This window comes from Hemicordylus capensis, chromosome 5 (genome assembly GCF_027244095.1).
Source record: "Hemicordylus capensis ecotype Gifberg chromosome 5, rHemCap1.1.pri, whole genome shotgun sequence".
NCBI classification, from domain to species: domain Eukaryota; kingdom Metazoa; phylum Chordata; class Lepidosauria; order Squamata; family Cordylidae; genus Hemicordylus; species Hemicordylus capensis.
The window spans coordinates 31,544,630-31,688,808 of NC_069661.1; the positions used below are offsets into that span (position 1 = coordinate 31,544,630).

Genomic DNA, 144,179 nt, shown 5'->3' on the forward strand with positions numbered 1-144,179 from the left:
AAACACTGAAAATGAATGTTCTGCAGGTTCAAAGCAAGACTGCTGAAATGTTGGCAGAATCTGTGCAGCAAGATTTGGATATGACTGAAGAATCACAGTATTTGACCTGCATACAGCACTGTTGAAAATATCTGTATGTATTTAACCCACTTGTTTTCCTTCTCTGGCATAATATCTTAAATCAGCTTTTTGTTTTCTCTGGAGATAATCTATTCAGTTCTGAGTGGGAAATCTTTCCAGTTTTGCATCTTTGTTTGCATAGTCTTTTGGGCGCGCAACAAAGTTAGCTGAAACTGTAGATAAAACTATAGGGATTACCCTTCAAGCAGTTGCAAATTGGCACATCCGTGCCCTTTATGTGAGATCTATAAGCAGCTCAGTGACAACTAAGCTGAAAGCAACTGAGGATAAGGAATTTCCAGTACAATAAATCTTCCTCGCTTCTCAATTTAGAGGGCACTGAAGCAGGCTGTGCTGATTATAAAAACGGGCTTAACCTTTCCCATAGTGGCAAAAGAGTGAAGTCTCAACCAGAGCTGTCACCTGTAAAGCTATCATCATCAAACATGGATCTGCATTGCAGAGTTTGGATCTGGGACCAAAAATCCACAAGGTATCTCGGCTTAAGGTAGATATTTTGAATTAAGTGATCTTGAAATCAGTATGCAAGAACATAGGGAGCTGCCTTCTACCAAGTCAGACTATTGGTCCATCTAGCTCAGTATTGTCTACACAGACTGGCAGTGGCTTCTCCAAGGTTGCAGGCAGGAGTCGCTCTCAGCCCCATCTTTGAGATGCCAGGGAGGGAACTTGGAACCTTCTGTTCTTCCCAGAGCAGCCCCATTCCCTGAGGGGAATATCTTACATTGCTCACACATGTAGTCTCCCATTCAAATGCAAACCAGGAGGGATCTTGCTTAGCAAAGGGGGCATATCATGCTTGCTACCACAAGACCAGCTCTCCTCAATGACTCAATCCCTTACTTAAGCAGATGTATGTTCTCCGTCCCTTACTTAAGCAGATGTATGTGCAATTATTTCATCACCCTGCCTAAGATATGATTAGTATGGTCAAAGGCCACAGTGTGAATAATCTGTCAAGAGCTGGAAGTAGACACCTGCATCATGCCCTGCACTTGCATCACTAGGCTGCAAACTTGGGTTAAAAAAAGTATGGGTGACAGAGTTGTGTTGCTTTGGTGGTGGAGCCCATCTGCTGGCCCAAATCTGTTTGCACATTCAGGGCACATCAACACAAGGTTCCCCATCTCTGATGGGTCCAAGAGAAGAAGGGAACCCTTGGATCCAACTTCATGAATTTAAGGCATTTTGGAAGTGTAACTGTCATATGTCCCACCCAAATGATCCTGGGAATTGTAGTGTCATGAGGCTACAGCACTCTGTGCGCTCTTGGTGGTGGTACCATTCCTTTGGACCGCTCGACCAAGGGAGATTTGGTTAGTATCTTCCTTGAGTACATCCCGGAAGCAACTGAAAATATATTCTGATCTGAGTATATACTTCCACAACACTATTTCATGAATTTCCCATTGATTGTCTCACCATGCTACCAACATTCTCAGATACATGCACAAAAGATTCAAATATCAGGTTTAATACACTTAGAATGGACTTTGTCCACATTCCCGGGACCAGTGCGATCAGGGTTAAAGAGTTAACTGTGACTGGCCAGCCTCACACACTTCCACAGAACGTGTCATGAGAACCCAGAATTTCCAGGCAATCCTGGTTAAATTGTTGAAGGTAACCAGCATTTAATTAAGATTGCTAACCACTATCAGATCCATGGAACATTGCACTGTATGTCAGCCAGTGTCCACAGCACCTCAATGGCATTTGTGCAGGAGAACTTACATGTGGATTGTGCTTCTAAACTGCAGGGTTATCTATGAGAAACATAATTGCTTCCCAGAATGGCACATTAACATGTTTAGTCCCCCTCCAAAGCACTGATTTGTAGGGACTGAACTTACTGATTCTGGGTGCTGAGTGGAAGATCCAGTTTGCAGGATCAAAATTCCACAAGAGAATATTTTATTTTTATTTATTTATTATTTATTTTATTTTTATACTAACTGACACCAAAGGCGCTAGGTGGTTCACAACAATAAACACAACAAAAACAAACTGTTAAAACAATTTAAAACATTCAAACATTACTAAAAGCCTGGCTTTAAAAAGATGTGTCTTAAGGGCACTTTTAAAGGCTGGTAAAGATGTTAAACTGCGAACATCTATAGGAAGCGCATTCCATAGCCCAGGAGTGACTACAGAGAAGGCCTGTTCCCTAGTCACCACCAGACGAGCTGGTGGCATCTGGAGACAAACGTCTCTCAGTGACCTTAATGTGTGGTGGGGATCATGCAGAAGAAGGCATTCTCCTAGGTAACATGGTCCTAAGCCATTTAGGGCTTTAAAGGTAATCACCGGCACTTTGTATTTTGCCTGGAAGCCTATTGGCAACCAATGCAATTGTTTTAAAACAGGCATAATATGGTCTCTCTGAGACCAATCTAGTCACCGCATTTAGGACCAACTGAAATTTCTGAACTACATACAAAGGCAGCCCCCCAGCGCATTGAAGTAGTCAAGCCTAGAGGTCACCAGAGAGTGCACCACAATTCTGAGATCAAGAAACATGTGTAGCTGTTGTATCAACCAAGGTTGATAGAAGGTCGGTGCTCCTGGCCATAGCCTCAACCTGAGAAACCAGAGTGAGGCCTGGATCCAGAAACACTCTCAAGCTGTGCACCTGATCCTTTAGGGGGAGTGCAACCCCATCCAGAAGAGGAAGACCTATCATGTCCCTTGAAATATGACCCCTTACCCTGAGTACCTCCATCTTGCTTGGTTTCAGTTTCAATTTATTCTCCCTCATCCAGTCCATTTCTGCCTGTAGGCAGGCATTTAGAGGGGTTATGCCATTTCCTGATGATGATGTCATGGAGAAATAGATTTGGTTGTCATCAGCATATTGATAACACCCTGCTCCAAACCTCTGGATGATTTCTCCCAGTGGTTTTATGTAGATGTTAAAAAGCATCGGAGATAGGATGGAGCCCTGAGGGACATCATACAATAGCTCTCGTTTCAGAGAGCCCCTATTTCTGAGTGATACCTTCTGGAATTTACCAGAGAGATAGGAACAGAGTCACAGCAAAGCAGTACCACTTATTCCCAAATTCCCCAAATGATCCAGAAGGATATCATGGTTAATTGTACTGAAAGCCACAGAGAGATCCAAAAGAACCAACAGAGTCACACTCTTTCTTTGGTAGAGATCATCCATCAGACCGACTAGGACTGTCTCTACCCCGTAGCCTGCTCTAAAGCCAGTTTGAAATGGATCTAGATAATCAGTATCTTCCAAAACTGCCTGGAGTTGATCAGCCACCACCCTCTCAATTACCTTGCCCACTCAAGGGAGGTTGGAGACCGGCCTATAATTATCCATCACTGAGGGCTCTAGGCCAGACTTCTTAAATGGAGGTCTCACAATTGCCTCCTTCAAACATGTAGGCATCCTGCCCTCCCTCAGTGAGGCATTTATGATGTCAACTAGGCCATCTCTAACAGCCTCCCTGCTAGATGTTATAAGCCATGTTGGGCATGGGTACAAAGGACATCCTTTGAATCTGAACACTTCTAAGGAGGCTGAACACTTCTAAGGAGCTTGTCCACATCCTCAGGAGTCACAAATTGAAACTGATCCATTCTAAGTGAACCAGAGGAGTTACTGGATTCTTCTACAATTGACCCTGCCATAATTGTGGAGTCCAAGTTGGCTTGAATGTGAGAGATTTTGTTTGCAAAAAAGTTGTTAAAAGTATCACAATGGAATGATGACAAATCCAGAGCAAAGTTCAGAGAAGAGGGAACCTGAGTCAATCTCCTCACAACTCTGAACAATTCCACTGGATGCAAACTTGTGGACACAATACATGTAGAATAGAATTGCTTCTTCGCTGTACATATTGCCACAGATTAAGCCATCAAATGGGCTTTATGTTGTATCATGTCAGATTCAAGTCAAGTCTTCCTCCACTTTATGCTCCATATTTGACAAGCCTCAGAAGCAAGTTAAAGATTATTTTATGAAAATGAGTTTTTCAGGTGCCTTGCATGCAGTGGAGTAAATAGTGCATTGCTGTCAGGCTATTAGTAATAAGAGTATGATATTCAATTATTAATTCTTGGAGCACCATGAAGAAGACTGAGATAGTAATCAGAAATCTGCCATATGATGTTTTTCCACTGAAAATTCTCCTTGAGATGCTTTTATTCTCACTGGAGAAAAGACACAGGTTCCCTTTTCACCCCTACCCCCACCCATGAAAGCAGCAAGGGGGGTGCAATCTGTAATAGAAAAGCAGCTTGAAGGGCAAGTGTTAAGAAGCTCCTCTCTGCCCCAGGACATTCCAGTCTTTAAACTACCACCTCAGGGTGGAAAGCTAGTCTTGTGGTAGCAAGCATGACACTTTGCTAAGCAGTTTCTACCCTTGTTTGCATTTGAATGGAAGACTACACGTGAGCACTGTAAGATATTCCCTTTAGGGGGTTGGGGCTGCTCTGAGAAGAGCATCTACATGCTTGCATGCAGAAGGTTCCAAGTTCCTGGCATCTCCAGATAGGACGAGATTTTTTTATAGGACAATATTTTTTTATTGAACCAACAAACTACCAAAGCATACAGTACGTTGCATCTCCAGATAGGGCTGGGGGAGCCTCCTGCCTGCAGTCTTAGAGAAACTGCTGCCAGTCCATGTAGAAAATACTGAGCTAGATGACACAATGGTCTGATTTAGTATATGACAGCTTCTTATGTTCCTATTTACCTGCAATCTGTAAAAATAAAATGTCCAAAAAACTGTGGAACTATACATATATTGGACTGGTTTTCATGATCAAAATGGTGCCAAAAGTTGGGTGGGGGGAGGAAGAGGTGCATGTGCTCCCAATATTTGATCATATGTGGCACAAAAATCGCAGTTGGAGGAATGTGTGCAAGACACAATCATAGTTGGTCGTTGTGGGCAGATGATATCCTCCACCCTTGATCAGATCTACTATCACTGATGTTGGCTGTCTGAGCCAACCAGCTACGATTGACTGTTCACACATGATCACTTCCTGGTCCTCTGCCCAACATTTTCACCACCCAGATGATCAAATATTGGGAGTACTGTGCCGCCGCGTCCTCCTCCCTCTGCCCAACTTTAATGGCACTTTGATCATGAAAACCAGTCCTTCATGTAATTCTGCTGATACCCGGCCCTGTGTTTGCTGTAGCATTTTCAGCCAGTGCTATGAAACTCTTTATTGGAAGCACAAGAAAATGGGTTAACAACATTTTCCTTCCTTTGCAGAGAGACATATTTTTAATATACAAAATCATCCTCCATCAAATGCTTCCTTTTTTACATCAGTTTTGTGAGATGTGAACATTTTATGGCTTTTACACAGGTGGAAAAAAATAAATATGTACTATACATCAATTACATGGCTACTGAGAAAAAAATACAAGAGGCTTCCCAGCGGAAAACAGCAGGCAGATACAGAAAAAGAGAGAGGCAAACATGACAGATGTGCACATCTCCTGTAGCAAATGTGTAGGATCAACATTGCTCTGGTGGAAAAGTTGCCTTTGGTGAGTGGTTCCAGCATAAAATCATGACGAAGGGCTTCTTTACACCTGAAAGGAAGCAATCGCTCAAGATTATTTCTCCTAGCAAGATGATTCTGGGTTGGCTATATGAAGGTAAACTCGGATGACTTCAGGGGACCATAATAAAACCTGTACTTCCGTACAGAAGTACTTGTCATGTGGAACCTAGGAACCCATACTCCCATGGAACATGTTGTGTGTAGCCACCCAAGTCCAGTTCCTGTCCTGCTTCTTATGAAATTCTACTCACTTTGGTCACAAAGGTTTGAAGTGATAGAATCTCAGTATCTTGGTGTGAGAACCAGACTTGGGTGGCTTCACATCACAAAAAAGGGCCAAAGGTAGTGGCTCACGCTGGAAGCATGCATGCCGTGGACACCGGAGGTTCCACACCTACTTGTCTGACTGTGTGAAGCTGCCCTGAATGTGTGATGGAGTAGTTGCCGGCTCACCGTTTGACCTTACCAGAGTGAGACCTTGAGCTGAGACAGCAGCCCACAGGACTTGGTGGGCCAATGTGACAGGACAGAACTGTTTATAGGTGCTCTCTGAAGATGCCTGTGAAAACTAGTTGCTGGAAAGCAACAGTGGGAGAGGTGCCTAGTTAAATTTCCTGTTTCTGGGCATCTCAGAGGCATCTGGTTGGCCACTGTGGAAAACTGGATGCTGGATTAGATGGGTCTTTACTCTGACCCAGCAGGGCTCTTCTGACATCCCTGACTTGACATCCAAGGGTTGTTTATCATCCCAGGAAAGTAGAACAGTGGTTCGGCCTTACCCCCATTGTTCAACAAAATTTCTCCAATCCGAAATTCAAAAGAGAATTTGTGGGTTCCTCTAAGGAGAAACTGAAATTCAAAGAAAGAATTCCAGAATTCTTCCCAAGGAGAAACATCAGAGATTTTTCTCAGATGGTTTCTCCACCTTCCTATAGAGAAAGGGTCTTCTTTAGGCAAGGGAGCAGAAGCTTCTCTCTCTGTTATGCTTTGCTAGGGAATGGCTTGGGCCACACAATCATTTGAATCTAGGATTAAAGTCAGTAACTGACATTAGCATGATTGTGTGGACCCATGCCAAGATTACTGGTGTTGGTTTGTGTCCTGAGATGAATCTGAGATTCCTGCTTTGGTGTGGGTTCATACAATTATGCTTGTGTCAATTACCAACTTCAAATGGAGATTCCGATGATTGTCTGCACTAGGTTAAAGGATGTTATTATGGCAGCTGCAGAAAAATGCATTTGCTCTTTATATTTTCCCACCTTTCTTCCATGATGGAACTCACTGGCAGAGCGAGGGCGCTGGTGGCCCCTGTCCATCCTGCTGCCAGCAGCCGCCACCGCCCAAGCCATGCCCCCTGTGTCTGACATCAAACACACCTGCGTTTGGCATCAGATGCAGGGAGCGTAGCCACATTGGAAAATGGGGCCACATGCCCATTTCCTAATGTGGCCATGCCCCCTGAATCTGATGTCAGTTGCGGGGTGTGTGGCTGGGATGAAAGGCGCAGCCCCCTAACACAGAAGCCTGAGTTCTTTGACCCACCCCTCATGGAATGGTGGCTCCGCCCCGATGGGACTCAAGGCAGGATATATCGATTTCCCAGGTAGTCTCCCATCCATACGCTTTCCAAACTTAGACTTACTTAGCTTCCTATAAGCTTGTGGAATCATATACCTTCAGACTGTAAGGCACTTCACACGATACGTGCGAAACACCTGACGGGGTTCTGTGGAGAGAGTGCGCTTAGCCCGCTCTCCCCACAGACGGGCACCCGCTCATAGCTGGGCAGCTGGATCAGCCATCCACACGGCTGCCAGCTCCGTCATGGAGCCAGTGGGGGCTTCGGGGGCCGTGTGGCCCCTGGAAGTTCGAGGATGCCCCATGCAAGTACGCGGGGCATCCTGGAGAAACCCCTGAGCCTGGGAGGCGGGATCTACTCATGTGTGTTGCCACGCGTCATGGTGACACACGGGCACAACAAGAAGGTTAACGGAGCCATCGCTCCATTAACCTCATTTTAAGGGGAGGGGGATTTATTGTGGCTAGCTGCTGAGAGCTGCACAGCTCCTGCTGCAGCACACAATCACCCCAAAGCGAGCTGGGCTCTCTTGGCCCGCTTTTGGGCGATCGTGGGAATAGCCTCTTTGTCTTGGGACTGAAAACAAATGCAGGGCATTAAAGGGCTATATTACTTCAACTTTTAACAAATAAAAGGAAAGCTTTGAACATACACATTTGTTGCCCAGGCGCAAAGAGGAATCATCATGTCGAGTTTTATTCTTCCCCTGAAAGGTGTGCTCCCCTAAGAAACAGAAGATGTGTGACCATTAAATAGACCAAAAAAAATGTAATCACATCAAAGTTTATTTGATAGGTGATTGCAATCTGTGGAGGAGAGGCATTAAAAAAGCATATATCCAGACAAATGTGGCCCTAGTATTTTATTTACCGGCAATGAAGACAAAACTAAATTTAAGATGACCCCTTATCAAATCCAGGTTAAATATGGGTATTTACCTGACATGAATAGGACTCTGAATTTAAGATGACCCCCCAATTTTTCAAACCAAAGAAACTGGAAAAAATCTAGTCTTGGATTCAGGTAAATGCCATATTTTTTGCAACACAACTGCATAGCACACATACCCATACTATGAGAAATGAGTTCATGAGCTAGCAAATGGAAAGTCAAATGAGATAAGGTAGAGGTGCTGCTGGTGGATGGTTTACCTGTCCAGGGAAGTAGTATTCTCCCTTAAGGACCAAGTTCACAGTTGGGGATACTGATTGATCCCACTTTGCCACGGGTACATTCCACATCACTCTTTTTAAAAAGATGTTGGGATGTGTTCCACAGAACGCACCACTGTGATGACTGCTCTCATGGAAGTAACGTTATAACCCATTTTTAATAGAAGAAATTGACATTGACATTCTAAGTATATACCGGTGGCCCTTGTTATCCACAGTCTCAGCACCCGCGATTTTGTGTATCCGCAGGCAGGCCATGTACATCTGTCCTCATTATCCACGGATTGGAAAATAGTTCAAATTTGCATGTCCTTGGTTCCTAGGTGGCCAGAAATGGCCTCCCATTCACTCAAGGTCTCGTTATCTGTGGTTTTGTTATTCGTGGTTGTTAGCGAGAATGGAACACCATGGATAACGAGGGCCATCGGTAGTTAAGTACACAGAGTGAGGCTGTAATCTGGTAACCAATGGGAGTACTCACATTGGTTTGGAGGGTTCCAAAGGGAGTGAAATGTCTAAAGGCAAGTCATATGAGGTAAGGGCCAAGAAACTGGACATGCCTAGCCCAGAAGGAAAATAAAGATTATTGGGGAAGAGCAATTGTTTCAAATATATAGGAGATGTAAAATATAATAGAAAAATCTCACAATGAATAGAAGTATACTAAATGAAAGTCAGCCAATGCTGGCTTACCATTAGCGGTATACAGGTACAAGGGCACCAGCTGTGTCCAACCAAACAATACTGGACCACTTCACCCCCTCCTGTGCTCTGCGCAACTCACTGAGGCAGTGTGGAGTAACTCTTAACTTGTGTTAAGTCTCCTTAGTCATAGTTAAAGGTAAAACTAAATGTAACAGAGCCCGGACCAGCTCTAGGATTTTTGGTGCCCTAGACGGTTTGACTCTGGCACCCCCTCCCGCCAACCAAGAAGTGTGGAGTGTCAGCATTGATGTGAATCGCACAGGTTGCACATTCTCCAGGATGGAAGAGAGTTTGGGACAGGAGAGAGAGAGAGAGAGAGAGAGAGAGCGCAAAGTGAAGCAAGACAAGGCTGACTTTGCTTGCTCATGCTTTCCCCCCTCCACCTGTGTCTCCCACTCACCTTCCAGGGAGAAGAGTGAATGGGCACATCCAGCAAGTTAGATGTGCCAGTGGTTGCTTGTGGAGGGAAAGGGAAGCATGCAGCACCCCGCAAGAATTGATGCCCTTGGCGACCAATTTTGTCTGCCTGGTGGATTTAGACTGGCCCTAGATAGGGTTCTATGATGGGAACACCCGGTGGCCCACAGGCATGCAAGGGAATGTGGGCAACTTGAGTAAGCCCACATTCCTGCACACATGTTACCAACAGGGCTGCATTGCAGGGAAGTCCCGCTCTGTTGTAAGTATTCTATGCATGCAGTTGTGCAACATTATGCCCATTATTTCAAATGGGTATCACATCAAGCAACTGCATGCACAGAGCCCTTATGATGAAGTGGAGCTGCTCTGCAGCATAGCCCCATTAGTGGGGCATACAACATACAGACAGTGCTCAAGCTGGCCACATTCCCTTCTGTGGCATGCTAGTTGATGTAGTTTTATTTTTCAGAAGGGAGCTGTGAGAGTCACTGATTTGGACCTTTCCCCCTGGCACCATGGCCCCAATCTAAAATTGTGCCCATAAGTTTTCCCTATGGTGGCTATATGGATTTTCAAAGAGGGCAGGATCTGAGTCAGAGGGAAAACACAAAGGCAAGGACTAACTCCTTCTGTGTCATGGCCCTGATCCAAATGGACCCTGTACAAGTTTTAGGAAAAGGGAAATAGGTTGGAGTTCCCATACCACGTCTATTTTGACTTTAAGTCCCCTGCTAACTGAGCAAAGAGGCACCTCTTAAAATTGGTGATTCTACTCTCTGTATTAGAAATTAATAAAGATCTTAATTAGAGGAAATAAAAGTGGTGATTCTCTTTATTTAGCAGGGGGAGAGCAACTGGCCCTATCCAACCCCTGCGCAGCATCCCTCCAGTGGCTGTTGCTGGTGTCTTTCTTATGTTTCTTTTAAGATTGTGAGCCCTTTGGGGACAGCGAGCCATTTAATTTATTTATTAATTTATTTCTGTATGTAAACCACTTTGGGAACTTGGGCTGAAAAGCGGTATATAAATATTTGTTGTATTGTATTGTATTAAGTGTTAGATCTGCAGCAGACAATGGTGCTAAGCTGAGAATTGAGTTGTTGATATGAATGGGCCTGCACATGTCAATCTTCAGAGGAAGAACTGTCCCACATACCACCACCATCTGAGGTGTGGCTGATGGTTATACAGGACAGTGCCTTTTCAGTGATGGTGTGCAGGCTGTGGAACCCTCTGTCACAGGAGATCCAGCGGACTTCTTCTAGATGGAAGCTAATGCCAACTTTTGGGGGAGGGAGGGGGACAAATTTTAGTAGGGCACTCTTGCTTATGCTATGTTCATGATTACTGTTCTTGTTATGACTTCTGTCTTGGTGATCTTCACGATTGTTCCAGTGGGGGCCAATCTGACCAAAAATGCTTCAAAGTGAGAGTCATTTCCCACTGTGCTCGCTCCTGCACTGTGCCGAGATTTCCCCCAGTGCTGGTGGGGCCCTTTCCAGAGAAACTCATCCCTCTTGAGCCCCAGCGCCATCTTGGAAGGCAAGCACAGAGTACTGAAAATTTTAGTCCTCCTTCCTAGTGTTGTCCCCATTCAGCTCTACAGGGAAAGTACAGGGAAGGACTGCACTGTATCCCATACATGCCTTCCAAAAGGGCTAGGGCCTGAGAAGGCTCCATTTCCTTTAAAGGACCCCACTGGCACTGGGCATAAACGCAGCATTCCGCAGTGGGAACAGTCACTTCTGTGCAGCAGTGCCAGGAGGGCTGTGCAAAGTATTTGGCTTTGGCCAAAGGTTCACACAGGGCTTATAAAGCATTAGTCAGGGAGCCATCCTTAGGGTCAGTAGGAGCTGCTACTGGTGCCCAGGCCTTGCAGTGAGCAACACTGGCTTATATGGTTTCCGCTGTTTTATCGACAATTGCGTTATGATAGTTGTCAGAAAGAACACTCTTGGGGGTCCTGTCTTAGGATGGAAGGGCAGGATATAAATATTTTAATAAAGGCAGGAAGAAAATAATTTTGCTGGCGGTTCTCCACCATTCTTTGCATTCCTGCTGTTATGAGCTGCTTTTCCCTGGATACTCTTTCCAGAGCTTGAGAAGCTAGTTTCACTTCCTTCAGAAGGCAAAGATTAAGGGGGATGTGATTATATGTGGATGTGAAAGAAATATCCTGGGCAGGTTTGAAGCCAGCGCAGCCTTTACTTTTAGGCCCTTTTACTGAAAAATTGGATATTTCACAAGACCCGAAAAGCAAAAGTGGATTTTATACTTATGGAAATGTGTGTGTGAGCAGAAAATATATTAAATTTTGGAATTCAACTGCAAAAGTACATTAAATATGAATCAAATTAACTGGAGTGTGAGCGGGAAGAGAAAAATAATGTTCCTCAAGTGGTTATGACTCAGATGTCTTCCAAATATAGTATGTAGGCAACACTGTTCAGGAAAGAGTTTATCAAGCATTTGCTTTGCAGAAAGAGAACTCGTAGCCAGGGTGAGAGACTTAGAAGCACCCAGAGCAGCGGAAGCAATATTTCCTATTTCCTAAAAGAATAATATATTTTTAAAAAACTCACCCTGCGTTTGCTAATAGTGACTGACATCCTGACTAAATTAGTACTTCCTCTAGGAAATTTCATCACTGACTGACATCCTGACTAAATTGCTCAGTTGAAATCCTACTGAAATTTAGTTGTCCTTTAGTACCTAATGGCGCAGCGGGGAAATGCTTGATTAACAAGCAGAAGGTTGCCGGTTCAAATCCCCACTGGTACTATATCGGGCAGAAGCGATATAGGAAGATGCTGAAAAGCATCATCTCATACTGCGCGGGAGGAGGCAATGGTAAACCCCTCCTGTATTCTGCCAAAGACAACCACATGGCTCTGTGGTCGCCAGGAGTTGACACCAACTTGACAGCACACTTTAGTAGTACTATTGATGTTACTATTGAGTAGTACTATTGAGCAACTTAGTCTGAATGTCAGTCAGTATTTCATAGGAAGCTGCCTTATACTGAGTCAGACCATTGGTCCATCTAGCTCCGTATTGTCTACTCTGACTGGCAGCAGCTCTCCAGGCCATCAGACAGGAATTTTTCTCAGCCCAGCCTGGAGATGTTGGGCAGAGGTGCACTTAGGAAATTTTGGAGCCTGGACCTAAAGGACTTTTGCGGGGAGGGTGCCGCTGCAAGGTAAGATCCAATTTTTAGAAGAAATTCAAGTCTTGCTGGTGTGCTTGGCCACCCAGCATGGTGCTGGGAGGCCAATGAGGGTGGCAATTTTTTTGAGCATTTGGGGTATGGGGGCAGGCCTGTGGGGGACCGGACTTTGGACTGGGCATGCGGTCCAAAGGGCACCACTGATGTTGGAATTTGAACCCAGGGCCTTCTGCATACTAAACAGATGCCCTTCCACTGAGCAACAGCCCCACCCCTCCTGCTGCTAGTTAGAAGTCACTACGACTAATAGGAACCCTTAGCAGGTGCTTCCAGACTGTGTTCCACTGAATCCTTGGATCCCTTGAAAATGTATCTAGTGTTCCTTAATGAGAAGCTCAGTAATGACAGACCAGCTCTTCTCAAAGACAGCCTGGTCTCCATTACTAATCATTCCCTGCATTGTGTAGCCCCAGAAGACTAGGTTGGGCACATAGGCCAACCTCTTTTCACACAAGTTCTGAAGCCCAAGAGGGCCAGCAAAACCAGATGGTTCATCTGAGCCCAATCTAATTTGTGAGAGCCCTTTCTTCACGCCTCCCAGCATATGTACAAGTATGAAGGAATCCAAGCAACCTACCAGTCTCTGGAGAAGTTGTCTTCACAGAAATAAGTTTCACGTTCTCTTTATCCGATGGAGCTCTGTTGGGAAACATTTAAGGGCACAATTGTACCATGGAGGAAAAAGGGCAATTCTCTGAAACAGAACTATGGCTACAATCAAAAAGTGGTCATTAGCTTTTATCAGCAACTGAAGCCTGCTCCAGGTGGCTCTGCTATATAAGGGAGTCAAGGAGGGATTTTTCAGTGGTGGCACCAATTCTATGAAATGCCTTCCCTGGGAAGCTCACCGTGCCCCTTCCTTGCTCCCCTTCAGGTTGAGACCTAGTTTGTTTTTTTTAAAGCTTCTGGGCTGGCAGACTTTATTTAGCTGGATTCCCAGACCACACTAACCACCACTGCCACAGCTGGCTTGCTTCTGCCCTTTGCAGGCTGTGGTGAGGTATAATGTCGCCACTGCCCGCCAGGCGCCGGGTAGTGACATCATTACACCATGCTGTGGACAGCAAAGGGCAGGAAGCCAGCCATGGCGGTGGTGATTAGCAGGGTTGTGAAGGCCAGCAAAGGTGGTGAAAGGTGGCAGAAGAGTGGGAAGTCCCTGGCAAAGGCAGTGAATGGCAAGACCTCTCCTCAGATCACACGGCAGCCTCCTGATCATGGAAGTGGGCACAATCATGCTTACAGTCTTTATCTCTTCAGTTGAACGCTGCTCTAAGGGTAAAGGGCAGGTTGGGAGAGTGAGTGACGGCCTGGATTTCTGACCTGCTTCTAGTCCCGTAAGCATGTTCAACAGTGTTCTCTTTGAACACCTGAACCAGGCTAGATTGTATGAGTGTTGAGACACAGAGCCCTATAAAGGCATTATATTTATATTTATACATTATATTTTACCTGCATTCATTTTAAAAGTGAACCTGGGTACAGACTCTCCTGAAATGCAGGATACGGATAGGAAGTGTGCTGCTGTACCTGTGTTCAGCTTAACATGTGAATAACTGTACCTGTATATCCTGTATACTTGTACAAGTGTTGAACTTAAGGGCTCATGTGTTGAAGAAATGCATACAGGAGAAAGTGAGAACAGAGCTGCTGTTTTCATAGGTGACATGTTGGTATTTGAGTCATCAGTGAGGAAAATACCAAAACCCCAAAGGAGGTCCTGAGTAGAATTGGCAAGTTGGGGCTTAATAAAGAATAAATTTAACTGAAATTAAATTTGGGCAACATAAAATAAACAAGGATGGTGGTATAAACTGGACAAGATATGAGCCCATTAATACCTATTAATGTTCCAGTCATCTAGGTCATGCACACAATAAGAACCTTGGAAAACCTTGTTAGTTTTCTCTCCTACCTTGCTTCCACACAATCACTTCTACCCAGGTTTTCCTCTTACCTTGCTTCCACACAACTGAAAACTGGGAGAACACACAGCTCATAAACCTGGATAGAACACAGTTTTTGATTGTGTGAATGACCTCATCTACTGGGAATAGTAAACTGTATGGGTTAACACCTGGTAAATTTATCAGTAGTGTTAAGGCCACTGGGTGAATTACTGAAGAGAAATATTAAAGCCGTTAACACAACCACACCTATTGAGACTGGGGAGGGCTGAGGGAAAGGAATGAACTTATAATTTCCCCAGACGATCCCAGGCCTGACCAGGTCTCCACCACCCACAAGCCCACATGAGTGGCGGGGTGCTGGGCAGCAAGCAGTGTGTCAATTGGGAGCTGGGGGGAAGAGAACTGGGCCTCCTGGAATCCCACAATGCACTGTGCAAGCAGTGTGGTGCACTGAGGGATTTCCCACTGCTGGGCGCTCCTTCCCCTCAGCTCTATGGAAGCTATGGCTGCCGGCAGCCAGGGAGGAACTGCTGGCAGCCTGAGCTTCCATATGATCTAGGCATGAGGTAGGAGGCATGCACGCACCCTCCTACCTTACTTTTAGCCTGAGTTTGAAACCCGGGCTACCTGAGGGAGGAGCGCTGGAATCGGGAGTGATCACAGCGCTTCTCATGGACAGCCCTACCCGAGCTCTCCTATGGACTGGTTGTGATAATGACCTCATTGTCCAGCTCTCAGAGCCTGAGGGAGAGACTGCTTTTAAAAGAGAAAGGAATCAATCCTCTCAAGTGCCCCATCCTGATATATTATGACCCAGAGAAGCTTGCACCAGTGAACAAAGATGTCACTAGTTACCAGAGCGGAGGTGTAATATTGCAGCAGCATGAAACTGAGTGGAAACCAATTGCATTAGGTTCTTGTACACTTACACATGCAGAGAAGCACAAAAAAAGCCTTGCTGGATCAAGCCCAAGGCCTACTGAGTCCAGCATTGCGTTGCCTGCTGTGGCCCACCAGATCCCTCTGGGAGGAATCGTAAGCATGTCCCTCTCCTGATGTTGCTCCCTTGTATTCAGAGGCCTCCTGCCTGCCTCTGAGCTTGGAGGTAGCCTATAGCCATAAAGACTAGTAGCCATTGACAGACCTGTCCATTTGTCTAAGCCTCTTTTAAAGCCATCCAAATGATATGCTCAGATCTAGAAGGGATGCTTGGTGAATGAGTGGGTACCTGAGAACTTCTATTGGTATTTGGTAGACTGATTCCTTTTAAGCCAGTTAGGCCCCTCAGCTGTTTTTGGACTACAACTTCCACAATCCCCAGCCACAGTGGCCAATAACCAGGGATCATGGGAGTTGTAGGCCAACAGTTGTAGGCCAACAGGCTCAGGAAATAGTTCGGACTATGGTTTTCCCCATGACTTTCTATGGATGTGAAAGCTGGTCTTTGAAGAAGCAAGACAGAAAAAGCATTGATTTGGTGCTGGAGAAGAGACCAAATGAGGATGCCATGGACAGCCAGGAAAACAAACAAATGGATCATAGAACAAATCAATCCAGAATTTTCACTCAAGGCACAAATGACTAGGGTAAAACTATCGGACACATTATGTGAAGACCCAGCTCCCTTGAGAAGTCCATAATGCTGGGAAAAGTTGAAGGAAAAAGAAGAAGAGGACGGCCAGCAGCAAGGTGGATGGACTGAATTACGACAGCAATGAATGCACCACTGCGAGACCTTAAAGGCCAAGTTGAAGACAGATCATCCTGGAGAGAATCTATCTATGTGGTTGCTAAGAGTCGACACTGACTTGACGGCACTTAATCAATCAATCAGTCAATCAATCATCAGGCCAGCATCTGCAGGAGGGCCGAAGCTGATAACTAATAACTGACAACAAACTTCTTAACAAAGGGGAAGGGCCTAGAGTAAGCCAATTTCTCTTGAAAAGCCTGAGGCACTTTAACCAGTTGCTTACTTTGTCCCTGGAAAGAAACAGATAGGGTCAGTGGCTGCGTCAGAACCAATGCTAGAGGAGGATTCCTCTGAACTTGGACTAGTACTGTAGATGCAGAAGTTGCAAGTCAGCTGAGTTGCTTCTATGAAAGAATGCCATCCAGGAACTGGGCCTTTAGAAGTCTTATTAGGAAACCCCTTTGCTTTAACATGAAGGCTCAGGAAAGGTACAGGGAAAAAGAAATAACTTACTGTTCTGTTCCATTCTCTTGCCGCTCTGGAAGGAGAAAGAAATCCATATTATCTTGACATTCCAGCACTGGGAAGCTAGTATGTCAGGGATTAATGTTCTGACCCCCCCCCCCCCGGAGTTTAGCAAATACCTGGAGTTGTCTTCCGGCACATTTTGTACACAACCACGCTTGGGAATATGCAGAGGGTCATCCCTGTCAAGGCGATAACAAGTGGCAAAACAAAACCTGCCCATAATGGAGAAAGTTATCCTGATTTGCATGCATTGCCAAATAAATTCTTTTTTTTTTTTTTAATTTTAAGATAAACAATTCTGATGATTTTCTCCGTAGACTTCACTACTTGTTAAAAATCTTGTTTAAGGTGCAAGGCTTCCTATATTCCCTTTACAACCACTAGGTGGCAGATTTGCAGTCTGTATGAAAGAAGATAACTAGGTTTCCTCCCCAACCTCTGAGGCCTGCTTGTGCATATACTGCAAACAGCAGTATATTTGCTGAGAAACCTCAATATATATTTTTCTGTGAGACCTTAAGGTTTGTAACACTTTCCCCATATGGAATAAGAATAAAAAAAATTTCAAAATGTGTCAACCAACATCAAGGAATTCCAGTCAATGTAAAGGGGTGTGTGTGTATGTATAAAGATTTCACCTATATATGGTTTTGCTTACTTTGTGATGGCTATATGAGATAAACATAGCAGCTAACATCCAGGACCATTTATGGGCAGCACAACAGGAAGTCGTGTTTACATGGAGAGTTTTCTTAGCTGTACTCTGGCTGCATAAGCCACCTAATGACACAGTGGGGAAATGACTTGACGAGCAAGCCAGAGGTTGCTGGTTCGAATCCCCGCTGGTATGTTTCACAGACTATAGGAAACACCTATATCAGGCAGCAGTGATATAGAAAGATACTGAAAGGCATCATCTCATACTGTGCGGGAGGAGGCAATGGTAAACCCCTCCTGTATTCTACCAAAGACAACCACAGGGCTCTGTGGTCACCAGGAGTTGACACCGACTCAACGGCACACTTTACCCTTTTACTCTGGCTGCATAGTTTTCGGCGAACAGCAGGGGAGAATGAATATCAGTAGTCTGCCCTGCCTCCGGAAGTGCCCTATGTCACCTGAAAATATGTCCAAGAGGGTCACATATCCCTCAGGGAATTTTTTGGGATTAAAAAAGACACACCCAGAGGCAGCAGAGGCTGTCGACATTCGCTCCCCCCCCCGATGCCCACCCAAGACTGCCTGGCTGGAGTGGCAGCGAGGAAGCTCTCCATTGCATGGGCACATCTTCCCACTGTGCTACTGTTAGGCTGCTCTGAATGTCAGCCAATGTGAGGAAAGCTGGTCTTGGGGTAGCAAACATGAATTGTCCCCTTTGCTAAGCAGGATCTACCCTGGATTGCATTTGAATGGGAGACTACATGTGTGAGCAGTGTGAGATATTCCCCTTAGGGGATGGGGCTGCTCTGGGAAGAGCCCTGGCCTGCTTGCATGCAGAAGGGTCCAAGTTCCTTCCCTGGCATCTCCAAGAAAGGGCTGGGAGAGACTCCTGCCTGCAACCTGGAGAAGCCGCTGCCACTCTGTGAAGACAATACTGAGCTAGACAGACCAAGTGTCTGACTCGTTATGAGGCAGCTTCCTATGTTCTGAGTATTTTTACTTGTAAATGTCAGCTGTTTCTAGTAATCAGGTGATTTGGGGGCACAGTGAAGCCCCATTCCAGCTTTCTACACAGTGTGGAAGCAACTGAACTATTTTGTAATGCTCTTCATGTCCTTTGCCCTTTTGAGAGTGAGATATACAAATATCAGGGTTGTTTTTTAAAGCAAGTACTCCCTTACAGTTACAAGCCCATATATTGCATACATGCATGCAGCAGTGGCCCAAAGTGTTCTGGTACCTGAAACGGGATGCCAAATGCCACCCCTCCTCCCCCACCCCTTTTCTCTAAGCCATATATATATATATGCACATTTTAAAATTTTATGGCAAAGTGCCTTGGAGGTCCCTTCAGTGGGGCTGAAAGGTTAGATGAGAATATAAACCAACATACACACACAGCGGCTGGAGCCCTGACATCTGTAGTTTTAGATATTAAGGACTGAAACCTTCCTTACCATGGAGTTGTGCTATGTTTTATTAAAGGTAAAGTGTGCCGTCGAGTTGGTGTCAGCTCCTGGTGACCACAGAGCCCTGTGGTTGCCTTTGGTAGAATACAGGAGGGGTTTACCATTGCCTCCTCCCACGCCGTATGAGATGATGCCTTTCAGCATCTTCCTATATCACTGTTACTCTGTACCTTATAGAGGATGTAGCACCCAAATATCAGCAGTGACGACAGTAGAAGTTTCCACACAAATTGTTTGCCTGGGATGTTTCCTGTATTCTTAAAGGAAAGGTCTGAGAAAGACAAGCCATTTGGGCATGCATAAGTCGATGTCTGCTCTCTGTAAGGGTGACATGGTTCAGGTTTTTTCACTTGTATCACATTAACCTCCATCCTCGGGAATAATTGCAGTGCTCGGAGGTGAAAGCGGTGTCATTTCTGTTCTCATTATAGCCTGGGCTCTCTTTCAGAGAAGTCTTAAGGCAGACAGACAGGCAGGTCCACAGTCCACCAAGGACTGAGATAAAGCGGATCACTTCATTTCAGCAACTCTTGGAGAAACAGCTTCTTCCCTTAAAGCAGAGATTCTCCAATTTGGGCCCCCAGATTTTGTTGGTCTACCACCCCCATCATCCCCAGCCACAATGGTCTTTGGCCATTGTGTCTGGGCATGATGGGCGTTGTAGTCCAACAATATCTGAGGACCCAAGTCTGAGAACCACTGCCTTAAAAAGTTACCCATGGGAAATTGGGGGAGGAGGAAGATAAAACAAGTTTACTCACTGGAGCTAGAATCTTGCACCTTCTGTTCAGTGGCATCTGTGGGAAAATAAATTAGTTAGCCCTTCCTTGATACATTTCAACCCTGCCTTTCAAAAGACAGCTTTTCACAAGAAGCGGCCTAACTTTTAACACAACAGAAACAGATAGAGAAGAAAATGAACACAACTTACTACAAACCACAGAGAAAATGGCAGGGATAGTTAAACTCAGCAGAGCCAGCCCATTAGGTCTGAAGTTGAGCGAAATAAAAACACGTTAAAAGCCATCACTATATTTTCAAAAATGGGCACCCGCATCGGCTAATGGGCATTTCTCCAGGCCCCTGAGTCACCACAGAATCTGTTGGCTGGAGGGAGCAGGACGGGAGTGGTGGGGCTGTGGTGGCAGCCAGTGGGAATGGGCAGAGGGACCCTCCCTGCGGAGGGAAGGAGCAGGAGGCGGCAGTAGCCAGGCATTTATAGTGCTTCCTCTTGGCTCTCACAGGGTAGGAGCAAAAAGGAGGCCTTCGGCAGCACCCCCTCTTTGCTTTTTCTTTCCAGAGCAAAAGAGTGGTGGGGGGAGTGGCAGTTAAAGGCTGTGGCAGTGCACTTTCTTTGTCTACCTGACCGATAGGCCCCAAGGGCGGCAGCTTGTCAAGGAGGCACCAGGACACCAGGAGGGTGGGAACCTAGGGCCTGGTTTTGCCCCCAGGGTCCAGGGCTGTCTGGTAGGGGTGTGCACCGAGTGGATTTTGCATTTCATTTCAGGCACATGCACACAAAATGCACAATGCTTTAAAGGTTTCGTCAAAACAGCAGTTGAGCCGGTTCCGCATGGGTAGCTCCTAGGGACACTGGAGTGGGTTGAGTGGTAGGGCATGATGGGTACCAACCGACAAAAGAAATGGGTACGTGTGTGATGGTACGTGGTACCACCCAACCGACAAAAGAAATGGGTACATGTGTGATTTTTAACAAAGTTTTAACTTTTCCCCCAACCCCCAAAGGATCCTATGGGGGTTTGGGCCAAAGTAAAATCACCCACTTGCCCATTTCTTTTGTGGGTTGGGTGGTAGGTAGCACCCATCATGCCCTACCACATAACTCACGTTTGTGTCTCTAAGAGCTACCCCTGGGGAACAATGGGGTGTTTTGAGTTTCCCCATTGTTCCCTATGGCCTGAACAAGCCACGCTCACAGAGTACACACAAGTTTTGTATTGCAATTTGCAATGCAGTTTGCAACCCTGCCTTGAAAAACACTGCAGATTAGAAGCACACATTAAAAGGGAATCTGTTCCTCCCAACACAGAACAACAGACAAACAGAGACCAAAAATGGCCAAAAAAGAATCACTGACCCAGAATCCACTGCCAGTCATAGTGCCTGTGCCACAGTAACATCATTGGTACAAGTTGCTCTCTCACACACAATTATGACTCCCTAACATCGCAACAGCTGCCACAGCAGCACCTTGGCAGCAAGTATAGTCATAAGTCCAGCTTCAGCCACATTTTGATTGAGTACACCTTGCAATGCAGATTGCAAAGCCAACACACAAGTTAGTCTTAAGGCCAGACATGGAGCTCATCACAGCAATCACCAAGAATAATTTTATACACACACCACCAAGAATTATTACACACACACACACACACACACACACACACAGCTGCCACTCTCCATTTCTCGCCACAACACTATCTCACAAACAAAACAAACCACAACTCAAGGAAAGCAAAGGCAAGCACCCAAGTTCTGCCTTTGTCAGTGAGAAAGCCAGCAAAACCAGATAGTTATAGTAGCAATAGCAAAACATACTCAGTGCTAAAAAAAGAAAACCACAAAATAAGCGTTTGTTCCTCCTCTCCTGATATATCCTCCTCTTCAAGAGAGGCGCAGTATAAGGGTGCTCTCTCTGCCTCCCAGTTCCTTTGAATACATTTTGAATTTGCAATTCTCTCATTTTTAAACCCCTCCCTCCTCTCTCCTCCCTCCCCCCACCCAGTCAATGAGGGCACAGTTGCCCATGACAACACTTGATTTGTATGATAACAAGCCAACCAAGAAGCAGGTAGATTTCAAGTCAATTGGAAGCTAGTGCAAGAAAACCAATCAGCAAGGGAAAAGGAGTCCTCCATCATGGTGCTGGGGTCATTCTGTTTTGAGATCCAAACAGGCTCTTTTTTTGAATGGCATTCTGTTTTGAGCTTGAAACATTTTGCACACCCCACCATCTGGCCCAAGGCCTGAGTTGTACAGTCCACTCAGTAGTTACCTCAAAATTCTACCAGTTCACTCCCACCTCAGTTCTCTGCATCTGTACATCAGACTTAATATTCAAGAGGAATCCATTTCCTCTTCCTTAATTTACTACTATTAATAAGCTCATTTATATACCATGTTTAGCCTTACTTTCTAATCTTTACCATAAGAAAAATTTAAGGCAGCTGTCTGCACTAGAGATGTGCGAATCACTTCGAGCTTGAATTGATTTGAGTTCAAATTGGCCATTTCAAGTGTTATGAAATTGAAACAAATTGCCCTTAGAATTAAGGGCCTGTTTTAAGTTCGAAACAAAACTACCTCATTTTGATCAAATTGATTTGAGTGTTTCAAGCACCATTTTGAGGCCTGTTTTCCCAGGGAGAGCTAGTCTCCTGATTGGGGTTGGCAGGTAGATCAGCCCTCTGCTCCAGACTTAGCAGGTTGGCCTGCCTTGGAGGACCGGTCTACCCACTGATAGACCAGCTCTCCCAGAAGAAAGAGACCTCAAAATGGCACTCAAAACACACAAATCGATTTGAGTGATGCAAAGTTGATTTGTCGAAACAGCTGGTTTTGGCTGCTGTTTCAACGAATCGATTCAAGGATTTTGTTATTCATTTCAGGCTTGAAATGAATCACAAAATCCATTTCATACACACCTCTAGTCTGCACATCGCATTGTGCAAAACGCTGGATGTGATGGCAAAGTGTAGGAATAGGAAACAGGAGACACTTACACTTCCTGTTTCTTTTCCATCTTCTTCATGTTTGTAGTCACTCTAACCAAAAGCATGAAGCTTGCCAGAAAAGGAATAATCCAGAACAACTCAAATATTAGCCCAATCCACTTGAATCTAACCTAATTTCGCTGTTTGGACTTCAGGTACTTGGACTTAAGCCAATTCAATATAATTTGCTTCAAAGAGACTTAAATTGGATTAAATCCAAGTGCTTCAGCTTCACAGGTTTGCAGAGTGAGCTGTCAATATATTTTTAAGAAAATTAATTTCTAACAGTAGCACATGGTTGATGTAAGGCTTTTCAGGAACTTTGTTGTCGTTCTCTTCATTAAAATTAGCTTCTTCTCTTGAGGATCCAGGTATAAATTTATGGAGAATTAGCACTGATCTTATGCTGGTCAGCGATATTCTGCCTGTCTGTGATATTCTTTCTGTGAAAAATTATCTTGCACTCATGATTATACTTTTGAACTTTTCCTTATATTTAGACAGCTACCACACAGGTGATATTTTTGGCCTCAAAATGCTTTTTTTGGTTTTGTTTTATGCTACCATTTCTCCAAGCATGTCAACATTTTTGAGAAAGCATACAGTTATGAAAATATTTCTTCAGTTTTCTGAAAACACGGGATTTAAACAAACAAAGCTCTCCAAGACTTGTAAATCAGTTGCGTTGTCTTTGGGATAATTCATTATATTTTTAACAGTGTTTGTGAACCTGACGGTCACATACACTGACATTTGTTTAAGTCCATAACAAAGGTTTTACATGATCAATAGCATCAGTGTAAAACTGCCCAGATAACCTTTTTTTGTAAAATAAACACAGATTATTGCAGATCAAATGAAGATCAAACCCTTAAGGTAATTCTGATTTGATATACAGTAGCTATCAGGGTGGATTTGATTTAAATCAAATCAATTTAAATCACGATTTAAATCATGATTTAAATCACTAGTCCATAAGACTAGATTTAAATTATGGGTTGTTGTTTTTTACATAAAGACTCATTCTTGCTGGTATAATCTTAATATTTACAACCAGATGAAGCTTTCATTTTTGGTCCTCTTCTAGATAGAAAAATTGCCCAAAATAATCTTACAGACACCTCTGGAAGAGCATGACATTGTGAGTGGATTAATGGAATTCATTTACCAAAAAATTTAAACATTGCATATATATAGCCACATGCTACATAATTTAAACTAATCCTTATTTCATGATGAATAATAACCTTTGGATTATAATGTATCTTAAATAGAAAACTATCTTTAGATAGATTTTTTTCATCAAAAAGCATTTTATTTAATACATCTGATTTAAATTTTAACAATCCAATTTAAAATTTTAAAAATCTGATTAAAAAAAAACAACTCCTTGATTTTTATCCACCCTGGTAGCTATATAGCAATAGCAATAGCACTTACATTTATATACCGCTCTATAGCCGGAGCTCTCTAAGCGGTTTACAATGATTTAGCATATTGCCCCCAACATTCTGGGTACTATATGCACACATGATTATATTAGCTGCAAATTATTTGGGTGAAATTTCCTAGATCAGGGGTATCACTGTTTGGGAACCCCTATCCTAGATGATCTTCTAAGAAATGTCGCCCATGTCATTGGCAGCTAGCAGAATCATTTGAATGTACAAAAGGATATAATAATCTTTGATCAACTGTGCTTACCAATTTATTCCACCATTTCAGGAGACATTAGAAGCAGAACCCGAATCATTAAGGATACATTAGGTGTGCAACTTCAATGGTTAAGGAGAGACGAAGGTTATTCACACAACCAAAAACTGTGTTTTACCCGGGTTTGGTAGCTGTGTGCCCTCCCCTTTTTTGGTTGTGTGGAAGCAAGGTAGGAGAATAACCTGGGTAGCTTTTCCTTCTAACCTGCTTCCACACAATCACTTCTACCCAGTTTTTCCTCTTACCTTGCTTCTACACAAGTGAAAATTGGGAGCATACACAGCTCTCAAACCTGGGTAGAACACAGTTTTGATTGTGTGAATGACCTCAAAGTCTAATACTCTTGTCCTCGTCCAATAAGAAACAGGTTGGCATTATAATCAATACATCCTAATGTTACTTATTGATTCTTGTATGAATTCTACATCAAACAAATAAATCATTTATAAAGCCTCTATCTATTAAGTGCAGCAAAGGGATTTTTGACCAATTAAAAATAATTTGAAAATAACTAATAGAAGAACTAATGTATGCATATTGAAAGATTCATCTATGATCAACTGAAGGAAAGGTGTCTGCTGCTTTTCAGAGCCAAAAAACATGTAACACTGAAATTGCTTCTGTTTTCCTTTCCTTTTTTTTTTTTTTAAAGTAGCAGCTGTGGAGGAGGCTGATTCTGACTAGGACCATGACTTGGGCGAGCTAACCTTTTTCTTCAATGTTGAGATCTCAGGAAAAACCCTGTCCCTGAAGCTGCTATGTGCTCTGGGCAGGAAACTGCCATTGATTCAGGACTGGTACATGACAGAGGAAGGAATTTCTGCAACAGCACAGTTAAAGCATGTATAAAGCACCATAAGGATTCAATCACTGGCATTTCCAGTGGTTCTCATGTAGCAGATCTGGGAAAAGTCACTTTCTGAGACTCTGAAGAATGGCTATTACTCAAGCCACATTCAGATGTCACCACAAACCATGGTTGTTCATGATGAGACCGTGCCAGCATGACTCTCAGAGGCTGTTCTCATGAGCAGCCAAGACCGGGCTAGAGCAGCTAAGCCTGGGCTTGGCTGCCCATGGTAATTGCTGGGAGCCAAGTAGCTCTTAGTGGCACCTCGGCGCCAAACCCAGCTAAGAAGCCGGGCTCTTGGATGAAGTTAAGGGAGCGAGCACTCCCTTAACCCCATTTACCTGACCATGTGTCAGCGCCAGCTGCTTTCAGCCGGAGCTGCAAGACTGACGGGTGCCTGCCTGTCTCTGGGGGAATCCCCACAATGCACTGCACACTCACATGGTACATTGTGGGATTTCCAGGGGCCAGGACAGGTCCTGGCCTCAGATCAATCCACCCTGCTCTATGCTGCACGGAGCAAGGCTGTTTCGTGTGGGCTCACAGAGCGCACTTCCACTAACGAAATAATGATCATCTGGTGGTAAGTAAAGGTTTGAGGAGCCTTCTCCTTGCCCACCTGCCTGCCTTCCCAGTAGGTTGTATGAATAGCCCCTCAGGCTCGTATACTCCCTCTCCCTTTCCTCTCTGATTTGCACATGGAGTAGAGACCTAAATTTCCCTCTCATGATTTTGCACTAGCCTCAGTTTGCCATTTTATACAGGGAACTTCACAAAACCAAGATATCAAACCATGGCTTGACCCTGAATTGCAAGATTTGTGAGCAAACTGTGGTTTGTAGAAACCGCAGTTCCTTATATTCAGATATAACAGGAAACTGTGGTTTCTTCAAAGACACAAAAAGTTGCTTCCAATTTCCTTCCCTTTCATGCAAAGGAGAGAGGAATGCATAAGCCTGAGGCTTATGTTTTAGTATTCTCATAACAACAAAACATAGTGAGCCAGGTTTCACGATCAGTGAGACCCAGTTTGAGGAGCTCAGCAGGGAGAGCAGGATAAGCCCGCTCTCCTCACAGACGATCAGGGCGGGAGCCCTGGGTGGCTGGATCAGCTGCCCATACGATTGCCGACTCTGTGATGGAGCCAGCGGGGGTGGGGAGTTCGGGGGCCGCATGGCCCCCGGAAGCTCCAGTATGCCCTGCACGAGCGTGCAGGGCATACTGGGGAGACCCCCGAGCCGGGAGGCTGCTTTTCAGCCTCCTGCCGGGGGTCTACTCATGAGTAACCATGGCACAGAGCCGCACTGCGGCTACTCACAATAAAAAAAACCCCAGGTTTTAGGGGCGGGCTACTTGAGCGGGTTACCCGCTCAAGAACCACTGGGCTTGCAGCCGAGCCTGGTGGTTCTCAGGTTGCAGAAAATTGGACTAGCAGAGGCTAGCCCGATTTTCTGCAATCGTGTGAATAGCCTCAGTTTGTTTTGATGTACTGGTCTAGATGGACCCATTAACTGGCTCAGCATAAGGCAGCACTTTATCTCCCTGTACTATCAGGCATAGCTGGTCAATAGTAACATTGTTTTCAATGCACATCTTTGAAAACAGCCAGCAAACGGGCAGCTGAAGCAGCTTTATTAATGCAGAAAGCCAAAGTAAGACAATGACAAGCAGATTTTTGCAATGATGTGATAGCTCTTTCCAGTTACCCTCATCATCCTTTGGGGGCTGTATGTCTGAGGGGCAGCTGCCTTGTAAAGACAGACTGGAAAACTTCCAGGCATTTTGCTAAAAATGAGGGGGAACAGTGCTGGCTGAAATAGGTTGTTGGGCAGTGAGCAATGGAAAAAAACAAAAAGAAACCCCTAATTTTTTGGCATAGGCAGTCAAAACATTTCGGATCATTTCAGTTTAGAAGGTGGTTAGCAGACCAACAGATGGTAGGTGAGAAAGACACCCAAGGCTAACTTTCCTCCATTGTATTCTCAAATGGTCCTTTGACTGAATAACTGCAACAGCTTGCCATTTGTTTTTGGCTGGGTTTCTTTTCTTCTTTTCTTTTTGGACATCAACCGATGAAACTATGCTCAAAAGTAATGTATCAAGTACACTCCTGACTGATTGCTTAAAGGGGATGCACTCATACAACCTAAAATTTAAAACAAGAAGCCATTTAAAAAATAAAATACAGGCATTGGCTTAAATACTGCACAGTACTCTACCGATGGAAAAATGGGGCATGCATGCTGGTTTAGGGTGATTCCAAAGCCTGCAAGTGCTGCTAGCAAATATGGAGAGCCTCTATTATATGATCATTCTCCCATAGGGAATGATGTGAGAAGCATTCTACAGCATAGACACAATTCTTGGGAGTCTTGGAGACACTCCATGTTTGTTAAGAGCACCAACAGGCTTTGGAATCATTCAGAACCAGGTGTTTCCATTTTTCCATCAGTGGGGTGCTTCCCAGTAGGTAGCCACTTTTCTAGGCTTTCTATTTTTTGAAGTGACAGGAAAAAGGCTGTTGAAAGGGGGAGTGGGGGAGAAACAAATGAACCTACTTTGTATGCGGGGAGCCAGATCTCAGAAGAACTGTTTACAAGGCCAAGAAGGATCTACCAGATGGTTTTTTGATCCAATTGGAAGTTATCCTGCCTTTTGAACCAGAATAACTCTTTCCTTCTTACACAGATGGCGCATATAGGGCCACTTGACAGCTGAACATATGGCCACCAGTAGGGGGTTGGTTAGAATCCATGTCAGGAGGCAGAGCCAACCAATGTGGTACCATTCCTATTACTTTTAAATAATATTTGCCTGGCCCCTCTAGCCATCCTTACCTCCAAGGAGGGGGCCGCGGCGTGCTCCGAGGAGGTGGGGGTGAGTGACAGATGAAGGCAGGGGAAACCCAGCCCGCTGCTGAGCGAGGGCCAAGTCCCTGAGGCCCCAGATGGACAGCAACAGGCAGGAGCTCCAGCCATGAGGAGGAGCGACTGCCGGAAAGGGTTGCGAGGGAGACACACAGACATCAGTGCGCTTCCCGAGGGGTGGGGGCCAGAAGGGGTGGACGGAAGCGGGGGAAGAGTGGGCAGCAGCTGTACGGAATGAGGGGTTAATCAAAATAAAGAAGGGCATTGGCCCAACACAAGGGAGTGGGAGGTGTGTAGCCTGTGAGGAGCTATATAAGGGGCTGGCCAGGGATGAGGACTGGCTGGTGGAGAGTCTCTAAGGCCCCCAGGAGAGGGGCAGACACAGCGATCCTCAGCAGCCAGAGAGACAAAGAAAGTGAAGCCTAATCCCCTCCCCGACCCACTCTGAGGCTGTAAAACCCTGACAAGCTCTGCTGGGTTTAGTAAGGGGGACCAAAGGGGCGCCTGTCTGGACAATAACAATTTCTTAAATAATAATGGTTGCATTCACACAGTCACAGTGATCCAGGGTAGATGAACCCAGAGGCGTATCTAGGGAAAATAGCGCTTGCTCCCCCTGTCCAAACATCTGACACCCATCTTTCAGTTAACTTTACCATAATATTGGCTCAAAAATACGAGTCAAGATCGTTAATCTTTTAATATTTCAAAAACTATTTAGCAGTGGACGTAGCCAGACCAAAAAATGCTGGAAAACTACAAATTTCAGTATGCTGGGGCTCATGAAATACCCAAATGCTATGTGGAGGTGTACTTGGGAAACTAAACATAAGTGCCTGTCTAATTCTCTATTATGCATTGTAGCATCACTATTATATCAGTTTTAAAAATAAATGGAGAATTTGACTTTTCCCAGATACTCTGAAAATAATTAAAGAATATGCAGAGTAAACTGTGTCACTGCTTGGAATATATTCTAGTATTTCTGAAAGACAGTTAAAATGAGAGAAAGAGAGCAAGAAACTCCCAGTGGGCCTTAATACTAAGGATTTCACACTGATTCAAAGACAAACTCACCATTAATAGCCATATTATTAAGACATGACATTTAACTCACTTATCACAAGAAGCAAAGTAAGAGCAAATGAATACAATCCTAGCTGATAAACTTCAGCTCAGTATTCACAAGCCCTGATTCTCTGTACATAGTGCCAATCTGAATATGTGTACAGTGACATATCAAAAATTTGTTAATTTTTTTTAACCTGTAGCTCCTTCGGGGGGCTTCCTAAAGACTGGGGGGGGGGGGTGTCTGCAAAGGTTCCCCTTCCCCCCGCTGGCCTCTAGGGCCTTGTGGGGACCATTTGAGCATGTGTGGTGGCCATATATATATATGGCCACTGAAAACAAAATGGCTTCCGTGCATGCTCAAATGGCCTCTGTGAGACCTGACATGACCTAGGGCCTCACAGATGCCATTTGAGCATGCACAGTGGCCATTTTGTTTTTGGTGGCCATTTTTTTAATTTTAAAACATGGCACCCGGGGCACGTGCCCTGCCTGCCCTACCCTAGATATGCCCCTGGATGAACCCTGTGGAGCTGACTGTGAGAATCCAGAATTTCTTGGCAATCCTGGTCACACTACTGTGGTTAACCCATATTTAACTAGGACAGAAAACCAGGATCAAGTGATTGTGTCTGAACACAGCCAATAATTCCTTCCCCTGCATTCAAAAAGCACACGGGAGAGCTCTTCTCATAATCAGTGAGAAGAACTGCATGGAGGTCTGTGGGGAAAGCAGGTTTTACGTGCCCTCACCACAGACGATCGCTGACCCTTCCTTGGGCAGGTGGATTGCCCACCCAGACGAGCACTGGCTCCTGCTGCTGGTTCCAGGGATCAGCTGTAGGGAAGCGCCATGGCAGACACACAATGGGGAAAAAAGAAGAAGTAGTCAAGGGAACGTTCATTCCCTTAGCCAGGTTGTGCACTCTCGTGTGAATAGCCTCAGGGAATTATGTTATGAAGGTAATAGGAGCACTTATGGCTGGTATGGAGAATACAGTCCCTGTCCATGTGGTTAGGAAGCAGATGGTCCAAGGTGCACATGTTGTGACGTTCTCCGCAGATGTCCCAATATCCTCCCAGCATAATCCATTATCAGTGAGGAGGGCAGTTCATCGGAATGGACCTTCTACAGGCACTCCAGATAATTCCAGTAGGGCACTGGAATATCAGTAGAGGATTCACAAAGGACACACTCTTGGCACAGCCCCTTCCTACTCATGTGGTGGGGACTGTATCTCTCAAGATGGAACTACTACTATACTACTACTATGAATATTTATATGCCACTTTTCAACCAAAGTTCTCAAAGTGGTTTACATAGAAAAATAAATAAATCATAAACAAGATGGCCCCCTTCTGTATATCCCCATCCCCAATGGGGCTCACAATCTAAAAATAAACAAAATGAGTCTATTCTCATGACCGCAGGAAAGTGGGCTAAGGGAGCCTAGCCCGTTTTGCTGCGGTCGTGAGAACCACCGGGAGGTGCATGGCTTAAATTTGCATGGCCCACTTAAATTTGCCCCCCTTAAACAAGGTTAGCGGGAGCGATATATAAAAATCGATGTGTTGGCGATGCAATGCGCGTGTTAACTCCTCAACTCTCAACAAAAAGACCCTTTCTTGCACAAAAAAGAGAGAAAAACTAAAAGTTGGTATACAAACTTTATGAATGAATGAATGAATGAATAAATAAATAAATAAATAAATAATTCCTATCTTGCTTTTTTCTTTAACCAAAAGGAGATTGGCTTACGTACCACACAGATATGTATGCATATAAGAGAGAGGCCCAGTAGACGGGTGTGGCTTCTAAGCCACTTCAAAGCACGCCCGCACCCCTTCTGAAGTCAGGGCTGCTGTGTGTCTACCAAGTATTGTGAAAATGCATTTGCAGCACTGCTCTCATTGGGAATGATGAGAGTCATGTTGCAACTACTCTATCTATCTATCTATCTATCTATCTATCTATCTATCTATCTATCTATCTATCTATCTATCTATCTAACATATTTTTATGCCACCCAAAACGTACGTCTCTGGGCAGTTTACAACAATTGCCACACTGCTTAGTAGGCATGTGGCAGCTTTGCCTTTGGGCATATTTTACGTGGCTCAGAAGCAGGACCCGTGGTGCCTCTCCTTTATATGCACAGTATATCTGCACGGTATATAAGCCATTCGGTTTTAATTTGGGGGAGCCAAATCCCATAACATGTAGTCAGATATGCAGGTCCATAATCATGCAGAAGGACACGTGCCTTGTCTAATGTGAGGATGGCAATACCAATTCATTTTTAATTCACCCAGAGGCAGCAGGAAGCCCATCCCTACAACTGCTTCTTCATATGCATGACAGGGATAAAAAGTAACACACTGGTGCTGCCATATTAAAGTAACAGTGTCCTCTGCTTGCACGAACTCAAAATACCACAGTACGTACTCAGGCAACTAGGGATATTGTAGTAGGATTAGCAACCAATTTTTGAAATAGTGAAATGTGAAGCAAATTTTAGGTTTCTTCCCAAGAAGAAACCAAGAATGTTCAAGGAAAGTTAAACAAGTGTTTATAAGGCAAGTTAAATTTCTCAGAAGGCTTCTGTATATCCCCAGGCGGGCCAGTCAAGAATATACAAGTATGAGTCATTTCTCTGTCTTCCAAACCATTGCTATTTCTCCTTTTGACTAAGGGCATAACTCAAGTTCAAACTGATAGCAGTTTTATTATTATTCTAATTTGACTGCCATGGCTTCCCCCAAAGTATCCTGGGAATTACAGTGCTGGTGACTGTGCTAAGAATAATGATGTGCACGGAACCACAGAGGCATGGTTCGATGCCGGGGGGAGGGTGTCTCCCTTTAAGGCCGGGGGGAGGGGTTTGCACTTATCCCTCCCACTGCTTTCCCCCCACCGGCGGTCCATTTAAAAAAAAATATTTTGGGGGCGGCAGCATTCCTCCCTGCTGCCCCTGCCCCCGTTGTTGCCTGGAAATACCGGAAGTACGGGCTGTGCGTGCACCTGCTGTGCATGTCGCACTTTGTGTGCACACCTCATGCATGCAATGTGCACAAGCAATGTGCACACACAATGTGCAATGCGCAGCCCGTACTTCCGGTATTTCTGGGCAAAAACGGGCACAGGGACGGCAGGGAGGCATGCTGCCGCCCTGAAAACCTTTTAAAAAAACGGAGTGCCAGTGGGGAGAAAGTGGTGGGAGGGGTAAGTGCAACCCCCCGCCCTTAAAGGGAAACCCCCTGCTGGCGTCGAACTTCGAATTGGCACCAGCATGAACCAGTTTGAAGGCCTTTTGCATGGCCTTCGGACCGGTTCATGCACATCCCTAGCTGGGAATACAGCTAGAGATCCCTAGTGCTCCCCACACCACCCTCACAGAACAGCAGTTCCCAGAATTCCCTCAGGAGTTGGAACTGGCTAGGAAACCAGTTTAAGCCTGAGTTGTAACTTACCTTAGGAGACTGGAATCTGTTTTTTCACTTACTTTGAGCCCCATCTGCAATGTTTTGTGTGCCTTGCGGTGTTTCTTGTGTGTTGGACTGGACTTCATTCTTGCTGCCATTGTTCTGAAGAGCTGTGCTGGCTTTTGAGGCTGTAAGAAATTAGCTCAGGTGAATCCTCATTAAACACAAACACCATCTGAAGATTTGTTGTTGCGACTAGCAGACCTCAACAGAGCCTTAGTGCTGGTCTGCAGGTTACCATATTCCCACAGCAAGTCACCACCAAATGGTAACTAACTCGTCCCACACTATAAAGTCCAGTGCTGCAGTGTGGGTCCCTGTGCAGAGTTTCCATGCCAACAGCAGACGACTCCAAGAGCATCTAACATGGCCAAGGAAACTCTTAATGTGACTGGGTGTATTCCATGTGGTAAGTTGCACAAAACTTTACAGTGCTGGGATAGTGGGGCAGCAAAAAAGCCCCAGCCTCACTTCATTACGCCCTCCATTGCCCGGCTTCTGGGAAGCAAGGGAGCATCCACCCTACCATCTCTACTTCATTTGGATTTGAAAAGGAGGAGAGAGGGGGAGGAAATGAAGGAGAGGAGAGCAGTGTGGAGTTGCTCTAGCCCAGGAATTCTCAATGTTGGGTCCGCAGATGTTATTGGACTTCAACCCCCATAATCCCCAACCAAAGGCTACTGGGACTGGGGATTATGGGAGTTGAAGTCCAATAACATCTGGGTACCCAACATTGAGTATCCCTGCTCTAGCCCACCACTCTCCTCTCCCCTCCCCTCCAATTCCTCCACTGCTTTGTCTTCCTCTTCCTTTTCAAATCTGATTGAGGAGGGTAGTTGCTCTCACACCAACAAGTTATGTGGCAGGAGGCATGCAAGACATGGATGGCATTTGGCATTCTACCTTACATATGCAAAGATGTATGTACTGGTCATGATGACTCGGATAACCATGTGATTGGCTCACCAAGGTTTATACTTTTCCTCCTCCTTGGTAAGTGCAGCTCCTGAGTTGTATTAGAAGCTATTTTTTAGAATTCAGAGATCTTTTACAGCAATTTGCGTTAGAGAACTGGGTGAGTGGGGGTGGCATACAAACTACCAAACATATTCCTAGGCAAATGCCTAAGTTCACCTCGTGCTGCACTGTAAAGCAGAAGCAGTCTGTTCGGGAACCATCCATGCTCTGACATTAGAAAGCAGTTTTTCTTTCAGTCTTTCATACATGTGCCACTTTACAGGAATGCATGATCCAGCAGACCCCTTTCAACTTGCAGCAGTACATATATAAGTGTTTCATTTATGTCTGCAAGCACAGATTGTTCTCAGGGATATGTGCTTGACCTAGTACCTTCCACAGTAAGGGACAGAATTGAGTTGCCGGTGAAGCTTGTCTTATGTGAGATTGGGTTTCTGCCCAACCAACAAGGTCATCAGAGGGGCATTTGCTCTGTGTGCTGATGTTGAGAGAGGCTAAATCGTTGTGCACGCAGGACAGGGCCTTCTCTGTTGTTGCCCCCAGGTTCTGGAATGTTCTCCCAGTGAATTTTCGCTCATTGACATATGTGGCTGCTTTAAAACAAAACATAACACTAAAGACTGTTTTATTTGTTCAGGCTTTTACCCCTTAGAAGCTGCTGGGTCTCTTAGCTCTCCTGCTTCTGTTTGCCTTTTTTATCGTGGGTTTTTGGGGGTTTGTTTTGGCATTCTATGGTTTTTACAGTTTAACTGATTTTAAAGTTTTAAATATGATTTGTTTTTTGGTAGTTGTATTGTATTTTAACTTTTTAAAGCCACCTTGGGAAGCCTTATAAAAGGCAGTTTAAAAATTGAACAATACATAAAAATTGGGTATGAGATTTGGAGATTTGTAATACTTACGTCAGGGATGAGTGTGTTACTATCAGAACCCCATTCCCCCTCCCCAGCTTGGATTAAAATCCAAGCCACAGAAGAATTTCTGGTTGACTCCCCTCCTACCAACATGTCCAGACCCCGAAACCCCGAAATGACCATTTTCTGTGACCAGGAGAGATCCCAGCAGGCTGTGTGAAGCATTGGCAGGAAGAGATTGTGGAAGCTTGAATTTGGTTTGCCAGAGAAAAGAGCTGAGCCACGTTCTGGTTCTTTAAAATAGGTCTTGACTTATTTCTGAGCCAATCTAATGCAAATCACAAGTTGCTCAGTGCTCTTTTTAGACTGAATGCTAAGGACTAGTACAAAGTTCCTTTTCTAAGTAGGAATAGCTGCTTGCAATCAGAAGCAGAAGTAATTTCCTTTTTAAAAAATGAAGGCCCAATTGAAGGACCATTTATGCACAATTATCCCATTGACACAAGTCATTCGTCAGGCTCACCATTCAAATAGCTTCAGCAAGGGCTCTCAAACCTGGGTCTCCAGATGTTGTTGGACTACAACTCCCATCACCCCCAGCCACAGTAGCCTTTGCCATTATGGCTGGGGATGATGGGAGTTGGAGTCCAACAATATCTGGGGACCCAACTTGGGGCACAACTGAGCTACAGGAAAGAAAGGCTCTGCCAGGGGACCTGTAGCTATAATGAAGCACCACGGCACAGAACGGAAGACACTGTGTGATACAGTCTCATCATTGTTTAATGGGCCGGTTGTCAACACTTGATTATGAATTAGATTATAAAGGGGATGCCTTACTTAACTTGGCTTTAACTTAGGTGCTGTAGTCACTGAACTCAGTGGTGGTGGTGGTGATTCAGCTTTTCCTGCTGATATTTTGATAAGATAAATGACAGTGTGTTAACTGCTGTTCTCAAAACATATTTGTCAAAGGCATAATCAGTAGGCAAGCCTGGGGGAAGCAGAGTCACTCTGCAGAACAATGGTCTGAGCATTCTCATGTCCCAGCCTCCTGTATGGAGTGTGTGTGTGTGTGTGTGTGTGTGTGTGTGTGTGTGTGTGTGTGCATGTACACATGCCCTGTTTAAGTGCTTCATTGCAGAATGTATATATCACATGGAATAACCTCCAAATGCCACCCTCCCTGAAGTTTTTGAGGGATTGCAAAGGTGCTCCGATGCGGCAGAACAAAAGTAGGACTGCCTCATTTAAGATGCTGAAAGACTGAGGCATATCTACCACAGCTAAACTGGCAACCCTGTCTTCAGATTACCAACTCTGGCAAATCTCTCGGCATCTATGGAAGGGCTCCAGCCCGTGTTTGCTGTAACAGGGATTCCCAGATGTTGTTGACTACAGCTCCCATAATCCTCAGCTGCAATGGCCTTTGGCCGAGGATTCTGGGAATTGTAGTCAACAACATCTGGAAATCCTTGTTACAGGGAACATGGGCTCCAACCAATACTGGCTGCCGCTCTGAGGGGATCAAAGACAAACATCTGCTGATGGCAGGGCTGGCTGGCCCAAGGACTGTCTGTACCTGAGGTGGGATACCAGATGCCACCATCACCCTTAGCCCAGTCACATGTGATATCTTCCTGCACCAATTGCAACTTTCCCTTACCTGGTGGCACACCAAAGGGCAAAGAGCTGTCATCATTCCTCATCCTCCTCATTTATTTATTTGTTTGTTTGTTTAAAATATTTATGTGCATCTCTGGGCAGTGTACACAATTTAATACACACATATAAAACAGAGTAAAAACAATTACAATAATTTCATGAAATAAACCGTTAAAACAATCTCATAGATAAAAACAAACAGTTAACAAGCCTGAGGGAAAAAAAATGTGTGTCTTGAGGGTCTTCCTAAAAGGAAACAGAGAAGGAGATGCTCTTATTTTGACAAGGAACATATTCCAAAGCCCTGGGCCCGCCACAGAGAAGGCCTGGTCCTGAGTTGCTATCAAATAAGCAGGTGGCAACTGTAACCAGACCTCTGCAGACGATCTTAATAGGCAACAGGGTTCATGACAGAGAAGGCACTCTCTTAAGTACCCTGGAGCCAAGCTGTTGAGGGCTTTCTAGGTAATAAACAGCACTTCTTGTATTTTGCTCAGAAGCATATCAGCAGCCAGTGCAGTTCTTTTTAAATTGGTGTTTTATGGTCTCTTCAGGTCCATATAACAGACCAGTCTGGCATTCTTTACCAATTGTAGTTTCCGAACTACCTACAAAGGCAATGTAATGCCCCATGTAGAATGCATTACAGTAGTCAAGCCTGGAGGTTACCAGCATATGCACCACTGTATAAGGGTCATTTCCCTCCAGAATGGGCATAGCTGATGTATCAGCCAAAGCTGATAAAAAGCACTCCTGACCACTGCTTCAGCCTGAAAAAACAGAGAGAGTTTTGGATCCAGGAGCACTCCCAAGCTACGTACCTGATCTTCCAGGGGGAGTGTGGTCTCGACTGCCCCCCACCCCCAGTCAGTACCTCCATCTTATTTGGATTCAACTTCAATTTGCTATCCCTCATCCAGCCCATTATTGCCTCTAGGCAGGCATTTAGGGACATTATGCTATTTTCTGATGAGGTCAATATGAAGAAATAGATCTAGGTGTTATCAGCATATTGATAACACCCTGTGCCAAACCCCCTGATGATCTCTGCCAGAAGTTTCATGTAGATGTTAAAGAGCATTGGAGACTGTATGGAGTCTTGTGGAACTCCATACTTTAATTTTTGCTTTGCAGAGCAGCAGTCCCAAGCAACACTATCTGGAATCTACCAGAGAGGTAGGAATGGAACCATTGTAAAACAGTGTCACCCAGTCCCACCTCCCTCAGGAAACCCAGAAGGATACAATGGTATCAAAAGCTGCCAAGAAATCTAAAAGGATCAGCAGAGTCATACTCCCTCTATCATTAGCCAATTGGAGATCATCCGTCAGGCCGACCAAGGCAGTCTCAATCCCATTGCCCACTCAAAAGCTGGTTTGAAATGGGCCTAGATAGTCTATATCATCCCAAACTGCCTGGATTTGAGAGGCCACCTGCTCAATCACCTTGCCAAACCATGGAAGATTGGAAGCAGGTCTGTAATTACCTAAGATTTGTTAATTAGTTAACAAATGAGGGATCAAATGAGGGTTTCTTCATATAAGGTCTAATAATAGCCTCCATAAGACAAGCAGGAATCCTCAGAGAAGCATTTATAATTTTTACCAGACCCTCTCTGGTAATACAATTACCAGATGAAGTAAGCCATGTTGGGCAAGGGTCAAGATAACAGGTTGTAGCACATACAGTCTGAAGCAGTTTGTCCACATCCTCAGGAGTCACAAACTGAGGAGTTGCTGGACAGTTGACTCTGCAGTATCTGTGGAATCCAGCTCAATTTGAAAAGGAAGAGGGGAAAGGAGCAGAAGAGGAAGAGTGAAGAAATGGAGGGGGCAGCTATTGTGTTGGCTCAGTCTACAGAGTGCATCTAACTAGGTGCCAAAAGTTGATCTTCACCAAACTCTGCATATGTGTCCAACTGGGTCTCCTTGGGCCAATTAAAAACTGAAGCTGGCTCAAAAGATTTTGCAAACTGGCTGTTCAGCTTCTGACTGATAACTCAGATTCCCCCCCCCCTTTTTTAAATATTTATATTTATTTATTTTTACTGCACCACATATTTTTTCTCTTAAGGTATGGCTAATTATGAATTCATCAGTAGAAAAGAGAAACGTAATAACTTACTACTAATGGATATGTAGGTTGGTGTTAATTCAGACTGGGAATTTGTTGGGTGGACTGCTAAACTGCCTTTAGAAACTGGTTTAGGAGTAGATTCTGTTCCATTACCTAGAAAGAAGAAGATACAACATTATTTCACTCTTCCCCCACTCCTACCACACTTAATCTGTCACACACTTATGGTGTCTTGCTAAAATCATGTATAAAAATACAGCAGAGCACCCACTATTTGCCTGTTTTGTTATCCACGTCCCTTCTGCGTATATGTAAGTGGCAATGTAGTTCTCCAAACATTTTGGACTACAGTTCCTCTCACCTCCAACTTTAGACCATTGTGGCCAGGGATGTTGGGAGTTGTAGTCAAAGAACAAGTTATTTAAGACTGCAAGTGTTTGATTTGCAGAATCAAACATCTGCAGAATCAAACAGAGGATTTGCTGTTTGATTTGCAGAATCAAACAGAGGGGAACTGGTCTTGTGGTAGCAAGCATGATTTGTCCCTTTAGCTAAGCAGGGTCTGCCCTGGGTGCATATGTAAGGGAGACTAGAAGTGTGAGCACTGTAAGATATTCCCCTTAGGGGATGAAGCCGCTCTGGGAAGAGCAGAAGGTTCCAAGTTCCCTCTCTGGCATCTCCAAGATAGGGCTGAGAGAGATTCCTGCCTGCAACCTTGGAGAAGCTGCTGCCAGTCTATGTAGACAATACTGAGCTAGACAGACCAATGGCCTGACTCAGTATATGGCAACTTCCTATATTCCCATGTTCCTATGATTATGCAGCTGCTTTGGATATGCTTCAGGCTATTTGTATTAGTACGTAAGAACCTGCCTTCTACTGAGTCAGATCATTTGGTTGATTTAGTTCAGCATTGTCCACACTGATCATCAGTGAGTCTCCTCCAGGGTTTCAAGAAAGGTTTTCCCACAGCCCAACTTGGAAGTGGCAAGGACTGAATCTGGGGCCTTCCGCATGCACATCACATGCTCTGCCTGTAGCTCTTCCCCTGCACCTACTGCATGTCCATCTCCATGTCATGGCATAATTTTTTGTAGCTGCACATCTGGCATTTGCCATGGAATACAGTCAAATATAGCATGTTCAGAGAAGTGCAAGCTGTCTCCACAGCTCTGTAATCATTATGCAGCTTTTGCTCATGGAGTGAGTTCTAGCAAAGCTAGTTCTGTAGGTATAGAAAGTGGTTCAGCGTGAATGGTGAAAAGCCAGGTGTGGAACACATCTATTAGCTAGGACCAAGGACATCAGCGGTCCTCCTACCTTGCTTCCATACAATCCCTTTTGCCAAGGTTTTCTTCTTACCTTGCTTCCTCACAACTGAAAATTGGGAGCACATACAGCTCCCAAACTGGGTGGAACACAGTTTTTGTTTGTGTGAATGGCCTCTGTGTTTTAAAGTTTTACTGATGGTTATTTAAATTTGTTTTATATGATTTAAGGTTTAATTGTTGTGTTTTGATTTGTAAACGGTTCAGCTATTTTATATGGCTGTTATATAAATAAGATAAACAAATACACAAACACACACACATTTAATTGTTATAGTTATGAGACAGGCTACTTTGGTCACTCATTAAGTTATTCATGAGTTTTTCCTATTGAAATTAGTGGGGCCATTTTACTTGTCTTAGTTTCTATGGAAGCAGTCCGTGCTAATTTTTTGAAGTCTGTCAGTCAGGCTGAGGGGAGGGGTACACTGAGCCCTTCAAGTACCCCTAGATACCTTCAAAGTACCTGTTGGAACCCCTGTTGGGAACCCCTGTGCTAGGACAATGTCTGTTCTGTTGCTGTAGCCAGCTCTCTTTCTTCCCCACTTGGAGCTATCCAAGGTCCTGACCCCTTTCCCCTTGGATCATCTGAGATCTGGGTAGCTCCCAGACTCTTGGCTTGGTGGAAGGTCCAGTGGTCTGGAACAAGATAGGATGGCAATAAGCGGAAGGTATTGCAGAAGAATTAAAAATAATCCCTTTGCTTGCAAAAGAGTCAGTGGAGGAGAAAAAAACGCCATCCATTGCAAAACAAAGGGAGAGGCACGGCACTGTTTTACAGAGCACTCTGCCTTGTAAGGGCTTTCCCCACATGTTTAACAAGAGGTGACAGCAGCCACTGGAATAGGAACAGAGAGGGGAAGATCTGTCAGATCTCTGCACCTAAGATGGGTTCCTTTGCTGAAGCTTTTATCACAGGTTTTTATGTTAGGGAAGGAGGAAGTGGTGATGCGGAGGAAGTACATAGGAACATAGGAACATAGGAAACTGCCATATACTGAGTCAGACCATTGGTCTATCTAGCTCAGTATTGTCTTCACAGACTGGCAGCGGCTTCTCCAAGGTTGCAGGCAGGAATCTCTCACCGCCCTATCTTGGAGAAGCCAGGGAGGGAACTTGAAACCTTCTGATCTTCCCAGAGTGGCTTCATCCCCTGAAGGGAATATCTTGCTGTGCTTTCACATCAAGTCTCCCATTCATATGCAACCAGGGCAGACCCTTCTTAGCTATGGGGACAAGTCATGCTTGCTACCACGAGACCAGCTCTCCTCTCCTATGTCCCTTGATTTTAGTAATAAACAAATACATTTACTGAAAGCTTCTAAAAATGGATGATTTGTTTACTGTGTACACAGTCCCTAGGCAGGGTAAATGTTCAAATATTATTTCAGGATATAAAATATTTACTTTCTTAATTAGAGTGTTTAATACCCTACCTTCCACAACTACCTCAAGTTACCTTATTTTTAAACTTTAGAACATACTAAAATAAATAAAATAAAAGAGCCAATGATAGTGACCTGGCAGTTAAAAGTTCAAATAAAACAGGTGATCAGCCAGTTGAAAAGGAATGAATATCATAAAATTGTGAACCACCCAGAGACTTTTTTGAATGGGGCAGTATAGAAATGTAAGAAATAAATCCTATATAATAAAAGGCTAAGTGAGTGGCCGTGGCTTTGGAACGTTGGGGATCTGCGTCCCTGCCTCCCTGGACTGTTCTGGGCCTGCGCAAAGCGCAGGCCCAGAAGAGCCCAAGGGACACAGGACCTCAGACACCAGTGTCCCACAGCCACGGGCGGCCATTAGCCGGTGTGTGGCGGCGGGGGAAAGTGGCCGAGGCGGCGGCAGAGACGCCGCCTCGGCCATGAGCTGCAGCACGGCGAGAGGAGGCCGAGACAACCAGAAGCGGCCGCCCTGAAAAAGGCGAGGGCAATGGCGGCGGGGGAAGACCGAGACGGGGGACAGGGAAGCTGGGCGAGGTGGCGACGAAGCCGCCAACGAGGCCCTCGCCCGCTCACAGCCGTCGCCCCCGCCTGCTCACCCGCCCTCCCAGCTGCCCAAAATGAAGCTGGGTGAGGTGGCGGCGAAACCGCCAATGAGGCCCCCGCCCGCTCACAGCCGCCGCCGCCGCCTGCTCACCCGCCCTCCCAGCTGCCCAAAATCAGCTTCCCCGCTCCCCCCCAAAAAAGATTAAGGGCCAAAATGGCCCATGAGAAGGTCGCCGCCCCCGCCTATCGCCCTCCCAGCTGTCGAAGACCACCTTACCCGCTCCAGCCTGAGGGAAAAGAGACGAGCTCACGAGCAGAGCTCCTCTCTGTGCTAAGTCACTGCTCAAACTGCCGCTATGGACGCAAAGGACGCCTATTGCGTCCATTGCGACAGTATGGGCAGCAGCTTAACACAGAGAATAGCTCTGTTTCCGAGTTCCTCTCTTCTCCTTCAGGCTGGAGCGGGTAAGGTGGGCTCCGGCAGCTGGGTGCGCGGGAGGGCGATAGGCGGGGGCGGCCACCTTCTCATGGGCCATTTTGGCCGTTATTCATCCACCCCCCCCCCAAAAAAAAAAGTATAAGCAAAATAAGGAAGAACAAAAACAGAGACAACAACAAAACAAAAAACAAAAAGAGAGAGGGGACAAGGGGGGAAAAAGAGACAGAAAGAGAGAGAGAGAGAGACAGAAAAGACGGGATAGAAAGCTAGCGCCCGTTATCATAACGGGCTTAAAAATACTAGTAAGAAATAAAATGTTATTAGAGGCCAACAAGACCAGGCTGGATTTCACCTGGTGCCTCAAGGTTAATCAGCTGTCTGTGAGAGGAGCTGGTCTTGTGGTAGTACAACAACAACAACAAAAACAAAATACTTATATACCGCTTTTCAACAAAAGTTTCCAAAGCAGTTTACATAGAGAAATCATAAATAAATAATATGTCTCCCTGTCCCCAAAGGGCTCATAATCTAGAAAGAAACAGAAGACAGACACCAAAAACAGTAACTGGAGGTATTGTGCTGGGGATGGATAGGGTCAGTTACTGTAAGCAGGAATTGTCCCATTTGGTAAGCATGGCCAGCCTTGGTTAGCATTTGGATGGGTGATGTGGTATAGTGGTTAGATTGCTGGACTAGTACTGGGGAGACCCAAGTTCAAATCCCCCTTCAGCCATGATACTTGCTGGGTGACTCTGGGCCAGTCACATCTCTCTCAGCCTAGCCTACTTCACAGGGTTGTTGTGAGGAGAAACTTAAGTATTTAGTACACTGCTCTGGGATCCTTGGAGGAAGAGCAGGATAAAAAATGTACTACAACAACAACAATAATGCATAGGAGTGAATACATGTGAGCAATCTGTGCAGCAGAACTTCATTAGAGTGTGAAATTCTCAGGAGGCACTAATCAGCATAAGCTAGTTGTAATTAGCTTCATTTAAAACAATTGAATGAGACCATTACTGTAACTTCTATTAATTCCAGTGTCATGTCCAGTCTGATCTTATGCATGTTTTCTCAGGAGTGAGTCCTACTATGTTTAACAGGACTTACTTTCAAGTCAGTGTGCACAAGATTGCAGTCTTAGATTGTGCCAAGGGCTGTGGTTGTGTATACACACACTTATACAATAATACTCAGCAGAGTTATATCAAGAATACTTAAGAAAGCTAATTAAGTTATAACAAGCCACAAAAGCCTCTTTCATCTTAAGCAACGTTTATCCAATTCAGGCTGCAATCTATGTATATTTACCTATGAGTAAGCCCCTCTGAGCACATGGGACTAACTACTGAATGAATATGCACTGGAGTGCTTGTAAATCTATTTTTCCTATACAAGAGGCCCTCTTTATTCACAGGGGTTCCATTCCTGCCAATTAGCACAAATATGGAAACTGAATAAAGAAACCTTACTCCTGTGTAAAGAAACCTTACTCCTAATATGGGGGTCTGGTTCCTAACTCTTTAAAAAAGTTTTTTTAAAAAGCAGGAAGAGAGTTGAAAAAACAGTAGAAAAGCATAGTACCTTGTTCTCCAGATCTCCAGGAATGCCCCCCATATAATTTTTTGTTTAATTTTTTTTAACACAAAGAGCCACAAAATGGCTCTGTTACAAAATGGTGGCCAGAAATTATATCTGAAGTCATATCTGGACCGTCGGGAACTGTGGAGAGGTGAAAATTGCCTATATTTCTTGCCATGGATAAAGAAACTGGGTCTCTAAGACCCATCTGTAGATACATGAAATGGCGTTCCACAAAATCGCAGATAACATGCATCTCGTGTAATTCATTTCTCAAAACTGTATGCATTTAAATGAAGCTTTAAAGTGATATCACCTTCGGGTTTCTCTTTTTGAAACCCTGCCAGGGATTGACACTGAAAGTAAAATTTGGTGAAAAGATTCGGATTGAAATATGTAAATCCCATCACACCATTTTCATGATTTTGTTCTGAGTTAGCCTACTATGGGATGGGAAGGCCTCCGTTAGCCTTCTATAGAAATGAAATGAAGGGGAAACTGCTTACCTGAGGGGCAGTGGTTGCAGCCGCTTGCCCTCCCTCCTTTACTGAGCCACCCCGCTCAACAATGGCTAAGTTCTGGCCTCCATGCATGTGCAGAGGCCAGAACCAAGCTGCTGCCAAGCTGGGCCGCTCAGTAAAGTAAAGGGTTCCTTAGTGGGAGGGTGAGCGTGGTGCCAGCAGCTGTGCCGGCCATGGGTAAGCCGTTTCCCCTTCTTATGCCCCTTTACTTGTAAAAGGCAATCCCTGCTGGATTCCCCTTTGCAAGCATATCCCCTGAACTGGACCAGACCCAGTTAGGAGGAGCATGGAATGTACCGGGCTGGTTCAGTTTTGAACCAAACTGGCCAAATCAGTTCCATGCACACCCCTGTTCCTATGTTCCTAGGTTTCCCAGAAACATCTGATTGGTCACTATGAGTTAAAAAATACAGGATGTATGAATCTTTGGTCTGATCCATCAGGGCTCCTATATTCTAGGCCAGAGATTCTTAACCTGGAGTCCATGTGGTAGGTCCAGGTTGTCCGTGGAAAATTAAATGCATAATTAAAAGTAGCTCTCCAAAACATCATTTATAATACAGTACATTTTTAAAAAAATCACAGGAGCCTTGTGAAAATGTCTTTGGCCTTGCGGCTGGGGATGATGGGAATTGTAGTCCAACAAGATCTGGGAACCCAAGGTTGGGAACCAGTGCATTATATCAATGGCGTCGGAGCCCATGATTAATACCTGAGGATTTGGAAGGTCTGGAGGTGCCTAAAGGGTCCTTCTTCTGGGAATTGATTCAGGCCACTGCCTGGAATTAAGCTGCACAGACAGCCCTGCCTTTTCTCATTACAATTTCCCCTACATGCCAGAAGCTTTCACTTTCAGTACAGGTTAATTCCAGATGGCTGTGCTGCGGTTGCACCCTTGAGTGAAAAACCTCTGCACAACCGAAAGGGAAAGAGTTGCATTAATGGACTTGTTTGTTTGTTTCCATCCATTAGGAATTCTGCTAAATGAGGAGAGACAAAAAAACAAAAGCTTCATCCTGGCCTACAGCACCACTTCTGCGATATTTGCATCAGCAAAGCTTTATTCAGTGCTTAAAAAAAAATTTTTTTTTTTTTTTGCAGGAACAGCAGAGAGTGACAGTTCAGCATGTAAGGCCTGTAGGCAAGGACAAAAGAACAGATCAGCATGCAAGACTATGGTTAGCTGAGATGCCTCCATGTGCAATTATTTCTGGGGGCTACCAGGTGGTTTCAGGTTTTTTAAAAAGTCCACAGAGTTCTACAGCAATGGCCTCATATGCTGTAGTGGCATTCAAAATACCTTCAAGAGAAAACCTGACCTTATGCAGATATGTCAGAACCTGTTCTGAGTTATGTGAGAATCACATGAATTGAACGTCGGCAAAATGCTGAAGTATTGTACCTTGCCTACCCCTTTGGTAAAACATTTCCAGACAGCAACTTTAATTCTGGAACTCGTCAGTGGAACCTTAGTCACTGCTTCCCGATACTTTTTATATGGCAGCACACTTAACCTTCTGTGCAAATTGTGGCACACTGGCCACTCAACTAGCTCCTCTCCTCTCCCTCTCTTTCCTGGTGGCAGCAAAGCCATGCACCCTTTCACACATATTTAGGAGCCGGCTAGCTCCCTTACACCCTGGGAGGGTTGTGCCCTTCCTGGTGCATTATGGGACAAGTAGGATCCAAAAGCAGAACATTTAAACTTCCTTTTGTGGAGCACACACACCCCAGCTGCAGAAGCAGGGTGTTGAAATGCCCTGCTTATGGAGCTGACTCAGTGAGTGAGCTTCTTCTCATGGAGTAGTGAGCAGGGCTCCAGAGCAGGCTGAGGAGAAGGCAGGTTAAACCTACCTTCCCCACAGACAACCGATGCAACGGGATGGTGTTGTCCCAGCCCATGGGAATACCATGATGCAGTGTGCGAGTGCGCAGTGCATCATGGGGATCTCCCCTCCCCAGGCTCCACACAGACGATCAGAAAAATGGGGTTAAGGGAGCACTCACTCCCTTAATCTCGTTTTAATGGGTGGCTAGTTTGGCGGGTTTGCCGCTGTGGTGCTGCCGGGATTGGCCCAATCCTGAGGGTTCACACACGCATGCAAAACTGGACTGGGCTCCTTTAGCATTTTGATGTCTTTCTCCTTAAATCTGATATAGCAAAACCTCAAATCCCACCTTCCCTAATACTTCTGTCCTGATGGAATCTGCATAGCCTGGGGTGGGGTGGCCCAGTGGTTTCCTTTTACAAAATGGTGGGGTTTTGTGGAAAGATTTTAAGGTGGGTGGGAGATAGAGGCAAGTGTATTCTGGGAGTATGCACTCGCTCTATGCTCTCTGGAAGTTGCGGGCAGAAGAGGCAGCAATGGTGAATGTGCAAATAATTTGAGAAAAGCTGGATGGTGGCCACGGGTAGTAGAGTGAGTGAAGGTCACCCAGCAGGGAAATACTGATATGAGGACAAAGAGATAAAGGGAAGGGGGGCATAGGGAGGGTCCAATGGTTCCTTGGTTATCAGTTGTTATTCCATTCAGAGAGACTATTACGAGGCGTAAGATAAGGAGGCGAATCTCACAATCAGTGAGACTCACCGAGAGCGGGTTAGCAGGGAGAGCGGGCTTAGCCCGCTCTCCCTGCAGATGATCAGGCAGGAAGCCCTGGATGGCCGGATTGGCCAACCACACAACTGCTGGCTCCATCAAAGATCCGGCAGGGGCTGCAGGAATCCGGGGCTATGTGGCCCCCGGAAGTTCCAGGATGCCCCACGTGAACATGCAGGGCATCCTAGAGAGATCCCCAGGGCCGGGAGGTTTGTTTCAGCCTCCCAGTGGGGGTCTCCTTGTGTGTTTCCATGGCATGGAGCCGTGCCACAGCAATACATGATCGCTCCACTAAACTCATCTAAGGGGAGGGCTCATTAAGTGGGTTACCTGCTTTGAGGACACCGGGCTTCCCTGCTAGCCCGGTGGTTCTCACGCTCACCAGAAAGCAGGCCCGCTTTTTGGCAATCGTGAGAATAGCCTCAAGGAGTGTTGTGCCACAGCCAATGTAGCTACCCTCATGGTTGTCCATCCCCATAGGGGATGGGGCCATAGCTCAGTGGTAGAGCATCTGCTTGGCATCTGCTTGGCATTCATAAGGTCCCAGGTTCAGTCCCTGGCATCTCTGGTATGGCTGGGAAAGACTCCTGCCTCAAACCCTGGAGAACCAGCATGGTGCAGTGATTAGAGTGCTGGACTAGGACCGCGGAGACCCAAGTTCAAATCCCTATTCAGCCATGAGACTTGCTGGGTGACTCTGGGCCAGTCACTTCTCTCTCAGTCTAACCTACTTCACAGGGTTGTTGTGAGGAGAAATCTAAGTATGTAGTACACTGCTCTGGGCTCCTTGGAGGAAGAGCGGGATATAAATGTAAAACAACAACAACAACAACAACAACAACAACCATTGCCAGTTGCTGTAGAAAACACTGAGCTAGATGGACCAATGATCTTACTCAGTATAAGGTGACTTCCTATGCCCCTTCCTAAGCCAGGAGGGTCAAATCACTCCAGAAAGCATGAAACTTATTCAAAACCACAATAATAGAAGCTGAGTTGGAATGGATACAAAGAAGGAGGAAGGGTACCACCAAGTTCAGGGTGGAGCATGGCTAACATGTATAGTCAGGAATCTATAAAAGGGAGGAAGAATTGCTTCAGAAAATGGAAGTCCTGTCCGAATGAAGAGAACAGAAAGGAACAAAAACTCTGGCAAAAGAAATGCAAGGTGACAATAAGGGTTGCAAAAAGAGGGTTTGAGGAGCATATAGCTAGAAGTGTCAAGGGGAATAACAATCACTTCTTTAAATATATCAGAAGCAGAAAACCTGCAAGGGAGGAGGTTGGACCCTTAGATGATGATGATGAGGGTGTGAAAGGGATTATTAAGGAGGAGATTGCAGAGGAGCTGAATGACTTCTCTGCATCTGTCTTCACAGCAGAGGATACTGACCATACCCACTCTGGAATTGATTTTCTTAGGCTTGGAGGCTGAAGAACTGGCCAATTTGAGGTGATGAGAGAGGATGTTCCAAACTGTCTTGAAAAATTAAAAATTAACAAATTGCCAAGGCCAGATGGCATCCACCCAAGAGTTATGAAGGAACTCAAATGTGAAATTGCTGGTCTCCTAGCGAAATATGCAACTCATCCCTACAATCAGGCTCTGTACCAGAAAACTGGAATGTAGCGAATGTAACTGCCATTTTCAAAAACTGGATCCAGAGGGATCCGGAAAATTACAGGCCAGTTAGCTTAACCTTTGTGCCAGGTAAATTGATGGAAAGCATACTTAAGGACAACATTGTGAAACATATAGAACAGGCCCTGCTAAAGGAAAACCAGCATGGCTTCTGCATGGAGAAGTCTTGTCTCACTAACCTTTTGGAGTTCTTTGAGAGTGTCAACAGGCATGTGCATAAAGCTGGTTCGGTTGACATAGTATACTTAGACTTCCAAAAAGCTTTTGACAAAGTTCCCCACTAAAAGGCTCTTGATTAAATTTAGCAGTCATGGGATAAGGGGACAGGCTCATGTGTGGATTGGTAACTGGTTGAAGGACAGCAAACAGAGGGTAGGAATAAATGGACAGTTTTCACAATGGAGGGAAGCAAGAAGTGGGGTCCCCCAGCGATCTGTACTAGGACCAGTGCTCTTTAACTTGTTCATAAATGATCTAAAGTTGGGATAACTAGTAAAGTGGCCAAATCTGCAGATGATACCAAACTATTTAGGGTAGTGAAATCCAAAATAGATTGTGAGTAGCTCTAAAAGGCTCTCTCCAAACTAGGTGAGTGAGCAACAAAATGGCAAATGTGGGTCAGTATAAGCAAGTGTAAAGTGATGCATATTGGGGCAATGATACCCAACTTCATATATACACTGATGGGTTCTGAGCTGTCAGTGACTGACCAGGAGAGGGATCTTGGGGTCATGGTGGACACCTCGTTGAAAGTCTTGACTCAGTGTGCGGCAGCAATTCCATGCTAGGGATTATTAAGAAGGGGATTGAAAATAAAAATGCTAATATTATAATGTCCTTATACAAATCTATGTTGCGGCCACATTTGGAGTATAGCATGCAGTTCTGGTCACCAGATCTTAAGAAGGAAATTATAGAACCGGAAAAGGTGCAGAGAGGCAGCCAAGATGATTAGGAGCCTGGAGCACCTTCTTATGAGGCAAGGCTACAGCAGCTGGGGCTTTTTAGTTTGGAAAAGAGGTGACTCTGCGGAGACATGATAGAGGTGTATAAAAGCATGCATTGAATGGAGAGAGTAGACATAGAGAGATTTTTCTCCCTCTCTCACTACACTAGAGTCAGGGGTCATCCCATTAAACTGAAGGCCTGGAAATTTAGGGCCAACAAAAGGAAGTACTTTTTCACACAGCACAGAATTCTATGGAATTCTCTGCCATGGGATGTGGTGGTGGACATAAGCTTGGATGACTCGAAATGGGGCTTAGAGAAATTAATGGAGGACAGGTCTATCAATGGCTACTGGTCTGGGGGCTATAGGCCACCTCCAGCCTCAGAGGCAAGAGGCCTCTAGATACCAGTTGCAGGGGAGCAACAGCAAGAGAGAGGGCATGCCTTCACCTTTTGCCTGTGGGCTTCTCAGAGGCATCTGGTGGGCCAATGTGTGAAACAGATGCTGGACTGGATGGGTCTTGGGCCTGTTCTCATGAGTGTTGGACTAGGACCGGGGAGACCTGAGTTCAAATCCCCATTCAGCCATGAAACTCACTGGGTGACTCTCATCCAGTCACATATCTCTCAGCCTAGCCTACCTCACAGGGTTGTTGTGAGGATAAACGTAACCATATACATCACTCTGAGCTCCCTGGAGGAAGAGTGGGACATCAATGCAAAAATAAAATAAATAAATAAATTTGACTGCCTCCTGCCAGCCATGTACTAAGGACTTCCCTTCTTGCTGTTTGGGACTATAACCTCCTCTGACCCTTGGGTGACCTTCTGTGCACTTGGAATGTGACACAGCCCCTCTCTGAAAGCCTGAATTCTTTCACAAGAATATGACCATATGACTTTTTAAAAAGTGTACCACACATTTTTTTCTTAAAAGGTGTGACTAACTATTTAGCAGTGGAAAAAAGAAACATGATAACTTACGGCCAATGGTGCCGTTGGCTGTCAGTGAAGTGGGTGTGCCCTGTGTTGATGGGAGTGTTGAATTTGCGCTGTTAGCTGGGCTAGGAGTTCCTTTTGCATCTCCTGGAAGAAAGAAGTTACAATTTTTTCACTTACTCTAGCCCCTGCCAAACCCTGCCAAACATTATGCTGCTATATAGTATATAAATATATTAAATATAATATTTTATACATACACACAAATACACACACACTATATTCTTGTATATTTTCCACAAAGGTTCTCAATGCAGTTTACATAGAATAATAAATCATAAATAAGATGGTTCCCAGTTCCCAAAGGGCTCGCAATCTAATATAAGTAATGTAATATGCTCTATGAAAATATAATAATAAAACCAACACAAAAGTAGCAGTAATAGTCAGTAGAAACCACTATGAAAACCAATATAAAACCAGCATAAGATCAAAAGTAGCATAAACCAATATAAAAGCATATATATACTAGTATCATAATTTCCTTGATTTCGGTGTGATGAAAAAGAAATCTTTCACACCTACTATTTGAAGGTGAAAAAGAGGAAGCCTGACAGTCAAAATGGTTCACTGGGGAGGCCACAGCGTAAAAAGGAATATTATAATTTATATTTTTAATTTTAAAAATATAAATATTTTATCATTATATGATATACAGTAGCACATCATAAAACATGATGCTAAAGCACTTGCTGGAAGAGTATATGGAAGTGTCCTTGAATGCAGGGCACAGTCCTGTTGAACGGGGCCTCTCTTGCTCCTCTCTCCTCACGAGAAGCCAACCTCTGAAGCATGCATCAATACATTTCACATTCCAAATGGCTTTGATTTAAAATGGGTTTAAATGTGCAGTTGTTTTTAGTTTTTGCATTTCAGTCCTCTGTGAGCTAGCAAGAGAGATGTTTTTGGCAGTATAAAAATGTATAAAATAGCAAATGAAAACAAGCAAGACAGTAGCCTTTCCGCAACTGAAATCACATGAGAAGAGGTGAGAGGCACTCACCTCTCTCTGTGAAAGGCCACCCCTCTGAGGCATGTATTACAGATGCATCCCAGGGGATGGGCTCTCATCCCCTGTGTATAAGGTGTGCCCACTGCCCAACACTATCTCAGTTCGTTGCTAGTGTAACCCCTGCTCTTTAAGGGTTAAAACATCAGGTGATATATGCTTGTCCAGTAGGGGGCTGCAAGTTGAACAGGGACTACCATATATGGTAAATATATATATGGTGCAATCCTCTTTAGAAGGTCCAGAGGCCTGTAGAAGAAGGTCCCTGCAGAGAGAGCTCTTGTGGGCTGTTTATTTGTTAAGCCTATATTTATTAGGGATGTGCGAAACGTTTCGGATACAAAATGTTTTGTACCCAAAACAGCCTGTTTCGGGTGTTCTGTAGACAAAACAAAACACCCATTTTCCAGATCCAAAAGTTTTGTATACAAAACAAAACGTCCCTGTTTCAGCTACAACACGTTTTGTTGTTATCTCTGAGTCAGTCTCCATTTTGTGTTTGACATCTCTTTGAATTTCCCACCCTTCCAGCCTTCTGATCGGTGACCTAAATCATGGGCTGACCTGCTGACAATTCCTTCCTTGTTCCCCATTGGCTCTTTTGCTTCTTGCCACTCTTTACTGACCCCACATTGGCCAGGGGAAGGATTGCTAACCCATGGGGTGCTGGGTTCTGTTGATTCTGTGGTGTTTTGAGTGTAGATTCTCTGGTAGCATATGAGAGTGGATTCTTGTTTTTCACTGAAAATCTCATATGCTACCAGAGAATCTACAATGAACACCTCAGAAACACAAAACCCAGTACCCCAAGGGCTTGTGGGTATTGAGGTGATTGGCACCCTATGTGCACTACACAACCCCTTGCTCTGGGAAACCCCAGTGCCCCCCAAGTGGAATTATGGGGCTGCTGAAACCTCCATTATTCCCTATGGGAGAAATCTTAAAAGACACGTAAACTTCAACAATTTACAAAAGATCAGCCCTTTGCCCAATGGAGAGGAGAACTGGTCTTGTGGCTGAGCATGACTTGTCCCCATAGCTAAGCAGGATCTGCCCTGGTTGCATATGAATGGGAGACTTGATGTGTGAGCACTGCAAGATATTCCCCTCAGGGGATGAAGCTGCTCTGGGAAGAGCAGAAGGTTTCAAGTTCCCTCCCTGGCTTCTCCAAGATAGGGCGGTGAGAGATTCCTGCCTGCAACCTTGGAGAAGCCGCTGCCAGTCTGTGAAGACAATACTGAGCTAGATAGACCAATGGTCTGACTCAGTATATGGCAGTTTCCTATGTTCCTAATTCTTTTGAGATAATTCTGGAAGTTTCCTTGCCCCCATTGGGCACTACCACCCACCACACTCCGCTCTGGGTCATCCCTTTCCCCTTGATTTGAAGTGATACATTTGCTGGAATCCACATTATTCCCTATGGGAAAATTCTTCAAGATGTGTAAACTTTAAAAATTCACAAAAAATCAGCCCTTTGCCTAATTCCTTTGAAATTTGGGTGGTAGCTTCCACCCATTGGACACTACCACCACCACCCACTCTTTTTGCCCTTGGACCCTTTTTAAAAATCCAAATTGATTCGGATTTGGAAAATTCGGCTACAAAACAAAACAGGGCTGATTCGGATTCAGAAAATTTGGGTACAAAACCAAACGGGGGTGTTTCGATTCGGATACAAATAGAAACAAGTAAGTAAGTAATACTTTATTTCAGTCGTAGACCAGCAATGAAACAAGAAAATTCCAAAATGCATACCCCTAATATTTATTGCTTTCAGGCTTTCAAGAAGGGGATTCAGAAACAGACTGTGTCTTAACGCCACAGCAAAGAAAGAATTCTAAACAAGTCAACACCACCAAAAGGAAAAAACCTCAGTTTGGACACATGAGTCTGAGCAAGTCTCTAACCTTTTTTAATTTTATTTTGAAAATTCTGTTTGTGTTTAAGAAAGAAACTTTAAAGTGCAAAGTTATAATTTAATTGTTGTTGTTATTGTGTTTCATTTATATGGAAAGTTTAGGGAATCTTGCAAGACTGGATTACACTGCCAATTGTTAAACAACCCATACATGAAAGTGTAATACTAGCACCACAGTACCAGTCTTCCTCCATTGCAGGCAGGGGTGCTCTATTATGAGGTAAACTGAGGTGATGGCCTTCAATGGCAGGGCAGCAAGTGTGGGCACCCCACCCTCCACAATGAGTATCATCCCATTTGCCTGTTGCAGGTCTCCTGTTCCAGGAGATGCCTGTTCCACCCCTTTCCCCATTCCTGGTAGGGGTGTGCCCAAAACTGGTTTGCCCAGTTTGGTTCAAGTCTGGAGCGGACTTGAACCGAATTGGGCATGTTTGGTTTTGTGCCCCCCGACATTCCAACAGCTCGGCTTGGATTCGAGCCCATTCGAGGGTTCTAAGTGTAAAAAAGACTCACCACCGGGTCCGGATTGGCAGCGGCAGCTGTGGTGGTGGTGGGTCTGCCATCTCCCCCTCTCTCACCAGCCTTCTCCCATTCTAAAAAGGGCCGGTTTGGCCCATTTTAGGGGCATTCTGGCCCTTCTTCCGGTGACGGCAGCCATTTTGGAGGCCGCCATGCATGCCCAATGGGCCTCTGCAAAGCTGGGTCAGGCCACATCTAAAAAAATTATTACACTTTCTTTAAACATAGAACCCCCCGAACTGGCTTCAAGCTGGCTCAGTGGGTTTGGCTCGAGGTCAAGCCAAACTGAGCCTTGTCCAGTTCAAGGGTGTGCCCTCAAGCCAGCCCAGTTTAATGACAAACTGGCTTGACCTTGAGCCAGTTTGCTCATCCCTAGTTCCTGGCTCTTCCTCGACACAGTTCTTTTCTCTCTTAGTTTCTTTCCTTCCTTTTTCCTTACCCTGTGGGCCAGAATCCATAAGCAACACCCATCCTCTCCTCCCCTTCCTGGGACACAGTGAGGCAAGTCTCATGATCAGTGAGACTCGCCATAAGGGTGTTAGTGGGGAGAGCAGGCTTAGCCCACTCTCCCCACAGGCGATCAAGGCAGCAGCCCTGGGCAGTTGGATTGGCCGCCCACACGACTGCGGGCTCCATCATGGAGCCGGCGGAGACTGCGGGGATCAGGGGCCATGTGGCCCCTGGAAGTTCCAGGATAGCCGACGCAAGTGCACAGGGCATGCTGGAGAGACCCCTGAGCCCAGGAGTCTCCTTGAGTGTTGCCGCAGAGTGGCAATACATGATTTTTAAAAATGCAGTTAATGGAGCGCTCTCTCCGTTAACCTCATTTTAGGTGAGGGCGACTTCAGCAGGTTACCTGCTTTGAGCCTGTGAGCCCAGTGGTTCTCATGCTCACCCAAAAGCGGGCTAGGCTCCCTTAGCCCACTTTTGGCCGATTGTGAGAATAGCCTCAGTCTGTCTGCCTGCCCACCTGCTCTTACTGTAGCAGCATGCACCTGGCTGCTTCATCCATCTCAGTCTATCTGTTGTGGTTGCTGTTCACTCACTTTCCTTTCCCTCCATTTTCCCCTGCTGCTTGTCTCCCCAACATTGCACTCCTATGAGTCCTTTCCTTGGAGCTTCTATGGGATGCTTGAATGGAGGAGATGAAGCAGAGCGGTGCAATTCTGAGGATACAAGCGGTGGTGCATAATGGAAGGACGGGCGAGTGAGTGAGCCAGCTGGTGCTCCTGACAGGAGCAGGAACGACAACTGATGGACCTCGAGTGGGCAAAACAGCCAAATGCATGCTATTACAGCAAGAACAGCAGCAGTGGGTGAGCAAATAGAGCACACCCTGGGAGGAGGAGGCTGGCACGGGAGGAGAGAAGATGTGTGTCATCTGTGGACTCTGACTCGGGGCATGGAAATAGGAGATAAGCAAACGAAGAGTGGGAGAAGCCAAGCGGGGCAGTGAGGGGGAACGTGAGAGCTGGGACAAGGGATGGCACCTCCAAGTTCTGGCCCAAGGAGGAGTGGTGGGGAGGTGGGAAAGGTCAGCGAGGGGGCAAAGCAGTGCTTTGCAGACTCATGCGGGCAAATGCCTTGAGTCACTGCTGACTGCTGGCCACAAAAATTAACTATGTGGCCCACAGGCTGTATGTTTGAGACCCTACTCCAATCATTACACAATAAGACTCATGGTTATTTTTTTTACTGTAGTCCATATTTTTTTCTTTTAAAAATGAAAGCTAACTACTTTAGCAATGGAAAAGAGACGTATCATAACTTACCAGCAGACGTCCTGGCTGTGGCTTTTGAGCTGACTGAACTCGTTCTATGTGCAGGAATCGTTCCTGGAACACCCGTAAGAAAGAAATAACTTTTTTCACTCTTTCCTCACCCCAGCCAAATGAAAAAAGTAATCTGTCATACAAAAGTAGAATGATAAAACCAAAACAAAAAGCAGCAACAGCAACAACAACAATCAGTAAAACCAGTATAAAACCAGCATTAGAGCAGCAGCAGTATAAACCAATATAAAAACACATAAACACTAGTAGTGTAGTTTCCTTGATTTAACCTATGGCCTGATGAAAAGAATGTCTTTAAAGCTGCCATTTTAAAACAGACAGAGAGGAAGCCTGACCCCCAAAGAAGGGGGATCAGTTGGACTGGTGAAGCTCCAGGCCCAGTTACAGCCTTTGACCCTAAAACCAGGTTGAAGCCTGAGCCAGCCTGTTGGGAGAGCCTGGAAGAGGAGACCTCAGAAACAGTGGCCCTTCAACTGACATTCGCTGAGCCTGAGCCCCAAGTGAACTGGGGCCTCTTCAAATCCACAGGCCTTGTGTTTTTGCAAGCCTGTTCAACAGCACCAACAATGGGCCAAGAGGGACTTGATGATTCTGAGAAGTGCTAGACTCCAAGTCATAGGACTGCCCCTTTAAATCGCTGTGCTTTCTGGACAGGAAGACAGAACCTCGGAGGGATAGTCTGTGCCTGGAGACACTTAAGATCTCATTTCTACTGCAATGAGCTCTATGTAAGGCTGCCTTTGTATGTAGTCCAGATACTTCAATTCAAAATGCAACAGCCAGATTGGTCTCTGGGGCAACCCGGAGAGACCATATTATACCTGTATTCAAATAGTTGCACTGGCTGCCGATATGTTTCCAGGCAAAATACAAAGTGCTGGTTATTACCTTTAAAGCCCTGATCAGCTTTGATCCTGGTCACCTTACATAGCAACACTTTCTGCATGATCCCCACTGCACATTAAGGTCACCTGGAAAAGTCAACCTCTTTAGTCTAGTGGTGACTCAGGATTGGACCTTCTCTGCAGCTGCTCCTAGGCTGTGGAATGTGCTCCCTGCATAAATTTGAGGCTTACCAACATTACTGGACTTCAAGAAAGCCCTTAAGGCTTACTTTTGATCTATCCTTCCAGGTTTTTTAAAAAATTGTTCTAAATAGTTTTAGGTTTTGATTGTTTTGCTGGTTTTAATTAGGTCTGTTGTGAACTGCCCAGAGCTGACAGATGTGGCATTATTAACATGTAGTAAATAAATAACAAATTTCACCTCTGGCCTTTGTTGTAGCAACTTGCTTAATGGAAGCTATACAGGATGCTGCAACACCAATATGGTCAAGCTCCATCTCGCCTCACTGGGTCATGCTTTTTGTGACAGGACATTGCTTTAACTATGTCAGAGAAATCTGTAAACCTTAGAAACTTGCTAAGACTGTTGGGGGTGGTGGGGATGTGCAGGGGAGGAACTGGGAAACATGACTATTGATTTTGATTGATTAAGTGCTGTCAAGCCAACATTTGATTGCTGAGCAGCAAGAAACAAGTGGAGAAGCCTGAAAAAGTGTGTTGCATATTAGAACTTGGTTATCTATCTATCTATCTATCTATCTATCTATCTATCTATCTATCTATCTATCTATCATTCATTCATTCATTCAATTTCTATACCACCCTTCCAAAAATGGCTCAGGGCGGTTTACAGAGAGAAATAGTAAATAAATAAGTTGAGTTGCTAAATTATGATCTGAAGGAAATAGTTTAAATTGCTCTGTATTGGGAATTTGATGATGGGAAAATTAGTCTGCTAACCTTGTAGGTTTATGTTTTTGAATCTTCTTGTTAATCTATTAATTGATACTATTTAAAACAGTCTGGGGTATCATCTAGTTCCAGGCTGTGCTGCTAACTAGGCAAAGAGGCACCTTTTAAATGTGGTTATTCTCTTTATTTATCAGAGAGAGAATAATTGGCCCTATCCACTCCCAGCACAGTACTTTCAGTGATGGTTGCTGGTGTTTATCTTATGTTTCTTTTTAGATTGTGAGCCCTCTGGGGACAGGGATCCATCTTATTTATGTATTTATTATTTCTCTGCATAAACCACTTTGGGAACTTTTGTTGTAAAGTGGTATATAACTATTTGTTGTTGATCTGGAGCCACTGCTGAGGCAAGAAGCAGGGGCAGGAGGGACATAGACCTTGGACAGCTCCCAGAAGAGATGGGTCAGGACCTTGGATAGCTCTGAACAGGAAAGCAAAACAGTATCATGGTCCCAGGTTCAGAAACTCCTCAGATGGGGAGGACATGGGCAGTTTGGGGGGTGGGTCTGGATGGGAAGCCCCATCAGATCCACCACCTCCATAACAGCCAGAGGATACCCCCTTGCCTGTAACCTCAGATTTAGAGGACTCCTCTGAGGACCAGCTGGATGAAGCTGAGGGTCCTCAACTCTGCTTGAGCCAATGCCTGCAAAATAAGGCATTTAAATCTGGCATCTGCTGCGGGGAAGTGGGAGCCAGAGGCAGGGTTCAAAGTAGAGGGGCATATCAAGGCTCCGTTCAGCTCTTCCTTTTGCTGCTTGTAGAAGCCTTGTCCTGCCCTAGCCTTACCCCGGATAATGGGTATATACCTGATTCTCCCATTCCTGACCTATGTTTGTCTAACCTTGACTTCTGTGCACTCAGTGTAGATTTGATTTCCTGACTCTGACCTCAGTTTGCTTGACGCTGTCTCCTGCCCACTTTGTGTTTGACTCCTTGGTTCTGGACCTCTGCTTCCTTGACCTTGACTCCTGCCTGTTCTTCATAAACTCTGAGCTGGGTCTCACAATCAGTGAGACCCAGTTTGGAAGGGTGAGCGTTGAGAGCGGGCTAAGCAGAGCGGGAGCCCTGGGCGGCCAGATCAGCTGCCCACACGATTGCCGGCTCTGTGACGGAGCCGGCAAGGGCTGGGGAGCTCAGGGGCCGCGTGGCCCCCGGAAGCTCCAGTATGCCCTGCGCGCGTGCACAGGGCATACTGGGGAGACCTCTGGAGCTGGGAGGTGGCTTTTCACCTCCCCTCCTGGGCTCTACTCATGAGTAACCATGGCACGGAGTTGCGCTGCGGCTACTCATGATCTTTAAAACCAGGTTTGCGGAGCACTTGCTAGTTTTACAGCAGGGTAGTTAGGCACGTTACCCACCTAGGAACCGCTGGGCTCGCAGCCAAGCATGGTGGTTCACACACCTCCGCTAGCCCAATTTCACCCCATCGTGTGAATAGCCTCTCTGTGTCCTCTGCTCCTGACCAGTGTTCCCTCTAACAGGTAGGCTCTACAAATGAGCAGTGTGTAGAGCCTGGGAGGGTTCAGCTTAGCCCGCTCTCCTCACAGATGATCACCCACGGAGCCCTGGGAGGCCGGATTGGCCCCCCACATGACTACTGGCTCCATCACGGAGCTAGTAGGTGCTGCGGGGATCAGGGGCTGCCTGGCCCCTGGAAGTCCCAGGATGTGCTGGGCCCTCAGGACTGGGAGCCTTGTTTTAGCCTCACAGCAGGGGTCTCCTCACAAGTCGCCACAGTGATGTCACCAAACTCACTCGTCACAACTTGTCGCAACTCATGATCGCCAAAATGCACTCTGCTGACCTCATTTAAGGGGAGGGCTAATTTAGTGGGCTAGCTGCCAGAGAACCACCGGGCTCGCACATGAGCCCGGTGGTTCTCACGATGGGGGGAAACCGGGCTGGGCTCCTTTAGCCCAGTTTACTTTAGCCCATGAGAATAGTCTCAGCAAAATGGCTTTTGCTTGGGGACTATGGGAGTTGTAGTCAACAACATCTGGGAATCCCTGTTAGAGGGAACACTGCTCCCGACCTTGGCTTGCTGACCACTGCAATGCGTGACCCTTCACAGATCTGCCCTTGGGCCAGACGTTCACCTAGTGACCTAACTTCACACCTGTAGGTGAGTCCATGTGATGGGTCCAGTATGCCACATCACAACAGGACATGATAAATAGTTGGGCGCAACATCACAGTTGGATCTTGAGCCAGCTGATGTGTGGTGCTCACTGCTGATTTATGTAGTTGTTGCCCACATATAATTGATTTGTAAGATTTAACGGAAGTGCACAAATGCTCTGTTACAAGGCTGATGGCGCGTTGCGCGGAATGTCAGCCACTGATTTTTTTTCTGTTGTGAAATGTTTTGTAAAGTTGCCCAGAGAAGCAGCAGGTTTTAAAGTCAGAGCTCCCGAGAAAGCCACCAACATCCTACGTTTCTACTGTCCTTTCTGTCACTGGCTTTTGCAATACCTTTGGGCTTCTCTAGCTCCATATAAAGCAGGCATAATGATATTATTACCCACTTACATTGCAGGGAAGTTGCAAAGATGAATTAGTAAATGCCGCTAAAGCATTTTTGGAAATGAAGAAGTGCTAACCTTCATTAGAGCGCTCTTCTAAGGGACAATACAGCTTCACTTCTAGGCAGTAGCACAGAATTAATCACTTTGAGAAGAGTAAATGGCACTCTGAGGAAATCATACCAAATATGATTTGCCTTGTTACTGCTGTGCTGTTTTTAATGTCAGCATATACTTCCCCCCCCTCTAAGAGCAGGGGAAGGCAACTCAAATTCGTGCACTAACAGAGATAGGTAGAAATAACTCAGAGAAGAAGCTGCAGTCTTAATCTCTGAAGGGCCTGGAGCACCTTCCAAGGCTACAGCATCTGGGGCTTTTTAGTTTGGAAAAGAGGCAACTAATGGAGAGACCTGGTAAAGGTGTATAAACTTATGCATGGAGTAGAGAGAGTGGATAGAGAAATTTCTCTCTGTCTCTCTCAACACTAGAACCATGGGTCATCTCATGAAACTGAAGGCCAGGAAATTTAGGAGTGACAAAAGGAAGTACTTTTTAACACAATTAACCTACTGAATTCTCTGCCACAATATGTGTTGGCGGCTACCAGCCTGGACAGCTTTAAGAAGGGTTTAGATCAGGGTTTCTCAACGTGTGTGTCCCCAGATGTTATTGGACTTCAACTCCCATAATCCCCAGCCCCAGTGGCCTTTGGTTGGGAATTATGAGAGTTGAAGTCCAATTACATCTGGGGACCCACATGTTGAGAATCCCTGGTTTAGATCAGGCCCACACAGCATAAGGCCTGGGGGCCAGATCCAGCCTGCAGGGACTTTTTTTTACTGGCCCCCAGGTAGGACTATCCTGCAGTATCACTGGAGCTGGGGATTGCCTTACCATACTATCTTATGCATGTTTACTCAGAAAGATGTCCCATGGTGTACCCAGCGAAGCTTACTCCCTAGTAACCATGACTAGGATTGCAACCTGAAAGTGACAGTGATTTAGGGTGAGGAGAGAGCATTTATTTGGGGCTAGCATGCACTCCAGGTGCCCCACTGTCTTGGCAGGAATAAGGCCTCTTTAATGGCCAAAATCATTGGTTAAAAATTGTGGGTCCCTTAACAGGGGAGATCATCAAGTAACTATAACTCCTTTAGTATTTTTAATAATTTAATACAATAATTAATGTGCTTAAAATTGACTGGTCCCCATGCACTAAGTCATGGATGGTTCTGGCCCAATGGGGCATTTGATTTGTGCATCTCTGGTTTAGATAGATTCATGGAGGACAGATTAAGGCTCAGCAGTGTGGAGAGCCATGAAGGGGGTTGCGGGGAGAGTGGGCTTAACCCGCTCTCCCCGCAGATGAGCAGAGAGCTCGCCTTCAGTGGCTAGATGGGCCGCCCACACTATTACCAGCTCCATCTCGGAGCCAGTTGGAGTGGTGGGGATCGAGGGCCTCCTGGCCCCCAGAAGTCCAAGAATGCCCTGCGTGAGTGCGTGGGGCATTCTGGGGAGCCCCCCAATGCCAGGAAGCTTGTTGTAGCCTCCTGGCATTGGGTCTCCTCATGAGTCGCCATGGAGCCTCCTGGTCGGGGGTCTCCTCATGAGTCGCCATGGAGCCCTGCCACAGTGACACACAATCCAATAAAAGGGGTTAGTGGAGCTAACCTCGTTTAAGGGGAGGGGCATTTAGAAAGGCTTGCTGCCAAGAGCCGTGCAGCTCCCATTAGAGCACACGACCAGGCGAAGTCAGGCTAGGCTCCCTTAGCCAGGTTTTGCCTGGTCATGAAAATAGCCTCATAATCTGTGGCTACTAGTCTGAGAGCTATAGGTCAGCCTCAGAGGCAAGATGCTTCTAAATACCAGTTGTAGGGGAGTAACAGTAAGAGAGAGGGCATGGCCTCAGCTCTTGACTGTGGGCTTCCCGGAGGCATCCGGTGGGCCACTGTGTGAAACAGGAGGTTGGACTAGAAGATGGACCTTGGGCCTGATCCAGCAGGGCTGTCTTATGTCATTTGTCTTATGGCAACCTATTTGGCTTCCTTGAAGATTCACCTTTTGAGGAACCTGAAATTTGCTTCAATTTCATTTGTGTGAAATTTCAGTGCCAACCCTAGAAAGAAAAACTTAAATCATTCCAAGGGGACACAGCATCGTTTTCTTGCTTACGAAGCTGAAACCTCTGAGCTTAGAACTCTGGTTTCAAAGTGTACATTGGAAGTTCATCAGCTGTTCCCAGGGCTGATCCTCCTGTGGGCTATTAATTTCAATCGGACTTCTCTGGAGTAATTTAATCTGGACGCTAGCCAAAGGATTTTCAGATGTGGTGCTAACACTCTGGAAAGCCCTCCCCAGGGATGGCCACTATACTCTCTTCTCACATTTGGTGAAGATTTGAATGTATAAAGACACTTGATGTCAAACTGATTGGGATTTTAAAAAAATTCTTATATGGTATAGAAGTTAAGATGGGCACCTTTACTTGCAGTTTACTCATGTTTTAGAGCACAAATGAAAACTGAAAGCATCTTAACTCTCATCATAAAGCAAAGGTTTTGGGATGACTGAATTTCCAGGCTTTTTTGAAAAGGAAAATCTGATTGGGCACTGTGGGAAGGGATGTTTAACAGAAGCTCTTACCCACGCTGATTAAGTAGAGCCTCCATTCTCATGGACACTAAATCTCTGATGAGGAAATGTCATGTTCAAATGCCACCACCATCCTTGTCTGCCCTAGCAAGCCCCCTGCCACTTTGCTGCCGTCTTGTGTCCCTTCCCAAGTTTGCTTGCCACTTCACCCCACTTTGTGTGCCCTCGCAAGGCCCTTGCCTCAATGAAGGGAAGAAAATAAAAGCCCATCAAGGAAAAGGGGGGGAAGGGAATGTTTGTTTAAGTATAATAGGGCCAGAGTGGTCCTAGAGCCTCCTCAAACAGCTATGTCAGAACCAAGGGGTCACTCTCCAGAAATTACCAGGACTTGCCCCTTCCAACTCTGGCTTCAGAAACCTCAGTGGGCAAAATCAATTACAGGTGCCCTTGGTTGATTTTATCCTATTGTTATGGGGACTTCAGAGGCTAATAACTCAGGAAATACTGGAAATACAAAATAACACAGGATTATGCTTCAGCATTTACCTGAATTTTTTTTTATGATTGAAGGGACATTAAATACATTATAAAATATGTTATCTGATGGCAAAAAAGCAAACACTTGTTTACTAGAGTTTATGAGTCCATTTAAAAACTGTGGTATCTCCATCATTTTACATCAGATCTACAAATATAGAGGAATGGTGCCTCCTCCTAGCTTATGCCTGCAAATGGTCCGGCAGATTTGGCAGATGGCTTTGATGTTATGACCAATAGAATATTCAGAGATTATAATAGCAAAATGTTGGAACAACTCCTTATCTTAACTATATTGGCCACTCCTGTACTCCATAATGCATTCACTTGAGTTTGGAATAATTAGACATAGCTTTTAAAAACTAATTATTTATTGTTCAACATAATGGTAAATGGTTAAGATAAGAAGTTGTTCCAACATTTTACCATTATAATCTCTGAATATTCTGTTGGTCATAATATCAAAGCCATCTGCCTGACAATTTGCAGAACATAAATGACAATTTCTTGAGGATATGGACAAACTGCATGGAGTGGTATGGCCTACCACCTGTCTTTGGATCCTTGCCCAGCATGACTGATTTCACCTTGCAGGGAGGTTGTTGGTGCTGTAGATATCATTATTATCTCTCTGTGGGAGGGCAGGATGCCACCTTGTTTGAAGGAAGCAATGGTTTGACCTCTTATTAAGAAGCTTGCTCTTGATCCCCTGGATGTTGGATAATTATAGGCCAGTTTTCAACCTCCCATGGTTGGTTAAGATGACTGAGAGGGTGGTAGCTGACCAGCTCCAAGTGGTCTTGGAGGAAACTGATCATTTCAAACTGGCTTTAGGGCAGTTTATGGCATTGAGATAGCCTTAGTCAGCCTGATAGATTATCTTTGCTCAGAGGAAATGTGACTCTGCTGGTTCTTTTGGTTCTCTCAGTGGCTTTTGATTCCATCAACCATGGTATCCTTCTGGATTGCCTGAGGATTTGGAGATAGGAGGCACTGTTTTACAGTGCTTCCACTCCTACATCTCAGGTAGATTTCAGATGGTGGTGCTTGGTGACAGCTGCTCTTCAAAATGAGAGCTGCTATATGGAGTCCCTCAGGGTTCTATTCTGTCAGCAATGCTTTTTAACATCTACATGAAAGCACTGGGTGAGGTCATCATGGGATTTGGTGCTGGGTGTTATTGATATGCTGATGACACCCAAATCTATTTTTCTTTGTCATCAAGGAAATTGCAATACCCCCTTAAATGCCTGCCCACAGGCAGCAATGGGCCGGATGAGGGATAATAAACTGAAGCAGAATCCAAGCAAGATGGAGGTGTTCATTGTTAGGGATCATAATCTGCAAGATGGGTTAGAATTTCCTGTTCTGGAAAGAGTTACACTTCCCCAGAAAGAACAGGTTCATAGCTCAGGAGTGCTCTTGGATCCGGATCTCACCTGGGTGTCTCAGGTTGAGGCTGTGGCCAGGAGTGCTTTTTACCAGCTGTGATTGATTTGACAATTTTACCCATTCCTTGAGAAAAATGACTGATAGCAGTGGTATTCCAGCTGGTAACTTCCAGGTTGGACTAGTGCAATGTGTTCTATATAGGGCTGCCTTTGTTCAGAAACTTCAGTTAGTTCGAAATGTGGCAGCCAGATTGGTCTCTGGGATATCCCAGAGAGACTACATTATACCTGTTTTTACAAAGTTGTACTGGCTGCCGATATGTTTCCAGGCAAAGTACAAAGTGCTGGTTATTGCCTTTAAAGCCCTAAATAGCTTAGGTCTGAGTTACCTGAGAGAGTGCCTTTCTCGACAAGATCCCCACCGCTCATTAAGATCATCAGGAGGAGTCCATCTTCAGGTGCCACCAGTTCATCTGGTGGCAACCTGGATTTGGCCTTCTCAATTGCCGCCCCTAGGCTGTAGAACGTGCTCCTCATGGATATAAGAGGATTATCTTCTTGGGGGCCTTCAGGAGAGCCTTAAAGACCCATCCCGTCAGCCTGGCTTTTAATGATATCTAATTTTAACCTTACTTTTAATGAGATGTATTCTGGTTTATATGTTTCTTGATTTTAATTGTTTTATTCTGTGTTTCTGATTTTAATGTAAACCTCCCTGGGCCGCTTCAGGAAAGGTGTTATATACATTGAATAAATAAACAAACAAACATTATAGACAATTAAGTTAAATGCAAATGTAAAAAGATTATAAACAAATCTCACCTCACAAATACATTAATTTAAGGAGATTTTTTTAAGTTTAAGAAACAGATAAACACTAAAGAAAAAATAGTTGAAAGAAATCTTTACAAGAGTATATAATTGGCTAGACATGTTTCATTTCTCTATATCTGCAGCCTAACAAAGTCAAGCACATCCAGCCTTTGAATACTGTTGCTGGGGTTGGAGAGAATCAGAGATGTGCAGCTCTGGTTAGCTTCTTATATAGGCTGACATGCTAATTTAATTTAAAATTTCCTCTAAAAGATTTCTTCCAAAGAACTATACATAAAGACCAGTTCTGCCGCACTCTGGCATCACCAAGAAGCATAATCCCTTGTCAAGACTAAACCCAAATATTTGACATCCAACCGTTTATTCCATGGAGGGACTCAAGGTGGTATACACAGAGTTTTCAGGTGGGCTCCCTTCTAGGCAGTGCACTGCCCAGATTCAGACCTGCTTAGCTTCAGCAAGGTTGTTGCATCAGGTGCCTTCAGACCAGACCCTGGCTTTTTTCTCAATGGCTCGCTTAAGTTCTATTGGATGGGCTGGGTACACAGCTGAAGTGGGTGGGGAATAGAGAATGGGAAAAGAACTGGAGTGCTCCATTCCCCCGTGGGTGTCCATCACAAGGCATGAGATTTTACCTTGTTTGAGAGAAACTATATGAGCGCACATAAAGTAACCATTTGACACTTCTAATGCCACAAATACAGTCTTTCTGAGTAAAGAATATTGTTATATTGAGTTATCAGAAAATTAGAAAGTGCTCTTCTAGTTTCACTTCAACCCAATGATGACAAGAGTCAAACTGGGCTTTCATTATTGCATACCATGTTGTCGAACATGTTTGATATGCATTTAATGCAGGGGTGCACCACTCAAGGACCCTGGTGTGCAGGGGCCAAGGTCAGTTTTTAGGCCCGAGATGTAGGGCATTGATTATTAAATAAATGATATTAATGCATTAGTTCATCAATTAAATAAATGGAATCGCATCAAATTAAAATGAGATTAATTAAAATAAATTGAATTGAAAGTAAATTAACCGCTGAAGCCACTGGCCCTCAGCTTTCCACCCTCGTGAGTGGGTGGGCGGGCAGCAGGAATGGTGCCAAAGGGGCAGGCTACTGCAGGCTGCTCGCCTCCTGCCACTGCTTGTCCTGGCTCCTGAGCCATTTGGGGGCTCACAACCATTGGGCTGCTGCTGGAGACATCAGGAATATTCTCAGCCGGCTCCCAGCCTTGACGGAGGCAGATGGGCTCCAAAGCCAGGGCAGATGGGTGGGTGGTAGGAGTGCTACTGACTTCCCTTGCTGCTGGCCTGGGCTCCTGAGCCCCGATGCCTCCATCAGGGCCGGGTGCAGGCTGATAATGAGGGTCCGCAGACACCCTATGTCTCCATTAGGGTGCATGCACACCCTCATTCTCAGCAAGCTCCCAACCCTGGTGGAGGCAGAGGGGCTTGGGAGCTGGTGGGAGGTAAGCGGTGCCCCTCCTCTGGTGGCAGCAGCGTAGCAGTCGTCTAATGCTTGGGGAGCCAGAGCACGTGGCACCAGGAGGCAAGCGGCCCTGCACCTACAAGCTGCATGCCACTTCATCACCATTCCTACTGTCCACCTGTGGGCGGTGGGTGGCAGTAGTCTTCTTCCACCTCAGGCCGGCAAAAACGTGCCCATGGGCCAGATTCGGCCCGCGGGCTGTATGTTGTGCAGCCCTGCATGAATGGAAGAGTGGAGTATTGGCCAGCCCATCCCTAAAGTACTTCAGATATGTAAGAGATTACCTTTAGAATGACTCACAGCAGAGTTTGCGGGGGTCACTGAAGAGGGATTGACTGGGGGAGAAAATAAAATGGATTTCATTATTAAAACTAACCTCATCTGTGTGAGGAAAAGGGGACAGTTCAGATATATTGCTCCATTGCCTTTTGGGACATGCTAATATCTCATAGTAATAAAGTCCACATTTCAAATATTTCAAATATAGCATTCTACATTTTCTGTCTTGCGGTACTGACTGTCCCTTTCATTCTTGTATTGGGAAATTAAGAGAACGGTATCACTTTATGAAATTTTTAGGTTTTTATTGTTTACCTTTTTCATACTCTTTGCAGCAAAGCAAATCCCCCATTTCCCTTCATATGAGAGTTCAGCCAGGCATTAGATTATTTTTTATTGCCCTCAACACCCTACAATTTAACTGTCTGTATTTCAGATGCCAAGGCATACTCGTTGTGTTTATACAGGGGCAAACTTCACACTGCACACAAATGTATCTAATGAAGCTCTGACTATTTGGGAAATATATGAAAAGTAGTCTCAGGAAGCTGGAATGTTGAGCAGAAGAACAAGGAGAAGTGAATAACCCTTTCACCACCAGCTATTTTTCTTTATTCTCCCGCCCCCCACTGGTGGTGGGTTCCAGGTGCATATTTACAAATAAAAATATGCATTTGGAACTTATTGGATGGGGAGTTGCAAGATGATTTTTAGTGGGGAAACGACTAGAGGGGAAAGGGTTAAGTACCCCATCTATACTTTTTTGCTCAAAATTAAAGTCACCTAAGGTTGCTTTTCATTAATAAAAATTGGGGCTTTGTTACATGCATTTGTATTGCTATGTCAATAAACCTGAGGACAGAGAGAGTTCAAGGGCTATTGTCTTGAGAAAACATTGCACGCAAATCATTTACCTTTGACACGCTGGCAGTCCCTTGACCCACCTACCTCAGTCTTGCCACTGCACACTGACTACCAGCAGCTTTCTATCACTGAGCTATGGCCCTCCTCTGAACTCCTCTACCCCCCAGTGTATAGTCTTGTGTGATGACTGATCCCAGGACCTCTCACATCAGAAAGCAAGAATCATGACCCTCAACCACAAGTTGGATAAAGCAACTTCCCAGTAGAGTCAGAAAGTTGACTCTAACAACCCAAATAGAAAAATTGGTTTGGAGAGTTCTTTTCAGTGAACTGAAACAGAATACAAACCTAATATCTCTTGGTGGTGGGGATGGGATCATAGCTCAGTAGAGCATCCGCTTTGCATGCAAAATGTCCCAGGTTTAGGAACATAGGAGGCTGCCATATACCACGTCAGACCATTGGTCTATCTAGCTCAGTATTGTCTTCACAGACTGGCAGTGGCTTCTCCAAGGTTGCAGGCAGGAATCTCTCAGCCCTATCTTGGAGATGCCAGGGAGGGAACTTGGAACCCAGAGTGGCTCCATTCCCTGAGGGGAATATCTTAAAGACAGAACTGAAACAGAACACCGAAATTCAATGATCTGTACCCGAAACAGCGAATTTCGGGTGATTCAGATCTGAACCGAATCACCCCCGAAGAGATCCGAAAAAATTTCGGATCCAAAACGAATCACCCCTGTTTTGGATCAGAAATATTCGGATGTTTTGGACCTCCATTTTGTGGCCTTCTTCCCCCCCCTCCATTTTGTGCTATGACATCTATTTGAATTTCCCGCCTTTTTGCCTCCCATTGACTTCAATGCAAAAAGGTCTGATGTGACGTCTGCTCGAATTTCGGGTCCCAGGGGCAAAATAGTGGGCTGGGGTGGTAGTGCCTAATGGGTGGAGGTTACCACCCCAATTTCAGAGGGATTGGGCAAAGGGCTGATTTTTGGTGAATTGTTGAAGTTTTAGTGTCTTCAGGGCAGATCGGGGACATAACGTGGGATCTGGGCCAAAAGAGTGGGGTGGGGTGGTAGTGCCTAATGGGTGGAGGCTACCACCCCAATTGCAGAGTGATTGGGCAGAGGGCTGATTTTTGGTGAATTTCTGAAGTTTACGCGTTTTTAAGGTTTTCCCCCATTAGGTAGAATGGAGGGTGTATTGCTTCACGTCGGGGAGAAAAGGGTGGCCTAGAGTGGTGTGGGGTTGGTGGTAGTGCCAGGTAGGGGCAAGGAAGCTACCTGAATTTTTTCAAAGGATTTGGGCAGAGGGCTGATTTTTGGTGAATTGTTGAAGTTTACATGTCTTTAAGGTTTTTCCTCATAATTGAGATTTCAGCAGCCCCATAAGTGCACTTGGGGGGTGCTGGGGTGGCCCAGAGTGAGTGGTGGTGTAGTGCACATAGGGTGCCAACCACCCCCATGGGTTGCTAACCCATGGCGTACAGGGTTCTGTTTCTGAGGTATTCTGAGTGTGGATTCTATGATAGCAAATTAGAGTGGATTCATGGTCTCATTGAAAATCTCATTTGCTATCATAGAATCCACACTCAGAAAGTCAGAATACCTCAGAAACAACAGAACCCGATTAAGATTCAGATTTGGATTAATTCGGATCCGAATCGAATCGGGGGTGATTCGGGTGGGCCATATTTGGATACAAAACAGAACAGGGGTGTTTCGGTTCGGATCCGAATCGAAACACCGAAAATACGAATTGCACACCCCTATTCCTGACCCAAAGACATTTCAGCATTTCAGGCCTAACAATTTCCCATATCCCTATTATGCTTCAAAATCAAGTTCATATCTTCTGTTTCTTTGCATTAATCTTACCTGCTAAAGGTACCCCCCACCCCACTAATCTCCACCTTCTGTTTCCAATGTCCTTATTAGATTAAATGTCTTGTATTTGTCCCATCTGGAGGGTTAGTTTAGATTTGAAACATAGTCCTTTAAAGTGAATATAATTGAAGTTCCATGCAAAGGGATGTAACCAAACCAGTTCAGGCACTGGTGTAAACTAAACAAAACTTTAAACACTCATAAAGAAACTACTAGCAGGTGAGGCCCATCATAGAAGACAGGTCTATCACTGCCTACTAGTCTGATGGCTAGAGGCCACCTCCAGCCTCAGAGGCAAGAAGCCTCTAAATACCGGTTGAAGGGGAACAGCAAGAGAGACGGCATTCCTTCACCACTTGCCTGTGGGCTTCTCATAAGAACAGCCCTGCTGGATCAGGCCCAAGGCCCATCTAGTTCAGCGTCCTGTTTCATACAGTGGTGGCCCACCAGGAGCTGCTGGGAAGCCCACAGGCAGGAGCTGAGGGCATGACCTCTGCAACTGGTATTCAGAGGCATCCTGCCTCTGAGGCTGGAGGCGGCCTATAGCCAACAGACTAGTAGCTGTTGATAGACCTCTCCTCCATGAATTTATCCAAAACCCTCCACCAGAAGCATTTGGTGGGCCAGCATATTCTGGGGTAAATTTATTTATTTATTTATTTATTTTTAATTGTTAAATTTATATATCACCTTTCATTAAACACAATCCCAAGGCAGTTATAGTGCAAAAATAGTGCATTCACCTAATGTCAGTGGCAAGATTCTATGCAGAATTGGGTATCTGTAGGTCATTGGGAAGTATGACTTTATTTTGCACAAACATTCTTCAAAAGAGAGAATTGATCATAGTTATTTTAGAATTTCAACAAAGTAAAAATACAAACATTTACCTGTGCTACTGGAAACAGTGGCTGCAGCCAGAGATGATGCAGAACCTGTACAAATAATATTTCATATTCAGTACAGTAATTTCATTTTGTAGTTCAAATTAATGTTACAATATGAGGGTAAAAAATCTTGGAATGAATCAACGTGAGGTGGAGCTGTCAGCTGCTGTTGGAGGGTGACAAGAGAGGGGGAGAAGAGTTCCCCACCTGATCTGCCAGAAAGCAGTGGGCAAAGGCATGGTGGTGAATCCCAGGCCAGCAACTAGCAAATGCACAGTCACAATTGTTGCTTCGGGGACACCATGCCTATACTGGGGATGAAGACAATGAATATGAATATTTATATACTGCTTTTCAACAAAAGTTCCAATAGTGGTTTACACTGATATAAATAAATAAAGATGGCTCCCTGTCCCCAAAGGGCTCACAATCTAAAAAAAGAAACATAAGATAGACTCCAGCAATAGCCATGGGAGGGATGCTGTGCTGAAGTTGGATTGGAGCAGTTGCTCTCCTCTGCTCAATAAAGAGAATCACTACTTTTAAAAGGTGCCTCTTTGCTCACTTAACAGGGGACAGCTATCTAATGAGCTACCAGATCCCTGAATGGTGTCGAATGAGGTGCTTCCTGCTTCCACTGCTGCTTCTCACAGGTACAAGCAGGGATTTTCCTTCCCCTCCAGTCATCCCACAGTGTCTGCTGGTGTCTAACTAGTAGATTGGCTCACCATCCACTATTATCTAGGGAACGGGCATGCAAAGAGCCACAGCTCAGTCTCGCAATCCATGAAGCCAATAACTGTGCTTTTGACACTAGGAACATAGGATAATCAGAGCCAGCGTGGTGTAGTGGTTAAAGTGCTGGACTAGGACCGGGGAGACCCGAGCTCCAATCCCCACTCTGTCATGATACTTGCTGGGGAACTCTGGGCCAGTCACTTCTCTCTCAGCCTAACCTACTTCACAGGGTTGTTGTGAAGGTGAAACCTAAGTATGTAGTACACCGCTCTGGGCTCCTTGGAGAAAGAGTGGGATATAAAATGTAAAACAAACAAACAAATAAAATAAATAGGAAGCTGCCTTATACAAAATCAGACCATTGGTAGGAATGTGCGGACAGGTTCGAATAGAAACCTGTTCAAAGTTGAACCAGTTTGGTTTGATGGCTGACCCCCTGCCTGGTTCATCTCGACATTGGACTGAACCCCACCCACATTGGCCATGGGGGGTTGGGGGGGTTCGTGAATATATATAAAATTGTTTTTTAAAAACGTACCCCCTCGGGGGGGCTTCTCTGAGGCCATGGGAGGGGTCCACGGAGGTGGACCCTCCCCCGACTGGCCTTCCTAATGCCAAAAATCACCCAGTTCAGGTCCTCTGCAGCCATTTTCAGGCCTTTCTCCCATTGCAGCTGGCATTTTGGAGGCTGCCACACATGCACAATGGCTCCTGTGTGGCTGGGTGATGATGCAGGGGCCCATTGCGCATATGCGGCAGCCTCCAAAATGGCCACCGAGATGGGGGAAAGGCCTAGAAAGGGCTGAAGAACACTTGAACTGTGTGATTTTTGGCATTAGGAAGGCCGGGGGGAGTGGGAACCTCCATGGACCCCCTCCCCCCGTGGCCTCAGAGAAGCCCCCCAGAGGTGGTAAGTAAAATATTTGTGAACCCCCCTGAGCTGAATTGAACCGGGCGGGGAGGGGACAAAATCGGAATGGCCTGGTCCTGTTCGGTCCAGTTCGGCCTAGAACCAAACAGGGCCAGCCGGTTTTGTTCATACCCCATACCATTGGTCCATCTAGCTCAGTACTGTCTGCACTGGGGTTTTTTGTACTTGTTCGTTTTTTCTTTGTTATGGCCTGTGGTTATAACATTAACATTTTGACTACTGACTGATTGGCAGTGACTCTCCAAAGTCTCAGTCATGAATCTTTCCCAGCCCTATCTGGGAGTGAACCTGAGACCTTCTCAGGTCCCAGCTCAGTGGTAGATGTTGCAGAGAAATTACTTATGCTCTATAAGTAACTGAACAGGAAGCCAACTTTAAATGAGAAACAAGAGTTTGATATTTATTACCAGCTAAACCATAGGCAGTGAGAGGGAGAACCTCTCAGTTTGAATTCAGGACAGCAAGTAATAAGCTACGAGGGAGGAGCTTAGTATCCACCCCCAACCCCAAACAAAGACAAAAATTTATGCAGACAAGCATGCTCCTAGACAAGAACAGAGACCGAAACCTTGGAGAACCACTGCCAGCCATACTAAGCTAGACAGACTAATGATCTGACTTGGTATACAGCAGTGTCCGATGCCCTTAGAGGATCTTTAATATTATTATTTTATTATATTGGTTTTCAACAAAAGTTCTTCAACACAGAAAAAGAAATAAGTGGTTCCCTGTCCCCAAAGGGCTCACAAACGAAAAAGAAACACAAGGCAGACACCTGCAACAACCACTGCGAGGGATGCTGTGCTGAGGTCTGATCAGGACAGTTAAGTTCTCCCTGCTTAATATAAGTGTAGCCGCTTTAGAAGAAGCCCCTTCACTCATTTAGCAGGGATAAGTTAGCATCTGTTACGATCAAATGGCAAAATCTATTCTCTAATCATACAAGGGGAAAATACATCTCTAAGCACTGTAGCCTAGCTGTCCCTTAGCTGTTGTTCTCTTGTTAGCTGTGTTCCTTTTGTTAATGTATGACTGCAGTAATTAATCAAGTCTTCTGTTCAACCCTCTGATGTTTGGATTCAGCGGCAGGAAATATTTTCCAGAGGTTCACATTTGAAGACGTGAATTGACGGCAATGCTGGCAACAAAGGAAGGAGTTGCTTTTCCTAGAACAAAGCTAACCCCCAATTGACAGGTCTGTTCTCAAAATATGATTTTAAAAAATAAGATGAGAAAAAGTTGTTCTTTTCCAGTGGTTGCTAGTGGCTTAATGATTGTTGTAAGATCCTGTGCTGAAGATAAACACGCCATGAGTGTTGTTAACTATTGTTCTCAACAATTTCTGTCAAAAGAATAATTAGCACTCAAAGAGAGGGATTGGGATGGAAGCAGGGTCCATTCTCTCAAGCAGCTGTTTGAACAGTTGGTAATGCTTTGATGGTTTATTGATTAACCTTCTGTTATAAATTGCCATTCATGTAGTGGTTTTGTGCTGCCAGGAGATATGCCAATTACAATTGGAGCCCATTTCTCCATTAATTAATGCAGGGGTCCTCAAACTTGACTCCTCAGATGTTGGACTAGAATTCTCAAGAAGAACCACCACTATATAATAGCCTAAAAAGTTATGTTTTAAAAGTATGCGTGGAACTTGGAAAACTATCAAGTCTATAAAGGGTGGAAGTATATAATACCTTCAAATACCAAGGAATAAAAAGATAATAAAAAGAGAAATATTTAACAGACAATCTCATTTCAGACATCAATGTGAGCAATGTATATACAAAAGTAAAGACATGTAACAATGAAAACCATGAGTACAGGTGGACCTCATTATCCACAGAGGTTCTGTTCTCGCATATTACCATGGATAACAAAACTCTGGATAATGAGTCATTGAGTCTATGTGAACACAGGGGTTAGATTCCCAGACTTAAAATACACGCCAAAACCCCACAAAAATGGCCATAATACCGCCCAAAGGTTACGTCTCTGTAAGTGCCCTGCTGTGCTCCATGGGTCTCCTGGTGTCCAGCAATGCCCCCCTGCAAATGCTCCAAATAGCCCCCAAAATCACAGAGATGGCTCGCCCTGACAAAATAGCAGCTGGAAATGACCTCCACAATTACTTCTGGCCCTCTAGGAACTATGGATACTTGGGCTTTAACTCTTTTGTATCTGTGCATAATGAAACCTAGACACCCATGAATATGCGGAACCACAGATATATATACTCTGTGTATAACAAAGTTCTCCTGTATAGAACAACAAATTTTGTATAATGTGAATTTACGATCAACCTTACAACTGTGGCCCCCCCAAATAAATATACAACAAATGTCACAACTTGCAGATCAGTCCTCCATAAGTTGGCCTTCTGAGCATCTAAATATCCAATGTGAATTGAAGAGGAATCCAGTTGTCCTGAATAAGGTAAAAATATGAATTTTGTATCTTATGTGTAGTTGACATCAACAGCAAGTTGCATATAGGGAATGTCCTTCCTTATCTACTGTAGCCATACGCTTTTCAGCCTATAATAGGCCTTCTTCCATGGCTTTATTATAAAGGAATGCTTGTACTTCCCAGGTAGCAGCTAGGCATGCTATCATGTGGAGCCAGGTACTTGATTTCCAATTGGTATAATTTCAAAATTTCTCAATAAGAAATTATAATACATGATTTAAATAAATAAGATGTCACAGTAGCCTAATTACTTTTGCAGTATCTATGACTGGGAAATTGTGACCGCTCCCGTCAACAAAAACTTGAGAATCCAGTTTGGTGATTTTTAAAAAAAATCTAGTTTTGAGGGGGGTAATTTGGGGGGTCAGGGGGGTCATTTCCGGGGTCAGAGAATCATTCCTGGGGCTTGGGGTGATTTTCTGGGGTTTGGGGTAATTTCCAGGGATCCAGGTTTGATTTTGGGGGTTTCAGGATCATTTGGGTCAGGAGGACATTTCCAGGGCTCAGGGGGTCATTTTAGGGGGTCAGGGGGGATTCTTTTATTTTTTAACCTTTTTCCAGTCACTTTGCAACCGCGATTCCCCTAACCCCCTTTTTGCCATTGAAACCAATGGCTCTCCAGCTATGAATTTGCCAACCGCAAGGGTTTCCAGGAATGGAACCCTCACAGTTGGTGAGGAACGGCTGTACAGTATATCAAGCCTCCAGTGTCTTCCTCCCTCTAACACTCTGGTATCAAGAGCACACCCCAACCTTGCATAACAGTTTGGTGGAGAATTTGAAGTCAAGAAGGGGGGAGGATAGAGTGAACATCTGGATGCTTGGACCAAATCTCTGGTTGCCAGTGTTTATCTCTCCCTTTGCCTCTTTTTGGCATAAGATCCCTACAACAGAGGTATTTGGGCATGTGAAATTCTAAGAGTAGGAAGAGCATGGACACCTGGAGTAGACACCTGGAGCATCACTGACCTGGTCCATAAATAAATAAATAAATAATCTTTATTTCTTAGCTGCCCCACAACAAATTGTTCTCTAGGTGGCTCACAATACGGCATTGAAATTATTCAATGGTTCATGCACATGAAATAAAAACACAGAACACATTAAATCATAATGGGGCAGGGGAATATAATACACAGTACAAAGCCATTTAAAAACCTCTTTTAAAATCAAAATTGAAAATCAAAATTTAAAATGCCTGAGTGAACAAAATGACCTTTACCTGGAATCTAAAATAACCAAGTGAAGAAGCTAGGTGAACCTCACTGGAGAGGTCCACCTCCCCAAATAGGGAGTATAAATTGTGCACTCATAGGTCTGTGAACACCCAAAGGGTTCCCACTGAAAGACTACTTTTATAAAAAGAGGTGTGTATGTCCTTGGCCATAGAGTACCAGCAAAGGCAAAGGAATTAGAGTTTTCCTTGTGCCCCTCAATTGTGGCAGTGACTGAATAGCTTGTAAAGAGTTTCAAGGTGGACAACTTGTGACTCTGGCCTGGGGTGGAAGCCTTATGCAATATGAGTGTATTTTTCAAACTGGATTTTTTTCCAGTTCAAACTATCACAACCTTGACATTTTGGAGTGCTGTCACCAATCATAGATAATACTAGGCTGGATGGATCAATAGTTTGACTCAGTACAAGGCAACTCCATAGCTGCATTCGGACATTATATTGTATGTGCGTACAGGTGTCTGTATACATGAACATGGTTTTTGGGTGAATGTCTGTACATGTGTGCATTTTAAAACTGAACCTGTGTACAGGTCCTGTCAAATGCAAATATACATGCATTGAACATAATATTTGAATAATGATGTGCGTACAGAGGTGTATGTGTGTACACTGTACACAAAAGCATTATTCACATGATATGTTCAACATAGAGTTTATGTACAGTGTACATGCATATAGCTCTCACACTGATGACCTCAGGAACTGGGCTATAGGTCAACAGTAGAGCATCTGCTTTGCATGCAGAAGGTCCCAGATTCAATCTCCAGGTACGGCTGGGGGAGGCTCCTGCCTGAAACCTTGGAGAGCCACGGCCAGTCACCATAGACAATACTGAGCTAGATGGACCAACAGTCTGACCCAGTATAAGGCAGCTTCCTGTGTCCTTAAGATCTCTTTCACTTCCCTCTTGGCATAGGAATATAGGAAGCTGCCTTCTACTGAGTCAGGCCATTGGTCCATCTAGTTGAGTATTGTCTACAGAATGGCAGCAGCTTCTCCAAAGTTACAGGCAGGAATCTCTCCCAGCCCTATCTGGAGATGCCAGGAGGGAACGTGGAATCTTCTGCATGCAGAGTCTTCCCAGAGCAGCCCATCCCCTAAGGGAATTATCTTATCGCCATCTCCCTTTCAAATGCAAACCAGGTCAGACCCTACTTGGCAAAGGGGACAATTAATGCTTGCTACCAGGAGACCAGATTTTGTCCCATTGTTGACAGTACTGAGCTAGATGGGTCAATGGTCTGACCTGGTACAAGACAGCTTCTTGAATCAAATTTTGGCCTTTTGAGAGGCGTGAGCCTTGGCTGCTGTCTGTTGCTGCTGTGGTCTGACGCCAGCCGTGGTAAGGAGAAATGTTCTAGCCCAGTCCTTTACCTGTTATGGTGGTTTTCTGTTTTCTAGTTTGTGGCACAGGAAGACATTCAGAAATGTGTTTTTCCATCTACAGCATGAGGTGGCTCACCTAATGCTGCCACCTCCTGCTGCTTCATGTGTACACCAGACCACAGCCCAACTACCTCCTGGATATGATGCAAGGCCTTTTCATTTGGGCAGACATTTTGTCACCAGAGTGTGTACAAGTGTGTTTAGAAGACCCATTTGAATAACCAAGAGCTCTGATGACACTTGAAAATGTTTTCTACCATGAATCTCTGTAGACTGGCAGGCTACAAATCCAGCTAAACAAATATAACCTGTTTCATGAAGACTTCTGAGAGAGAAGATTCCACAACCACAATACCACCCATGCCAGCTTCGAGTTCCACTAAGGATAAACATAGTACAGCTACTTCAGAAAGATCTGGTTTGTGGTACATGCTGTTTAGGAAGATTCCCGTTTACAAAACCAGGAATAGCTTGCTTCCTCTTTATAAATATCATTCGTGTGTGTGTGTGTGTGTGTGTGTGTGTATATATATATATATATATATATATATATATATATATATATATGATAGCTGGTCTGTGTATAATTTCAGTCCAGTAAATATACTTAAGTGGCCCTGTTCTCTGCATATTGACTTCACTGTGAAAGAGGTCAATTCTCTATGAAAAGCTTAATTATATGGCAGTTATTATAGTGTGAAGAGCAAATTATAGTTGAGAACTCAGACATAGGAAAAGTCTCTATTGACAGTGATGATAGGTCTGAATTTTTCAGCACAACGTGCCGTGTAAATTGCAGTCCTTATTACAGAGAATATATAGCAGAACAGGCTAAGATGTTTAGGGACAGAATGTGGGCAGAGAAAACTATATGACTTTTGAACCACCTTATTACTGCCCACCGAACGGATACACAGGCTGGTGTGCATATCTGTAAAATAAAGTGAGTTAAAGGGGATTTAAGCAGCCTATTTGTGCACAAGCTGTGTGCCACCAGCATGACAGCAGGTTCTTCAAGAGACCCTAGTCCCAGAGTTTTGGATTGCTGATAGGCCTCCAAATTAATTTCAAGGTATTTTTAAATTTGCCATTGCTTTAGCTGATTAATCAAACCAATTAATTAATTAAAGCTTTCTGCCACATTTACAATTCTTATATGATCTTTCACTCATCTCAGTAGGCCCCCCCCCAGACATTCAGTAATTGTGTTGGTGGGGGTCAAAGTGGGATGGAGATTTGTACCCACTATCTCTACTATTCCTGACCTTCACACATTCACATGTTCACCTGCTTGTCTGTGCATAATCTTGATGCATACACCTTAAGGATGTTCAAACATCTGAAAACACTCAGAAAGAGAAATATTGCACCCCCTGCCCCCTTCACACATTTTAGCATAATGTCTGCAAAGAACTGCCTGTATACACAGACTGTGTACACAACTGGGGGACCCTGCCTCTTTAAGGGTTCCTGATCATGCGAGCAATGCATACGCACATACATTTTGAATGTGTGTAGGCTCTTTCATCATTCAGTAGGGGTGCAAACTCGGATTGAAGCTATGCCGGGAGACAACCCCCACCCCAAATATTTTTCACAATATCCAGCCATTAAGATCTTCAGGACTGCTTTCAGTAGCCATCTGGAGACTGGTACTGATTTCTGGCACCTTCAGGCCAGGCTTGGAGAGTTGGCAACCTTTTCTTTAGGCTGAACTCTCCAAGGAACGGGATGGGGTCACAAGCATACCCAATCCTGCCCCCCTCTGCATGTGTTCAGAGGAATGTCTGAACAACAATCCTCTTATATCATTACAGATTTTCTCTGCCTGCTCTGAGCTATGCAAAATGCATGGACAAAGATCCTGTGTGTACACCCGTTGTACACACATGGGCTCTGTACAGACAAGAAGGTGAACATGTGGAGTTCTAGATTACCTCTTCACAGTGCACTCATTGAACATCTTAAAGGGGCTAGTATTTATCCAGGTTTGGAGTTCTGGGAGTTACTTCTTTCATAACACAGACTAGTCTCTAAAGATATCACAAAAATAGAATGCAACAGTACTGAGAAGTTTTGTTTTTACAATAAACTCATTAGCAGGCTGTGATGTGGTCAATTGTACAAATATAACCTATTGGTATGATGAGTATGACTGATTCCTTGCAGAGAGAAATTTTGCACAACATGAATATTTTTAAAGTGAGAAATGCATATCTCCTTATATTAATATTATTATTTCTTGTTTACACAGTCAGACAGGTGTTATTGACTGGTTTGTTTTATCCAGACATTGAGTTCTTCCCAAGGACCTGGGATGCCAGAATTTTATTGTCAATGTTGTTGCTGTTGTTATAGAATCATCACAGAATATAGGCTGTTCCCGGTAAAGTTGCTTTTTGTAATTGGCTGATGGTGGTTTCTGTGGCCCCTATGGTGTTGAGGTGCTCTTCAAGTTGTTTTGGAATTGCACCTAGGGTGCCAATTACTACTGGGATTATTTTGGTCTTTTTCTGCCACAGCCTTTCAATTTCAATTTGTAGATCTTTGTATTTTGTGATTTTTTTTCTATTTCTTTTTCTTCTATTCTGCTATCCCCTGGTATTGCTATGTCGATTATTTTAACTTGTTTTTCTTTCTTCTCAACTACAGTTATATCTGGTGTATTGTGTGGCAGATGTTTGTCTGTTTGTAGTCGGAAGTCCCATAATATTTTTGCATCTTCATTTTCTACAACTTTTTCAATTTTATGGTCCCACCAATTTTTAGCTACAGGTAACTTGTATTTTTTGCAGATGTTCCAGTGTATCATCTCTGCTACCTTGTCATGCCTTTGTTTGTAGTCAGTCGGTGAGATCTTTTTACAACAGCTGATTAGGTGGTCCACTGTTTCATCTGCTTTTATTATTATTATTATCAGCAGCAGCAGAAGCAGTAGTTATAGTAGCAGCATGTCATGCCTGTGAATGTTTAGGGGGCATGGCCAAACAACCTGGGAGGTGTCGCCTAGAATTCTTATCACAAGCATGCCACAAATGGAAAGCAGGTAATAAAGTGCATGCAGAACACATGATTCCAGATTACCAAAGCATCTGAGTTACTGTATGTTCTATTTCTTCTTCATTAGGGCTTCTCATCTGCAGTGACCAGGAATTCCAGTTTATACCTCTCAGTTTAATTAAGGAGTGACACTGGTCATGCATCAAAATAATCTTCAGATATAAGCAGTTAGATTTTCAGAGAGCAAAAAGACAATGCCAAGAGTTCAAATTGCATTATATTAATTGATATAACCCTGTCCTTGCAGCAGAACAATGTAAAATATAGTACACCTCATTTACTCAGCCTGTGGTTTTGGGACTGTACTGTATACCCTAATCGTGCCCCTAAAGGTTTCTAACTTGTCCCCCAGCAGCCTGCTACAGCCCACCATGATGACAAGCTCAACACCCAAAGACATCAGCCTGTTTCCTGTTCCTACATCTTTTTCCAGAGGGAGGAACACCGAGCTCCTGCAAAAGCTGTGCAAACTGTTTGAGGAGGCAGAAGCAATGACCTGAATACTGCAACACAACAAACCGGAAAACATCTAAATAAAGTACAGTGGCCTAACTTCCACAAGCGCAGCCCCCAAATCCCTCTCCAACTTGGAATTAAATGTCTGAAAAGCTGTGCAGGACACAGAGCAGTCCAGGGTAAGGCCCTATGGAGATAACAACATACTTCAAAAGCAAAACCCAGGAAGCCAAAATACTCTGGGTGGAAAGGAGGGAAGTGGAACGCTGACTTTGCCATTGGAGTGCCAGTGGACCACCTCACCAAATGAAGTATAATGAATGGAGCAAGGCTGTACTGGTATAGCAACATTGGCCAAAGATCCTTTGGAAAATGAGAAGTGGTGAATCGAGATGAATTCCTCAGGAGCTTTTTAGGAATCCTTCCTGGGGAGAAATCCACAATTTGAGCAGGAGCAGGTGCGTGTACAGTCCCAAAACCTTGTGCAAGGAAATATCCCTCTGTATCTTTCACAGTATTACCTGCTCTATGCCCTGAACTGACCTCAAATTCTTGACCCATACATGGATACTTCAACCCAGAGGGAATGTGGAGTCTCTATGAAAAGTCCCATAGCAGAAACTTTGTGCCTTGCACCATGGTATAATGTATCAACAAATAGCTTAGGGCTTCAGTTTTAATTGGACTGAATCCTTCTGGAAGGAGGGGATACAGCCTCACTCCTACCCTTCTTGGAACCATAAGAAGATTGTTCTTAGCTCTACTGCTAAATGGGCATCTTCTGAAGCAAGCTATGCTTGGGTATTTGCCCCAACAATCATGATGGAATCAACATGGGGAACATGTGCATTGGCCAACACAATTGAACTCCCCATTAGAGAAGATGGGGTTAAATCCACTGAGAAGCTGCTGCACCACCCTGTCCACTACCACCACCACTTTGGGCAACTTTGATGTCAAATGGGCACCATCTGACCAAGCCTCTTGGATCAGCTTGGCTGAAGTCATGCTTTGGAGCTAGAGCTCCCCTTGTGTCTGTCCCAAGGCATGATGATGGGAAGACAGTCAATGGTAGCGAGCATGCGACAATTCTGGTCATACGTCAGCCATGAATTCCCCACAACATACATTGACCATGGAAGGACCATGAATGGCCTGCACTTGAGGCACAATACCCATATGGATATTAAAAGCCGAGAGCCAATTGGCCCAGGCACTTGTACTTTGATTTTTCTTTCTCATCCATGGGTCCTTTGGGGTGACCCATTGTGCTCTCAATGCCTTTCAGCACACAGTTCAACTGATGTTTCTCCACTTAGAGAAAGGTTTCTGTATGCATGTGCCTGTATACATGATCACACTAGGGAATTTGACCAGTACTGTGAACTGGCCTTGCAGATGTGAAGTTAATGGAACCATAGGATTTTAGAGATGGAAGGGATCTTGGAGGTTTTCTAGTCTATCCCTTATTCACAGCAAGAATCCACTGCAGCATCCCTGAGAAATGGCTGCCCAGCCTCTGTTTGAAAACTTTCAGGGAAGGAGAGCCTGCTAATGCATGAGGCAGGCTGTTCCATAGTCATACAGGTCTTACCATTAGGAAATTCCTCTGAATCTATCATCTGAATCACCTTCCTTGTAATTTGAGCCCATTAGTTCTAGATGAACTAGAACTGGTTACCAAGAAATTTGGGAACAAATAAAGGAAGTACTTTTTCACACACCACATAATCAATTTGTGGAATTCTCTGCCACAGGATGTGGTGACTGACTGCCAGCAGCCTAGATAGCTTTAAGAGAGGTTTAGGTAAATTCATGGAGGACAGGTCTATCAATGGCTACTAGTCTGAGGGCTATAGGCCACCTCCAGGCTCAGAAGCAAGATGCCTCTAAATACCAATTGCAGGGGAGTACAGTAGGAGAGAGGGCATGCCCTCAGCGCTTGCCTGTGGGCTTCCCAGAGGTATCTGGTGTTCCACTGTGTGAAACAGGATGCTAGACTAGATAGGCCTTGAGTCTGATCCAGCAGGGTTGTTCTTATGTTCTAGTCCTGTACACAGAAACCACAGAATACGCTTCAGATATAAATAAAATAATTATGAAATAATTCCTGGCTGGAATGACAACAGTCAGAAATGCTGTTATATAATTCCAGTTGGGGGTGGGGGGGCAAGGCAGGGGGGACAAAGGCTCTTCCCAGCTGTAGGCAAGACATGAAATGGAATTCTGTACTGAAGCAAATGATTGCTGAATTTGTTTTTGCATTATTCAGTACAATCTTGGTATATAGCTGGCTGCCTTGACCTTAGCAACTAACGTCAGCTAGAGGGACGTGACAAAGCCATGTACTGCTTGAAGGGGGTCACTGCAGCTGCTCATGCAATACACTTATTTTTAGAATATCCTGTTATCTTCCCTACACTCACAGCAGCCACACCCAGCCACACCACTCTGCCCCAACACATTTCTGGAAGTGACTGTTGAGATCGGTAAAGAGAGCCCAACTCCCACGTGAAATCTTCTGTGGGAATGTTGCTAACAGCTTTCACCACTGATGCAAATTTATACTGAAGGCAGTCTGAGGGAGTCTTTTCTGAAATGCTTTAAAAAGGTAAAGCTGCTACAGCCAAAGGTGCAGAGCATGCCTATGTGCCCTGAAAGCAAGTCAGAAAAGAATTCAAAATAGAAATGCATGCACAGGTGAACTGGGAAATTAATTCTTTGGTGATTGCAACATACAACAAATAGAAGGTGCTGTTGGGATATAGATATATAGATATATATACCATTGAAATGAGAAGCAAGGCCTGCATATATTGTTAGACCTAGAGGCGGGTCTCACGATCCTTGAGACCTGCTTTCGCTGAAACTGCGGGGAGAGCGGGCTAAGCCCGCTCTCCCCGCAGACAACCGGGCAGGGAGCCCTGGGTGGCTAGATTGGCCGTCCACACAATTGCCGGCTCCGTGATGGAGCTGGCGGGGGCTGGGGGGAGCGGGGGATCACATGGCCCCCATAAGCCCCAGTATGCCCTGCGCGAGCACGCAGGGCATACTGGGGAGACCCCCAGAGCCGGGAGTCTACTTGCAAGTAGCCGCGGTGCGGCTACTCATGAGCAGATAGCCCAGGTTTGCGGAGCACACACTCCACAAACCCGGGCTAAGGGGCGGGCTACTTGAGTGGGTTAGCCGCTCAAGAACCACCGGGCTCACTTGTGAGCCCGGTGGTTCTTACGATTAACAAAAATTGGGCTAGGCTCTCCTAGCCCGATTTTTGTTAATCATGAGAATAGCCCCCTAATCTGGTGAGCTGGTGCAGAATATTGGTTAGCCACTTTTTGACAAAGGGTGGCATATCCTGTTTACTTCCTGTTCTTAGCCTATTTCTACATAGGAACATAGGAAGCTGTCATATACCAAGTCAGACCATTGGTCTATTTAGCTCAGTATTGTCTACATAGACTGGCAGTGGATTCTCCAAGGTTGCAGGCAGGAATCTCTCTCAGCCCTATCTTGGAGAAGCCAGGGAGGGAACTTGGAACCTTCTGCTGTTCCCAGAGCAGCTCCATCCCCTGAGGGGAATATCTTACAGTGCTCGCACTTCTAGTGTCCCATTCAATTGCAAACCAGGGCAGACCCTGCTTAGCTAAGGGGACAAGTCATGCTTGCTGCCAGAAGACCAGCTCTCCTGATCTTCACTATTTTTCAATCAGGGGTCACTTTGGCAAAACAAAAAACAAAACAAAAAATCCCTGCAATGTGAGAGTCATTTCCCACTGTGCTGACCTGCACAGTACTATTCTTTTCTCAGTGCTGGGAGTGCCCTTTAAGTGAGACGGGGCCCTCTCTTAAGAGCTCTATGGGGAAAGCACTGGGGAGGGCTATACTTTCCAGCACACCATGCACGGCTGCCAAGGTGGTGCAGGGCTCAAGAGGGCTTTGTTTCCTTCAAAGTAGCCCCTCCAAAATTAGGCAAAGTGCCCCACTGCATGGTGGGAAAAGTCACCTCCTCATGTTGCTAGGAGGACTGTGTAGAGTGCTCAGCTTTGGCTGAAGCTGCACATAGATGCAATAAACTGTTAGTCAAGGAGCTGTTCTTTATCTCATATCTTCATCCAGAAATGCCTGGAGCAATTTCTCTTCTATTTGGGATAATGAAAATCCTCCCAAGGTATTGCTATTAGCAAGCCTGAACAGGATTGTGGGATATTGTTTAGGAGCTGAAGAGCAGGCAGCTCTGGACTAATGGGAGACGTTACAACTAGACAAGAGCCAATAAACCAGTAGTAATTTCCCACAAGATCAACATCCAAAGGCGAAAGGGGACATAGGTCAAGCCAGAATTTAGGATGAGAGAGGGCGAGGACAGTATTTGGGACCAGAAACCAAAGGGTTGTTTACAAGTCCAGAGACGGTGCAGGAGATACAAGGAAGCTTTGCTAAACTGGAGAGAAAGTTACAGCAGGGTTTGAGTGTTGACCATGTAAGAAAGCTAGAAACAAGAAGGAAATGAGGGCAGTTGGAGGCAAGCAAATGAAGATATAAGGAAAGCAATGTCTGTGGATGCCAACTACACTAAACCTGGTGCAGGCAAATTTTGGGGCAACTGGCTTGGAAGTAAGCCTAACTGAACTCAGTGGGATTTACTGCTGAGTAACCATGCATGGGATTGGTCTGAAAGAGGCCTTCAGTAGCTGAGATGTTTACATAGAAGATGATCAATGGAAGAGCTGAGCCTCTCATTGCTGCCCAATACATGCCTTTCAAGAGTGGGAGAGGGCTGTGTTGGAGACACCCCCCCATTGGGGATGCCTCCCCCCTTGACCCCAACATTCGACTCAGAGGTACCAACCCAGAAGTATGTGGAATTCAGGCCTGTGTCTGGTTCCATTTTATTAAGACAGGAATTAATGCCAGGACTCAAGTTGAATTGACACCCAGATCTGCCTGGGTAATGCTTGGTAAATGATTTGTAAAGGCAGGGGTAATCTAGCATTGTTTATCAGTGTTTGTGGAACTCACAAGAGACTCAGTGGGTCAGGCTTAATTACCAGTCTCACACTGCTGAAATTATCCTTTTTCCTCACTGACAGGATGCTTCTGCCTCAGTCAAATGTATTGATTAACTCGTCTCACACATGTCCCCCTTTTTATGTTACTTTAAATATTCTCTTATTATAATTACACACTAGATAGAGGTACACAAGAAATAATGTAATTGCTGTCTCACACAAATAGAACTAATTCTCGCACTAACTCCTGACTTTTAACACCTTTTGGGACCAGGCTAGCAAATCTGGGACAAGAGAAGGGGCCCATTTGCAACTCAGAGATGCAGATTTGCTTTGGGCAATGTCCCCTTCTCCAGATAGCAGCTAATAGAAGATGAGATTAAGATCTCTCTGGACTGGCTGAATAATTAAAAGATGATATCCTGGAGGTAACAGCAAGTTGTCACCTTTTGGGGGACCCAGGAAAAGATGAGGAGATTTCAAATAGACTCTATAAGAGATCAAAGGAAAATACAACTATAAAGAATGAAGCTTACTGGACAGAGAACTAGCAGTCTTGTGCCTACAAGCAGTCTTTCGCCTACAAGCAAGATCTGCTCAAGAGCCATCCCAGAGTTTGCTGCTAAGCCATGGGGCAACAAGCAGGAACTCTGTCCATGAACCGGAACTCTGTGACTTCTGCTGCGCAGTGAGAAGTCAAGACTTCCCCAACCATGGTGCTCTGACTCTCAGCCTTGCTCTGAGCAAACTGCATGCTTGATGATCGCTCTAAAGACTCCTGGCCCCAGCTAAAGCCTCACTCCTTCAGCTGAAAGATCCACCACTCTCAAGCCTCTGATCCTGGTAATATGCTGCCTCTAAAAGCCTTGGATCCCTCCATCCTTTCCCCTTCTTCTCCTTTCCCCTTATCCCTCTACTAATTCCTGATCTCCCCAAACCATGCCAGCCCTCAGCCTTCCTTACCTCCCCCCCCCCCTTTTCCGTCTATATCTGAATTGTATTAGGCTCTAGGAAGATTTAATACACACATATGTTAGTTAGGAACACTGGGTGAATATTGATGCTGGCTAGGGTTGAAATACTGTTAGTAATACTGATAGAATGTTCTGCTTTCTGCTCAGTTAGATTGATGTTGTTATTCTTTTATACTCAATAAAGCCCATTGACTCATTTAGGATTGGTCTGATCTCCTTTCTTCCTTGCGTCCAGATCCTACATGGTCACTATATAAAAGAACTTGGTCACTTGGTGACACTATGAGACAGGCCTAATTTTGTATGCTAGCTAATGAGCATATTTAGTATATAAATCAGGCCTGGACCACAACAGCTGAAAGGACCAAGGCTGGTCCATTGTCTCTGAATTAGCTCTGACAAAGAACTTTCACTGGTCCACAGTGGATTAGTAGGGTTAGTGGTGTGCACAAATCAGATTTTGCAATTCATTTTGAGCTCAAAATGCATTGCAAAATCCTTGAATCAATTCGTAGAAACGGTGGCCATGGCTGGATGTTTTGACTAATCACTTCGAAAAGATTTGAGTGATTAGGCCATAGGGAACAATGGGGAAACCAAAAGACCCCGTTGTTCCCCATGGGTAAGTCCTAGGAACACCAAAGTTGGCTGGGTGATAGGACATGATGGGTGCTACCTACCATCCAACTCACAAACCCCCTATAGGTTTATAAATATGGGATTCCCATCATGCCCTACCACACAACCCACTTGTTGTCCCTAGGACCTACCCATGGGGAGCAATGGGGTCTTTTGAGATCCCCATTGTTCCCTGTGGCTGGAACAAGCAAGTGCAAACTTTCTTTTTCTTTTTCTTTTGCAACCCTGCCTTGAAAAACACTGAAAGCACACAGTAAAAGAGAATCTCTGTCCCTCCTGACACAGAACATGCATTTCAAAGACAGTACAAATATGGCCAAAAAAAGAATCATTGACCCAGAATCCATTGCCAGCCACAGTGCCTGTGCTGCAGTAACATCACTAGCACAAGTTGCTCTCTCACACAGAATGATGACTCCACCAGGGCAGTGAGTGAAACCCAAGTTAGTGCAAATATGGAGCTGATTGCACAGCAATCACCAAGAAAATATCACACAGAGACAGAGAGAGAGCTCAGCTGCCACTGTCCATTTCTCATGACAACACTAGCTCACAAACAAAGCAAACCACAACTCAAGGAAGGCAGGCACCCAAGTTCTGCCTTTACAAATCCAGGTAGTTATAGCGGCAAAAGCACAGCATATTGGAGCTTAGGGCAGTGAAACAACTCAGACAGTGGCTAGAGCAATGCTGGAGGAAGACCTCTTCCTCCTCCTCCTCCTCCTCCTCCTCCTCCTCCTCCTCCTCCTACTACTACTACTACTACTACTACTACTGTTATTTATATACCACTCTTCAACCAAAGTTCTCAAAGAGATTTACATATAAAAATGAATAATACATAAATAACAGACCTGTAATGAATCTGACCAAACATAGGTTAGAGCTTATTTTAGGGACTACTCCAGGGCAGTGGGGTGTCAAAGAAATGTGTTTTCTTCTCTGCTTCAATTGCGTCTGCCCACTGTAGGCTGCTGGCCTACAGTGGGCAGACCCAAAGTCAGTGCTTCACACAGCCCCCCATGTGACCGGGAAAGAACCATCAGCAGCCCACAGTGACCAGTTTGCTTGTCACTTCGCAGATTATGACGCTCACATCTGTGCCAGTTTGGACATTGGATTTTGGCAGTTCCAGCAGACAAGCCTTGGGCACCATCTGGCTCGATTGTGATGGATTCTTTTCAGTTAGTGCAGCCTGAGGAAGTGGACAAGATCCTAGGCAGTGTGCGGGCAATATATGAACCCTTGCCCTTCATGGCTAGTAAAATCTGCCAGGAAAGGAACAGGTAGGTGGCTGAAGCCATTATTCATGCTTCGTTAAGGGAGGGCAAGATGCCATCGAGCCTCAAGCAGTCAGTGGTAAGACCACTATTTTAAAAGCCCTCCCTTGATTCCACCAACTTTGATAACTATCAGCCTGTTTCAAATCTTCCATTTTTAAGGAAGTGGTGTCTGTGCAGCTACAAAGGGTCTTGGATGATACAAATTATCTAGACCCCTTTCAATCTAGCTTTTGCCCTGGGTTTGGTACTGAAACTGCCTTGGTCGCACGGGTGGATGACCCATGGATGCTAGGAACTAGACAGGGGGAGTGCGTCTAGATCCGTGGATCTAGACCCGTGGATGCTAGGAACTAGACAAGGGGAGTGCGTCTCTGTTGTTTATGCTGGACCTTTCAGGGGCATTCAATAACATTGACCACGGTATCCTTCTGGACAGCTTCTCAGGTACAGGGAGCGGGGGTGCTGCATTGGAGTGGTTCCGATCCTTTGTTGGGGGGAGGTTCCAGAAGGTGGTGCTGGGAGACTTCTACTCAATTCCTTGGCCTCTGGCCTAAAGGGTCCAGCAAGACTCAGTTTTGTCCACATGCTGTTTAGCATCTACATGAAACTGCTGGGAGAGGTCATCAGGGAGTTTGGACTGAAGTGTCATCAATATGCAGACAACACTCAGCTCTACTTTTCCTGGACATCAGATCCTAGGGAAGCAGTGGATGTACTGAACGGGGGGCTGGAGGCAGTGATGGGCTAAATGTGGGCTGGATGTGGATGTCAAAAAGGTTAAATCCAGACAAGACAGAAGTGCTGTTGGTCAGTAGAGAAGCCAATCAAGATATGGGGTGATTCAACCAGCTCTGGATGGGTTTGTACTCCCCTTGAAAGAGCAAGTGTGCAGCTTGGGGATGTTGCTGGACCCGGCTCTGCTCCTAGATGCTCAGCTGGAGGCGGTGGCCACTGGGGTGCCTTTGCACAGCTTCAGCTAGTGTGCCAGTTGCGTCCCTTTCTCGAGAAGGCAGATCTGGCCACGATTACCCATGCCTTAGTCACATCCTGGCTGGATTACTGCTAGGTGCTTTACATGGGGCTGCCTTTGAAGAATATTCGAAAACTTCATTTGGTACAGAGTGCAGCTGCTAGGGTTCTCTCTGGAACTGCTTGCTTGGAGCATATTACACTTATTTTGAAAGAGCTGCACTGGCTGCCAATTTGTTTCCAGATCGGGAAACAATTTCTGGAAAAAAGGGACTCAAATCGAGTTGGAGGGGGGTCATAAAAAGGGACTCCGAGCTCGAATGGGGTAGTTTCAATTCGAACTCTAATCTTGCTGTTTATTTCAAGGGTGATTTCAAATTTGAATTTGAATCACTCAAAATGGTCCATTTTGAGCTCAAATCCATTCAAATTGAATCAATTTGCACATTCCTAGTAAGGGCGACTGCATCATCATCACCCCATAACATACCTGCCAACATTTCACTGATGAAAATAAAGACATGCCTATGAATGCCTATTATTGTGTAAGAGGCATGGCCTAGCAACCTAGAAGGTGCGGTGTACAATGCCTAGTGGGCATGGCTAAGCGAAGGTTGCCCCTCTACCCCTCTTTGCATTGCAAACCCCCATGGACCTCTTTCAGTCCTTGTGAGCAAATGCTCTTCAAAGCTACTGGATGACATACTGTGCAAAGTCCTGTCTGTTTTGTGTGCACAGCTGTGCAAGAGCAGTCTTGTGCAAAGCATGAAATTGCACAAACACAGTTGCGTGATGGATGGCCACTGGAAAGATTCCATGTGTTTGCACAAGAGCCCTCTTGCGCAACTGTGCAAATTTTATGTTACAATGCAGGTGGAATTACGCACAGTATGTGAATCACTACTTTTAACTTACAGTACATATAGTGGAGAGGAGCCTTTGGCCCCTGTTGTGAATCTGTGTTCTCCCTGCCTCCATTCCTGAAATGTATTTGCCTCCTCCACTGACTGAAACCTGAAATAGAATCCCAGCACCAGCAGTAGCACAGCTCCTACATAATAAAATGTACTGACACAAATAGAATTTCAGGCACAAGGACAAAAATGAGTGGGAGAACATTTCTTATATCTTGATTCAGTGAATGCAACGACCATGTATGCCACAACACAAACTGTATGCACTATCACATGTACTTCCCCATGCAGAAGGAGAACATAGCTGTTAGCTGTTATTTGTTTATTTCGGTCCAAGGCGAAGAAGAACATAAGAAGAGGATCAGGTCTAAGGACTATCTAGGCCAGAATCCTGTTTCCCACAGTAGCCTACCAGATGCCCCTGGGAAGCCCATGAGCAGGGGCTGAAAGCACGCCCCCTCTCCTGCTGTTTCCCCCCTGCAACAGGCATTTGGAGGAATTCTGCCTCTGAGCCTGGAGGTAGCCTATAGCCATCAAGCCTGGTACATTGATCAGCTTGTCCTCCATAAATTTATCTAAGCCCTTTTATTTTATTTTTATTTATTTATTTTATTTTTGCATTTTTATACCGCCTTTCGTTAAAAGATAGCCCCAAGGCGGTTTACAAAAGTTAAAAACATACAATAAAAACACAATAAAAACATCATGCTAAAAGTATAAACACATATAAAAACAGGCATAAAACAATACAACAAATAAAAACACCCAGAAGCAGCAGTAAAAACGATTATGTAAAAGCCTGGGTAAAAAGCCAAGTCTTTACAAGCTTTCTAAAAGCCGTGATGGAGTCCGAGGAACGAATGGCCACTGGGAGAGCATTCCAGAGTCTGGGGGCAGCAACAGAGAAGGCCCTGTCCCGAGTGCACGACAGCCGGGCCTCTCTCATTGTCGGCACCCGGAGCAGGGCCCCCTCAGATGTCCTCGACAAGCGGGCAGCAACCCTTGGGAGCAGGCGGTCCCTCAAATACCCCGGGCCCAAACCATTTAGGGCTTTAAAGGTCAAAACCAGCACCTTGAATTGGACCCGGAAACGAACCGGTAGCCAGTGCAGCTCTTTCAAAATGGGGGTGATATGTTCCCAACGGGCAGCTCTGGATAAAACCCTCACTGCCGCGTTTTGCACTAGCTGCAGTTTCCAGATATTCTTCAAGGGCAGCCCCACGTAGAGCGCGTTACAGTAATCCAGCCGTGACGTGACTAAGGCGTGGGTAACCATGGCCAGATCTGCCTTCTCGAGAAAGGGACGCAGCTGGCGCACCAGCCGAAGCCATGCGAAGGCACCCCTGGCCACCACCTCCACCTGAGCTTCCAAAAGCAGAGCTGGGTCCAGCAGTACCCCCAAGCTGCGTACTTGCTCCTTCAAGGGGAGTGCAACCCCATCTAGAACCGGTAAAATCTCCTCATCCCGATTGGCTCTCCTACTGACCAACAGTACCTCCGTCTTATCTGGATTCAGTTTCAGTTTGTTAGCCCACATCCAACCCATCACGGCCTCCAGCCCCCGGTTCAGGACATCCACCACTTCCCTAGGATCAGATGACAAGGAGAGATAGAGCTGAGTGTCATCCGCATATTGCTGACAACTCAGTCCAAATCCCCAGATGACCTCTCCCAGCGGCTTCATGTAGATGTTAAACAGCATGGGGGACAAGACCGAACCCTGCGGGACCCCACAGGCCAACGGCCACGGGGCCGAGCAGTAGTCCCCCAGGACCACCTTCTGGACCCTCCCCTCAAGAAAGGACCGGAACCACTGCAACGCAGTGCCTCCGATTCCCATACTCGAGAGGCGGCCCAGAAGGATACCATGGTCGATGGTATCGAACGCCGCTGAGAGGTCCAGCAGAACCAACAGGGACGCACTCCTCCTGTCTAGTTCCCGGCGTAGGTCATCCACTAGAGCGACCAAGGCAGTCTCAGTCCCATACCCGGGGCGGAAGCCAGATTGAAAAGGGTCCAGATAATCCGTATCATCCAAGACCCTCTGCAGCTGGGACACCACCACACACTCTATCACCTTGCCCAAAAAGGGAAGGTTAGACACAGGTATATTGTTGTCCAGGTTGGAGGGAACAAGGGAGGGCTTTTTTAATAGAGGTCTTACCACCGCCTCCTTAAGGCACGATGGCATCCTGCCCTCCCTTAATGAAGCATTAACGATCACCTCCAGCCATCTGCCTGTCCCCTCCCTGGCAGTTTTTATTAGCCATGAAGGGCAAGGGTCAAGAGCGGACAAAGTCGCCCGCACACTGCCCAGGATCTTGTCCACATCCTCAGGCCGCACCAACCGAAAAGAATCCAACACAACGGGACCAGATGGTACCAAAGGCACGTCTGCCGGAACTGCCAAAAACTCTGGAGTCCAGGTCAGCACGGATGCAAGCGACTTTATCTGCAAAGCGACAAGCAAACCGATCACAAAGAGCTGTAGATGACTCCTCCCCCATTGTCCGGGGGAATGTGTGGAGCAATGTTTTCACCACACGAAACAGCTCTGTTTGCCTGCACTGAGCAGACGCAATGGAGGCGGAGAAAAAACATTTCTTCGCCGCCCCCACCGCCACGGCATACTCCCTAAAATGGGCTCTAGCCCGTGTTCGGTCGGATTCGTGATGACTCTTCCTCCAGCGTCGTTCCAGCCGTCGTCCGAGTTGCTTCATCGCCCTAAGCTCCGAGGAAAACCAAGGAGCAAAACGGGCTCCACCAAGCCAGAGAGGGCGTTTGGGAGCAACCGTGTCAACAGCCCGGGCCATCTCTCCATTCCAGAGATCCACCAAGGCCTCGACAGGGTCACCAGCTGTGGACACTGGAAACTCCCCAAGGGCCGTCTGAAATCCAAGCGGATCCATAAGCCTCCGGGGGCGGACCATCTTAATCGGCCCACCACCCCTGCAGAGGGCAGACGGAGCAGTCAAACTAAACCCCACCAGGTGATGATCTGTCCATGACAAGGGAGTGGTCTCAAATTCCCCCACCTCCAGATCATTTATTTCCCAGTCGGCAAAAACCAGATCCAGAGTGTGTCCCACCACGTGGGTAGGGCCCGATACCAATTGAGACAGGCCCATGGTTGCCATGGAGGCCATGAAAGCCTGAGCCACACCCACCAGGGGGGCCTCAGCGTGGACATTGAAATCCCCCAAAACAATAAGCCTGGGGGAACCCAAGGCCACCTCCGAGACCACCCCCACCAGCTCAGGTAGGGAGACTGAAGTGCAGCCGGGTGGTCGGTACACCAACAGAATCCCCAGCCTATCTCGGAGGCCCACCCTCAAGGACAAACACTCGAAATTCTGAGATGGCCTGACCGGGCACCTGGAAATGGGGAGGGTCTCTCGAAAGATGACTGCAACGCCTCCTCCCCGACCCTCCAGGCGGGGCTGCTGCACGATCTGGAAACCTGGAGGACAAAGCTGAGAGAGACCAACCCCGCCCAGCGCATCCAACCAGGTCTCCGTCACACATACCAGGTCAGCACGCTCATCCACAATCAGATCGTGGATGAGAGATGTTTTTGTGTTAACTGACCTGGCATTCAGCAGCAGCACCCTAATCCTCGAAGGAGTGTTCCCAGAGCTCCCTAGGGTCAGAGGGTTGGGAGAAGGGCCGGAAAAAAGAACAGGCCTCAATTGCCTGGACTGTTTTCCCCTGTAACGGCCTGCCCAACTCCCACCTCCATACCTCCCTCTGCCCGCTACCTGTGATATTGCTGCCCCCACTCCAGACCCACTTTTTTGCTCTCCCAGACACATCTCCCCAGACTAACCCACCACGGCTTCTTGGCTTAATTAAAAAACAAAACAAAACCAGGCTTGCATAGTCTCCTGCTGACTTCTTAATTGTGGGAAGACGGATCTTCAGGGCAGAAGGAGAGAGATCTTCTGGGCCTCAGGCAGCTCGCCCCACGGCAGAGAGCCACAAGGACGAGAGCCCTTGTGCTCTTGCCCTTGTGCTCTTGCCCTTGTGTTCGCGCCCTTGGGCTAGCCTGCCCTATATAGCAGCAGTTTATAAAGCCATCCAATCTAGTAGCCATCAACACATCCCATGTCAGAGAATTCCATAGATTAATTATGTGCTGTGTGGAAAAATTGCTTCCTTTTGTCAGTTTAAAATATCCTTTTCATCATTTTCATGATTCTAGTGTTGTGAGAGAGGAAGAAGAAGACCTTCTCCCTATCCATGTTCTCCACACCACGCATAATTTTATAGGCCTCTATCATGTCTCCACTTAGTCACATTTTTTCTAAACTAAAAAGCTCAAAATGTTGTAGCCTTACCTCATAAAGTGCTCTAGGCACCCGTTCATCTTGGTTGCCCTCTTCTGCACCTTTTCTAGTTCTACAATATCCTTTTTGAGATATGGTGACCAGAACTGCACACAGTACTCCAAATGTGGCCGCACCATAGATTTGTATAAAGGCATTATAAAATTACCAGTTGTATTGTCAATTCTTTTCCTAATGATCCTTAGCATGGAATTTGCTTTTTTCACAGCTGCCACACACTGAGTCAACATTTTCAGTGTCCACCTGGGTGTTCCTCTCCTGCTCAGTCACTGACAGCTCAGACTCCATCAGTGTAAATGTGAAGTTGGGATTTTGGATAATTTCTGAATAAATTAAAAAGCATTGGTCCAAACAGAGATCCTGCTTTTTAGTTCTCTCCATTGTGAACATTGTCCAGTTAGCCCTACCCTGAGCAGGTCTGCATAAACTGAGTACCAGTCTATGTGTAATCATGGACACAGTGTGTATTATGCTGTCAGATGCCCTCCAAGATTTCACCTATGAAAATCGGGATATGCCTGTGAATGTGTAGAGGGCGTGGCCAAGCAACCTGGGAGGTATGGCATACAGTTCGGACTACCAACATGCCACTAATGGAAAGCAGAGCACATTATTCCAGATTCCCATAGCTGATGAGCCAACATCTGAGGCATCAATTCATGCAATATATGCATAAGTGCAAAATCATTAACAAAATAGTAGTGCTGGATTTTTTTCTGACCTCTAATTCCATTCCGTTCTAATTTATATATATCCGCTCAGAAGTAGGTGCCAGAGACTCTCTGCCTTTAGTAAATAAACAAGGCACCACCCACTCTCCATAGTTTATAAAGGCAGTTTCATGAGCTCATGTGCTTGAAGGCATTTTCAGTCAGGGCAGCAAAATTATAAACGGAACCATTTATGTGATTTTAAAAAACGAATTATATATCGTCTAATCTCTGTGTATGTCATCTGAAGTTTTGCACTGCCCTCTATCCAATCACTTTGCTGCAGAAAAAATAAATGGCATTCAAGGGCTGTGTTGCTTTCTGATAAACATAATGCAAAGCAGAGTCTGCCCCTCTTGATCTCTTTCCACCTTGCTTTTCAAAAGTCCTGTAATTTATTCAGTGTTTAACAATGGCCAGCAAGGCTCCTTATTCTAAATTTGTCAGGCAGCAAAAATCGGGCTCTAACATGGACTTTCAGAGCTTACACTGGCTTGACATGGGTTTTAAAACTGATCTTTCAGTGGCAACACTATCCACGACAATCTCTTTCTCTGCATTTTTAACAGCAATGAGCCAGAACAATAACAAGACTCGGGATTTTTTCTTCAGTTCCTAACAAAAAACCCACGGAAAAAGCTCTTATTCAGCAACTGTGATTACATAATCCTTTGACAACAGGCATTCTGCTATCTGGTTAGGAGCCATTACATCAGTAGTCTATTATATCTGTGAAAAGGCACGGACTATGCATTTTCTTAAACACAAACATAAAAGCAACTCTTCTAGCAAACCCAGAATTCTTGGATTCAAATTGAATTCTTTCCAAATACAATCAAGAGCTCCTGTTGCTCTCTGGCTATCACCTTAAATAGCATAAACTTTTCTTTAAACAATGAACAAAACTACAAACAATGTTCAATAGATATTAAATCAAGTGGGGTGTTTAAATCATTGGCATCCAGAAAGGAGAGAGAGAGAGTGAGAGAGAGAGAATTCCAGATTCAACTAGTCCCAGTTATACAATACCAAAATGAATGTGGTCTCAGTCACCTATTCACTCCAGAAATATATTTGGAGGTTATCTGTTTCTTTTGCATTATAGTATATATATTTCTGACATGATGCAGGAACCTCTGCCTATTTGCCATTTTTGTTCTTGGATTATGACACTCTGTAATATGGATGACCTGGGTTAATCTCTAGGAGTGTCTGATGTGTGGATGATCCGGTCCTTAGAGGGCGATCCTGTTGAATGGCCATTAGGATCCCTTATCCTAACAAATCAGATATTGGAACAATTCAGGTGAATTCTTCCCATACGCCACATGATCACCTATATCTCTAAAAGAGTGTACCAGCAAGGTATATTTCCCCCCTGAACATACTAAAGTCCAATTTAGAAATAAATAGAGACCCATGTTCTCTTCTTCCTCCTCCTCCAGACATGAAATCACTCAGCCTATGCATGTGGATATAAAGCACCATGCTACTATAGTCCAGTGAGGAGGCGGTAGTATAACATGGAAGCCTCTTTTTAGCCACAAATCCCCACTGTTTCCAATCCCCACTGTTGCTTTTAGAGGTCAATCGAGAAAGCCGGAAAAGTGGCAAAGAGGAATATGACCTTACCATCGTGGCAGAGAGTGAACAAAGCCAGGGAGAAGAAGGCTGTTCCAAAGAGCTTCATAGTTCTCTGTCTTGCAGGCAGTCCTTTCCAGAGACAGAAGGCAGAAAAATCTTTCACTGTGAGACAGGGCCTTAATTAGCAAGTGGGAAAGGTGTGCAGAGACACTATGAGTGGCCACTGCCCATTCCTGCTTATTTGGGGGACCTTGATAAAGAACGGGAGGAAACACAACAATCTCCCTCTGGGAGTTCAGCATGGAGGAGATTTATTGTTTCAGCTCTTTAACAGGAACTCCTTTCCTTTGGCAGGCAACCGTGTTTTTGTTACTACTGTATTTTGTTCTTCTTCAGCCTCAGAGGTCAGGATTCAGAGGTTGAAGAGAGCAGATCTTTCTTTAGAAGAAAACCAGATTTGTGCTTTTTGGGAGGGGAAACGTATTTTGGGAATCTATATATTTTGAATTCCAGAGGCCATCTGAATTGTAGAGCCATCTCTAGCAGTAAAAATCACCACACATCTGGTAGCACTTTAAGGAATATCAGTGTAATCCCTATGCACACTCATTTGGGAGCAAGTCCCAATAAACTCTGTAGGAGTTACTTCTCAGTCGACAGGCACAGGACTGTACTATATCATATGTTTGATGGCATCAACTTTTATGGGTCAGAGCCCACTTGTCACATGCAGTGTATCTGATAACAGGTATAGACCAGGTGTTGATGGCTTGTATGGTGTTCCTGCCATTGAGTTTGGACTTGAGGATTTTTCTAACTCTCCTGATGTATTCACTTCCAATTTTTCTTTTAACTTCAGTGTGTGAAATGTTATCAGCCTGGAGAATGTCCAAGTATTTGTAATGTTCTTTCTCTTCCAGGTTCTTGATCTTGCTTCCATTGGGTCGTTCTATTCGTTCTGTTTTTGTTATTTTCCCTCTGTTCATTATTAATGCAGCACACTTGTTTAGTCCAAACTCCATTGCTATATCGCTACTGAATATACAGACAGTGTTTAGCAGTGATTTGATTTCTGACTGGGACTTTCCATACAGATCGTCCATGTACAGCAGATGGTTGATTTGACTTGATGTTTTAGATGTTTGGTATCCAAGGCCTGTTTTGTTTAGTATTTGTAAAAGTGGGGTCATGGTGATTACAAACAACAGAGGGGATAGTGAGTCCCCTTGGAAAATGCCTCTTCTAATGCTAACCTGTCCAAGTGTCTCGCCATTGATTGTTAACTGTGTACTCCACATGCTCATTGCTTTTTAAAAATAAATATCTGAATGTTTTTGCTGACACCAGTTGTTTCTAAACATTTTAGTATCCATGTGTGAGGCAATGAATCGAAGGCTTTCTTGTAGTCAATCCATGCAACACTTAGATTGGTTTTTCTTCTCTTGCAGTTTTCTAAAATCATTTTGTCAATCAGCAGCTGGTCTTTTGTGCCTCTGGTGTTTGGGCAATTTCCTTTCTGTTCAGCTGGAAGCTGTTTGTTAGTTAATAAGTGTTGCATGACTTCATCTGCTATTATTCCAGTTAATAATTTGAACATGGTTGGCAGGCAGGTTATCGGTCTATAATTACTTGGAACTGCACCTTTTGCTGGGTCTTTCATGATGAGATGAGTTTTCCCAGTTGTTAGCCATTGTTCAATATCACCTCCTTGCAAAATGTGATTGAACTGTTTTGATAGTTGTTTATGAAGGCTTGTTAGGTGTTTAAGCCAAAAGCCATGCAGTTCAGCGTCGCCTGGCGCAGTCCAATTTTTAATTTTCTTTGCTCTTTCACTTATTAATTCTGGTGTTATTATTAGATCTTGCATTTTTTGGTTACATTTTTTGATCTCTTTCATCCAGCCTGCTTTTTTATTATAATCTATTGGACTGTCCCATAATTTCCCCCAGAATTGCACTGTTTCTTCTTTATTTGGTGTTTCTATGTTTCGTGCAGTTTCTCCTTCTATGCTTTGGTAGAAACGTCTCTGATTTGACTGGAATTGGAGATTCTGCCTGTGTTGTGTAATTCTGGCTTCGTATCTGCTAATCTTCTTTGACACTGCTGTTATTTGCTGCTTTATTATTTCCAGGACTTCTCTAATTTTCCTTAAATCTAGGAGGTATTTTTGGATCAGATAATGTTTGGTGTTTTCATTCTTCAGCTTCTTGTCTTTCATATCTTTCAATTTACTTGCATCTGATCTAAGCCTGGCAATTTTATTTTCTAATCTAATCTTCCATTTAGGTGATATACTGCTTTCTTTTTTTACAGGTCCACTGATCTTATATCCGAGCTCATGTGTTGTTATTGTTACTGCACTGTACATTAGTTGGTTTGTTTCTTGCAAATTCTTGGTTGTTATTTCTGCAAGTGCAGCACTGACATCTTTTAATGCCTGAGCAAGTTGTTTTTTGGCAACTGTTTTTAGAGCTGGAAGTCGAACCCTGTTGGTTGTTTGGTTCATGTGCTCAGTTATTTTTTGCTTTAGTTCTTGTTGCTTTTCTGTTAAACGACATTCGGGTTTTTGAGGTGAAGGCAAAGGGGAGGTTGCCTGGTTTTGATTTTGAAACAGTTCAGTAACAGTGGCATCCTCTATTTCCAACACCTCCTCCACCTGCACCTGAGCAACGTCTTCAGCTGGTGGTAATTCTTCTTCCATATCTTGAGCCTGTGTTGCTCTTTGTAGTTCTTCCAGCTCAACTTCTGTGAATACTTTATTTCTTATTATGAATCTTCTCTGGTCTGCTAGCCTTTGTTCTGTTATTTCTGTATCTGGATGCTTCTCTTTCCAAATTTGATACATTCTTTTAAAATAACCTCTTCTAGTTGGACTAGACTTGTAATAGCAGATCATTAGTAGTGCCCAGTGAGGCACTACCCCCCCAGTGAGGCACTACCTTGGCGTGGTTGTGGGGCTTGCGTGCTCTGAGGAAGGTGAGAGCTATGCCAGAGATCCAACCATACTGGACAGGTATCATCAGAGGATCCAGACAAAGAGTGCCTCTCCCATCAACAATATGGTGAGACGTAACTTTAATAAATCTATACTGGATCGGTCATCGCCCGGGTCAACAAGAACGTAACTTTAATAAATCTATACTGGATCGGTCATCGCCCGGGTCAACAAGGCCAGGTGCTGGAGTCCCTGGACATCTGGTGGCAAGTGGGCAACAGGACTCAGGATCTTCAGTTGAGCAACCAGGGCTGGAGACTGCAAGGTTACTGGAAGAAACGTCGCTTAACCGGAAAAAAAATACGAAAAATGCCATACATATTATTATTATTATTATTATTATTAACATTTATATCCCACTCTTCCTCCAAGGAGCCCAGAGCAGTGTACTACATACTTGAGTTTCTCTTTCACAACAACCCTGTGATGTAGGTTAGGCTGAGAAAGAAGTGACTGGCCCAGAGTCACCCAGCTAGTTTCATGGCTGAATGGGGATTTGAACTCGGGTCTCCCCGGTCCTAGTCCAGCACTCTAACCACTACACCATGCTGGCTCTTACATACTGTGTATGTGTTATGGATGTTCACAGAACCGCGGTGGGGAGGCTCGAAGGCGGTGGGGGTCTCTTTTTAAGAGCAAGGGAGGGTGCACTTACCCCTCCCACCGCTTCCCCCCACCCCCACCATCATCCGTGTTTTGCAAAGCCAATTGGGGCAGCAGTGTACCTCACTGCCACCCCATTGCCCTTGTCTTCCAGATATGTCCGGAAGTTGCCGACGCTCCTGCGCTGTAACTGCCGGAACCGCCAGTTCTTTGAACTGGTTCGGAGGCCCATAAAGGGCCTCCGAGCCGGTTCCATGCACATCCCTAGTATGTGGGTGTGGGTGTCTTATGTATTGCTAGCAACTGACTACTCTATCCTAGACATAAGTAGCACCATAGCTATTTCTAAACCCACTGTAACATTCCTTGAGAGATTACTACAAGCTTTATGTAAGTAATAATATGGATATTTCTATAGAACTACAGCCAGATTTATGCAATAAATCTGTGCCAGTGAGCACACAATATATAATCCACATGAGATAAAAAGAGGGAAAATAGAAGTAAGGAATAGGATCAACTGGGGAGGATTATGAAGCTGCTTTGTGTTCACATACTTAAGCTTAGTTACAATACAGTGTGAGGACAATCTGGAATCTGGATAGACACTCCTCACAAGAAAGGGCTTGATGGAGTTGTCATTTTCTTCCCTGTCAGTAGCAACTCTAGGAGTTCCTGTGATTGAGAGCTTCCCAGAGACAGCTGATGGTAGAATCTTAATAGGAGCAGCTTGATGGGGTTCCACCCCCAATGATTCATGAAACACAAGTTGAAAACTGTTGTTGTAGCACAACAACATAAAACATGATTTCAGAACCAGTACTCTGGTCAGTTCAGTAGAGTAGCAAGTGTCTGAGTAATTCAGATCTACAGCTACGAAGCATTGGCTGAACTGCTGTCCTTGTTGTTCTTGTTGCTAATTATCATTAATACTAATACTTATATTTTTCAACTGAGAGCAGAGCTGGTCTTGTGGTAGCAAGCATGACTTGTCCCCTTAGCTAAGCAGGGTCTGCCCTGGTTGCATATGAAAGGGAGACTAGAAGTGTGAGCACTGTAAGATCTTCCCCTCAGGGGATGGAGCCACTCTGGGAAGAGTAGAAGGTTCCAAGTTCCCTCCCTGGCTTCTCCAAGATAGGGCTGAGAGAGATTCCTGCCTGCAACCTTGGAGAAGCCGCTGCCAGTCTGTGAAGACAATACTGAGCTAGATAGACCAATGGTCTGACTCAGTATATGGCAGCTTCCTATGTTCCTATGTTCCTAACTTATTATACACCATTTTGGTTACAAATGCAGAAAAGTGGTCTGCACATTTAACAAATAAAGTAAATGAATGAATATGTAAATAAATAGAGCATTATGTTGCTTTAAAAGATATATTTCATTGTCTAATAGCCCATAGCTGTGATATTCTGGTATGAATAACTTTCAGTTTCTCAGTTATGAAATAAACAAAACTTTATTTACTTTGGCTGAATTCAGACGTAACACGAAACTGGAGTTTAAATGGGGCAGAGGTTGGAATTCCAGTACTTCCAAATTTGTGAAACTGCAGTTTCGCAGCAAAAGCAACCTCCGGTTTGTCTCACCAAACTTCAGTTTGAACCTCCGGTTTGCACAAAGGTTCACTGTCAAGACCTCTGGTTTGGCTGCCGAAGCATTACATCCGATACTGGACGCTGCCATAACCACGTTTTTGTGCCAGTTTTCAATCTGCAACCATAGAGGCGGCAGTGCAGACGCTCCTGGGATTGTGCCTGCTGCATGCCTGTAGCGCTTCTCACTGGCTGCCTCTCCAAGCACCAGCCCCGCCCTCCCTGTCTTGGATCCAGCAATGCAGTTGCCTGGCAACAGGAACATCACCACATTCCATCCCAGGCTTGTCAGCCTGACAAGCAGCGCAGTCATACAGGGGCATTTCCTCTTCCCACTCTTCCCCTTGCTCCCCCCTCCTGGCAAGCAAGAGGGAAAGGGGACAGGATAGGTGCTTTGCTCCCTGAGAAGGAAGCAACACTGATATATGTTCCTGAGCACAAACACTCCGGGGGGTAACATAAGCAGGGCACCCCATCACAGTGTTGGGAGTGGGACATTTGTCAGGGTGTCTGTGTGTCCAGGGTTGGGTTTAAAAGGCAACCCCAAGCAGGGATTCCAAGCAGCCTACATTTTTCACAGAAAGGTTGGGGAAGGGGGGCCAAGCCCCTTTCCCTTTGGGGGTCTGCACTCCCTAGGCTTACTCATGAGCAGAGTCGGTCTGCAGTGCTCCAATCAGAGTGCGCAGAAGCAGCAGAAAAGAAGGAACATGCCGACCCATGGGGGACTCCATTCACTCAAGAGAGTGCCAGGCCATGAGGACACCCCCTTACAACTCATGAGAAGGACCATCAGAGGGGAGGGGAGAGAACTGCCAAGCACAATCTCTAAAGATGCCTGATGGCAAAACGTCCCCTTCTACCACTGACCACTCTCTCACAAGAGTGCCAAGTCATTGGGGCTCTATGTCAAGCCAGTGTTGTTCGAAGCAGGAAAGCCATGGGGGTGGGTACTCCGGTGACTGCTCTCCCTGTCTTGGTGAGTGCCACCAAGTAGCTGTCAAAGTGTGACCCCTGCCAGCCCATCCACCCATGTAGACATGTGCACCCTTGCTTGTGCCCCCAAAAGATGACCTTGCTCTCCTGGGGTTGCTTGAAATAGGGCTCCCCTCTCCTGCGATTTCCTGCACTGGCAGATCTGCATATGGTGCAACACTGGACCAAGCCCAGGAATTTTAAATGAGTTTTAAAGATCTGTCCACGCACCCAATGTTCCTCCCTGGCCGCACACATGGCCCAGCTCTGATACATGGAGCGTCAAAGTCTCCTTTGGGCGCGTGCAAGGCTTCACAGGGAAGGGGGTGGGGTTTGCAGTGGCTCTGTTCTATTTTTTCCCCCATAGAGATTTGGGGCCCCCAAACAAATGGGGCCCCCTTTAGTGGGTTAGCTCAACTTGTAAGCATGCAGTCCGAAGGGAGCCATCGGGTGCTCCCGCCATCCCCAATAGACTGGCCTTCTCATGAGAGGGCGAGCTGACTAGCAGCAAGCTGTCAGTGGAGCAAGAGTGTACTGTGGTCTGCATGCCTGCTTTGACAGGGTGATCCCTTGCAACAGCATCCTAGGCCACTGCAGGACTGACCCCGTAGCACCCTTTGTCTTCCCTCATATACATATCCCCTCCTAGGAAGTCGCCATGTTCCCTTCCCTTTCAAGAGTAATATGGAAATAGTGCCCCAACCAGCTCCCCCCCCCCACACACACACCATTGTGCTTGTGCAGGACTATTTGGGTGCAGGGCTCAGGGGGTTATGGTGTCATCACTGTCAGAAGAAGTGTTGGCATGGCATGACATTTAAAGGGATTTAAATGCCCTTTCCCTGCTGAGGGCCGGTGGTCCACATCGAATATGTATGTTCATGCTCGGCATGTCCCTTTCAAGATAGTGGCCAATCCCAGTTGCTCCCCTGATGTGCTGATGCTTTGTCCACAGTCTGGCCATGGAGCTTGCTGGGATCAGCCATGGTGGCCACACAGCAGGGAGGGGCTCCCCTCTCCTGGAACTGGAAGTTGGCAGGTTGCAGTTTGATAAAAGTCTGCAGTGAGATTTACAGTTTAAAATTGAAACTGCAGGTTCACCAACTTCCATTTTCATGTTACTTCTGAATCCAGCCATCGTCAAGGTGTCCATGTTATAAAGGTAAAGGTAAAGTGTGTCGTCAAGTTGGTGGTGACTCCTGGCAACCACAGAGCCCTGTGGTTATCTTTGGTAGCATACAGGAGGGGTTTACCATTGCCATATCCTGCACAGTAGGAGATGATGCCTTCCAGCATCTTCCAGTATTGCTGCTGCTCGATATAAGTGTTTCTTATAGTCTGGGAAACATACCAGCAGGGATTCGAACCAGAAAGATTTGAACTCTGGCTTGCTAGTCAAGTCATTTCCCCGCTTCACCATTAGGTGGCTGTGTCCATGTTATGCTTCGAGATATTACATCTGCAGTGTTTGCCAGTCCAGCTCTAACTGAGGGGTTGCTGAGTCACTTGGCAATAATCTTTCAAGTCCAACTTTCTTAAAGAGATAGTATCCTCACTATAGCCATCTTTAGATAAGGTCAGGAGAGGTATTATTGGCATTGTAGTGTGAAGCTCATTGGAAGCAAACCTTAATACATATATAGTGAGCGGGATCATAGTAGTGAAGAAAATGTTACTAGATTTGGAGATAAGACATTGGGTTGTTTAAAATGGAGGCTCACAGCCTTTATGAATAATTCAGTCCTATAAAGTCCCTGAGTGTATGTTTGTGAACCCTGCATCCTGCTCCAGCCTAATTAAATGGGAAACAGTGAGTCAGTCTCCTTGGTATCTCTTGCTATTTGAAATGCATGCACTGATTACACTCTTGGCTGTCTTGCAGGAAGCAAAAAGAGAAGCCATGTGTTTGGGCCAAGCCTTAATTTTCCAAAAGACTGTGTAAGCTCAGCCACTCTCTACCTAAGCACAAATCACATCTTGATCCAACTCATGTGGACTATAAAAGCCACAATGTAAGTGGAGAGGAGAAGATGGGGGAAATGAGAAGAATGCCTAGAGCTAAATTGCCTTTGGCCTAACTCAGTACCTTGCAAACACAAATCAGGTAAATTTTAACTGCCATGGCTGTGGAGTAAACCTCAACACTGGCTGGTTCAAACAATACAAGGCCTGACAGATGTGAAGATGGAGGGGTGAACCAAGAGCGTGCCCATCAGGACAACCTCCATGGATGTGTTGATGCCCTCCTGGCATGCAGAGGTGGGTCACATGTGGAGGCTGTTTGTCCAAAGGGCCCCTAAACATGCACTCCAAATACTTGTTTAAATGAGTATTTGAAGCTTGTGTTAAGGGGCCATCAAACAACCAACACATGTGATCAAAGCATAGGTGTCCACAAGGCCTTTTCCAAGGTGGTAGGCCCCTGCTGGTGGTCCCCAGGTCCCTACCTGAACACTGACATGGATTTTTTTTAAATTACCCCACAGCCAGTGTTGAAGAAAGCGCTAACTGCTGAAGATGGGGAGAGGGATGGAGCTCACCCTCTTTGCTATACTGATTGGACCCAGGAGAGGGGAAGACTCCTTGCCCTCTTGTGGACACCCATGGATCAAGTGACATGGCTGGAAGGTGTAGCAACATCTAAGGAGGACTTCCCAATGGGAAGGATGGGAAGTCCACTTCTTCACATCTCCTGGCACCATATCCTTTGTACTGGCCCATTATGATGGTCATATGGCTTTAATTAGATAGATAGCTGGGCCAGGCGCAGAGCATCTGCACTTCTAGTTTGTTGCCTGTCACCGCCATCCCTGCTGTTGTCATTTTGTTGCTCGCCCGTTGCCACCCCCTTCTTTCCCTGCCTGCCTGTTTCTGTCTTGTTATTCCTGCTGCCCGCTTCGTCCCCCAACCCACCTGTTGCCACCTCCTTCTTCTCCCATCCCTGTCCATCCCCACCACCTCCTTCTGCCTGCCACCGCCATTTTCTCGGCACCATTCCCCACCACCACCGGCCAGCCGGCCAGCCACTGCCACCATTTCCCCCCCTCCCACCCGTCCCATGGCTAGCCTATCCAGCAGCTCTCTGAACTCTCATGAGAGCTGACACGCATGGGATTAGCCATGGGTATGTCTTAGAGAATTAAATATATTGATATGAAATGTTTTTATGTAAACCACCCTGAGCCATTTTGGAAGGGTGGTATAGAAATCAAATAAATAAATAAATAAATAAATAAATAAATAAATAAATAAATAAATAAATAAATATTTGATGACAGAGAGCCCTTTTCACATACTGTCACATCATAGCATCATAGATTCATTAACGAGATCTATAGTTAGCATTTATATAGCACATTATGGTGTTTCACATCCACTTATAAGGCAGGCTGTATTATTATCTGCTTATTGAAGATGGCAATGGTGAGGCTGAAAGGGGCTTATTTGTTATGTAAGGGATATTTATATCTTGCCTTTTTGTTTTAAAGAAAATTCACAAGACAGTTTCCAGTATTAAAAGAACACAATAAAACATTAGGAATAAGTGAATGTTCATTTTATTTTTCAATAAAATGGAAAATAAATGAACATTAATAAAACAATAGACATCAAAAGAACAGCAACCAAGCAACATAAAGCCACAATAAACAGTATTAAACTTTAATTTCAGCAATCAAACATCCATGTTCATTCAGTAGGTTGCCACTGCCTGATAAACTCATGCAAGCATTCACTAAGTAACAGCAGGATCTTTTCTGTAGTGGCCCCAAAATGATGGAAAACCCTTCTATCCTAGATCCAGTTAGCCTCCAACTGCTTTGAAGGTGTGTGGAAACTTGGCTGTTTTGCAAAACCTTTGGACTGGGGTTAGGGCTGCTCTTGGGTGTTGATAGTTCTGTTGGTTTTCTTGTACTTGTTTTGTTCTATTCATAGTTTTGTTCTTATCATTGTTAGATATTTAATGTGTTCTATTGTTTTGGTTTTTTATTATTGTAAGCCACTTTGTTCCAAGGCAGGAAAAATGGGCTATACATTTTAGAAAAAATGAATTAAAAGCACAGGCAAATATCTGGTGCCTGACACTCAGCAGAGTTGGCACCAGATGAAAATTTCTCTCCCACAAGCAGGGCACTACTACTGAAAAGGCCCTATTCCCAATTATCACTTGCCTAATCCTTGAAGGTGGCAGCGTCCACAGATGCACCATTGAAGATTACCTTAACAGCAAGACAGGTTCATGTGGGGTCAGGCAGTTCTTACGAGTCCCAGATCCTAACACTAGTTTTGCTAAGACTACCTAGTAAGTTCACTGGAGAAGAGAAATTCAAACTGGAAAGGAATCTGATGGGTCACTGTGTGAAACAGGATGTTGGACTAGATAGGCCTTGGGCCTGATCCAGAGGGCTGTTCTTAGGAAACTTCCTAACTCGGCCCAGCCTCTCAAGCACTGTGCTGAACCATCTCTAAGTTCCACTCCTATTTCTTTCGATTTTAAACACAATAGGAGTCATGGATGTCTACGTGGGAGATTAAGAACAGGGCAGCATCAGGCCAGACACTTGCTAGAAATAGCTGCAGGCAAAAATGTGGTGCTTTAAAATATATATTTTGGTATTTGGAAGGGCAAGAGGACAGGGTGGTTCCAGCATCTTTTAAAACTCTGCTATTTCCTGTCGCAGCAGCAATTATAGCAGATCATTCTTTTTTCTAGATAGAGAATTCCTTAAATTCCTTAGTTCTTCTACCTACAGTTGAGTTATTAGGAACAGTGAGTTTACTCCAACTTTACCTTTGTTGGAGAGAAATTTTTTTTAAAAAACAACAACACAGAGTTTTGTGGACCCTAAGCACAAATGTTTAAGGCATAAGAAGACATTTTAATACTAGAAAATAATGGAGCCCTGAAGCACCTCTGTGTCACATGACATGTCTTGGAATGACCAGGAATAAATACAGTTATCCTAATTAGTGTAACACAAGTGAGGGCTAAGAAATGATGGCTTGCATCTGTGAATGAACCATCATTAATTAATCACTGCAGGAAGAACTTTCTAATCACCTGATGTAAACTAAACTTCAAGGCTTTTCAGTGGAGACAGCTCACAGGCCAAGTGATATATGTTCATGTGTGTGAACCATCTAAGTCAGGAGTTTCCAACCTTGGGTCCCAGATGTTGTTGGGGACCCAAGATTGGTTAGTGCATCTAACGCAGTATTACCTACATTGGCTCTCCAGGGTTTCAGACAGGGGTCCTTCCCAGAAGGGGAAATGCTTGGAGATGCACCTGGAAATGCCTGGAGATGTCAACAATTGCACCTGGAACCTTCTGCATGCAAATCATGAACTCTACCACTGAGCTATGGTTCTTTCTAGCTCACAACGAATGGTTTCTGTCCAATGAGCTTTGGTGTCAAGGAGCCAGTCATGTTCTCTGTACTCAAACCTCCTTGGAAGAATGGCGGGGGGGGGGATTAAGAGTGGAAGAGTGTCCGTGTGATTTTCACCTCCTGATGTAGCAAAAAATTGAACAAATCTTGAGTTGAGTCTATTAACACTACAGTTTCAATCAATTTCACGTGGCCACCACATTCCTGGTGGTTGTGCAGATCAGCCCAGAGTATCCGATAATAATAGGAAGAAGTCCTTGAAGCTCTTCCCATGATCAAGTGGGAAGGGCTACCCTCTTTTGTGGGGGGGGGAGCCCCAAAGCGCTTAACTCCCCGCAGACAATCACGGACAGGGCTGCAAGGAGCCGTGGCAGACCCACATCCAAATAACCAAGGTTAACAGAGCACTCGCTCCATTAACCTTGCTTAAGAGGGTGGCTACACAAGCAGGCTTGCCGCCATTGAGTCACTGGGCTTGCCCTTGAGCCCGTTGGTTCTCAGGAGCAGCAGAAACCAGGCTGGGCTCCCTTAGCCCAGTTTCTGCCGCTCGTGAAAATAGCTTCGTTGTATTGTTCCAAAACATCGCCCAAATGCTTCAGCTGCTTGAGGATCCGTCTGCCTGCTTACAGATATCACACCTTTTTTCTTCTGTTGTCTGCGTTTCCACTTTCCAATTTACATAAGACATATAAAGCAGGATGAAATATTTCCCACATTGTGCAAAGCTATCAATTGTGCCTATAAAGTAACCAGCTGAAAATCAAAAGCATTCAGGGCAACTTGCTGAAAACCAATATTTCAAATTACCCATAGAAAGCTTGGAAGTATAGGTGATTTTTCACACATGCCCACTTCCAGTAATTTATTACGGGGCTGGACATTTTGTCGTAAGAGTATATTTCAGCATGCAGCCATCTGTTTTTGCAGTGTTTCTAAACAGCCAGGGTAAGAAGAGAAAACTGAGCTACAGGGTACAAAAAATAAAATCCCTAACAAATATGCGACTGACAACTATTCATGCAGGAACATTCTCTGGAAATAGAAAGTGATACATAATCCAGGAATGGATCAATGTTTTACCTTTTCTGTTATATGCATTAAATCACTTTAATTCTTAAAAGATATCGCTGCAATATGTTCTGCCTTCTGTGTATATTATGCAGGGAGTTTATGTACACCTGCATGCAGAGATTATTAGTAGCATCTACAGAGGAAGTTACTGGTGTTTTGTGTTAGATGAGCAATGACTAGTTCCCTAAACCTGGTGAATTGGACTCCCCCTGGACAAGGTCTTGGCTTTCCCCAACTATGATGCAATCTTATCTGTTTCAAGTTGCTCTGGTTCGTCTTGCCCCATGCTCCACTCCTCTTGAATTCTTGCTTAACCAAGATACTTTCCAAAATCAATTCATTTCCAGTATTGTATTAAAAATGAGAGTGTGCTCCAGTATCCTGACATGTTTTGACACCTTTCCCTCTTCACCTTCTTTGCTTCTTGCCACCTGATGTGATGAGAAGAAGAAGAAGAAGGGTGGTGACAAAAGCTCTGGGAGGCTGGAATGCACACCCCATTTTAATTCCAGGGTCTGCACTTTGTTGCAAGATATTCGGGGTGGCACGGAAGGAGGGAGCCCACAAAGGCACTTTTGTCCAGGTTCCCTCAAACCCTGCACATACAGGTGAAACTCGGAAAATTAGAATATCGTGCAAAAGTCCATTAATTTCAGAAATGCAAATTAAAAGGTGAAACTGATATATGAGACAGACGCATTACATGCAAAGCGAGATAAGTCAAGCCTTAATTTGTTATAATTGTGATGATCATGGCATACAGCTCATGAAAACCCCAAATCCACAATCTCAGAAAATTAGAATATTACATGGAACCAAGAAGACAAGGATTGAAGAATAGAACAATATCGGACCTCTGAAAAGTATACAGTGTACTGTGCTTGATTGGCCAGCAAACTCGCCTGACCTGACCCCATAGAGAATCTATGGGGCATTGCCAAGAGAAGGATGAGAGACATGAGACCAAACAATGCAGAAGAGCTGAAGGCCGCTAATGAAGCATCCTGGTCTTCCATAATACCTCATCAGTGCCACAGGCTGATAGCATCCATGCCACGCCGCATTGAGGCAGTAACTGCTGCAGAAGGGGCCCAAACCAAGTACTGAATACATATGCATGCTTATACTTTTCAGAGGTCCGATATTATTCTATTCTTCAATCCTTGTCTTCTTGGTTCCATGTAATATTCTAATTTTCTGAGATTGTGGATTTGGGGTTTTCATGAGCTGTATGCCATGATCATCACAATTATAACAAATTAAGGCTTGACTTATCTTGCTTTGCATGTAATGCATCTGTCTCATATATCAGTTTCACCTTTTAATTTGCATTACTGAAATTAATGGACTTTTGCATGATATTCTAATTTTCCGAGTTTCACCTGTATGTGCTCTTGCACATGAGCAGAACACCACACAAAAAGCATCCTAATATAACCCTAACTGCAACCACATCATCTGATTTCTTGGGGTGTTTTTAATTTATCCACACAAAACAGATCCTAATGCAGTCATGCATAGGATTATATCCAGATTGTTCTGTTATAGTGTTTTGTCAGTGTGCAATGCAAAATGCTCATGTAGTGGGTGGGGGGGGGGGAGCATGAAGAACTGAAAGCTGTGCAAACTGCACACACACAGTGTACAGAATTCAGAATTTAAAAAATGGACCCATGGACAATTCTTAATGTATCATTTCCACTTCAGAAACAAGTTTTTCATATCTATGGAGATTTGGCTCCACCTCCTGCCCCAGCGCCGGTTGATTTCACGCTAGAGCCTCGTCCTTAGATGCCTGTGCCTGCTCCTGCTCCTGGTAACCCGCCTGCTGATCCTGGATCAGGTGAGACCCCTGCGGGGATGTGGCCTTGGCCAGCTGTACAATATGGGCTTTACCCACCCACTTTAGCGCCTGGTGAGGCGGGCCTTCCTGCTGGGCCTGGTGGTTGGCCCCCTGGCTCTTATGGCCAGCCCTTGCAACTTGGGGAGCTTATCATCAGATTTGACAAGGCCCTGGTGGTGCTGTTCAGCCCACTTGGCAGAATCCCTGGCCTTGTTGGCTCATCTATGATACCTAATATTTCTCCAGAGAATTACCCGGGTCTGTGGGTCTCTTTGCCTTTAGGGGACCATCTTCTCCCAGCAACCAAGGAAAAGAAAGATATGGAGGGGAGAGTATGTTTCAGCTTCTGCATAGGGGGAGCCTGAGACAGTTGCAAAGGAAGAGGAGGAGGTGCATGACCTAGAAAAGAGCAAGAAAAAGACAATTGAGTGGAATTGGGCTAATTGGCTATCCACCTTTACAATTTACATGGGGGTAGTGCTTCAGGTTCAGCCTGCACGTAGGCCTGCCCTTGTAAAGAATTTGGATATCATTCACATGGGATACAGGGACTTTGCAGGTAACGCATGACAGCGCTACGATCAGAGTTTCCGTCTCAAAGCATCTTTGGAACCTTCGCTTCCTTGGGATAAGCAGCACCAGGAACTCTGGTTGCTTATAATGAAACCATCCCGCCCCATACAAGGGGGGCCTGCAGACAGGGGGCACTTGCTCTCTAAGGCCCCAGGCGGGGTCTGTCTCCTCGGCAACAGGGGGTCAGCTGGTACAACTGCAGTTGGTGAGCTGGGACTTTAACATGGGTGGGTGGTGCATGCGTTCATCATGTAAGTTTCACCATGACTGCAGATTCTGTGGGGGTAAGCACCCAAGTACCAGCTGTGGCAGGATTAAGAACTTAAGAGAAGGGAAAAAGTCAGGTCCCGGTAAGAAGGGTGGACCAGGGACTGTACTAAGAGCTCTTGGTAAAGAAACCAAGTCCCATTGACCTGCAGGCCCTGCAGCAGCTACTGGAGAGGCACCCACTGTGAGACCAGTGCTGCATATTTGTCATAGTGCTGCAACCAGGCTGCATATTTGTCAGATGGCTTTACCTTTGGTTTCTGTATCCTTTGTTTGTTTCCCAGGTCGTCATATTTTGCCAATAATCTGAAATCTATACAGGGCATGGAGAATGTTGTCCTCTGGAAGATCAGCAAGGAATTGGGGTTGGGGAGGGTGCTGGGCCCCTTTGCATCACCCCCCTGCCTAATTTGCAGGTTTCCCTATTGGGGGTGGGGGTGCCCAAAAATGCCTTAGGCAAGTTCAGGATGATTCACCATCTTCCTTTCCCAAGGGCTTGTCTGTCAATGACGGTATCCCACCTGAGCTTTGCTCTGTGTACTATACGTCATTTGATGAGGCAGTGCACATTGTGTGGGTTGGCACCATTTTTGCTAAATGCAACATCAAATCTGCCTTTCACCTCCTGCCTGTATATCCCAATGATTTTGAGCTTTTAGGTTTCTGTTTTCAGGGGAGCTACTATGTGGACCGTTCTTTGCCCATGGGCTGTTCGGTTTCCTGAGTGGCCTTTGAGGCTTTTAGCACTTGGCTTGAATGGGCTTTGTGTGGAAGGATGGGCTTGCACATGTCGGCGCATTTCCTTGATGATTTTCTGGTGGTCAGGCCTAGTGCCTTGGGGCAATGTCTATTCCTGCTATCTTCCTTCATGGAGCTGTGCAAGGAAATAGGGGTCGCTTGGCAAGAGGTAAAACGGAGGGCCTAGTGGTGAGCCTTACTTATTTGGGCATCGAGCTGGATTCCGTGGCCAGCTGTGCCAGGCTGCCTGACGACAAGCTGCAGCAATTGAGGTCCATGTTAAGAGACTGCCTGTCTGTGGCTAAAGTCACCCTTAGACAGCTTCAGAGATTGCTGGGACATCTTAACTTTGCCTGCAGAGCAATCGTCCCAGGTAGGGTCTTCCTGCGTCACTTATACAATGCCACCATCGAGCTTAAGGCCCCGCACCACAGGTTCAGGGTTTCAGCACAGATGCGTGAGAACCTTAGAGTGCGGGAAGAGTTCTTAGAAAACTTTAACGGGGTCTCTTTCTGGCATCCTGAGTACCTCATGGAGGCTGAACTCCAGGTTAACTGATATAGCGGGTAGCTCCAGTTTTGGGATTTATTTTAGGGGGCATTGGTACGTGGAAAAATGGCCTGTGGAATGGGTGGAGAAAGGTATTACCTAAGATCGAACCTTTCTGGAGTTCTTCCCCATTGTTGTGGCAGTGCACCTATGGGTCTCTGCCTTCACCAGTTCCACAGTTTGGTTTTGGTGTGATAACCAGGCCACTGTATCAACGCTCAAACTTCTAAGTCTACCAGAGTTATGGTTTTGGTCCATTCCTTTGTCTTACAGTGTTTGCAGCACAATATTCTTTTCATTGCACGACATGTTCCAGGGTTACAGAACAGTATAGTGGATGCACTCTATCATTTACAGGAAGAGCATTTTAACATGCTGGCCCCCTCGGTGAGGCAGGACCTAGACAGGATGCCACCATGGTTATGGAGCCTTGGTGAGTAGAGCCCCAGTGGACAGTGTGGACATCCCTTGCTCCAAGTACCAGGGTTGCCTATAACAGAAAGATCAAGGCCTTTTAGGGAAAGGGTGGGGCTGAATGATGTTTGGCCTGCACCAGTGGAACATCTCATGCAATTCACGGTGCACCTGCGTTCTGCTGGCCTGTTATCCAACTCTCTGGCCAGACATTTGGCAGCCTTGGCCGTTTACTCCAAGGTGCAGGGCTTTGAGGATTCTACTCAGGATTTTTGGGTGTGCCGGATGGTTGAGGGCTGGTCAAGGGATTGTCCTTCTCAGCAGGATTTTAGGCAGCCCATCACGCCTGAGATGCTGGGCTCTATTTTGGGTTTCCTGCCAGTCTGGTGCTCTTTTCCTCATGAAGTAGCTTTATTTTTGGCAGCTGCTGTAGTCATGTTTTTTGGTGCCTTTCGAGCTCCTGAACTTCTGCTCAAGGGAATGGCATCTCCTTCAGGCAGGGTGGTACAGCAGTCGGTGGTGCTGCTACATCCTGATAGAGTTGCCATCAAGTTGCAGTACTCTAAGATGGACCAGAAGGGTAAGGGCTAGATGGTTCTGCCTATGCTGGATTAACGTGGTAGCAAATGCAGCATTTGCTATGGCCTCCGCGTTTTCGAGGGCCCCGCACATCTGGCTTGAACTGCCCCTTCTTCTTTCTGCTCTCTACTTGGTGCCGCTTCTCTCCTCACTGCCTGCTGCTGCCCATTCTCGTCTCCCGAGTCCCAAGTTGGCCACTGCCCGATTCCAATTGGCTGCCTCGCCCTTCGCCCACGTGCTTCTCGTGGGGCTGTTAGGTGCAGGCAGCCTGCCTCGCACACGGTCCCTCCTCATGCCTGCGGTGCTGCACAGCCTCCTATATTCAGCGATGCACGCTTGTTTGTGATCGCCCATAGCCGCTCCGCGGGCGCTTCTCTCTCTCTCATGATGTCACACTTTATGCTCACAAAGAGTGTGTATATCCACCACCGCCCGCTGCCACCATTCCCGCAGGGTGCTGCTGAACCCACTAACCACCCCCTGCCCCAAAATGAATCCGAAGACCCGGGGCTTCCGGGAGGGCCAGGTATGCTGAGAAGTGGGCTCAGCCTTCCGGCTCTCACTGAGACTTCTGTCCTGTCTGCAGATTGAACACAAAATGGTGTGTGTGTGTGGGGGGGGTATTTTGCAAAGCTGGTTGGCTGTCTGAGTGGGGGCATGGAGCAGTTGGTGGTGATAGGGGGCACTAGGTAAGATCAAAGCAGAGAAATGCAGAGCGCTTGCCGCTTATAATATTAGTCTTATCCCCATCTCTCTCTCCCAAATGCATTCTTATAAAACATCGAGGGGGTGAAAAGAAGCTTAAGTTGCCCAATCCAGATGAATCCTTTGGACTTTGCATGCGCGGTGTTTAGCTTATCCATCCCCAGAACCTGGATTGAGGCAAGGCTAATTAGCCTAAAGTACAAAAGAGATTTGTAAGGGGATCGTAGGGGAAACCTGGAAATGTTCGGTGCCCTGCAGAGGCTAAGTCAATGTGTGCTGGAGTTAAATGTGCACAATCTAACTTTTTTTTTTTTAAGAAAGAAAGGGAAATGATTTCCATGCACAATGCAGAAACATTTCCAAAATCATCAATAAATTTGCTCATGTGGAATCTAGAAAATGTAACTTTTAAGTTGTCGTTTTCTTAATTTTGACATTTGAAATTGAGACCTACATGTAAGTAATAGTATTACTGAAGTGTCAGACATTTGTCGCAAGTAAATAATTTATTTTTATATTTTAATATTTATGTGCATTTTTAAAATTTAGGGCCCCTTTATAACATATGCTACAGGCCCCACACTAGCTTAATCTGGCCCTGGGTTCTGCTGTACAGGTCTGAGTTGCCTGTACTCTGCCCTGTGTGGGCTTTGGAGTGCTATTTGGCGCTGTTGGGTGATGGACGCAGTTGCCTGTTCTGGCATTGTGACGTTTCCCCCTTGACGCAGTATCAGTTTGGGGCTGCGGTCAGGCAGGCTTTGGATGGGGGAGGGATGGCCACTTGGGTTCCCCCCACCTCTATTCCTTTAGGATTGGGGCTGCTTCGGTGGCCACATGGATGCCTTTTTCTGAGGGCATTGGGTTTTAGTGGACTCAGGTTTATAAGCATTATGTTTGTTTGTTGTTTGTTGTTTCTTTGACAGGTCCTAGGACGCCTGGTCAGCAGGCCAGGGTTCTCATCGTAGGCCATTCCATTCTGTATCATGTGACCTCTTGTGTGCCCAGGAAACTTCCTGGGTACACAAGAGGTCACAAGATACAGAATTTGGTACACAGCTTGGGCTGAGCCAGTGAGCTGTTATCTGTTGGATCAGAAGGCAGGGGTATAGTGCTCCAGCAATTCCTGCTGACGGTTTTGAATATCTTGGAGGCTAACCCACCTCCTGATGTTATGTTATTGCATTTGGGTGGGAATTATTTAGTGCAGAGGACAGGGTTGGCCATTTGTAGAGATCTTGAGGCTATTCGCAGTTGGGTGACTGGGGTGGTTTTAGTTTGGTTGGACTTGCTGCCATGAAGGGTGTGGTGTGGAGCCCTGGACCTGGGTGGGATGGATTGGGCTCAGTTTAAAATTAATAGGTATGTGGGCAGGTGTTTGTCTGCCGAGGGTGGGGTGTGCATCCCTCACCCTTCAATTGTAGCTTCCCGCCCAGAGCTGTTTCAGGCGTATGGTGTGCATTTGATCCCCTCTGGCTATGACTTCTTTTTGGCAGATTTACAGAGAGGATTGGCAGCAGTCTTATGGGAGGTTGGGTGGTGAAGGAGTTAAGGCAGGCTAATCCTTTCTCATGGCAGGTACAGTGCGGTTTCTTGGATATTTGGCTTCTGGTGAGCACCTTTTCAGGCACGCAGTTGGCATAAGGAGGAGTCATTGCCGGTTCCTAGATGCTTTACAGCTCAGGGAGTGCAGGTTGTGGCTTACTTAAGCTTGCCAAAGGAATCAACACTCTCTAATGATTTACAGCTTGGGGTGGCAAAGACTACGGCAGGTGCCTGTACATTAGGTGGCTATGATGGGCAGTGGACAGCCTTAGGCCTGATGCTACCTGGAGCAGAGGTGTATCACCCTAGGTTATTCTGGTTGGCTCATGTGTAAGTGGTGGGTTTTTTGAAACTGCATTGTCAGGCGTGAAGCGCCAATCCTCACCATTTTTGTTATTCAGTTAATAAAGTTGTGGCACTATTTGAATCCATATTCTTGTGTCTTTATTGTCCGGGTGCAATTGGCCACCCTACCCAGCTTGGGGGTGGGCTCTTTGCCCCAGCCTTTGAGAAGGCACGAGGCAAGGCTTAGCTAGCCATTGGCTGGGGACTGTCTGGGGGTGGGGCGTTAGCTGCCGTCACGGCTCTTGGCCCACCCCAAACCCAGTCCAGAGATTGCAGTGATCTCCCCCACCCATGCCTGGCTAAAATGACGGCTCCTGCTGGTCACCCCATTTGGGGGGCCGGGTAGGAATTTGTTGGCCTCTGATAGATTGGCTTTGTTCGAGAGTCTTGTTTGCCTACCTCACACTATATCCCTTAGTTATTTAGTTAGGTGGTTCCCTTGGTCAGAACAGCAGGTACAGTCGGTTTCTTGGATATGTCGCTTCTGGTGAGCACCTTTTCAGGCACGCGCTTGGCGTAAGGAGTGGTCATTGTTGGTCTCTTTATGGCTCAGGGAGTGCTGGTTGTGGCTTACTTCAACCTGCCAAAGGAATCAGCACCCTCCGATGCTTTGCGGCTTGCAGGTGGCAAAGCCTATGGCAGGTGCCTACACATTAGGTAGCTATGATGGGCAGCAGACGGATGTAGGCCTGATGCTACCTGGAGTGGAGGTGTATTGCCTTAGATTATTCTGGCTGGCTTGCGCATAAGTGGCGTATTTTTTGGAACCGCATTGTTGGGGGTGGTGTGCCAATCCTCTCCATTTTTGTTATTCAATTAATAAAGTTGTGGCCCTGTTTGAATCCATATTCTTGTCTCGTGTCTTTGTTGTCCGGGTGCAAATTCAGACGGGGACAATTTCAAACACATGCCTAAGATATAAAGGTTGCTTCCTTAAAGGCTCTATCAAATATTATTATTATTATTATTATTAATAATAATATAATACACATGACACATGAACCAAACAACCACCAGGGTTCGACTTCCAGCTCTAAAAACAGTTGCCAAAAAACAACTTACGTAGGCATTAAAAGATGTTAATGCGGCACTTGCAGAAATAACAACCAATAATTTGCAAGAAACAAACCAACTAATGTACAGTGCAGCAACAATAACAACACATGAGCTCGGATATAAGATAAGTGGACCTGTAAAAAAGAAAGTAGTACATCACCTAAACGGAAGATTAGATTAGAAAGTAAAATCGCCAGGCTTAGATCAGATGCTAGTAAATAAAAAGATATGAAAGACAAGAAGCTGAAGAATGAAAACACCAAACACTATCTGATCCAAAAATACCATCTAGATTCAAGGAAAATTAGAGAAGTCCTGGAAATAATAAAGCAGCAAATAACAGCAGTGTCGAAGAAGATTAGCAGATACGAAGCCAGAATTACACAACACAGGCAGAACCTCCAATTCCAGTTGAATCAGAGATGTTTCTACCAAAGCATAGGAGAAACTGCAAGAAACTTAGAAACACCAAATAAAGAAGAAACAGTGCAATTCTGGGGGAAATTATGGGACAATCCAATAGATTATAATAAGAAAGCAGGCTGGGTCAAAAAATGTAACCAACAAATGCAAGATCTAATAGTAACACCAGAATTAATAATTGAAAGAGCAAAGAAAATTAAAAATTGGCCTGTACCAGGTGACGATAAACTGCATGGCTTTTGGCTTAAACTCCTAACAAGCCTTCATAAACAACTATCAAAACAGTTCAATCACATTTTGCAAGGAGGAGATCAGACATCACCAAGACCTGGCAATAGCTTAAGAATGGGAACTTGAAGAAAGAAACAGAGGTTTTAATATTGGCTGCACAAGAACAGGCACTAAGAACAAATGCAATAGGAGCAAAAGTAGAAAAGTCAACAACAAACAGCAAGTGCCGCCTTTGTAAAGAAGCAGATGAATCCCTGGACCACCTAATCAGCTGTTGTAAAAAGATCGCACAGACTGTCTACAAACAAAGGCATGACAAGGTAGAAGGGATGATACACTGGAACATCTGCAAAAAATACTAGCTACCTGTAGCCAAAAATTGGTGGGACCATAAAATTGAAAAAGTTGAAGAAAATGAAGATGCAAAAATATTATGGGACTTCTGACTACAAACAGACAAACATCTGCCATACAATACACCAGATATAACTGTTGTCGAGAAGAAAAAGAAAAACAAGTTACAATAATCGACATAGCAATACTAGGTGATAGTAGAATAGAAGAAAAAGAAATAGAAAAAATAACAAAATACAAAGATCTACAAATTGAAATTAAAAGGCTGTGTCAGAAGAAGACCGAAATAATCCCTGTAGTAATTGGCACCCTAGGTGCAATTCCAAAACACCTTGAAGAGCACCTCAGCACTATAGGGGCCACAGAAATCACCATCAGCCAACTACAAAAAGCAACTTTACTGGGAACAACCTATATTCTGCGATGATATCTATAATAATAACAGCAACAATATTGATAATAAAATTCAGCCATCCCAGGTCCTTGGGAAGGACTCAGTGTCTGGATAAAACAAATCAGTCAATAACACCTGTCTGACTGTGTAAACAAGAATAATAATAAACAACTTTATTTGTTATCCGCTCCATAACAAATTGCTCTCTGGGCAGCTTACAACAGAGGATTAAAACATACAATAAAAATACATAACACATTAAATCATAACAGACCCCACCCCCCCAAAAAGGCAAACAGAAAATACAAAATACAATACAAAGCAGCTTAAAAACTCATTTTAAAATTAGTTAAAAATCAGAACAAATCTGAAAACCCAAATTTAAAAATCTGAATTTTAATAAAGGCCTGTGTGTACAAAAAGGTATTTACCAAAATGTGGCTCCTTGCTTTACATTGCTCATCAGCATGAGCGATGGCTGGAAACTTCTCACTCTGATGGGACAATCTGGGGCACAGAAGCTTTAAGCACATCAAAATATTGGACTGATAATTGCTTTCAATTTTCCACACATTGTTTTAGCAAAAAGTAAACATTATCCTCTGCAATCTGCAATCATTCTTCTTGCTGGGCTTTTTGAAACTGGGGTGTGTGTGTGTGTGTGTGTGTGTCCGTGAGCTTTGAAAGATGGATAATTTAATCCATTCAGGTAAGTGTGATAACAGTGCATTACAGACCTGAGCCTATCATGTGTCATTACAAGAGGTAAGGAAGCTTCCATAATAGCTTCATCCACAGAGTGTGTCAAGCTCGCGAGTTAACAAAGGATGGATAAATGGATGCCCCAAAGAGAAGTTTAATGCAACAGAAAAGCAAAGCTGGGGAATAAGTGATATGGATGTTAACTGAATTAACTGAGTAACATATTCTGCTTCTCCCGACACAATAAATATTACAAAAATTGAATCTTAACTGCAAGGTCAATGCCATTGTTGGTTAAATGAGATGTAATCATAATGTAGTATAGGGCCATTGTGGCTGAGGATGATGGGAGTTGTAGGCCAAGGTTGGGGAACCTCTGGTTTGGGGGAGGACAGCTGGTCTTGAGGTAGTGATTTGTCTCCTTTGTTAAGCAGGATCTGCCTTGGTTTGCATTTGGATGGGTGACTACATGGGAGCACTGTAAGATAGTCTCCTTAGAGGATGTGGCCATAGCTCAGTGGAAGAGCATCTGCATGTTTGCATGCAGAAGGTCCCAGGTTCTCTCCTTGGCATCTCCAGATAGGGCTAGGAGAGACTTCTGCCTGAAACCTTGGATTGCTGCTGCCAGTAGACAATATTGAGCTAGATGAACCAATGTCTTGGCTTGACCTACTGTATGTTCCTATGTTGTATAATGAATAGTAGAGACTTCCGTCATCACTTGATTAAACTGCATTGGATTAACCATAGTGAAGTAGATAACCCTAAGGAGGCACAAATAGATGTCTGGGAAGAAGAGTGGTGTCTTCCATTACTTCTCCCCCATCCAATCTTATGGCAGTCTGGATCAGGTGGTTTACAATTATTTGCATCGTTCATCTTCCATTATCAATATTTTAAAATAATTTCCATGAGCTGACACTACAACAAATGTGGTCATCTTTAAGATGCCACAAGAGTCATTGTTCTTTTTGAAGGAACACTCTAATATGGCTGCCCTCTAGAAATTTAAATAATAATAAGGAATTGGGCAATAAAATAAAATGGGATGACATGGAATATTTCCAAGCCTTGCTCCATAAAAATGAAAATTACAAACTTTTTTTTAAAAAAAGCAGCAAATCAAGGTTCTCAGTATGACAACTTCTATTATTTACCATCATTTATTTATGACATTTGTATCACTGTTCCCTTAAAAAAAATCAGAGCACCCAATGTAAAGATAAAAAATGACACGTGTGATTGAGACACATTCCTAACCACAGGATAAATTCCCATCTGGTTCAGTTGCAGAACTAGCAACAGCCTAGGGGAGCGTGAGTTAGAGCTAGAGCAAGAACAAGCAAGAGAGAGTGTGTTTTCATCATGATTAGTGAGCATGAGAGAGATTAAAGTGCAGGAAGAAGAATGAAATTTGATAATAGCGATATGAATCCATTTTCTCATTTAGCTAGAGTGAATTTCTTTCCTGGTTCTCCTAGCACACATAGCAACAATTTCACCCCCAGGCAAACCGTTTATATGTATCTGAGAGGCTCAGAAAGTGCTGTTGCCATATTGTAATGGTTGGAAATAAAAACATTACCAGACATCGTAAAATATGTTGGAATCTCTCAGTGGCAGTTTCTTCTTCTCCCCTCCCCTCTGCCCCCAACAAATGGGCTTTCCACCCAGAGGCCCTGGCATCATTTCGGGAGGTAAGGAGGCTGTGGAGGAAGTCCATTTGCCAAGTGGGAGGGCAGAAGGAGGCAGCAGTGCCACAAGTCTCTTGTGCTGCCATTGCCTTCTCCCACCAGTCTCCCTGTCTGTCAATGCAAACATCTGCTATAGATGAGGATGTTCCCATTTGAGGACAGGAATGTCACCGCCCACAATGGTATTGGGGAAGTGGGTGCAGAAGACAGTGGCAACATGAGGGACTTGTGTCTGTGCTGCACCACACGGGGCCTTAGGGGTCAGCCATGGGCCCTTGGCCTGAAGCCCAATTTGGTTCACCCCTAGGAGCACAGGAACTTAGCAAGCTGCCTTATACCAAGACAGACCATTGGTCAATCTAGCTCATTATTGTATACACTGACTGGCACAATGGTTCTCCAAGGTTTCAGGCAGGAGCCTTTCCCAACCCTACCTGCATATGCCAGAGAGTGAATCTCGGACCTTCTGCATGCAAGCAGATACTCTGTCACTGAAATATGGTCCCATTCCCTTAGGGGAATATCTTACAGCAGACACTGCTCATGTATAGTCACTCATCCAAATGCAAACCAGAGTGGACTCTGCTTAGCCAAGGGGCAAATTATACTTGCCACCACAAGACCAGCTCTCCTCTCCAGCCTGACACCATTTCTGCTTAAAGTTTGTTTGTTTAATTACATTTCTAAACCACCCCATCCAAAGGTTCTGGCCAGTGCACAACAATTTTAGTTTAGAAAACATAAAAACAAACACCATTTATAACACACTGCTTAAAGCACTATAACAACAATTTTAAAACAATTCAGAACCATTTGAAACCAATTCAAATACTTAAAAACAATTTTAAAACCTTGGATGTCCAGGCAAAACAAGTATGTTTTTAGGGCTTTCTTAAAGGCCAACAATGAGCCTAAATTATGGATATCTGCTGGGAGTGCATTCCATAGGCCAGGAGCAGCTACAGAAAAGGCCCGGTTCCAAGTTGCCACCAGACATACTGGTGGTAACTGGAGACAGACCTCTCCAGATGGCCTTAACAAGCGATGGGGATCATATAGAAGAAGGTGCTTTGTAAGGTAGCCTTGACCCAAGCCATTCAGGGCTTTAAAGGTAATAACCAGCAATTGATATTTTGCCCGGAAACATATTGGCAGCCAGTGCAAATGTTTTAAAACAGGTATAATATGGTCTCTCCGGGTTACCCCAGAGACCAGTCTGGCTGCCGCAGTTTGAACTAACTGAAGTTTCCGAACTACGTATAAAGGCAGCCCCACGTAGAATGCATTACAATATTAAAGCCAGGAGGTTATCAGCTGATGCACCACTGTTTTGAGATCGTTCTCTTCAAGGAATGGACACAGCTGTCGAATCAGCTGAAGTTGATGGAAAGCGCTCCTGGTCATAGCCTCCACCTGAGATACCAGGGTGAGGCCTGGATCCAAGAACTCTCCCAAGCTGCATACCTGTTCCTTATGCGAGAGTGTAACCACATCCAGCATAGGATGATCTAACTCATCCCTCATATTCCAATCCCCCACAATGAGCACCTCCGTCTTGCTTGGATTCAGATTCAATTTGTTACCCCTCATCCAACCCATTACTGCCCATTGGCAAGCATTTAGAGAATGCATGCCATATCCTGATGATGATGATGATGAGGAGGAGGAGGAGGAGGAGGAGGAGGAGGAAGAGGAGGAGGAGGAGGAGGAGGAGGAGAAATAGATTTGGGTGTCATCAGGATAACTCCCTTAACCAAATCTACTGATGACCTCACCCAGCAGTTTCATGTAGATGTTAAAAAGCATTGATGACAGAATGGAGCCCTGAGGAACTCCATATAATAGCTCCCATTTCAAAGAGCAACCATCACTAAGCTCCACCATCTGGAATTTGCCTGAGAGATAGAAGCAGAACCACTGCAAAGCAGTGCCTCCTATTCCCAACTCCCCCAGGCAATCCAGAAGGATACCATGGTCAATGGTATTGAATACCACTGAGAGATCCAAAAGAACTAGCAGAGTCACACTCCCTCTGTCAATTCCCTGCTAAAGGTCTGACCAAGGATGACTCAACCCCATGGCCTGCTCTAAAGCCAGTTTGAAATGGGTCTAGATAATCGGGTTCCTCCAAAACTGCCTGGAGCTGGTTAGCCACCACTCTTTCAATCATGCCCAACCATGGGAGATTGGAGACCGGCCTATAACTATCCATCACTGAAGGATTTAGGGAAGGCCTCTTAAGAAGTGGTCTAATCATTGCTTCCTTCAAACAAGGAGGCATCCTACCCTCCCTTAGCAATGAGTTAATGATATTAACTAAGCCATCTCCAACAATCTCCCTGCTAGATAGAAGCAGCCAAGTTGGGCAAGGATACAGAGAACAAGTGGTAGGCTGCACCGCCCCAAGCAGCTTGTCCACATCCTTGGACATCACAGACTGAAACTGATCCTATCTAATACTGCAAGAGGGATTGCTGGACACCACTTTAATAGGCTCTGCAAAAACTGTTGGAAGTGAAGGACTATCCGCTGTTTCTTGTCTCAATGACATAGGAGGACAGACTAGTGAGTCAGAGGGCTAGAGGGTCAAGACATTGGTCATCTCTTCTCTACTGCTCTGGCACTATCCCTTTGATATGTAGATTGCTAATCTCAGGAAATTCCTTCCTTCCACTTCCACTTCCTCCTCCCTTTTCTTCCCTTCCTTCTACCTTGCAACATGCAAGCTCCTCGTCCCTGCACCATGTGTGCAGAGATGCAGAATCCATCTGCATCCAGCTAGATAGATAGATTAGAGATTCTATCTCCTCACTTTCCTATCTAGAATGGAGTTCTCTAATAGGGATGTGCACAGAAATCTTCGGCGCCGGCGGGGGTAGCGCTTTAAGGGCGGGGGAGGGTGTACTCACCCCTCCCGCTGCATTTCCCCCACCGGCGCGCTGTTTTTTTTAAGCCCCTCGGGGTGGCAGCGTTCCTCCCTGCCGCCCCGTTTGCCCCATCGGCCGGAAGTGGCCGGAAGTTGCGAGTGCGCGTGCGCCCGTCGTGCACGCGCACACACACAGCAGAAGGGTGCGCACGTGCACTCGCGACTTCCGGCCAACGGGGCAAACGGGGTGGCAGGGAGGAACGCTGCCGCCCCGAGGGGCTTAAAAAAACCAGCGCGCCGGCGGGGGAAATGCAGCGGGAGGGGTAAGTACACCCTCCCCCACCCTTAAAGCGCTACCCCCGCCAGCGCCGAAATGCCGAAACCGCCCCCAGTGCCGAAACATTTTGGAGGCCTTCATAATGGCCTCCGAAACGTTTCGGGCACATGCCTATTCTCTAATAAATACCACTTATATTGATTTGAAACTATGAACTGGCTCCAAGTTACTTTACTTTACACGCATGCCTAACTAAATTCTGCTGTGTTGTGCCTCTGTGCACTCTGCTATAATTAAAAAGGGTTTCTCTTACCAGAGAGAATTCCCAGCAAAAACAGTGGAGTCCAAGTCAGCCTGAATACAAGAGATTTTGTCCACAAAGAACCCATTAAAAGCATCACAGCAGAACAAAGTCTCCAGGGACTGGTTTGAAATGGAAGGAGCCTGAATCAAATTCCTCACAACCAGTACAACTCTGCTGAACGCAAACTCGCAGAAGCAATGCGTACAGACCAGAATTGGGTTCTTTGCTGCATGCACCACTTCTGCATAAATCTTCAGATGGGCTCTATGCTGAGTCCTGTCATTTTGGAGCTGCGTTCTCCTCCACTTCAAATAAAATATTTTATTGCGGACTTAAACCAGCATAGAGCATAAGCTTATACACTACATATGCTGGGGGTGGGGGGTGGGATTTTAAAAAGAAGCATAAAAACAAACTTACAATCAGTGATACTTATTTGGGATTATCAATTAACAAATGTTTTGCCTATGGCCCGCCTTATTCTAATTACTGTGGCACAAAATTTAGCAACCTGGTGGGTAATATGAGGACTTGAATCAGCTAACAAAAATTCAACCAGTTGGTGAGGAGCAAAATCCCCAGACACACTCAGCACAGGTGCAAGAAAAATGGACCTAATGTTGATTCACAGCAGAGAAACACATGTTCTAGCATTTCTACCTGGTTAGCCCTGGTGTCTACTGCCCTGGTGAATTCAACAAAAGTTGAAAAAGATAGTGAGGTAATCAGCACCAACACTACTACTGGTTTGTGGCTGTCACTGACCTTGCATCTATACCTTTGGATGTGCATTTGTTTTGAAATGAATAAAATATTGAAATGAATGGTGTCTATTCATCTCATTCGCTGGTAGTGAAGAACCAAATTCCAGAGGCACAAATGAGTCCCAAATTGTCATATATTCATTCAGAACTCATTCATTTTTCTCTAACAGGTACAGCAACCAGAATATGTCAGACAGGTTAAAAAGAGAACAACACGGAAAGGAAGGTTGAGACTGTAAACTGTCCAGCTTCAACTCAAACACATTTTAGCAGAACTGTCCAACATTTTGATATGTCTTTCTCCTACACCTTCCACACCAGAAATAGTAAGGCAAGAGCTTGTGGAAGTCTTTAAAAGAGGAAACCATAGGTTTGTTTAGTGTGAGTTCTTGAACACTGGCAACTTCCTCCATGTTCTTTGACTTTGTGTAAAAACAGTTCTCTTCCACCTCTTTCAGTAATTTTAAGCATTTCAACTTATTCCATACACTGTGCCCAGCTTTTCCTATCCCTGTATACCTTTTAATTGCCTCTAACTTGGGGATCTGTTGTCCTATCTGTCTGAAAGTGGGCAGGATCCCTTGGAGAGGTGGTAGAAGATCTAAAATGTTAATGTTAATTGGAGGTAAACCAAGTTACAGGCAGTAGAAGAGCAACTGAATTTCTCATTGAAAGCAATGAGAAATGAAAATGAATATCTAGCTCAGTATCGTCAACGCTGGTTGACATATGGCATACTGCACAAGCATATGTCTGCTGCTGTGCAATTTGAGCAAATTGTGTTACACAAGAGTAAGCTTATTATTTTAATGGGCTTACTCTTGTGTAACACCCTACAATGCCTGAATTTGCACACATTGCATAAATGTAATGTTATTAGGTTGATGTATGTCAACCGCTGACCTGTGGCTCTGCAATATTTTAGCCAGGGGTCTTTCCCCACCCCTTCCTGGAGATGCCAGAGATCAAACCTGGGACCTTCTGCATGCAAAGCAGATGCTCTGCTACTGAGCTTTGGTCCCACCCACCCCCAAAATCGACTACAACAACAACAAACAGTAATTGTTGGTAACAAATAGTTCCTGTTTTGAAGACAGGATACATGTGGATAGTTCAAACAGCTGTATTGGAATTACAGCCATGAGGTAGTCATACTAGAAGATTAAAGGAAAATCAATGGCACTTTATGTAATGCTATATCCTATCTCTTATCCTACATAAATGATATTTCACTTGCTTGCCCACTTCTCAACAAGGATATCACAAACACAGCACATTGTTTCTGTGGAGGGAGAGCTTCAATAACCAGGAATTAGCACATGAAAATTAAAGTGTTCCAGTGAGTCATCCCTTCAGTTCCCTGCCCAACATCAGAAAGAATAAGAACAAATTCATTTCAGTGGAAAAAACTACAGTGATTATGTGTTGTCTGTATTCCAATGTGATCTGTGGCCAGTTTCAATGCTCACTGGTTCCTTGGAAATACAAACAGTTAATTCAGACCTCACACCTCTTTTATTACACACACACACACAAACACACACCTCTTCTAAATGCTGCTCCCCTGTCTCTCTGCTGCTCCCCTGCAACAATCGACAAACAATACTTCCAACACAATCCAATACAAACTTCAGCACTTGAGTCTACTGAGCTCAATAAGAGAGAGTTAAGCAAGTGATTAACCTGTTTCTTCCTACAAAATACTTCCTACAAAATACAAGGGATTAAGATAGGAACAGAGCCTGAAAAAACAGGTTTGATCAGGTACATAAGAAGACAGTCCCATAAGGATATAAGATGAAACTTTGATCAAACTAATGGTCTATCAGGTCAAGCATTTTGCTTTCCTTAGTGACCGACCATATACTTCTTGGAAGCTCACAAGCAGGGCATGAAGGCAATCCTTTTCCTGCTGTTGCTCCCCCTGGCAACAGTTTTCAGATGGATAATGTTTTCTGAGGTTCCAGACTATCACCCTCCTAAGAACCTTCAGAGTTATTGTCATGATTTCACACCCATCTCAGAGCCCAAGGCAAATGAAGAGGCCAAGACAGAGGTGGGCAGGAACACGGTAGGCACCCTTCCAACAAGGAAGAGGCAGCCAGAATATGCCAGGGGAGAAGGCAGCAGTGACCTCATGGCCAAAGAAGGAGGCAAGGAGCACACTCTGATGATGCCAGAGGGAGGAATACGGGGGTTAGGGCTGAGAACAGCAGTGGGGATGCATACCAGGGGAGAAGCCTCTTAGCACTCTGGGGCAAGAAATGGAAATGGCAATAAAGAAAGGAGGGCCACTAAAGGGATGTGTGGGCTGCTCAGCTTTATTAAAACAAGCAGAGATCAGTGATGAGCAGGACTGACTGGGAGAGAGAACCCAGGTCCTTCAGAGAGAGGCCAGGTGTTGAAGATAACAGTGCTGTGAGTGGAGGCTTTGGGGTGAACTAATCTCCCCTCCCCTCCCTCCCCTCTAAGACACTGTTTGGAGATGTCAACCCTGACCAAGGCTCATAGCTGCGACCTACATTGGGAATGACTGGAGTAGGTTGCAGCTGCCATGCATCCGTGGTAAGGAGCAGGCCTCACTGGATCCGCAACTCACTGCGCAATATGTCAGCCACTAATAGGATGAGGTTTTGACTTTCTCACCTAAGCAAGAACAAAGAAATGTTACTGGTCAAAAAGGTACAGTCAGGGTCATATTAAAAAATGCAATTTGCCGACATTTTGATTTTCTTTAGTATTTGATTTTCTTTAGTAGGCATTTGGAAAACCTAAGATCTCCTTTTCCTCTTAAAACAACCTCTCATAGTTTTAATATTTTTATAGTTTCCCATTTTTACTAGTCCTATGTACTTCCTTATCAATTACATGCTAGGCTGACAAGTGTCTGTAACTCTTCAGCAGATTTTAGTGTCGAGAGAGAGCGGGGGGTGTTTCAGTTGAAGGAGAGAGAAAGGTCGTGTTCGCACGTAATGTGAAACTGGAATTTTCCGAACCCGCACTTAATTTTTGTAATGGAGAATTGCATCACGGATAGTCATCCAACTGCAGTCCGGCAACCTCTGGGCAGGGAAGCCACTCCCTCTTCCTGGTCCACTGTGGCCACATCCCATTAAGTTCCATAGTACTAGTATTGCCAGACTGTGAGCAAGGCATGATCTTCAAGGGGGCATGCTGAGCATGATTGTGTCTTTTTGGAATGAATGGACCACCCACCCTCGGAAGGGAAAGGACATTTAAATCCTTTTAAATGGCATACAAGCCTTTCTTCTGACAGCAATTGCATCACTGCCCTCATTAGAGCCCCACATAAAATTGCCCTTTGAAGCTGCTCTTAGCCACAGAAGGGAAAAATTACAGGCACATAATTGCGTCCTTAGTTTCCTCCTTCAATGGCTAATAGCAGCCTTGGGGACAATTTAAATTGTTAAGAAGCCTCCCAGGCCCCTCAACCCCCCCTGCAGGGAAGTGCACGGAACCGTCAGGCCAGTTTGGTTCAAATTTGAACCGAATTCGAACCAACCCGCTCAGTTCTGGTCAAACCGGGCCCAGTCCAATTCAACTGCTAGACCGGTTCAAACTGATTCATAGACAGGTTCGGAGTTCTTCTCATAAAGGGGAATCTGGTAAGGAACGAAGTGGCAGAGTGTGTCCATAAGGTTAAAAGGAAGAGATAGGGGAGTCAAGGGACCTTACCCCAAGCAAGTGACAACAGTGGTGGTGGCGGTATAGAGGGTGGCAGGAATGGTGGAAGGGGTGACGGCGGCTCCCCTCAACCCCTGCCAGACTCCCCCAGGACAGCTGCAGCCCAGTTTGGGCCTTTTGTGGCCCAGTTTGCACCTCTGCACATGCACTGTGCAACTCTGTGCATGAGCAGAGGTGCAAACCAGGCCACAGAAGGTTCAAACCGAGTCTCCTAACATCTGCAGAGGCACAAACTGGGTTGCAGAAGGCCCTAATTGGGCTGCAGCCAGCCTGGGCTGTCCTGGGGGAGGCCAACGGGGGGAGCCGCTGCTGTCCCTGCCCTCGTCCCCACTGCTGTCTAGGCTGCTGCCGCTTGTTCAGGGCAGAACTCAGACCAGCACCTCCTTTTTCGGCACCAGTCCAATGGCCGTCCGTTACAGTGACTCAGAATTTCTGCGTGTATAGTGAAGCAATAAGACAAATTACTAATGTTATACAATGTATATTGTTCCAAAATAGCAGTTCATTAGCTGGATGGCAAATTATTTTGTAAGTCAAGTACAAGCAGACGGCTCAGGATGCCAGGGGATATCTTGGAATGCGACAATGATGGATTCCTCATGAACACTTCTGAATATAGTTTTCTATATGCCACCTATTATCATCTAGCACACACTGATCAGTTTGCTAACCAAAATATTGTGGGGGAAGAAGAAGGAGGGGGGGGAGGAGGAGGTTAGTCTAGCAGAATCTTTTCTTGGACATGTACATGTGTACAGAAGCCTGCATGCACGGACAGCATAATGTCTGAATAAAGTTATTGTTTTCTTCCTGTCCCTGAATGGTGAGGCATTAATCTGCACGTATCTTGAAGATTTATTTTTGCTTCAGGGAGACAATACTGAGATCTTAGAGTGTGAAAATGTTTATTTTGAAAGATACAGGGGAAGAGATCAGCATATCAGCCATCAAAGATAATGTTAGCCATGAAGTAGCATCCAGAGTGCAATCAATATTCTTTGCTCTCTGGGGCTTGTCTACTCTCCCTGATTTCCAGGAATGTATATCTGACCAGAGGTGTCAGACGTGGGGGACATATCCAGAGTCAATAGGTAGCATTTATGCAGATTTGTGGGATACTACGTTATTCCCATTGAAAGAGGAATGTGACCCAATGCTATCCCATGATCTTGTGATGTAATGCAAATGCAGTTCTGTTGCAGTGCATGCAGTTATTCTCTGAGTTCGCTGGAAGATTGATCCAGTGTGTGGATTTCTTGAGAGCAGACAGGACAAAAAGATACAATCTCCTGTAGTTTTAACCTCCAGCTTCCCAGCACTTTGGAATCTGCAGGACATTGTAACTAGGAATAGGTGGACGGTAAACAATGGTCTCTGTTTTGATATTTACTTAGGAATGTTATACTTGGCAGCACTGGTTTCCACTGGCTGAAGGCTCATTTCCTGCTAGTGCAACTGGGTGGTTAATACAGACTCCTTGATGCGCATCTACATTTAGGCATGGAGGTGTGGAGGCATTAATATGGACTCCTTGACATACATCTACATCGGGGTGTAGATGACTGTATTGAACAGAGTGTTGGGAGAAGGTAGTTGAGGAGAGAACCAGATATATTTGCAGCCCAAATTTGCATGCTTGGGGAAATGGAGTCTTAGCCAGCCTATAGTTTATTAAAATTGTTGCATTTATTAAAATATTATTTGCACTCTTCTAACTTTGTAGCTTGGTTATTAATTCCATATGAAGCTGCCTTATAATGAGTCAGGCCATTGGTTAATCTAGGTGAGTATTAGGGCTGTGCATGGGCTGAATTATCAGACAAACCCCAATCCTGGCCATTCTCTCAGTGTGTTGAGGGTGGTCAGTATCACATCAAGAAGATAATCATTATCAGCTTGATGCATCAGGGTAGGGGCTTGCCTTTAGGGAAGAGCTAGTTTTGTTGAAGAAATTGGCCGCTTTCCAGCAGTGGCAGCATTTCAAAGCACGGCCTTTTTATTTTTATTTTTGTTGGTTGCCTGATGCCGCCCTAGAATGCGCCAGGAAAGGAAGCAACATCATGAAGTTGCATCCTTTCCCTAGTGCATTACTGGAGGAAAAAGGCCACAGCCTATAGTTACAGGGCACAACTACCCCACTCCCACCACCGTAATGTACCAGGAAAAGGATGCAATGTTATGACATTGCTTAGGAAAGGAAGGTGGCATTTTTCAAACTCTGTTACTGCTGAGAGAAGGCAGCCAATTTCTTCAAAGAAGCTGGCTCTTTGCTAAAGATAAGCCACTCCCACTCTCCAATTCTATGCTATACCATACCAATATGGTGCAGCATGATATCTGATAGGCTACCAAAATCAAAAGCATATCATTTTTAGAGGGAAATGCTCCAATAGGCCTTGCATAGCCTCAGACCCAATTATCGGTTTAATTTGATGCACAGCCCTAGTGGGTATTGTCCATACTGACTTGCAGTGGTTCTTCAGGTTTCAAACAGAGGTCTTTCCCTACCCTATTGGAGATACCAGGGACTGAATCTGGAACCTTCTGTATGTAACACAAGTGCTCTACCACTGAGTTATGTCCCTTTCCCCAAGTTCTCCAGCACAATTTCCCAGCATAGTCACACTGTGCACGGGAAGTGGGGTGTGTGCACAAACCATGGTTAGAACCATGGTTCGAGCTGTTGCAGAATGTGAGCTGTCCACGTGGTTTTCAGAACAGACACCAGTGTAAGGTTGAAGTCAACTTTACTTGTGAGACAAACGCTTAGAGGTCAGTACAGAACTTGCTGATCCACATGCTGGAACAGGAACAGAAGGGAGAATAGAAACTCTGAGCTAGCCCAACCAGTACTGAGGAAGCTACATGCCCCCTCTGGCTTCATGGCAGATTACATGCAAACTGTACACAAGTAAGTTAAGCTGCAGCTGTTGCATATCCCAACACAAGCACCATTTGGGAGTGGGGACTGGGAGCTTTAAGAAAGAGGATAGCAATTCTTTACCTGCTCTTCACTGCCCCATGCAGCTTCCTGCTGGGGTGGTGCGTGTTCCAAGTATCCCCAGGTGGCACCAGCATCCACATGGCATCCACTCAGTGATAGGACACATGCTTTGAATACAGAAGGTCTGAGGTTCAACCCCTGGTATCGCCACTTAAAGATCATGGTGGAGCTGGGGGAAACCACCGACTGAGGTTCAAGAGAGTTGCAGATAGTTTGGCTAGACGGCTCTAGGCTTTATGGTCTGACTCAGTTTTATTTGTTTATTTATTTAACACATTTGTATACTGCCCAAAACGCACGTCTCTGGGTGGTTTACAATAAAAACAACAAATAAAAAGGTTAAAACATTACAACAATTTAAAATTTAAAACTTTAAAACTATTAAAAACACAATTAAAACAGTGTTTAGTTAAAAACATCTAATTAAAAGCCTGGGTGAACAAATGTATCTTGATTGCCTTTTAAAAGTTGTAAGAGATGGGGAGGCTCTTATTTCAGCAGGAAGTGTGTTCCAAAGCCTCGGGTCAGCAATGGAGAAGGCCCGTCCCTGAGTAGCCACCAGACAAGCCAGTGGCAACTGCAGACGGCAGTTTTGGCAGCTTTGTAGGTTGTTGGTTGGCTTCTAGACTCCATTCACAGTGCTGGTTGTTATCTTTAAATACTGATATTACTTGGGCCCAAGCACACAGTATTTAGGGGAATATCTTCAACCCTACATTCTTTCCCAGGCATTGAGATCTAGGCATATGATCTAGGCATAATGCTCTGCTCCATGTTCCTTGTAAGCAAGTATGTTCCAGTAATGGACAAAGAAAGGCATTCTAGGTAGTCCAACACATACAATGGAACATTTTTTCTAGGAAGGCATACCAGTCCTCATCACTCTTGGTTTTTCTGACAGAAGGTAAGGAATTTGTTCTTAAAAGCCTTCCCTATTAAGTTTTGTTCTTAACTGGTGACTCTTAACTTGATTTAGTTTTTTAAGGGTCATGTTTTTTATTGCTCTATTTTAGTCACAATGGCAGACATATGGAGTAAGGATACACTGGTGCAGCAAAAGAGCAGCTTAACAGAACTTCCCAACTAACTGCACCAGAGCAGCAGAGAAGCAGCACTTTTTGACTCCTTCCCCAGGAGGGCCCTCCCCAGCTGGCCCAGGACTATGGCCACCAAATGCGCAGTGGGGAAGTAATCTACCTAGAGATCAGGAGGCTGTTGGTTTGAATCTCTGCAGGTGTGTTTCCCAGAATATGGGAAACTCCTTTATCGGGCAGCTATATAGGAAGGTGCTGTTATAGGAAGGTGCTGAAAGGCATCATCTCATACTGCACAGGAGATGGCAATGGTTAACTTTGCCTGTATTCTACCAAGAAAACTATATGGCTCTGTAGTCGCCAGGAGTCAACACCAACTTGACGGCACAACCTCTCCTCTCCTCTCCTCTCCTCTCCTCTCCTCTCCTTTCCTTTCCCAGGAAACCCTCTGTGACACCTGAAAATATGTCCCGGAGGGCTGCACAGCCCTTTGGAGCATACTTTTGGTGATACAGAGGGCTTCCTGGAGACGGGGAGGGTGTTAGAAATTGCCATTTCTCCCCTGCACCAGTGCAGCTAATTGGGAAGTTCAGTATGGCTGTTCTCTTACTGAACAAGTGCTCTGTATGTCAGCCATTATCTTTAAGAAGTTTTATGTATTTGTATTGTGGTTTTTTTGCATTTTAAATTTTACTTGAGCATTTTATGGAAAGGCATCTCATAAGAGTAGTTAGTAAATAAATACATACATATATCCAGAGGAAATGCCTTGATACTGAAGAATCCTCCCACAAATTTAGAAACTGAGAGAAGATAATTAGCTATAGTCCTTCACATATTAGCAGCCCTTATTAAAATATACCAGAAGATCAAGAAAACTTTAACATGCTGGTGAAGACAGTGAAACAGGCTACCATTTCAGACAAGGTGCATTTAAAAAACAAAGCCATGGACATGGTCCAATGCACAACTATGCTCTCTCAGGTTGCATTGAAATTGATGGCTCTTAAGTGCACTCAGCTTTGAACTAGACTGTGACCCCTGTTTATAGAACAAACAATCATGAAATATCTGGGATGGAACATTCAAGTGCTCTTAGGAATAAGTTTTCTTTTAAAAATGCCCTTTCAATTGTACAAGCGCATACTGCAACTTCCTTAGAGGAAAACCATATTTTAATTTCGTTTTGGAGGAAGTTGTTCATCTCTTCTTCTTGGACACCTGATGAAAACAGCAGCTCTCAACAATCTAATTTGAAGGTCATGCCCTTCCCAGCTCAGATAACTAATCCTGTAACAAAAACAAAGAGACTGAAGGTATATCTCTGCCCTGCAGTTGACACACCTCCATATAGCAAAGAAGGAACCTCCAACTTGACAGATCCCAGCTTAGTATAATACTAAAAATACACACAATAAACAAACAAAAATACCAAAGAGGAATATGTCATTAAGTGGCAAAGAAACTTTGAAACTGAATCCAGGGGTAAAAATAGTAGTGTCATTTCCACAATGTATGAATGTGGATGCCTAATCTCATAGGCCTTCAGGTGTTGCCACTGAAATATTAAGATGGCTCCCTTTGTTACAATATGTGGGCATCACACACCCTGTGTAATTCCCATGCACAAATTTCCTCTTAGGTGCGTGCACGCACAGACTGATTTTTTGCAGTCCAGTTCAAATTCTGACCGAATCTGGACCAAACCACCAGTCTGCAAACTGGTTTGGTCGAACTGCCCGGCCGGTCTGGTCCGTTCAATTGAAATGGCTTGAACCGTTTCGACTCGGTCCGACGGTCAGAGGGGCTATGCTTGTAAAGGGGAATCCAGTGAGGATTCCCCTTTACAAGCAAAGCGGAATCCCACCTTGTAAAGGCTTCTAAGGGCGGCCAGGGTAGTGGCAAAAGGGCACCTTTAAAAGTACGTTTTTACCAAATGTGGCAGTGGCCGCTCTTTACCTCAGTGCTCCACCAGCCACCAGGTGGCATGGTTCTAGCCTTCGTGCATCCACAGAGGCCAGGACCGCACTGCCGGGCTGCTAGGGGGAGCACTGGGGTAAGGAGAGGCCACCACCATTGCCAGATTCAGTAAGCACCTACTTTTAAAAGTGTCATCTCACCGATCCTGCCTCGGCCACCCTTCGAAGCCTTTTCAAGGTAGGATTCCCCTTTGCGTGTAAAGGAGAATCCTCACCAGAATCAAGGAAGCACAGCCCTCAAACTGTCGAACTGGATCAAACCAGTCCACAACTGACCGGGCTCAGTTTGGTTCGATCATGGACCAGCCCATCATGCCTGAAGGACAGTTCAGTTTGCAATTTTGAATGGTTTGTGCACACCCCTACTCATAGTACCACTGTGAGACAAATGCAAGGGGGAAATAGGGTAGATCAAGTGCAGCGCTGCACATATTCCACATACTATGGTTATCTAGGTTCCCAGTGGCATCTGGAAGGCTACTTGGGAAACAGGTGCTGGACTAGATGGGCCTTGAGCCTGATCCAGCAGGGCTGGACTTGTGTTCCTATGTAGGTTCTGGTTGAAAATCAGGGCTTATTTTCACTAGCCAATATACAGCACAGCGAGCTGCTGATAGAAGAAAGGCATGAGCTTGCTGGGGTGATCCAAGAGAGGGATTTGCTTCCCAACAACAGAGAGCAGAGATGTGCAAAACGATTTGATCTTGAAATATTTTGATTTGAAATGGGCTGTTTCACCCTAAAAGGGGTGATTAGATTTGAAGTCCAATCGAATCAGCCAGATTCAGGTTGAGTCTACCCGAATCAATTCGAGTATGGGGCAAGGGGGGAAGGAGGGGGAGGAGACATTTTAGCATTTACAAATAGAAACAAAGAAGCACCGGGGGTTCCCCAAAATTACCTGTAATGCGCAGAGCCTGCAGTGGGGGGGGGAGCAGCAACCCGACCCGCCATCCCCCTTTGCCAAAGAAGGGGCTCAGAGTCACCTTGCAGAGAGCTGGCAGTGGCACTGGGGAGGCGGTGGCAACCTGACTGTTTGGCGCCTGCCATCCCCCTGTGCCGCTGGCTGCTTTAAGAAGAGGGCAGAAGTCATTCAAAGGGATAGCCCAGTGTTTCTTTCGCTAGAACACCAGTGTTTTTGTTCTAGCAAAAAACCAACAGTCTATCCCTTGAAATGGCCTCCTCGCATCTGCACAGAGGCCATTTAAAGGCTTAGAGATCACCCAGTGTGTTGTGAGCAGCTGGCCACTCCCTGCCACTTGCAGCTCTGCAATCTGAACTGTTTCCTCTAGGAGCAGTTCAAAGGCGTCTCCGCACCTCTTCCTGAAGCAGCCAGCAACTGCAGGGGGATTGTGGGCACCGGGCAGTCAGGTTGCTGCCACCTCCCTGCCGGCACCGCTGCCAGCAATGAAAGGTGCCTCCGCATCTCTTAGACTGGGAGCTCTCTGTGCAGTATGGGAGCCACTTTCTACTCAATTTGCACTCAGATAGATAAGCCTACAGATTAAGTACCCCTCTGTGTTGGAATTAGATGTTCCTCAGAACAGGAGCATGAAGTTTCAGTCCTGGTGTTCCCTAAATTGATTAGTTTATTCTCTTGCTTCTCCATTCAAACGCATGGTGCTTCAAGGATGTGGAATTAGTGATGACCCTGAAAGTTGCAATTTACTTCATTCAGAATGTGAATTCATTGCTACAGTGATGCATGGCTCTAGAGAGTGGGTAAATGGGAGTGTGAGGGAGGAATTTTTAAAAGTAGCTCCCTCCTCAGACCCGTGGCTACCCACACTCACTCTTGCTCCTGTGCCTGTTATCAGGGACACAGTTGTACCAGTGTTCATTCAAGAAAGGGCAGGGAATGAGAGTCCATGGCTACCACCACTGCCCAGCTGTGGCCCGGCCAGGAAAAGTAAGTAGGAAAGTCAGTCTCTGAAAAATGTAACCTAAGAGAGTGAGCTGAGACTCATGAGGAAGTAGCATGAAGACAAGGAGAGAGATTAACAAGAGAAGAGAACATCAGACAAGAACAGCTGCATACTATTAGAGATATGACTGTTGCGGAAAATATCATATAAGAGAACCATGACAAAGCTAGGGCTGGTCTGGATACACAATAGCCCCATTTCATGATCAGGGCAGGGACACTCTGAGTATTTGCCTGCTCCGGCATCACTAAAGGAAGTCCAAATGTACTGTAGGTTTGCCCTTTAATTGTGTGATGTAATCATCTAAATTGCCCCTCTACACACACCACAAAACACTGTTTTAACAAAGTTTTGGAGTGTGTGCAGAAGGGCAATTCGGACAAGTGTCCCTCTCATGTGATTAAATGAAGCCCCAACAGTGCATCAAGACATTCTTCACTGATATCAGTATGGGCACATGCTCAGTGTGTTGTTCCTGCCCTGAAAATGGGTGGGCGGATGCTTGTCCAAGTAAGCTCATAAAGGACAAACAGCAAAGAAATGCAGGACCCTAGATAACCCCACTGTGTAGAGGAAAACAAAAAGACCATAAACAGAAGCCTGCAACGTGCGATTAGAAAGATAAGAAAACCAAGACAAGTGAGAGCCTCTAGAAAGAGAGAAAGACTAACAGAATCAAAAGCTAAAGATGATAATGAAGAAGAACAGAGTTCCAACCAACACTGCTGACTGGACAGAAATATAAACTTAGAAGACAATTTTGTTGTTGTTGAATGATAGAGCTGGAAACTGGAGACTGATGAGGATAAACACAGAGAGATAAATAGGAATGATTTGACACACGGTGGTTTCTTCCTGTTTTAGCCAACAGCTTGACAGCACAGGACAATGCAGGAAACACTCTTTATCCTGTTGAAATCTGTGGGATTCACTTCCTCAGGATGGCATGAGCCCCAGGGGTACTGTGGTTTCTCAGTTCTATATACTACTCTCTTTGTATATTTAAATTTTATCAACAGTGTTACTAGCAAAGCTTTTCTGTTGGCTCCCAGGAGCCCCCACATTCGTGTTTGAGTCTCCAGTCTTGGAGATCTCACTCTGTATATGCTCAGGAGTCTCACAGCATTGTGAGCTCTCCGTTTATACACACGGGGCTGGTCACTTAGTGACAGTGGGCCAGTCACCCCTAGATTTGGCTCCTAACACACAAGGGGAGCAGATGCACACCCTCCCTAATGCTGGGATATCCTGAGTGCACCCCAAAGTTAACTAAAACAGGTTAACTCTCCATCAAGGCCATCTGCACTCAGAGTGAACTGCCTTGTCTTCCCCCTCCTTCCACAAAAAGGAGAGCAGTCAGCTAATGGGCCAATTAGCTCAACAGGAAGGATAAAGCTTGGGTAGGTAATTCCTCCCCCCGCCCCACCCCTTCACAAAGGAGGTTGAGCAAACTATACGAACCTAAGAGATGCACCCATCAAAAACCCGGACTAGATTACTGGACTTTTCCTTTTATGCAAGATTCCCCTTCTTACGTCTATGCATTCTGTTTTGATGGCACAAGCTTTGGCATTCCTTGGCAATTGCCACATTGTACACTCAGGAAGAAAGATCAGCAACAATGGGATCCCTGCCGGCCGCTCCCAAAACACCTGTTAGCCAACCACAATCAAATGGAATTTGCCCCCAGGACATGTTTTTGGGTATGAGGAGCCCCAATTACATGATCCAGTGTGCTTCCTTGTGTGCTCCCCCATGAGCTAAACCTGGGACTCCATCAAGTACTCCCTGTACGCAACATTGATCCACCCACAGTTTGGAACCACTAGTAGCTTGGGTGATCTGCTGCCCACCTGCCATCGCAACAGGGAGTGTCTAGCTTTTTGTGCCCCTCTCCAGATTGGTACTCTGGCCAATCCATTCAGCCTTCCTTGCAACTGTAGGAAGCTGGCCCCATGGAGGAAGTATCCTCGTGGATGCATCTCTCCCTTCGAATCCCTCCAACCTTCCTGCCTCTGACCACGCTTTCTCTGAGGTGTGAGATTCTGCAGTTCTTCCAGAAACCTTGAGGTCTCGTCGTCATCCAGACCAGGTGATATGAGCCTTCGCCCCTCCTTGGGCCTAAAATGTATCTGTGCTCCTCTTTCTTAAATCCACCACTCTCCTTCTCTAAAAGCCTTTCCCTTGCCCACCTGGGAACTTACACCATTAGGACTCTAAGTGAAAACACCTCATTAGAGTTAAATGTATTTTTGATAGTAATAGTTATTTCTTTCTTTTTGTACCCATCCCTACAATAAATATCTTCTTTTTATTTTGAAACTTAAATCTTGTCTCCGAACAGTCATTTCTTGAGTCCAAACTCTTGAACAAATTAAAACTTTCGTGAAACTGTTCCTTTCTGTGCTAAATTCCCTACATGAGCCCAAAAGGTAGATTTGGGGGTGTTTGCCAATCATCCCAGAGCAGTTTCACTAACAATAGTTATTTCCTGTCATTTTCACATGTTAAACATTGCTAAATTAAAATTAATTTGTTCCTTTCTATTGATTCTACCCTAAACTAAAGTGTGGGTAAAAGCAAAAGAAACGAAAGAATAAATTTAGCACTGCTTAACAAGGGAAAATGATAGGGTTTGATGAAATCTGAAAATATCTGGCTATATTACAGCCACTTGGCTGGCTGATCCTCCTCCTCTTCCTCCCCCACCCCCCGCAGAACAAAGTATCCCTTGGCCACTTTTTGGGGACAGAAAAGGCTGTAGCCTATCACCTTTTAATTCACTGATGTGCTACAGACAGACAAACCAGCAGAAAGTAACTCATTTTGTAGAATGCACAGAACATCAGTTCAGGGGCAACTCTCCCATGAGGAGAAACGAGACAGCTTCAAGTAGCAAGTACACCATGGGGCAGAAAGGGTGCTCCCCATCACTGTTATCATGCCACCTACCTGCTGCTGGCCCCTTCTCCTTTATATTGGAGATGGCGTTCCAGTGACATTGACCATTTGCACTGACTATCCCAATTATCACCACCAGGGGCATTGGGAGTAGAGGTAGATAGTGAGGGTCTCCTTACTGGTCCCTGCTTGCCTCTACTCTAGGATCCCTGCTGTGACTCCTCAGGTACTTCCTGTAGTGAGTCAGTCCTCTTCCTTTCCTCCTAGAGAGAAGATGGAAACATCTCTCTCTCCCTCCCTCCTTATTCATTATGTAGCTATTAGATAGGATTAGGTCTTTCCTATCCTAATGTATTTCATCAATAAACTAGTAAAGTAATTTAGACTCTACAGTGATCTCCATGCGCATTCCTTAAATAGCTGCAACAACTAGACTCTGTAACTGGAATGGAAGCTTTCCCTAGCACTCTGCTAGAATACTTTGCACTTTCCCCAAGTGAAAGGAAAATAATAAAAAAAAAAACCAACACATTTTGCTGCCATGCCTCTTTCCAGCTCTTTTGATTCCCTGGTCCTGACACCACACCCAGCCGGTCTTTCTCCCTAGGCTGCAGCCCACTGATGCCTCTTTCACCTCTTTCGCCTCACTGGAATACCTCTCCCAGGGTGTGCTGTGCCCACCCATCACATCTGGCTTCGCCCATCAGTGTTGATGCTGCCGCCACTGCGTCCAACAGCAGAGACAAGCCCGCTCACAAGGCACTTGCTTGCGGTCTCCCCAGTACCTCACTTCCCACCCCCACTGCCTTCCTCTCCTCCATTCAAGCATCTGATCTGACAGATGAATCCTTTCCCCAGAGCTTCCTTCCCGGAACAGGGAATGGAGGAGATGAAGGCAGTGGACAAGTGACAGGCAAGGGAAGGAGCCCATCCCTGCTGCTAGAGCAGATGGCAGTGCTGACAGCGGGACCAGTGGGCAAACCCAAATGTGGCTGGCAAGAGAAGCCCAGAGAAGTGGATACTGATGAGGGAGAAGAGGGAAGATGGGTGGCTAGCATCAGGGGGTGAAGCAAGCAGAGAATGCCCTGGGGTGCCTCGCTGGCCTCAACCCCCTGGCTGGACTGAACCTGCCCTCATCTCCCTTTTCTTTGCTTCTGGGGAGGCAGGGAGTGGGGTGGGAACAGCAGGGGTTGGGGTGGCACTTTACACCTCACTTCAAGTAAGGAAGTGCCCTACCATTGGTAGGGCATTTCTTCTGTGATGCATGTCTGCTATTTTTGTTTGTTTGTTATTTTTCTTCTGTTGTAGACCCAAGCTTTCCATACATACACTTGAACTTAGTACCTTCCTCTCTGAATATAGAGTACTGCCTTCCTCTTGATGTAACGTATCATTTGGTGTCCCACTTACTTCCTTCGGTTTTACGGACCGACAGCCCTAGATGCCTCTCATATTATATCCCCTGCTAACTTGGCAAAGAGGCACCTTTTAACATGGTGATTCTCTTTATTGAGCAGGGGGAGCGTAACTGGCCCAATCTACCCCCAGCACAGTATCTCCAGTGACTGTTCCTGGTGTCTATCTTATGTTTCTTTGTAGATTGTGAGCCCTTTGGGGACAGGGATCCATCTTATTTATTTATTTATTATTTCTTTGTGTAAACCGCCCTAAGCCATTTTTGGAAGGGCGGTATAGAAATCGAATGGAGAAGGAGAAGGAGAACTCGATGTCTGGATAAAACAAACCAGTCAATAACACCTGTCTGACTGTGTAAACAACAACAACAACAATATTCTACACTGGCAGAAAGTAATGGCTATATCTCAAATTGTTGTTCCATGTTGGAATAAGTACTGGCTTACTTTCTGTGCAGCCAGCCATGTACCCAAGAGAGATACACTCTCGTTGGCTCCGCTCCATCCCCAGTGCACGGATGCTCCTACTGACAGCAGGGGAAGCCGTATGCATCCTAAGCATTGCATCAGAGCAGCTGCAACCTATTCCCATTATTCCCAATGGGAGTCGATCGCAACTGTTCTGACGCAGTGCTTAGGATGCCCTGAGTCTCCCCCACCATCAGTAGGAGCGTCCATGCACTAGTGAGTGCAGCGGATTCAGCGAGATCACATCTTTCTTAGATGCGCAAATGGTTGTGCAGAATGTAAGTCACTCTCTTTTATCCTAAGCGCCAAAGTCCTCCTACAAGTTGGAACAGGGAGCAGCCTTGCTTAAAGATAAGGACACTTAGCAGGCTTTAGAGTGAAGCAGGAAGTTGGGACTGAAATTTCTTCAAAGTGGAATTCGAAAGAGATTTTCAACATTCTTTCAAGAGTAACTGAAATTCAAAGATAATTTCAAGGTTCCTCTCAAGGAGAAACATCAGATGGTTTCTCAACATCCCTGCTTTATAGCCGCTTTCTTTGTAAACACAGATAAATCTTATGCTAGTTTAACTAAGATTTTATTCAGAATCGACTCTATTTTGCTTCTCCTTTTGCTCCCTTTTCTTTCTGACTCCACCCTCACCCCACCCTCACACACTCTCTACAGGATCCCCTCTGGTACAAATGTCCAAACAACAAAACACAAGAGATTACTAGATAGAACATAGCACATCCCTCCCTTTATAACAACCAAAATTGAATTGATTTAAAATTTAGTGACAAAGTCTTAAGGTCTTGAAGGGTATTCTCCTGTCACGTACACTTCTCCTAAGTCTTGGGTTCTCTAGCACAGGAGCTGTTTGTGGTTTATCTTCTGGTGCCGAGGATGGTCATCATTTTCTTCAGCCTCATCTGTGAGGTCAAAACTGGAGGCAAGATCAATGCCTTTACAGTTCCTCTCTTAAGACCAGACTCCTTTCCTTATTGTCTCAGTTTGTATGCTCGCAAGTCCCAAACTGTCCCATTTCTTTTTATTATCCAATATGACAGAATCTCCTCAGATTTCAATAA

At 45.1% G+C, this 144,179-nt stretch overlaps 1 protein-coding gene across 8 annotated transcripts; it reads right to left on the reverse strand.

Annotated features, from left to right (window-relative positions):
- Positions 1-5,370: 5,370 nt before the first annotated feature.
- Positions 5,371-97,683, reverse strand: EMCN (endomucin). 8 transcript variants are annotated; one of them, XM_053257936.1, is made up of 14 exons: positions 97,482-97,683; positions 70,735-70,779; positions 67,097-67,147; positions 55,606-55,668; positions 50,370-50,471; positions 38,384-38,488; positions 32,783-32,890; positions 19,809-19,844; positions 17,035-17,097; positions 16,904-16,928; positions 13,368-13,429; positions 8,921-8,999; positions 7,920-7,990; positions 5,371-5,713 (listed from the first exon to the last, which is right to left on the reverse strand). In XM_053257936.1, exons 1-13 carry the CDS (start codon positions 97,537-97,539, stop codon positions 7,963-7,965), a joined length of 825 nt encoding a protein of 274 aa, XP_053113911.1. In that variant the 5' UTR covers positions 97,540-97,683; the 3' UTR covers positions 5,371-5,713; positions 7,920-7,962. The 8 variants fall into 8 exon arrangements, with proteins under 8 accessions (XP_053113911.1, XP_053113908.1, XP_053113914.1 ...); XM_053257933.1 differs by having other exon boundaries at positions 17,035-17,130; positions 97,482-97,679; XM_053257939.1 differs by lacking the exon at positions 17,035-17,097.
- Positions 97,684-144,179: the final 46,496 nt, after the last annotated feature.

Bases quoted from the DNA above. Each gene is read 5' to 3' on its own strand.
- EMCN (XM_053257933.1), bottom strand. From the start codon at position 97,539: ATGAAGCTCTTTGGAACAGCCTTCTTCTCCCTGGCTTTGTTCACTCTC. The intron at 50,472-55,605 runs GTAAGTTATGAT...TCTTTCTTCCAG, and splicing joins CACAGCCAGGACGTCTGCTG to GAGATGCAAAAGGAACTCCT. The intron at 32,891-38,383 runs GTAAGTTATTAC...AATTTCTTACAG, and splicing joins AACCTACATATCCATTAGTA to CCTCAAAAGCCAGCACAGCT.